Source organism: Clinocottus analis, unplaced genomic scaffold (assembly GCF_023055335.1).
Source record: "Clinocottus analis isolate CAN_PGR_092001 unplaced genomic scaffold, fCliAna1.0.p SCAF_19, whole genome shotgun sequence".
Lineage (NCBI taxonomy): Eukaryota > Metazoa > Chordata > Actinopteri > Perciformes > Cottidae > Clinocottus > Clinocottus analis.
In genome coordinates, this window is record NW_027175920.1 from 2,715,909 (window position 1) to 2,847,498 (window position 131,590).

The following is a 131,590-nucleotide window of genomic DNA, read 5'->3' on the forward strand; positions in this document are numbered from 1 at the left end:
ACTCCACATGTAATGAAATGCGTTTACAAAACAACATCATTGTAGTCGTCTTATTTAATTGTTTATGATAAAGGTATTACATTTTTATCATATCCATGCACATTTTCCCACTGCTTTTCCTCTTCTGAATCCCCTTAAACATGGTCGGTAGAATTACCTAATTTCCCCACAGAGACCCGCAATATTGCTTTGAAATATTATTCTCTTTGATCTCTCCTGCCAGAGTTGCTATTCTCATACATTACTACTGCTCTCCGTGATGAATTATAGTTATCGCCGCCTTGCACTTTCAGGGGGTTCCCACTGAATTCTCAAACATGCACAGCATATTCCAAACGGCTTCTCACTTCCCCGCGATCTGTAAACTGAACAATTCATATTTGTGCGAACTCCCGGCTCTCTTACAAAAAACTAGACACAAGAGGATTGAGACAGCTGTGATGCACTGCGAGTGAGCAAAAAAATAATAGGACGAATCATGCGTGAATGAACGTGCCGCTGAAAGCTTTTTTCAAGGATTTTCTTACCCTCGGAATAAAATTCACCGTTTCCTCTAATGCGTGTATGTCACTCGGCCATTATGTGTTCACAGACCAGGAGACAATGAGGAAGTTAGAGCTTGATGCATCAAGCTCAACATGACAGAAATAATTGAACTTTTGAAAAAGGCAGCTTCTTTTTTTTTTTTTTTTAAAGTTAAATGTTCTCCACTTCACACTGTTAACACATGTGGGTGTACAGGCGTGTCTGCAGGTCGATCCTCATCTGTGTTGCCATGGAGAAAATAGCTCAATGCATTGAGGTCACGAACGGGTCAGTAATGGAAAAAAAAAAGAAAGCAGTTATCACCCTTTAAAAAATGTGGCCTGTGCCTGTCAAGGCGATACTCTTCCCCTGCATACTTACTTAATATCTGTTAGGAGACAACGGCTGAAAATATGTTAATGTAACATCTCTCATTTTTAAGCAAGGACACTTTAAAAAAAAACTCCCCTCCAACTCGAGAATGAAATGTGTTTACATGGCTGCATTGGCAGTGAGTGAGTGGAGGGTTACAGAATGGATAAATAGAGCCATTTTGTTTTGGAGATCATAAATATCTCATCTAACTCTAACAGTATGGTGGAGGAGAGATTGGATAAATATTCAGCGACGCGAGGGAGGGAGTAGGTGGAAAGTGAGAGATTTCAATATACCTCCATAAAGCAATAGACTGCAGCAGCAATATTCTCCACGCGCAAAATGGCAAGTGCTGATGGACTGTTTTTGGCATTTGAAAATAGATTTCTCGGTCCCATCGTCTCAAAGTGCCCCGCGGCCATTTCATAGCTTAACCAGGGCATTGGAAGAAGGACTTCGCTCATTCTATGATAACACTAATTGCCCCTAGAATTCATCTTAATATCTTTTGCTACAGATCATCACCTAATTACCGCTAACAAAGAGCAGCTGGAAGGTACATGGTATTAGTGGAAGTAATGATCCAATGGTAATGAGAACAGCGGGTGAGATATAGACATGAGAATGGAATCAACGTTACGGCCATACTACTTTCAAGAATAGACAAAAAAAAGCAGACAAACAATGAGAGGGAGGAGTGTGGCGCATCAAATGCTGTATGCCGCAATGGGTCATTTGTATACAGTAGGTATAGCAACCGTGCCAGATAGACTACTGTCTGTTTTCCCATAATTGCACTTAAAAAGGTACTTATTTGCCTCGCTACAAGTGGTATTAAAATAGCATAATGGATCCGGTCTAAATGATAATGAAAGCAGATTGCATTCAAGGGGCACTTACACATGGAGATCAGTTTATTCGTCACAAAACTGACGGATCTGAGGAAAGAAAAAACAGACGGTGTCTTGAGATTGAGACGACAAAGCCGGTGTCACGAACGAGGTGGTGTAGAGTTTGTAAGACATGGACTCCAGCAGGCGCGGGAGTCCTAATGAGAGACCCGACTGCATGTTTTTGCTGCAATACATAAACAGGGGGAGTGCCCCTTTAAGAGATGAAAGCACTAAGCAGCGTTTGTAGGAATCAATCTCGATGGAAGAAAATGCTAATATTTTTTCAGTAATGGTGGATGTGTTACTAATGGAGGCACATCTCACAGTAGATAGTCGTACTTGGAATGACAGCGATGCTTCCAGACTAAAGATATGCTTAATACAAGCGGAGTCCCGTCATGGATATCGACATCGTGGGTTCAGATTTCTCCCGTTGAAAGCACCACCGACACACTACACACTACACACATGCTTGGTACATGATCAGGCTCTTTTATGCTTCAACTATATTTGGTTCGCGTCATATTTCAGACTCAAAATCAGAAACGGTTCATTGCCAACTACGTTTGCACATATAAAGAATTTTGACAATAAAATATGAGCAACAAGTACAAGTTGAAAAAAGTCTGTTATTAAAGTGTCATGTGTATATATTATACATTGTTGTGAAAGAGTTTAGCATGGATGTGTAAATGTATGCAACTGTCCTGAAGATGGAAAAGTCTGAGTCAGTGCGGCTCCGTAAAAGAAGAACAAGGTTATTAGAAACAGCAGCAAGCTTATTCAACTATCAATAATTTCTACCACATTCAGAAGCTTGTTCAAGAAAAAACAGCAGCTAATCACAGTCCTTGCAGTCACGCGCTACATCATATCTCCGCGCGGCTACATGCGTAGAGTCCGAGACTACACTGTTACCCAAGCATTGAAAAAAAAAAAAAAAATCAAGCTGAACTCCACACGTGTAACCGAGCCCAACCTTTGGCAGAAACACCAATTCACAAACCGGGGTCATTTGTCAGCTGAACCACTGCGCTTGGAAGCCGCTCTCGATGCTAAGAGGTGAGCTTCGGCGCAGCGTCCGGCCAGCAGCTCGATCTGAGCGGACAGGAGGCCAGGAAATGTTAGCTGGCTAAAGCCGGCCTGCAGTCGGCCAAGACCGACACTGCGGGTGCAGAGTGGAGCAGAGGCAAGGGCAATCTGACTGAGGGCATGAGGGACGAGAGACATCCTGGCACTGCAGGATGGCGGCGTGTGTGTTTGTGTACGTGTGTGTGTGCTGGCTGGTTGGCTGGAGGGGAGCAAGTGGAAATTAATGATTGTACAGACACCAAATGGCAGCTGGGCAGGTCTCCGGCACGGTCCAGGGGACTGTCGGAGAAAACCTGTTTATGATGTCGCCTACTGGACTCTGCTGAACAGTCAGATAAAAGGTGTTACCGCGAGCAAGAGATACGGGGGAAATGTTGTCATTGCGTTGCTAGCTAGGGAGCTTCCCTGCGAGGCCAGTACAGCCCTGACACTAATGTGGAATAATTACCCTGTCTGTGAGAAATACTACATGAATCTAATCCCAACAGGAAGAAGATTAGCGGATTAGCCCGGGGGGGTTAAGAGTTCATATTCCTCTTATTCCGCGCCTGCTCCAAGCTGAACCCAGAACCACTCAATATAATGGTTCTTTAAATGAAACTCGTGGTATTACTTGTGTTTGTATTACTTAAGCCGCAGCCAATCAAAACTTGCTTCTGTCACATTCAACCCGCAATTCTCTAGCCGTCGAGTTTTGAGCCCCATCTTTAAACTGTTCCCATCCACTTTGCACAGTGAAGGATCACTTGTGCTTCAAAGTATTCTGTTCACGTTATCAGCCTATTGATGTGTACATGTGCACATAAAAACATATTTTACAGACAGTAAAATGTGGCACTGATCTAAAAAGACAGGAAACCTCCAATTCTGACGAGCGAAGCCAATGCGGGAATTTCTTAAACTTGCATTCTTTCTGCTGGCCAGCAGGGGGCGACGCCTGGACGTAAAACAAAGTCTGATTGTTTAGAAGAACCTACTTCTCACTTGATTTATTACCTCAGTAAACATTGTATACATGAGTGTATTGTCTCAATCGCTAGTTTCAAGTCGTCTTCAATACAGCATGATGTTCATTTAGTAAATGATGGTCCCTTTTAAGGTAAAATAGACCATAAAACGGAGTATGCTGGCGGAGCTATCCTGTGATTGACAGAGCCAAAAGCTCCAACACTCCTTCATAACTGCTGTTCTGACTACCTTCAATGTAACATTGATCCAGCACCACAAAGTGCCTCTGCATAAATCAAGGCGCAGTCGGTCAGCCCTCAGGCCTCGCACGGTGGGGAGACTGGAAATGGCCTGAGGGGTAACAAGTAGGATTGATGAGTGCATGGACTGGATGGAATAGGCGACACACACACACATTCTTCACTCAAAGGGTGTCTTTCAGGTAATACATATGAATTGTCCTATTGCGAAACATTTTTTGAAACTTTCAAACCGATATTTTGGCCTTTGGTCGCCACCAGTGGCAACAACTTTTTAGAAGAAAGAAAGATCTTTAAATATTGCTGTTACAGTCACAACTGAACTAAGGACGTCAGTTTCGGTTCATTTCGCTTCCCATACACACCCATAAACCAGTACCTAATTGGTTAATCTTAAGGAAGAAAAAAAACGTATTGAGCTTTGGTGCCACATTGAAGTAATACATCCATCCAATTTCAATATTTTTGTATTGTCTATTTATTCTCTGACGCTTCTTGTCGTGCCCTCATCAGGTTTCGGGTGGTCCGATCTATCGGCCATCAATCAAATGATATACGTCCTAAATAGTTTGATGGATCACTAAATAGTTTGATCGGTGGTCTATGAAGGCCGTTCAGATGATGCATTGATTCTGTATTGAAACGTTTTCAATACTCATTTGTCTGCTTTCAAGCCTGCTCTTTAAATCACTTTGACACACACACACACACACACACACACACAGGCACAAACACACACATAAACCTGGTCCAGCGTCTCAGAGCTCGCCAAAGCTTTCTTTTCAGTGGTCATGTTACATAAACATAACATACGCTAAAACACAGAGAGACCGACACGCATACCCGGTGAAAAATACTCTTTGTAGTAAACCAATTAATAATTAATTGTTGACATCCCTGACCACAACTAGGAAACTTGTGCACGTGCGTTGGTGCATAGACGCGCACGGACAGAAGCATCTCTGTTAGAGACGATTGCGAAGCAAATTAAGTCGTTTGTCTTTGGGGTTTGAAGTTGAACTGACCCGTCAACGTCACCAATGGAAGTGAAACCAGAGGAACCTGAACGCAAACAATAATGACACCGCGCAGCATCCATACAACACCTTGATGAGAAACACGTTAAGTTCACCATCTCCAGGTAGCTTATCCCGCCGCGTGCTGCAGGGCCCGACAAGCACCTGAGCTCAAAGACACTGGAGCTGGCAGCTCAACGGCACAGTGAGGGAGCGGCTGCAGGAGCTGGCACACACATCGTCGTCCCGATTGTCAACGCCGTTCGCTGGGTTTGTCATTATCAAGCTGACGAATGACTGCAAAGTATCTCCACTGATCAATAGGTGGCAAAAAATTCCACCCATCCTTTCAGTTCGGGCTCATAAAAGCTGATGCCCGGCTCCAGCCAAACGCTTTCAAAGGTTAGTGTTGAGCCATGTGACCTCCTCTGTGAAAGCTCTCCATGCAGCATGATATCTGCAAAATACTCATAACTGTGCAGCAGCTCTTCTTCCTCCTCCTCTTCTCTATTCTATTGTGAGTTTTTTGAACCGTACGGGGCCCGAGCGGGCAGCGAGTCATGACGAAAGCCGACATTGCTTTTTTTCGAGCATAATTGAGAACTTCACAATAAAGTTTCTCAACAGTTTGTGGGCGACTCTGACAAGTGTAAGTAGGTCCGCATTGAGATTCTGTCAGGGTAAACCTTCAGACTCTAATAATCTCCCCTCGTCTGCAGATGTACTTTAAGTTTGCCTCTGATAAGGCTGCCGGAAAAGGGATCAATACTCGACGAATCAATGTGATCGATAATCAGGGAGATTAGGGGAGGCAGTGCGGTAGAGAGGATTTTGAAGTACTCTCCTCTTGCATTCCTAATGACAGGCGCACTTGAACACAACTTCAATGACACGGCCGCTCTTCCTAATTTCACGTTAACTTTTTTAAGCCTTTGTATTTCATCCCACATTATCACTGCAGGTGATATCACAACTTTTTAGGAACTGCTTATTCTTTCCATAACAAATATACACGCTCCAACCACGGTTTTATTTTACAGTGCGAGACATTTGAAAACCAACTTCATGACCGAAGTAGATCCAATAAAGATTCGATAAACTACTCCGGGGGGAATCCTTTGTTGCCTTTTATGCATAGATCAAGTCGTGATGAATCCCAGACACCTGCTGCTGCGTTCGCGTTCAGGTAGCGTCGCTTCTGCTGTCGCCCAAACAGACGCCCCGCGGGCAGAGGAGATGTGTCGTGACCCACGATGTCGACGGCGCCATCATCCACGCTTTGAAAAGAAGATCATTTATTTCCTTCTCATCCCCCCACGATGCCTTTTTTTTAATAAGTCGGTGAGAGCATCCCTCAGCCTCAGGGTAGATATTTTTATTACGAATGTAACGTTGAAAAAAGGGGTGGGGGAAGGAGAGATTACAGTTTATTTGAGGTACTATTTTAATACCAGGCGTGTCCAAAAATGAAAGGACTAAGAAGTAGTAAAATAATTTCAATCAAGGTGAATTAGCAGTTGCCCAACAGGCTCATTGAATCCATCTTTTGTAAACACAAATAATAAGAAATGCATAGAAACATCCACATCTCTAAAGATGCAAATACCTTGAAGCTGATACAAAGCTTCCTTGTATTCAAAAGAAAAGTCCTTTTGGCCAAAGATCCCATGTTGGTGTCGAGGATTTTAGGGCTTGAGCCTGATTTTATGGGATCTATTTGTACAACTGTGTTTGTTTTTTCCCTCTGCATCAAATCCAGCCCTGCGATCCCTCCCTTTTCCAACGCGATGAGAGCTGCTGCAGCTGACGAGAGGAGTCCATTCCTTGATGCACAGCGTCTCCCATTGTCACAGCGAGGACCAGACACAGGCCGAAAAGCCCGTTTGAGCGGCTACCCGCTGCCCTCTGCTGTAGGAAAGCAGAGCTGCAGAAACGTGGATTTAGAAATGTGTGTTTAGAATCACGCTGGGTTTCCACAAAGAGCTCGGCACGGAGGATCACGTCCGTTTGCTGTGCGAGCAAATGGAATAACGATCATCCCGGTGCAGAGGAGCTTTACTTAAACCAAGCATGGTCATTTGTTGTAATCGAGGAGGCTGAGCTGATCCTCCCCACGCAGTGTTACTGCAGCACATCCAACCCTCACAGACACGGGCACTCCATGAAGACAACCAATAACAATATATGTTGTAATACAACTACGAGAGACCTTCATATTCAGGGATTAATCAAATATAATCAACACACACATGCAGCAATTCTGGCTGGGGCCTGTGTAATATCTCAAATATACACACTCAGTATTGTTTTATCAGCTTGATACATCATGACACTGATGTTCACACTGATGTTTCCAAAGTTCATTACAGAAACTCAAGCTTTAAGTCCTTTTGGGTCACAGCTGTTGGCCCTGATTAAATGAAATTGCTTCCATAAAAAAAAGCCTTTTTTACACAGCAAATCGTCAATTTTACCAATAAAACTCCAATAACAATTGGCTGTTTATTCTCATTGACATCTCTGATTGACCTCAAACCAAGTCTAGTGTCCATTTCTTTGCCTATAAATTACATTTTGGCAAACAAAGGGACTAAAGCGGTTTATGCACAATCCATATCAAATATAAAACATGAAATATGTATTTGTTCTTATAGTAACATTGTTTTTTTTTGTCACCTTCATCAAGCCCAGTTTGATGCAAATACATCACTAAATATTCTCCAATGCCAATATCTGTTGGACCCCAGGCAATAAGGAAAGTAAATAAAAGCTAAACATGGTTAAATATATAAAGACAGTCACCATGTTGATTTTATATTTTATGATGTAGCCTCAAAGCTCGTCACTACCCATCTGTAAATCAGATTTAATCCATATCCATACAGTCTTCTAACAATGAAACACTGCAGTTCCTTCACATCACACTCCTTGAGCATCTTTTGGAGGACATCTTTCTGAATCTTAAAGAACGGAGTAACGATCCACCGTCCTTTTACCTGCTAAGAGTTGCAATCGCGTCCCCTCGGCTATGCCGAGGAGCGGTGTGACTGAAAGTCGGTTGGACAAAAAGAATATAGAGTAGAATCTCTTCTGCCGCGAGCAGTACAAAAAGACTGGTAATTTGAGTCCCCGTTGTGGTGACGAACAGCGGTTCAAAACCGCAAACAAGGCCTACGGAGCGGCGAGGGATGGCGGCATGAAAACACACAATCTCACGGTGTCTTTTCAAGCCTCCGCTTTTGTTGCAGGTGATAACAGAGGCGCCGAGGTACTCTGTACTCCTGAAATCCTGAACAATTACCGACACAAACTGCACTCCATCTTTCGCCGTGATTGACAAGACACTGCTGAAAATTTAAAGCCCTGAGTGAAACACGTCCAATAGCATGAGCGCTGATTGAGCATCGAGGGGGAAGGTGGCCTGTGGACACGTGCAGACACGTAGACAGCGGGTTGATTAAAAACGACTGATCTGGTGTCTCCCGTCTTTATGAATTAATGTCATGTCAAGGTGGATCTCCGTGGAAATGGACTAAGGTGTCACTCAAACTTTAACGACCAAATATGCTCGGCTGGCGCGCAGCTCCGGGTGTAAATTATTGACAAAGCTTGCCCGTCGTATTTGAAACTTGAATACTAAAAACCGTCTGAAGACGGTGGAGCTCGTTAATGAACTCTCGGTTCCAGGAGAAACATCTATACTGTATCCGCATTCAATAGTGCAGCGGTTGCGTTTGCCGCTTCCAGAGCAACAACCATTTCCTCTGAAACAAAAGTATGCAAGAAATTAGAAGGCAGAAGAATTACCTGAAGCAGAAGAAAAGTAAAGGGAACTGACACCCACTGAGCAGAAATGGGTTTTACAATCTAGCAGGATTGGCCCATTAACTGTGCTCTGCTGTTGCAGATATCATATTATTTTTTTGTCAAGAAGTGGGAATAATAGATGTGAATTTCTTCTGAGTAAACCATTTATATACTTAAAGGCGTATTACTCTGGCACCGGTTTGGATTCATCTGTCTTGACTGTAAAAGATAATTGAACCCATAAGTCAGCTGGTTTGGTAGAAATGTGTGTATGTCTCAGTGGCGTCTCAGGCGAATGTTTTGGCTTTTTGAGGAACCATAAATTTGGGTTAGTCTAGGGACAAAAATAAATACCTGACAGAATGTATACAAGTAAAACAAATCACAGTAGTTGTGCAGGAAGCAAATTGGGCCTCTGGGCTTACAGCCTCTCTGTATCCACTTTACTTGAATTTAAGAAGAGAAGAAAAACAAGGAAAAACTAAAGATAGATAGATAGATAGATAGATAGATAGATAGATAGATAGATAGATAGATAGATAGATAGATAGATAGATAGATAGATAGATAGATAGATAGATAACACATTTCCCATTGCCCATAAACCATTTCACCAGTCAAACAGGATTAATAAAATAGACTGAATGCAGCTTACTATGGCTGCTTTATCTTCTTGAAACAGGAATGTTGCATCACCCAGAGGCAGTCTGACCTTGGGTTGCATGAAAAACCTGGAGCCCTGACAGTCATCGGCCGAGTGAATAAAATCCTGAAAGCATTTTAATACAACTTGAAGTTTTCTTTCACCTTTGCCTTCCTGGCAAGATTCACTTTTTGGAGGTGCCAGTTCTGAAGAGGTTTTATTGTCCATATGAGAGGAGCTTTAAATTACTTTTGAACCCGCTCAGTGGTTTATCTACTCTCTTCTGCTGAATATTTAACTTCAAGCACTTTATATTTGGCCTATCAGTGGTGTTTGGAGGTGGAAAGAAATGGTGGGCCACAGCTTCTTCGCACAGATGTAAAAGCAATAAATGGCAACATTTAGCCGACCACAGAGGTGTTAACCTAACGGAGCACATGTGTCCTCAACTTGCCGTTGTATTGCTCAATTCCCGGTTTTTATGGCCGCTGTCCTGCTGCTTTCATGTCTGGTAACCCTCGCATAAAAGATGTTTGAGATGCTGAAAGCCATGGTTATGACCGGGAGCCATCACAAATTTGAACAATACACACACGAAGCAAAAGAGCATCGTCTCAGACAAGTTAGCAGTTAGCAGTTAGCTACGCGTTAAATCAGTCAATGTTTTACCAGTGGTTTGGTTTATTACAAGCTTCAGTTAGCCTACTGTTAAATAAGTACTCATGTATAAAAACTATGAGAAAGTGAAGGCAACAGCACTTTTCCATTAGCCAATGAAATTGTAGCTGTGCTACAGGAAATCAGCTACACAAGTTATCACATTTGAAACACCTGCTTTCAAATACTTTGGGAACCAAATCTATCAGATTCAGCCACTGGCCTTAAATTGTCGAATTTAGAGATGTACATTTCTAAATTCCTATTTTTTCCTCCGTTGCCAGCAGATGGGGCTTTTTTCTTGTCAATGAAGAGACCTGAACAGGAGTTACAGAAATTGCCCATGCTGCCTTTTTAGGGCTGATTCTGATGTGTTTCTTTTTTCACTCACTGCATCTGAAATTACACTGCTTCTGGGCTCCAAAAAATATCTGTTTTTACAGTGATTTATTTAGTTTCCCACCTGAATTGTGTTACTGATAGTGTAGAGAAGGCTTTGAAACAGACCATCAGCGCTTCCAAACAAAGTCGGCCGGGACTCACAAGAGAAATTCAAGATCCCAGGATGGTAAATACGATAGGATATATAAAATAAAAACAGCTACGCACAAAAATAGAGAATGCCTGAATGTTCTTTAGTGTATGCCTTTTCTTGTAAAAAGCTTCAAAGTTGTATCTCTTGTGGCTACAAAATAAAATATGAAAATCACTGGCAGAACATACTGACATATAAGTGACTGACAAGGGGACCCCAGCAGAATGAAGTACCCCGTTGTGGTACAATTTGTACCACAACGGGGTACTTCATTCTGCTTTGGTGAGACATGAGTCACTAACCAGAGCAATGTTTAAGTCGCCATAAGGGGGCGTAACAGCTCTACAGGAAAGAAAATTAGTCTGCACCATAGTGTTTTGGAGCCAATACGAAATCAGTTACTTCCTCTAACGTTTAAAGACCCCAGTGCAGGACAAGGGATTGACTCACACCCGGGCATCCATTACTGCATATAATGTCAAACTGTTCTCCCAGCAGCTGTCACCAGTAGCTCACATGGCCAGGAGAAAGGGCATGTGAGGTGTTGTGATAACTCAGGTGAGGTAGAGGGGCAGTCTATGGCCTATTTCTGCTCCAAGAGCTCGATGAAAAACAATGTAATGTATTGGAGGATGACAAAAGCGCCACACAGCAGGTGAGTAATGGCCTTCATACATAATAGTCACGCTTGACAGGCATAAGATCCTTTATGAGGCCTGCTGTGTTCAAGAAAAATGCCGATGGTTATGATTATGTGTCCAGTTGAGCACCAAATGAATACATTTAGTGATATGCCAGAAGAGACAAATCATTGACAAGCAGCAGGCTGAGAAGAGACGCATAGTAGGCTAAAACGTTCTCATATACAATATAAAGCTCCAACGTGGATGGATAGATTAATATATATATATATATATATATATATATATATATATATATATATATATATATATATATATATATATATATATATATATATATATATATATAAATATATATATATATATATAAATACATATATATAAATATATATATATATATATATATATATATATATATATATATATATATTATTGTTGTTTGATGAAAAATGTGTAGATTAAATTAGACATCTCTGGGCAAAGAAAGACAACATTTAAATTGAAAACTTTTCTTAGAATATATTGAGTAACTTTCGTATAATCTTAAAGTGGCCTTTTGGCATATTCACAAGTAAATCAGCTTCCAAATCTGTTTCGTTTTCTTCGTTTGTCTGTGTAAAAGACAATTAAACACTGTTTATGTTTGACTTTATAAACAACGACGGGTAAATCGCTTTTTTTTCTTAAGATTGGCTTTATGTACTTGCCGTAGCGTTGTATAAATTCCCTTCCAACCGGAAGTTCCGCCCCTTTTCATCCCCTCTCTGCCAGACTGAGTGAGTTCAACATGGACACACAAACAAACTCACAATTTCTATCATCATCCATCCTCTTTAATGCTAACAATCACATCCCCGGTTCTGTTGAATTAAACTTAACCAATTTAGGAGCAAGATGACGATATAGTAATTTGCTTTCAAACACTTTTCTTACCGTTGTTATAACCGATGAACTGACTCCATCTTTTTCTGCCTTTCCGCAGCTTTCAGTCCGTTGAAACGGCAGCATGGTAAGCACTACTTCTCAATTAAATACTTGGGAAAGCTACGTGTGAAGACCTGAAAATGTTGAATATTACTCTCTCGGACATATGTCGACGCGAGACTTGTTTGTGGCCATTTTCTAAAGCGTCGTGTTATAAAACATCGGGTAGCGTTAGCATGCTGTTGCTCGCCTGGGCCAACCGGCTACGACCTGTCGCACAATAATGACGTATCTACGAGCCAGTAGCTGTTTGAATGTAGCTAAGTTATGAGGCGCTGTGGGTAAATACTCTAAAACTACTACACAATGTTAGCTGTAACTGTTGCAGTTTGTTTAAGCCGTCAGCAAGATATGCAAACATCTCAGGCTAACGTGCTCGTGATGCTTTTTAAGTCTTGCAAGAGTAACGATGGACCTAGTGCTGGGTTTCGATTTCTAGCAGAAACATCAGTTCCACCGGTCCCCTGACATCAATATGTTGTTAATTCTCGTTATGTGGATATATGTTGCCCTCAAGACTAATTGTGCTTTCTCTGATCTTCATGTGCAGCCTCGCAAAATTGAAGAAATCAAAGATTTCCTGCTGACGGCCAGGAGGAAGGATGCCAAGTGTAAGTTAACAATCCAACCTGCTGGCAGGAGTTGTACATAAAAGTTGGTTATTTGATGCAACTCAATGTGTACGTGTGTAAATAAGGTGGATTGACTTGTGATTTAGTTCTTCAAATGTGTTTAAAATATGTAATTGTGTAACCTGGAGTCTTGCACGGCTGAACATGCCAAAATGTGTCTACAGGCAAGCAATCGCCTTAAGATATGTGGACAATAACAATTCACATTATTCTTTGTAAAATAGAGCTTTGCTTTCTAAGGATTCTTCAGTGTTTGCATGTGTGTGCAGCAAATGTCGTGGGAAATCATTCAAAAATGATTGACCTGCAGGATAAAGCATTGATGCAGTCCGTTTTGGAAATTGTTGAAATTCTCATTGTGATTCTAATCAAAGTGGAGTTGAATCTGACCTGGCTCATTTGTCTTCCTTCAGCCGTAAAGATCAAGAAGAACAAGGACAATGTTAAGTTCAAGGTGCGCTGCAGCAGGTACCTGTACACCCTGGTCATCACAGACAAGGAGAAGGCCGAGAAGCTCAAGCAGTCCCTGCCCCCGGGTCAGTATTCTTCTTTCACACCTGTTTTTAGTATTTCAGAAGCTGTAACACGACTCCAGCAATCTGGAAAATGCGGTCTCTGTTTAAGCAAACAGAAATAGTCAATGAAATTGAACAGATTAATAATGTACATTTTACTGGATTGAAGGTTGCGTCTGTTTAATTAAAGGTACTACTGGTTTAGCGCACGTTTGTATGAGTGGTTCTGAGTTTCTTGTGAAATGCGTGTGTGCGCAAGGATGCACATGCCTGCGACAAGAACAGGAATGACATGATACAATTGTGTTGACAGCGGAGGATAGTTATAGCGGTAGTGATGCACTGTAAAAGGAAAGAATGGGCTAATGATAAAGCGACTCAAACTGTGCATTGCAGGTGTTTTACAATATAGGGAATGGATTCAATGTGTTTATTGGGCCTCAGGTGCATAACCAGTGCATCATTTGTAGAAATATTTGTTTAAACTGTAGTTGTTTATAGTATAAACTCAATTGGGTTTAGTAGCATTTTAAATGGAAAGAGTCCTTCAGGGGATATGGTCCTCATGGAAAATGACTTCACTGTGCAACAAAGTATAACTACTGAAACGGCCGGCAAGGTGGTTTATATTATAATTCAAAGTCTTAAGGCTGATGACTGTTAGGAGCAGGAACATCTGTCACAAGATAATAAATACTTTGAGTCTCTTTCAAACTTATGCCAAACAATAACTCTCACTGATTAAGAGAAGTATACACCGGTTAAAAATGACTACAGGACTGGACTTGTGCAGAATACAAAGGAGGAATGAATGTGTGGGTGTGCAGCCCCAATGGCTCACCTTTTTGTGGAGTTCGCAGTTGACGCTAAAGTCTGTATAGAGGCCTCGTCCAAATAAATATTATCGCCGTTATGATCAGAATTGATTTTTTGATCTAAAGGTCACCTGTGTCTATAAACTCGGGTGCAAATGGGCCTCGTTTTTCATTCCGTCAATCTGAATGTACTTGTGACGGATGTTTTCACTATTGTATTCTTCAGGTGACTGTTTATGTTATCAAAGTTGAAGAATGAAGAGTATGAAAATAGTTACTTTTAAAATGATATTTAAGTAAATGAGCTCAGAAGTTTTGCCTCAGGTAATGATTTAGTTCTAGTCTAACAAAAACCTACTGCGATTGCACTTAATAGATTGTGTGCATTCAGTGGCTTTTTAGGTAATTTGACAGAAATCTTAAAATAATCCTCCATAGTGTCTTCATTGTTGAAAAATTTTGAGCAATTTAAATATGGCTGGCAACAATTTTTAATGGTAACGCAACCGAAGCTATTCCATAGTTTTGTCTGATTTCTAATGAAAGGAAATATATATCGTGTTTGTGTTCATTAACCTTTAAATGTGGATTCTTAAATGTGATCATTAGGCCATATTGAGCACATTCCTTCAAACAAAACGTTGAAGGAATAATCTCAATAGGGGAAAACGTTTTAACAATGATCTATTGCATAAAATGAGTTACCCTGTCTTCACCTGTGTGACGTTATGTTCCAGTGAATTTATTTAAAAAAAAATCCTAATATCTTGTAATCTTTGTCTTTGCAGGTCTGGCAGTGAAGGAGCTCAAGTAAATCTGTGATGTACAAATAATTGTAATAAAAATTGGAAAAAAATATGGTACTTTGTCCGTGGTTTTGTGTCTACTGTATTGCTGTTATGCAAACATGATGAACTGCATCATGTTGCGTCAATTTCCGAATATAGTGATCCTGCTTAAAAGCCTTAAGTTACATGTGGTGGGTTGACATCTTTCCACAAGGTCAGATTTGTTGCGTGTTAAGAAAACCTCTATTCCTTAGACATGTTAAAATAAACCCACAACAGTTTGCTTTGAAAAAGACTTCTATCGATTTTTAATCCCAGCTCACTCTGATGATCAAAATCCCCATTCAAATATTTATGTTTGATAAATACTTTATTTCCCACAAAGACCTTGCAAGTAAATGTATTTTACTAATGTGTGCAGTTAAATATCAATTTAAATTTCTTTTCGCTATGCTTCTGTTAACTCTGCATTTATACTACACATCTTAAATTAGGACTACAATGTACTACAATAATCAGCATTGGATTAATGTGTAGCAAGTACAATGCAAGTGTAAAACCTGAGATTAAACCATGGGTAAACTGACCAGTCAATGGGATTAAATTCAGCACTGGATTGATTTCAGTATCCACAGATTTAAAGACAGCCCCATATAGAATTCCCATGTTTTTATTTTTTTATATTTTAAGATAAAAGTGTCTTATGTTTGACTCGTACGTCCCCTGTGAAATAACGTTATCTGTAATTGTCTCATTTGACCACTAAGTGGCAGTGCAGTAGTTTAATTCGCGGAGAAACTAATGGAACAACACTTAAACAATGACACATTGTCAAGATTCAAATTGTATTCCAACACAATGACCACGTGTGTCTGTTTAGCAGTCACGCCACGAGCATGCTGGCATACATTAAGAAAACCTCCTCAGAGGGGCGTCTTTGCGCGCTCCCGTACGCTATCCTCGTGTTCTGACTCGAGTGCGCGTTCCCGCTGGTGACTGTTTGTGCGAGAGTCTGGAGCAGCTGTCGGTCGGATAGGAGCTCGAGGGGTCCGCACACAGACGCGGAGACATCGGCGGAGTGGGATTATTTCTTCTTCTATGCAAACAACTAAAAAATACCCCCCAAAAAATTTCACTTTGCAGCGACACCGTTGACTCTGCAGGACCTCTTCTCCGGTTCCCTCACGTGTGGCGGAGAGTGTGTTTCCACAAACGAGCATGCTTTAATCACTGCCTTTGTTTGATATGAGACGGGATTAAGATCTCCGGAGCCCGCTTTAGTGAAGGGAGGCTAATTTAGGTTGTGGCCGAACTTTTTTTTTCCTTCTTCTCTCGGGCTCAGGGATGTCTTCGGCTCGGGTGGATTACATTGCGCCCTGGTGGACTTACTGGCTTCACAATTTCCCTCATATCAACCTGAGGTTGCAGCCCATTGACAACAGCTTCCAGCCCGAAGATGAGAACTACCAGCAGGTCAGTATAGTAGAAGATGGGACACGGGGCTTTTATCAGGAGCGAAGTGATGAAGGACACGAGTAGAAAACAGAGGCGCAATGGTGTGTTTTTAACGGAATTGGGACTTCATCATAGAATAATTAATAATATATACGGCTCATCATTCTCATACCATCACTAAAAGCATGCACTGGGCTCTCTGCTGCCTTCAGATTACAGTGTGCACTATTGATGGAACAAGTGTCCCGTGATGTCTCTCTGAATGTCATCCAGTCCATTTAAAGAGTCCACCACATTTATCAGGAGCTATATCCTTATCCCATTTATCAGAGGACCAAGTAAAAAAATTCAAAAAAGCATGCTGTCTGTTTTGTGGCAATGCTTATTTGTAAAAGAAATGGCACGACACCGTTGATTAAAACAAATAAATAGTACATAAATGCTGTTTCGCATAAGAGACAAGCACATCTGTTAAACACTGCACCCAATTAGGCTTTGTTCATTTTCTTTGTATTATTAAGTTGGACCAATCAAACAAGTCTGTGTCCATTGGAGATCAGGAAGCACGCGTGTGTGTGAGTGTTGGCATGGATTTGTTCCCCCATGGGAAGTGGAGAGCTTCCTGTCTAACTTCAGAGGCGGTGACAGGACCGTTTCACACAGTTTGGAAGAGGGTTCGGGTTCAACTGGTGGACGACTGACGACCCGCCTGTAAACACCTGTCAAATACCATGAATGATTTATCACTTCACTGTTTAATTTTTCAGCGTTTACAGCTCAGCTTCTGCCAGCGCACATGTGTCCATCATGCTGAGAACAGATGACATTTTAAGTTCATCGCTGCCCACAGCGTCTCAGCACTGCGGTTATTCGAAAGGGGTGGGAGGGAGGTCAGGGGATGTTCAGGGTACAGGGGAGTCAGAGAGGATGTGGAAGTGACTCATTTCACAAGAGATGACAGACAACCGAAGAGCATATGGGGACACGTGTGTGTATTGTCAGTCAAACGTAAAAGCGCAGGATAAACATGCTAAGATCTGTTAAATGTGTTTAAAATGCCTGGAGTGAAGGAATGATACCAGGAAATAATGCCACAAAAGAAGTGAGCCGTTGCTCATTGATGTTTTCATCAGCAAAATTGGCATCCTAAAACTATGAGTGCAGACGATGTTATGGAGGAGGAAACATTTTACACTTGAGAAACTAGGATATCCGGCTGTATTTAAAAAAAATAATTCCGATTAAAAGGTGACTAAAGCATTGGCTTCAACATTAGCTGCGATGCTACGCTTGACTTTTAGCAGCTGTAGGGCGGCGGCAGCTCATGGGGAGAGTGATCGTTCTGAAACCACAAGGTAGCTGGTTCGGTTTCCCCATAGTTCGCATGTTGAAGTGTCCTTGAGCAAGACACTGATACCCCTAGTGTGTGCCTCACAGGCTAAGGTTAAATGTCAAGAATAATTTCCCCCAAAGGGATTAGTAAAGGATACCTTCTTCTTCTTCTTCTTCTTCTAGCTGCTATCACCAACAGTCGTAGTTTGATATGTTTCTGTTATACAACATATTGCTTGGCAGCACAACTATATTGGATTTTGTTTTGTCGAGTTGGTAAGAGATGGAGAGCCAGGCAAGGTGGAGGTCTTATTTTCTTCTTGTTCTGATGCTGCAATGATGCTGTGGAAGTAGAGTCAGGGCCGTGGGGGTGCAGGCGGGGAGCAGCACGGCTCCCTCAGAGAGTCTGAGGAGACTGAAGAGACTGTCAACCGCAGACCGGCACTCAAGTCAGGAGTGGGGAAACCCCTCCATCATCGCATCGTCAGCCCGTCTCGGTCTCTTGACTTCTCTATCTGTTTTTCTCTCTCTATCCAAACTCTGCTGCTGCTGCTGCTGCTGCTCCTCCTCTCTTTTGTTTGTTTCTGTTTGTTTCCCAGATGTAGGTCAGGTCCTTCATGCTCCCACTTTGTAGAACAATTTTCCGCAGAGCACCAAAGCTAATGACACAATTTCAAGCTGATGCAATGCTACTTACGCTATTACACCCTCTGTCCTGTGTGGGCTGTCAAACTTCATTCTGATCACCGCCTCCTCGGTTGACTGCGTTAGTTGCAGCGATGCAATGCTGCATCCCGCAAATCCTATGCAGTCAAGCATTAAGAAGGATGGGATACATTTATATATTATATACAACTATTGAGACACTGGTATTAATGAACATTTTACCCAGGGGGTAATTGCAGCTGTGTTTAACGGTGAAGAATTTAGTCTAACGGTCGGAAAAAAGCTGAAGCTTTCTAATCGAGCCGTGTAATGTTGAGTCCACTCTTTTGTTCAGGAATTGCTGAATCGATGCTGAGTTGGCCGCTGCGGTGGGCAGTATCGAGCAGTTGAGCCGCGCCTTTAACCCGGGCAGTACGCCTTTTCAGGGGATCGGTAATTGGCTAGTTGGAGTGTGGGCAATCCTGGTGGATTCCTCTGTTGGCTTTGGGCCCATTGAAGTTGATGGAATGCAAGGGGGTCGTGATCTTCCACTGTTCTTTGTGTGTGTGTGTGTGTCTGTGTGTCTGTGTGTGTGTGTGTGTGTGTGTCTGGTAGATGGTTTCTCCCCTCTGTTGGATTGTCAGTAAAGGAATGTCTGAGTCACCTGACTAGAGCACTCCTCTAATTTCTGTCTTCTGACAATAAGCAAGCTATTCCTCTTCACCACACACACACACACACACACACACACACACACACACACACACACACACACACACACACACACGCACACACGCACACACATTTTGGGAAATCTCATCCAGTGATGCATCTGCAACTGCAGAGTTGAGGCTTCTGTGTGGTTGAATCGGCCTCCAGTAGGTCATTGTTGTTGACGACAGACTCGAGAAGCACTCTGTGTTAAAGCATGCGGAGGCCTTTGCTGACCTCTCCATGAGGAAGTGGCGCCCCGTTGAGGATCTTTGAGGATCGCTTGGGGCAATGCACACGCTCCCGAAACACTCCACTGATCTCCTGAGCGATCACTCGGCCCTCCTCAGCCAGGTCTGTCTGACGTGTTTGATGTATTTCTCAGCTCCGAATCACCTCCCTGTCCCGAGACCTGGAGGACGGAAAGAGGGCAAACACTGAGAACTGAAGACGTTCATCCCAAAATAGGACAAGGGCCTAGTTTTTCTAATACGTGTGTGTGTGTGTGTGTTGAGCCAGACATCATGTGTCGGTCAGCAGGTCCTAATCCATCTGACTTCCCTTCCCATTTCCTGATTTGTGACCCAAACAAAGTTTGTGCCAAATGTTTTCTGTGTCCATCACGTAGTCGGCTGGTCCTCATGCTCTGATGTCATCAACAGTCATGGAGCGGTGCAGGGACGAGCCCCAAACCCACCGATGAGTCAGCAGAAGTCAATGATTTTTTTTTTTTTGGTTGGATGCCCAAAATAATGGTTTGTGGTTAAAACAAGCTGCAGAGATTTTAATGTTATGTTCTAATTTATGAAAAGAAAAGTCAGTAGATGCCCATCCTGTCAAGGTGTTTGCGTCTAAACACTCCGAGTAGTCCGTCTTCACAGCCGTGTTGCGTTTACTTACATCTAACCGTCCCCTTGGTTTGTTTAAAGACCAACGATTTTACTTCTGCTGGTCGCTTTCACTTTCTTTCCATCATTAGAGATAATTAAATAGCATTTGTCCATCGGGGTAAAAAGTCTTTTTGCCTAATAGCGTCACCGTTTGTCCTCGACAAAACAATCCGCACTTTTCTTTCATCTCGCCACCGATAGAATCAATTGAACGTCCAGCTCAAGACGGGTCTCTTTTGAAAGGTTTTATCTCGACGGTACCGCGGCCCAGAGTGATACGAGAAGAATGAACAACAGATTCAATTGCGGGCGCAAACGCACGCTCTTAACACCCTCGATATTTCTGCTTCATTGGCATTTCTAACTGAGATTCCCAAGGAACCATGTTCCACCCGAGCGCTTTGCTAACAGTCTCCTCCTCCAGACCTCTCTGGTTCTTCTGTTGTCTTTGCCCCACCCCCCCCTCCTTCCCTTCCTCTCTCGCCTTTTTCTGTGTTCATCAGCATTTCCTTCCCCTATACTTGCACTTTGATGTTAGACCTTCACGCACCGATCTAAATGTCATGTCAGAGCCGCTTCTGCGTGGAAGGCCGAGAATTTGTTTGAGGTCATGAGGGTAAAATATGTATTTCTTCGCTTTTTTTTTAGAAGATAATGCCCTTCAAGGGATGCGGTTACTTTTTATAGCGCTGGCGCTATGATTCCCCCAATTTTGGCTTCGCGAACATTTAATTGGCTTTTTCTGCAACTCATCTTCACCCGAAGCCTTTTACTTGATTACAGCTGATTTTACAACTGGACGCCTCTGCTGTTGTGTTCGCTGTGTTTATTTCTGTGTGATAGAAAATGGGAAACTATGCATACCAAGGGCAGGGGGGGAAAAAATCCATTATCTCTTCAGGTCCCGTAACCAACTCTTGATTGCATTGGAAATTTAACAACCCCCATCGCCTCCTCCTCAAGGAAAATCAATCTTAAGTCTGTCGTTCTTGATTTCCATGCTTCCTGTCCCAACTCAGCCTCTCCCTGTTTGTGGGAATGACTGTGTGACATCATTGTTAAAACGAGGATTCAGCCTCTGGGGCAGTTTTTGTGTGTGTGTGTGTCTTCGCTTGTGTCATGCATAAAGAAAGATGGACTCAGTGTCGTTCCCCTTCCCAGAAGCTCATTAACCCCAATCTGAGCGGTTAGCATCACCCTATTGGCTACGTAGATGGCGCGGCCGAGGTCCGGACTAATAAGTACGTCCATCCCTCGCGCGGATCTATCGTCATTCAAACAGGATGTGTCAGCTGTGATGCCGGGGGGTGCTATGCTTGTTTGGTGGTCCTCCGCCTTTCCCTGTGTCGCGATGCGAGTGTGGCGATGAAGAATTGAACTGGGACAAGTGGATTCAGGCAGACGCATCCCTCCCCACCCCCCAAGCAGAAACAACAATGAAAGTGTGCTCTTCCCAGGAAGCTGGCGAGGGGGGATGTTGGGTTTTTCTTTGTTGTTGGGGGTGCAGCAGCATCCAAATCATGACCTCTGACTCCCCCGGGGGGGGAAAGGTTTGGGATTGGGATGAGAGGGGGAGGTGGAGGGGAGAGGTTCGCAGAGGGTGTCAAGGAAATTCACTGCACTCCAAAGGAGTAAGCGTGAACCGGTTCCAAGAAAGAGATCCTCGGAGCAGGAATAAGCTTCTCGCCAGAGCTGAATTAAAAAAGAAATCTGAGAAAACGAGCAGGCACTCTACCTCACAAAGCCCCCGAGACCCTCAGTTTGTTGTGGCAAAATGTCGAGGGCAACAAAGCAGTGCAGCGTAACAGATAGGATCCTTTACCAACGAAGCCCCTTCTTCCTCCCTCTTCCTCCTCCTCCTGTCATCCATAACCCATGGGTCGCTTTGCTGGGACTTAATGGCGTCCCAGCTGTGAACATGGGCGGGCCCGGCCGAGTGCACTCTGCCGGAAAGAGCCCCGGTCCCTGGGGCGCTCACCCGAATGTCAAGAGTGCGACAGGCAGCAGCATGGAGGAAGACAGTGGGTTGGACTGCTCCATTGATCTTTCGGTAGGGAGGGGGTGGGGGGGGCGTTTCTTCTTAGTGATGATGCCATTTCTCAAGGCGTTCGACAGACTAATGCGGTCCTTAATGGCGATACAAATTCTTTAAACAAAGGGTCGTTATTGTACTGTGCACCATGTTGAATGTGTCAAAGGAGGAAATGTCAGACGCTATAAGATTCTGTCTGTTGTTGCTCTTTAAAGGGGAACTCCATCAATTCAATGATGATGTGTTTACACGGAAACTACTGAAGGCGGTTTGATGATGAGCAAATCACTGGTCACGCTCTGAGTTATCTCCGCTGGAGCTTGCATTATGGGAATTGTAGGCCTAAAAGTCAGGATGTCTCTTCGATTTTTGAAGCCGATCTCTTGAGGGTCTCCCTACGTCATAGATGTACAAAAAAAAGAGCAAATTACAGTTCAAAGTGAAAGTAAAAGACCATCCCGACTGAGCGGCTCCTTCGGCTCACCGAGCTTCGCCTTTTCCAGGTGGAGTTTCTTTCTCTATCCACGTCTTCTTCCGTCTCTAACTGACCTGACAACCGTTTAGTCTCCTTTCGGGTTGAGGGAACGTCACTGTCCATTCGGGCCACGCGCTCACACGCGGCGCACACCAGTGCACATCGTGCGCCTGGAGACCTCCTCCACCTACACACAGCTGTCTGCCACCTGCTGTGGAGCAGCCGAGCTCGCAGGAAGCGACTTCATATCGCTTAGCGTGCAGTTAACGCGACTCCGAGCATGTGGAATACCGCTGGAGAGCCTTAGCTCTGCTTTGCTTTGCAGATGCGCGGCAACAGATGGAGGCGCTCTGCAGCGCTATCTATTAATTATGGTCACTACGTGTTTATTAAAAATAGATTTTGAATGGCCGCTCGGCATACGGCACAGACTCCATACCACTTAGACGGCTCCTGTGTTTTCTGTTGCTTGCATCCGGCTCCAATGAAGCACCTTAAATAACAGTGGAGTGCCCATCAAGAGGTATTTATTGGGGTCAGATATTCCTAGTTTTGAGAACATCCTGCAAGAAATCTCTTTGCAGAGTCCTTCTGATGAAGTGAAGGTGCGTGACTAGTACTACGACTTGCTACAGTCGCCCAAACGCTGGCTCTAAAAGGGGCCTTTCTGGGCCACCGTAGTTCTCTGATGAAGCTTCATTGTAGAACACATTATGATGCATTCAGGCTCTGCTCAGTGAAAATGAGTATTCGGTGAAGGTAAATTATAACGTTATGTGTTCACATGAGGTTTTGGTGGTTAACTTGATTAAACATAGTTGTGTGAAGGATATGTTTTCACAGCAACATGAATAGATATTCGATGAGTCATGAGCTCTTTACGTTCCCTCTAAGCAGCTTATGATGCATCATTCCAACTAATGATGATGAGATTGGTTTTGATCCATGCAAATACAATCTTTTATTTCTTTATACTATGATTTGTGTCTTTTTATGAAGGAAAAAAAGGCTATAAAATACCATAACACAGTGAAACATGTTAATGTTTATGGTTTACAGACTTCAGGGCAGTTGAAAGGATTTTCGGGATGACGGCAAAGAAAATAGTCTGCAGCCTCGTAGACTAGCATTTACAACAAAGGGATCTGTATCTCCTAATATGGATCATTGATGATATCGGCGGCTGTTATTGTATTGTAGTGGGATCAGTTCAAATCCCAATCCGTGACTCTGATACTCGATACGATCCGTTGCACTTCTAGTATTTAGTGGGTTCGTAATACGCAACCACAAAAACATGGATACATGGACCACAATGAGGTTTGATTTGTTCCAGAGCTTTTAGATGAATCAATTACTTCATAAAAAAAAAGCTTAATTGACTATTATGATTAATTAATTAGTTGGATTGGAATTTGTTTTGTATTCATTTGTGCATTTTATAGATAAAACGAACAATCGGAATAATTGTCAAAACAAAAAACGGCTGATGAAAATAACGCAATGAGCTGAATGACAATGAGCTGTGAAGGGATTACATCGGCAGCTTTGTATTCATGAGCGCCAGACGGCTGCAAAGTTCCTCCTGAGTTAACTTCGCCGAGTTCACCTTCGTGTCACCGCCCCCCCCCCCCCTCCTTTCACGTAAGTTAGTCATCCTTTCGGGCAGAGCGTATGGCTGACTTTTCTTGCCACGCTTTTGTATGTTTATTTTTGCACATTCTACAATGAGATCCGTAGGTTTGCTCATTATATTTTAGGGGGTGGAAAGAAGAAAATCGTAGCGTTACGCAACGCTCCAGCCTCAGGGGGAAGCCATCTACAATGGACTTGTAATAGGAGGGAAACTAGGCCGTGCTCTGAGTGTTGAGGAGTGTGTCTGAGGTAGCCATGTGGATGAGGAAGCCGTGTCTTTGTCTTCCCATTGTATGTGTGTGTGTGCACAGGAACGCGCAAACACACACACTTTGTCATTCTCTCCCCGTGCCTTCACTCGCTCTCATCCACACCCGGCTGTCTCCCTGTTTTCATTACCATTAATGTTCCCTCCATCACACTGTCACCCTCTCTTCCTATTTCTCTTCTCTCTTCCCCCCCCCCCCCCCCCCCTCCATCTTCTACTCCCTCCACATCCTCACTTCAGGGATTGCCATTCCGCTCAGCTCCATCTTCCTTCCTTTCCTTTCCTCGTGTCACTGCCTCCAGCCTCGCGCCCCTCCTCCTCCTCCTCCTCCTCTTCCTCCCTCCCCGTCTGTGGAGGAAACAATACGAGGAGACAGTGGAGTGGGCCTCTTGAGTTAAGAATGAGTAAATAAGGAGAAGGGTGTTACCATATGGCGGCTGTTTTCATGGGAGACCACTCCGACGTAATTCAGGGAGCAGTAAAGTGGTCCGAGCTGCCAATGTGATTTTTTACCAAAGAGCGAATGTGCGCTGCACTCGGGCCGGTGAAAGATAAATGGTGTTTGTAAACTAAATGGAAGGTGGGGAAGATGTGCTTCCAGGCTGGGGTAGTGCTGTGTGTGTCTTTGTGCAGGCGCAGTGTGTGTGTGTGTGTGTCTGTGTGTGTGTGTGTGTGCCATCTTCCACTGAATGGCTGCTACATAATTCAGGAGCCCTTACTTTTGCATCCTACTACGGAGAAGAATGGACAGTAGAGAGAGTAAAAGAGAGAGAGTGTGAGAGTGAGGGACAAAAAAAAAGAGTGGAGAGTGTTTTTAAAAGCTACCTTTGGAATAAATGTTTCACCAAATACATTTGTGATTTCCCGTCTAAAGACAACCCCCGAAAGCCGACGTTGGCACGGAGGTGTTGCGTCATCGGGGTCGCGCGTCGGTCCGTCCATGTCGCAGGAACGCCTCCAGGGAAACTCCCGTCAAATGTCAGAGATGAACTGATGAGAATTTGGTGGTCAAAGGTCACAGAGAAATCACATTCACGGCCATAACGCAATAATTCATATTCTAATTACGACAGTGTGTACACAGATATGGGTGTAAAGGGCTTTCTGGCAGCTCTGGAGGCTCAACCATCGTGGAACTTGAAGCTGAAGCAAAGTTTATTCTTTTAAATCATCTGTGTGACCTCCCCGCCTCCTCCTGCCACATTCCCTCCTGTCTCTGCATTGCCTGGCTGCGGGGGGGGAAACACATCACATGCTGCTTGGTTCAAATAGTTCGGCCTTTCACTCGTCCCCCTCCATCCCCGTCGCAAAGGAAACCTAAATAAACCTGCGCGTTGCCATGGGTGGCCCAGGCGTTTGTTACCCTCCCCTTTTCTCTTTTTGTCAACCCATCTCATTCCTCCTCCTCCACCCCCCCCCTCCCCTGTGCCCCATTATCCACCTGAGCCCCCTTCATCTCCATCCCATTTCACTCGTTCGCCTCAATTACAGCCAGTTCACGCCGCCAAACACCCCCCTCCGCCGACCCGCCTTCTCGAGGCGACACGAGGAGCGTCCCTCTTTGTCTCACCTTGCTGCCCCCCCCCCCCCCTCCCCTCCCGCCATCCGTCCATCTGAGCACATTTACCGTCCCGTCTCCTTAAGCGTAACCGCCAAATGTTCCACTAATCTCCGCACCACATTTCACGGGGCACTGGAGAATCTGAGAGTCAACGAGAGGAGATCCTTCCTCTGACACCGCTCGATGCGGTTTTTTTTTTTCTTCTTTTTCTTCCTCGGCAGATGCGTGGCCATCGACGTGGAAGGCATGTCGCCGTGAAATGGGACAAGACGAGGCCCAGACGGAGCGAGGTAGAGGAGCGAGGAGAGATTATTTTAAGGAGAGGGGAGCGGGGGGGGGGGGGGGGGGGCGAAGTGAACGAGATGAAGATTCAAAAGTGCAAAACGAGCGAACACGCGTGGTAATGATGTCCTTAAACATGCCACGGTTGTGTTTTTTTTGCTTTTCTATTCTCAAAGGCGACAGCGGAGGGGCCGTGTCAGGCGATAAACAGCTGCTTTGAGGCTTCTGGGGGATTAGTGACTTGGCGATTTACCTGCCTTTCTCTCGTGGCAATCGTTGACATATATCCTTCCATTTTTGGATTTTTAATCCCACACATCGCAGCATGAGAACAGATGGCTCAGCACTAAAAAGATTTTGGATAAACCAACAGCAAAAAAAAAAGAAAAAGGAAGCGTAAAGGAGGGAGGGACTGAGCTTCAATAAACCCATCTGTGAGCAGATGGATGCAGAATTCAGTCGCAGAAGGTGAGAGCAGGGCTCGAGGAGGAAGGAGACGAGGAGACGGGGAGGATAACGAGCCGGCAGAATGCAGCTGCTCTTGTTTTTGAGGCCGGTGAAGACATTCCTCTCTCTCATTACCGGTTTAATCGCTGCAACTGTTGACGTTGGTTTGAAATAGTTTGTTTGGAGTCACAGAGCATCCTTTTGACATTTACTTTCTTGTCAGTTTGAGATGCAGTACAGTTGAACATGTCCAAAGGGAAATAAAGGATCCGTCATTTTACTTTTGTTACTTCAGTCCATTTTTTGTCCGACGATACTTTTAGGGTTCTTTCACATCAGCGGACGCTTGAATGCAGGAGTTTAGATGGGTTCACATCACGATAAGATCTATTTGTCAGTGCTCGGGCACACGCACACGCACACGCACACACACACACACACACACACACACGGGTCTAAATGGAGCCTCGCAGCTCACAAACCATGAGATAAAGACGACCCAGTCAGTTTCTTTTAGAGGCTGTCCAATTCAGAAAACATGTGACTCAAGAACAGCAATCACTTCCTCGTCCTCTGTCACATGCAGACTCATTAGAGTTCACATGTTGACCATAATATCTCACTGTTGCCGTTATTGTGAGTGCACGATGTATTGTGCACACTATTTCTTCTTGCAAATGTAACTGCTGCACACATCTGTATATATCTGTACACTCCACTGTTTATTCTGTTATCCCTCTACGTGTGCACAATTCTTTTCCTGAGTTTACTTGTAATTAGATGGGCCATCACAAAGACTCCGTTGCATTGCCTTTCAACGGAAAACTTGTGAATCATCTCAGATGTTACGGCGAGCATTAGCCACAAGTGACCCTCCATTCCGCTTCAATCATTCACTGATCTTCTCTCCCTCCCCTCCCATCTTCCCTCCCTCCATCCCTCCCTCACAGTCTCTCATATTCCTGGGCTGCGTGGCGGCCGCCGGCCTCGGCCTCAACCTGCTGTGTCTGGCCGTCTACCTGAGCTGCCTGTGCTGCTGCCACAAAGATGAAGAGGAGGAGAGCAAGAAGACCAACTCCTGCTGCGTCACCTGGTCCGCTGTCGCCGCCGGCCTCATCACATGGTGAGACGAGGGGTCGCGAGTAACGCACACAGACACACACACACACACACACACACACACACACGCTATGTTGATGTCTGCCGCGCTGTGTGTTTTCACATTTTCTTCGTCAGTCATTCAATACAAGTCCTGAAAGATTGTGTGTCCATCCTGATCCAGAACATTTCACAGTTCATAGTACGCAGGCTCCTCGTCCATGATGTATGTGTGTGTGTGTGTGTGTGTGTGTGTGTGTGTGTGTGTGTGTGTGTGTGTGTGTGTGTCTATGTCTGTTCCCCCATTTGTATTCTCAAGGTGTTCGGCGTCTTTCTTTCTTGTCTACATGCCTTTCAGGCCACCTCTCGTTTGAAATACCCTAAGCTTTTCTTTGCAGTTGAGCAGCCACGTTGTGATGTGAGTTTACAGTCGCACAGGCGGCCGTCTTTATTTCCTTCCTTTTTGATGAGCTCGGTCTTTTGATCGCTCTTTGCTAAGTCTCTTTTGCTTCTGTGTGACATTGATGTGGAGTGAATCTCCATTATAACCTTTCCCTTTTCCACATTTCTGTGTGCTAAAAAAAAAAAAAAACTGATATGAAATGCACAAGAGAGTGTGAGTTTACGATATTTGCAAAAGCGGTGTTTTCTTTGAACATCCCTCTGTGTTCTACACACACACACACACACACACACACACACAAAGCAACGAGACGCTGCGGTCTCTGGTTTGGGGGGGTGTGTGTTTGTGGGAGAAGTCGTCGTGATGCGGGTGTGTGTTGTGTGAATATTCTGCTGACGATGTGCAATTACTGACAAATCTCATCACCTTGATGTCCTGAACTTCTGGATGGGAGGCATCAACGGAGACTGCACAATAAAATGCCAAAAGAAATGGCGGATAACGACACAATACATACGATATGAGGCAAACGCAGCTCTCTGTTGAGGAGCCATGTTACTTTAAGTGCAGAAAATAATACAAATATAGGTTATAGGAATATTTCAGAAATATTACAGGGATTATACACACTTGACTTGAAATCATAATACATGCAGGTCACTACCCGGCATGCTCTCTAAGTCTTGATAGGAATATTACTCAGGTCTTGAAACTAAGTACAGCTCAGATATGATAATGGATTTTCTTCTCTCTTTTTTTATACGCTTACAATACTTGTAAACAACATTTCCCTCCAGCTTCGTGCTCGCCTGAACTAGCACACTGCTAAGTTCATCAAGCGTAGCCTATTTATTTAGCTATTTACCTCCCGTGCACATCGCTGGCTGGATAATGCAGCACAAATAATGGAAAACAGGTCACAGGTTTGCTAATGGCGAGTACAATTTACATTTTCATTAGCCCCATTAGCACGGCGCCAATGTCACCATCACGGAACAGAAAGAAAACCATAATGAATTCAAAGCTTTATTATCGTGGCTTTATGGATGAGGAAGTGGGAATTGCTCCGTTAATCACCTAAAAGAGGCTATTTCAGAGGAGAAGTGCTTCTGTGTTTTTTAGGATCATATCTGACCCAGTGTGGTTTGACAGTGGAGGAGCCGTGCAACAAGATGCAATTGGCTGTAGCTGGAGGCTGCTGGATCCCATCAGCTCTCCGGGGGAACTGAGAACTTACCTGACGTGAAATGACACGATGTTGAGTTGCTACAAAGATGAATAAAATCTGTATTATAGCCGTCGGCTGGTGCGCAGACAGCCTGGAGCCGTTCGTTATTTCTACTCGGATCCAACTTTTCCTTCCGCTGCCGGCCTCAAACCTGCAAATCAACCCGTAATCAGGGGTGGTGGGAAAAAAACCATACAGCATAGTATCGCGATATTGTATCGATACACGGAAGCCAAGTATCAATCTTTTATTTAATCAATTAGAAACGTTTTGGTCCTAGAATAGTAAAATCAATGTATTTTTTTTGACAACGCTTTCCTTTTGGGACAATTTGTGGTTGAGAAAAGCTAATAAATCGCAATATATCACAATATTGCAATAATATCGTATCGGGACTTAAGTATCGTGACGATATTGTGTCGTGGGACCTCTCCCCCCCCCCCCCCCCCTCCTACCCGTAATGCTGCAGAGGAACATCACCTGTTACAAATCACGAGGGGGCAAAGATCCATTTAGTCTGTTGATGGAGGCACCAAAACACATGTCCTGATGCAGCACAGTCAGCACTTCCATCCCCCAGATCGAAGCCATTAAGGCAGTCAATGAGATGTGCTCGCCCCTTCAAAGGAGCTAATTGAATTGGTTACCAGCAGAGTGGATACTTTTCTCCACCATGCGACAGTCATGTTTAGCAACCAGCGGTCGGTAGTATTAAATTAAGCCATCTTTTTTTTTGTTCCCATAGAAGGTTAATTGTTAAATGGATATCCTGAGAGCTCGGCCCCGCGGGCCTGTTGTGTGCCACCTGTAGGCCGATCACAATTATGATTTACATCCCCCGTCTTCTTGGCCGTGCCTCCGTGCCTCTCGGCCCACATCCACTGAAAGCAAGCAATTACGGGTAAAAATATAGAAAATAAATGCTCATCCATAGAAACATGTATTTAATAACCCCCTGAATTCCGACGCTAAACGCTGGTCGCTAAAAGCAGGGCGATGAATATTTCGTAGGTCAAATAACCTTTTGAATCGCATCTCGGCAAAAAAAGCGGCACTAAAAGCCCTAATCACACAACGCATTCGATTCCCGCGGTTTGCGATCGGCTTCTGTTCCCACCCAGTCGCCCGGTCTTCATTATGTGACATTTAATTATGCATGTGCAGTTTCTTAAAAATGCACAGTGACTCAGAAGTGGCGGCCCTTTCTCACATTAAAGATGTATGTTGCAGGATCCAGTGGAAGTACAGCAGCAGAGGAGGAGGAGGAGGAAGAAGCCGAGGACTGGCCCGAGATTATATCTGGTCTTTGCTCAATGTTGGATACCTTGGGCGCCATGAAAACTCGCGTCTATTAAAATGTGGCGTTTCATATATTTCCGCCGAGCAGTAATCCCATTAGTGACATGTTTTGGGCTGGAGTCGATTCAAAGAGCTCGCATGGGCCGACTCGAGGAGTTGTAAGACTTAAAAAATGTGAGACGGGTGAAGAGGAGACGTCCTGTGGGAAATCAACTCTCCTTCATGTGATTCCTAACTTTGATTGCGTCCTCTGGATGTGTGGAGCGGTGGCTTTTGAGCTGGACTAGCTTCATTTTAATCTCACAGGCCAGATCCTCTTTTGGCCCTCACTTTCCCCCCCCCCATCAACTTCTCTTCCCTTTGTCCTCCTCCCATCTCCGCCCGCCCCTCGTCTTTCTGTCGTCTAAAAAGTCCTACAGTCTTTCCGTCCTCCTCTCTAATTAAGTTTGGCCGTCATGGCCGGAGCTGCAACGCTGTGATGTCCATCCTAATTAAAACCCGGATCAGCTGTGTAATTCTGCCGCTCTGTAACCAATCAGGCGGCTCATGGAGGAAATCTGATAGTCTGGTTTACTTCAACGTGACCAGCCGTAGTTTACAGTTTCATGTTATGAGACGTAGGATATGTGGAACTGATCTTGTTTTATTTTAAGTTATAGATTTAGTGTGATATACTTTGATCATTTCTACGTAATCGACTTATCGTGCAACATAAGGACGTGACACTGGAAGTAATTACGTTATTGATTGAGCGTATGATGTATGGACACCAGCTATTATTATCAAGGTCGTTTCCGGAGATTTATAGACGTGAGCTTGATTATTTTTACATTATCCTCTTAGCGTGTATGATACGTACATGACCGTGATTTACGTTATTGACCGCGATAATCTTTTGCTGACCTCGATGTCGCCCGTTGTGTTTACATGTGTGTTTGTCGACGTGAGAATATCACAAACAAATACAGGCTACGTGCTGCTTAATTAACAGCATATACATATATTAATAACATATAAAAACTGCACGGTTTTGTTCTCAGAGTGTCCATTTCATTCATTGTTTTGGTTGTGGACTTTCATTTGCCTTTTTTTCTTCTCCATTCTAATTCCAATGTCATAATTTCTAACACGTTTGAAGACTTTTATTAAGCATTGCAAGGGCTCTTTATGTTTTGACAATCATTTTAGACCTTTTTATGGTCCCTTTTACCAGCAAATACATGAACATATACAATATTAAGACTTGTTGAAGAATTCAGAGGCACTCAGGAGGGCAGTGTTTAAAAAAAAAAAAAAAGCCTTTTAATAATGTGATCAAGAGAAACGAATGAAAAGAGGTGTGACACGTACGCAGTAGAGACACTACTCGTGTAAATGGATCCTCAGAAGTTATTCTCCTCTCCAGGCCGCTTGAAATATGTATTTGTATGTGTTTGTTGTGATAGGTGTCTGTTGCCAAGTGGATATGAGAATGGAGGACATAGGAAAAGGGAGCGAGGAAGAGAGAGAGAGGTTTACATGATATCTCTGTCCTTCCTTCCTTCATTGGATCCTACACAGAAATGATTTTGGCAGCTTTTCATAAAACGACATCAGCAAAAAAAAATCATACCAGCATTCATGTTTTAAAGCCTTCATTTCACTTTTTTGGGGTCATGTATTTTTAGTAACTCACAATGTACAACTTTCACTGCATCTCGGGCCTTAAATCGGGTATTTTTTGGAAGTTCTCCAGCTCTGAAAGTGGAGACGTGTTCACGCAGAGTTTAGATTGGAGCTATTTGTATTGTATATTCGAGGCCTATTAAGGGGATTTTCTTGTTTTTATGTGGCTCTGGCTGAGACTTCAAGAGTCAAATCCAAAATGTCTATATTTGTCATATCAAGGGCGTCATTGCTGCCATTTTGGGGCAAAACCTCAAATATTCAAACATGTCTGAGTCTATTAATAGTTGCCGAGGGTGTTTTTCTCTGCTGCAGGCGGACGCTTTTGCTTCCTTTTGTCTGAATTCCCCTCAATGTCTTTTATCCACGTTGTCATTTATCAACATGACAGTTTGGATTTTGGCTTGGTGCATGGCATGTCTCCTCCAATCTATGATACTCTTTCTCTTTGAATTTCACCGTGGATATTTAAAGGAGCGGCGACTGGAAGGGACTTATTCTCCTTCTCTGCCTGGGCATCTCTGTCCTCCCAGTTCCCTTTTTATAAAATAATTAGATTCTACCGTTACAATATTTGCACGCTTCAAAGACATTTTTCTCCCGGCTACTTTTTACCCGGTGCACTTTTCTGTGTTCGGACACAAAGAGATAAAAAGGACCGAAACTCCCGCGGTGTGTTTTTGTAGCTGATGTTTTGGTGGAAACCAAAGAAAATGTACCAGTTATCATTTGTAGATAAATGTGGTTGCATGAAGTTTGTAAATTCTTCCCTTATGCTTTTTCTTCTGTCTGCTCAGTTCGTCCCGTTGTGTTGCTCTCTGCTCGTGTGTCATCATGTTTGTTGTAAGCTGCCTGTCGCCCTGCTACATGTATATTCAGCATACACCGCTGTCAGTCTGTCTCTTTTCGTCTGCATCTTTCACTTTGCCGTCTCTCTCCAAACTGATGCTTTTTCTTCATCTCTGTTGAAATGCATCTGCTCCCTGAGGTTTGTTAAAACCTGCAGAGTGGGTGGTTTACCTGCAGGGGGTCAGTTAATGAGGATCCGTTCTTGTTGTACTAAGTAGGAAAATAGTCCCTGTTGTTCTGCTGCGCACTGCGCTCAGCATCCACCGCCACACTGCTGCTGCAGACAAACCGCTCTGCCAGACTCCAGCGGCTCCGAGGGGAACGATGAAGCAGCGTTGACTGTGTGGCTTCATGGTTTCCCGCCTAACGCTTATCCTTAAGATCTGGTTCAGGAGAAACCACGAGGTTAAGTAGACTGCGCTCAAGTCTTAATTGACCCTTCGCTAAATCCAGCCCGCTTGAGCGCAGACGGCTCGATCATACAAAGTGTTGGCCTCCAACAATTTGGCCCAATGGACTTTCATGCGACAGTTTCAGATGATGTTTTTTCCTTTTTTTCACCCTGGCGTTGTGGATTTGAAGCTCGTCGTGGTTAAACGTTGAGTAATAGTGATACTCGCCCACTGGAGACGTTAGAAGGAGATGTACGTTTTCAAAATACTTTACGTTTCTAAATGAATGCTTGTGGAGCTAACGTTAGCAGAGTACGCTAGCACATCTTTAACTAGCATTAGCACTTCTGTGCGCCGCTAGCGGCTGAAGATAAACTGAATGTATAGACGTGCTTTTTAATGACTGTCACAGAGAATAAAGACCTACCCGGCTTTACCAGGATTGTATTGTCTTCTGGGTCCGGAGGTGATGTGATGGTTCACTTTTACACCGTGTGATCGGTAGGCTTTAGCGTCCATCTTCATGTTTTTGATGAAATGTGTATGGAGTGAGTGTAGTTTGTGACAGTGTGGGCTCCAAGGTCAAGGGTCAACGAGGCTGATTACCATCTGTTTGGTACTAACCTGCCTCTAACCTTCATCTGAAGCACATTTTGTGACATGACAGTTTTGTTTTAGTACACCAGGGGGTATTTTTGCAATTGCTCGAGTATTACACTGAAATGTCAACACCTCTAATTATCCACGGTTATCTTAATAGATGAATGTTTGAAATAGATGGCTAATGGCAACGTATTATTAGCTGCTATTAGCATTAACAGCTGAGATGGAGATGCTTGGATTAAAGTGGGAGTTCGCTATAAGTGGATGTGTTGATTAAGAGATCAGAGAAATCTGTATTGATGTTTTACGGTTTATTAAATAAGTGAAGAGGAAGCAACACTCATGAAACCTTGCAGAGTTTACAAGGTTATAAAATATAGAACTATAATAAATCATCAAATAGTCAAACGCTTAACTCTAAGCAGAGAAATGGATCCCAGCTAGGCGCTATATTGACTGGCATTGATGATCAGATAAAGCACTCGGCTCTGTGTCAAAACTGTGTAAGAGGAAGCAACCCCCAAGAAACACCTTTTAAAAATAACACTGTATAATTTAACACCTCCACCAACTATATATCCCAAAGTAACCACTGCAGTCAGGCCGTGTGTTATAGGAAAACTTGAATAAACACAAATTATTGCAAAGTAAGAGGTGCAAAGGTTTGTGAATTATGTAATCTACAACACATGCACCAGATCTCAAACCAGTTAAACCATCACTTTGGAGCAATGTTCGATAGCAGCATCCTCCACCGCCTCCATCAAAAGAAAATGAGCGCCGGTGATGGTGTTCATCCATCTTCCGAGAGATTCTGACACTTCTCTGCCAAAGAGCTTTGAAACTGGAGGCGGTCGGTGGCCGAACACCTTTTACTGAGACACTTAGTTTGGTTTATCTCTCGACTTGACAGCCATGTTAACCTGAATTAACACTTCTGAACATTAATATTTCATAAAAGTAGGATTTGCTTCGGGGGCTGTTCCAGTTGCTTTGCACTGGAGGTAGCTATGGGTGCGCTTCACGTCCCAGTGAAAGGGAAGTTAGCGCGTCTTTAGCTTCTGCACCGAGTGTCCCCCAGGGAAACTGAATATTTGAGCGATGCACAGTTACAAGAGGGGATTTCAATTGAATAATTTACATTTGCTTTTCTCACTAAAAAGTGTGTGGGTTAGAACATAATTGGAGTATGGTGTGAATTTTCTTCCACATGTTGTTTAGTAGGTGCACAATTTGTCCGGATGGTGTCGGCCATGAGTCTCACGGATCCGAGCCGCCTCTCATCTTATGATCAATTTAGCGTGGCCGAACACACAGTCTTACTCATTTCAGTAACTATATCTCCTTTGCTGTGTCATTCAGTAACTCCTTTACGTCGGCGCTTACTCTTAACTTCCATAAAATGTCCTCTAAAGCTAGCGCAGGTGGGTTTTTTTTTTATTCCAGGCAAGGGACTGCAGGAACTATCAAACACACCTTGGCATTTTACTGCACTGGGACTGTTGTGTGTTCATCCGTCCCTAATGGACATCATAGTCTCTGCCAGTGTGTGCGGAGGGGCATTACGCGCGTACGTCTGATGTATTCGTGGGGTTTGTCGAGAACGATGCTCTGAAATCCCATCATGCAGCAGCACAATGCCGCGGCACTTTGGGGACAAAAGCAGCTCAGAGAGACTACTTAAGAGTGCTGCTGATGGTTATTCAGTTTGTGCCGATGCTGCAGCTGAACAAATGAAATCCTTGGATGACTGAAGCGGTTTCAACTTATGCATACACACACTAAGCCAAAAACCTGTATTGTGTGATTTCTGGTTCAAAGAGTGTTGTTTACAGAAATGAACACAAAAATCCAAACAGTTTCTCGTCGCGCCACTGCTGTAAAGAATCTATTTGCCTTCTTCAGAAAAAGCCTTCATGTGTTTGCAAGGTTTTCCCGCACACAGATTTGGGTTTCAGTCACTTATCCTGATACATCTCTGAGAGCGAATGCGCAGAAAGTACAAGGAGGCAACTCGAACACGGCGGTGCAGCGCAGACACTTTTAATGGAAGAAGCGCCAACTGTGAATAAATTAAAAGTGATCTCTCCCACAACCTTAATTGCATGTCTCCCAAGACGCTCCCGCAAGACGCACACAGACACAAACAAGGCAACTTTTCCAATCCACTGTCATTCATCCCGTTTGGATTACCGTGTTCACCTTAAGAAATGAAATGTTACTTCCGTCTTCCTTTTTCGTGGGGTTGTCCCGAAGTGCCTCATTACCGTTGCGATTTCTTTCCTGTTCACGCAACAGTCGGGGGTTGATGGAGAAATTGATGACAAAACCCAAATGCAAGAATGAAACGGAAGGACTGAAATATTCATAAATTGTGTGTCGTGTGTGTGTGTGTGTGTGTGTGTGTGCTGTGCCCGAGTCCTTGTCGGTATCTCTATCTCTATGTACTCCGCTCATTCCCATATAAAAAGGCTTACCTGTGCCTCCACACCTCTTCTCTCTGCAGCATCGCGGTGGGCGTGGGTTTTTATGGCAACAGCGAGACCAACGACGGCGTGTACCAGTTGACCTACTCCCTGTACAACGCCAATCACACGCTGGGCGGCGTGGACAGCCTGGTAGGTGAAACGTTGCCGGCGTATGATGAAATGTATGTCGTGCACATTATACAACGCCTCCATCATGTCCTCGCCGTGGCGGCGTATTTTCAGCCCGTCAAAACGCACTGAAAAGCGGATCAGTTAGTGTAAGACGTGCCGTTTATAGACGAGAGGCCCATCCAGCTGGAAACAAACAGCTCTGAGGTAAGGCTTCAGAGGAGCCGGCTGTGATATTTTCATGCACGCAAACGCACAGGAGGAGAGCCCAGAGGACTCAATTTAGTATGCCTTTAAATGTTTTTATAGTCTTTTTTTTATGGCTTTTTTCCGCTGCAAATTGACAGCCTCTCCACACAAACACTGCTTCCTCCCCGACGGACAGCTCTCACCCTCCTGGCTCCGCCTCCTCCCAGCCGCTGTGGCCTCCTCGGCAGAAACAAAGCATCGCCCTGTGTCTGTCTTGTGCTCACTTTAGCTCTGTGTGTGTGTGTGTGTGTGTGTGTGTGGGTGTGGGTGTGTGGGTGGGTGCTGCCTCACTTCCCGACCCACAGACGCCCAAATGTAGCTCGCTGTTTCACAACTTTAACACTAAAGACAAGACGTTTTTCTCCTTTGCAGTTGAGTCATCTCAAGTTTTAAACAGTTATCTTCTCTCTCTTGAGTTCACCCAACACCAATGTTTATGGAAAATTGTTTGTGAAGTTATATGTAATATTAAAGATAGCGATAGAGACCATCAAATTGAATTGAGACTGGTAAAGATTAACTTGAGATTTATATATATTGACTTCAACATTTTCCCTTCAGAGATCCTTATATTCCCCGTTTTTTGAGATAGCGGGGCAACTTTATACGCTATGTGGAAGTGGTACGCATCATCTGGAAGCTGGGGACCTAAAGATTCATTTGTTGTAGCTCAGCAGTGTCTGCCAAGATGTTGTAGTCATAAATCAGAAAAAGAAAAAAATAATGAATTCACTTTAGACATTTGGAGATTTCTGCAAGAATCCCATTTTTTTTTTCCGGCGATTTGATCCTGATCACTCCTGTTGTGTAAACGGAAACTCCTCTCTTTTGTAAGCATAACTAAAGGCAAACATCCTCTAAATGCCCACGGCCTCTAGTTTGTGCTCATGAAGTGTCATGGGGCTGTGATTATCCTCATGGCCACAATAGGTCATCTTATACAGTGACGTCACGTTTCCAACAATGGTCTATAATGTGAAATGGGGACACGTGGATACAATTGGGCTCATTGGATGCACGAGAATCTCCATTTTACAGTCATTATGCAATAATATGTAAATACACCATTTCCTTAAATAGGCAAAAATAACATAACTGCATGGTTTTGAGACTTATCTTGAGAAATGTTTGATTATTTGAAAATTGTTAAGATTATCTTGACACTTGTACTCACTGACTTGATACTTTATTTGAGACTTGTACAGACGCACTTGAGATTTAATGTGAGACTTGTATGCACAGGTTAACATTTCAGACTTGTTGAGATTCATTTCAGATTTGATTCATTTCAGATTTAAACATACTGGCTCGAGACTTGCACAGATTAATTCAGCACTTGTAAAGATTAACTTCAGACTCGACGTGACGCTCTGACAAACAACACAACATGTAGAGTCGTGTAGTGTCGGTGCACATCAGCCGTGTGTCGTCGCCTCAGCGGCCTCGTGACCTGCAGTGGTCCTGCGCCGGCGTCGGCTGCGGCAGAGACCCCGGTTGCTGTCGAAGAGTCGGGATTACGTCTCCATCTGTGTTAATGGAGATTAATGTGGTGGTATGAGAAACCACTTAGCGGCCCCAGTAATAAACACTTTGCTGAGAGGGTACAGCGCCCACAGCACCGTGTCAGGACTTTGTGATCAGATGATGAGGCAACACAAACTCCGATTTGAATGGAGAGTCGTCTATAGCTGTCTGCCTCTGATTTATGCACTTTATAAATAATTCAAACTGGAAACATGTAAGAACTCTGTGATTTACTGATGTTAAAAGATCAGTTGAGCTGCCTGAGATCGTCAGTCGGGATTAGTGCTCACGTGGACATGTTTGCCTTTTTGATTTACTCCACTTACACGGAGGGATAGACGCACCTCTTTGTCACTTCTCCATGGTATGAATTGTCCTCTCGTCGTCTCGTTCATTTCTCATAGTCATATTAGCGAGCGGAGAGAAATCATTAACATATAGCTCATCCGAAAGCTCGTCGGTGCGTCCCCTCTGGGATGTGTGAACCTGTGCAAGCACGTAATTGGACATGGTGGGCTTTATTTTCGCAGCCTGTGCGTGTACATGTGCTCGTGTGAGTGAGTGAGTGTGTGTGTGTGTGAGAGTGAGTTCTTTGCACGCCGCTATAGACTGTTGAGGAGTCTCGTACTCGGGTGGGACAAAGAGCCCAGTGTGCCACACACAGTTCCCAGTCTCCCCCCACCTAATCAACCATGAGCTCCGGAGACAAAGGCGTTTGATGGGGAAGAACAAGAAGCAATGCTCGTCTGTCTGATTGGCAGAGTCAGGATTGAAATCTGTATTGAAATCATTGACAATGAAGGCCTCACTGCCCTCTGGCCCACACAAAATGCCCTTTTAACACAGCTCCAAGAGCAATTCAAAGTGAGTTTGCCTCTAAAGACTCTGTATATAAGCGAGGGAAGGAAGGAAGTTCGACTCATTATCACTCTAAGCTTTTTTTTTTCTCGGCCCACTGTTGAGACCTTGATTAGTTTCAGTCTGGAATATATGCATATGATGTGTTTGTGCACACAGGAACACACCGTCTCTCTTAGTGAGAATGTCAATTTGACAAAACACTTTCATACCGAGAGAGGTGCATTTTGGAGACGCTTAAATAGAGATGCAAAAAGAAAAAAAACATCAGCAGGGCTGTTAAAAATATCTGGAAACTAGCCAACCAAGATGCCTTATTGATGGCGTAATGGGACCGACATTTGAAGTGTTTAGCCACCAATAATAACTCTATTGTTTGGAGATGGGTGTTGTGAGAGGTTTTGGCAGCCAGCAGTCACCCAGTGGACCGGGTCGATGTCTGGTTCAGTCCCTTTTAGCATTTGGCCGCAGCTCAAACACGGTTTGGACGTTGGCCCACTGCATAATTACAACCATGCTCAGCTACAGCGTTCTCATAATAGATTTATTTTGTATTTAAAAAAAAAATAATAATACAAAATAATAAGGGTTCACAATGTAAACGACCGAAAGTAGATTTAAAAAAAAATGAACTGGATAATACTGTTCGTTTGTGCGTGTTCCCAGTTTGACCCTGGGTTTTGTCCAGAAAAAAAAAATATTTTCTGAGAAATGGTTCTCCTCAAAGGAGTTAAATTATCTCGATGGCTTGGTGTATTGTTCATGAGGGACAGGTGTGACATCCAGCGACTGATCAATGCAAAGCAGTAAAGGCAGATTTATATGCACTGCAAGAGGTTAACTGGAATCCATCTGTGTGTAACTTACAGCAAAGGTCTTTATTTACAGTTCGGCATCATATTTCTCCGGTTGTGTCACCGATACAACACTGGCTGGATATATTGTACGCGGCCTGTAATACACAGAGAGCAGGCTTTTTCTGTCAGGAATCAAAAAGTACTATTAAACAGCTGCCACCTCAGGGTTGAAATGTAAAGACCCCTTTGATGAACACATTCTCACTGACAACTAGTCAAAGAGTGCTGCTTGTCAGCGGCCCTTCGATTCATACTGTGATGCTCGAGGTGCCCCGCTGGTGTCAGTGTAGTATGTTTCGAGGACGGCGTGTTAATATACGGTCGATACATACTGTCTCTTTTCTAAATATAGTTCTTCTGAAGGTTTCCTTAGTTTTTAGGTTGATGCAACGAACCTACTTTGTTAAATTTAAGTAATAAAGGTACTCGTGAGGTTTAGGCAACATGTACTTGGTGAGGTTTAGCTAACACAAATACTTGGTGAGGTTTAGCTAACACATGTACTTGGTGAGGTTTAGCTAACACAAGTAGCCTACTTGGTGAGGTTTAGCTAACACAAGTACTTGGTGAGGTTTAGCTAACACAAGTACTTGGTGAGGTTTAGCTAACACAAGTACTTGGTGAGGTTTAGCTAACACAAGTACTTGGTGAGGTTTAGCTAACACAAGTACTTGGTGAGGTTTAGCTAACACATGTACTTGGTGAGGTTTAGCTAACACAAGTAGCCTACTTGGTGAGGTTTAGCTAACACAAGTACTTGGTGAGGTTTAGCTAACACAAGTACTTGGTGAGGTTTAGCTAACACAAGTACTTGGTGAGGTTTAGCTAACACAAGTACTTGGTGAGGTTTAGCTAACACAAGTACTTGGTGAGGTTTAGCTAACACAAGTAGCCTACTTGGTGAGGTTTAGCTAACACACATACTTGGTGAGGTTTAGCTAACACAAGTACTTGGTGAGGTTTAGCTAACACAAGTAGCCTACTTGGTGAGGTTTAGCTAACACAAGTACTTGGTGAGGTTTAGCTAACACAAGTAGCCTACTTGGTGAGGTTTAGCTAACACAAGTACTTGGTGAGGTTTAGCTAACTCAAGTACTTGGTGCGGTTTAGCTAACACAAGTACTTGGTGCGGTTTAGCTAACACAAGTACTTGGTGAGGTTTAGCTAACACAAGTACTTGGTGAGGATTCGTGAAAAACACTTTAAACTAAGCTTGTTTGATACATAAAGTAGCCTAAGTGTTTGTTACCCAACGTATGTTTGTTAAGTGCGTAAGTTATGTAACAAAACTGAGTTGAAATCCGCCGCCGAGGGTCACTGCACTACTCTCGGTGTTTGGCTCTGTTTTCACCGCAGTGTGAACTCTCGCTCTCTCTATAAAAGAACGACAGACATTCACAGAGTCGCTGGCGCTGCTCTCACATTGTCCCTGTACTGGAAGACAATCCCTCTGCCTTCCTGCGGTTGACACTCTTGGCTCCATGGAGGGCCGTGGTCTTAAATTAATGCCAGCGCAGCGTTTCATCGACAAACCCAAGACAGGGCATCCTCCTAAAATCCCTGTGGTCGTCAAGTATCCGAGAGAGAGAAAGAGTGAGGAAAGGCAGAATATATTTTTAAAGAGATGTTCTGCTGAGCTTCGTCACCCAGCGGTGGAGTCTTCGTCTTTTGCGGTGACCGAGCCGCTCGAGGCACTTCAGAGTTCAGACCCATGTTCTATTTCACGCTCTAGCTCCCACATTCAATTTTAATCGAAGAAAAGTCTCTAGACGAGAGACGAGTTGGAGCAGGAAAAAAAATCCTATATCTTCACCTTTTTTTTTTGTGTTACTTTAACAAATGCGCACATTTTGTTATTTATCAAGCGATTTTACGGGACGAGTGCAGTGATTTTTCGGACGCTCGCTAGGTCTTAATCCGGCACCGGTCTTCAGAGTACGCTTCACACCTTTTAATGATACAAAATGAAAAGCAACTTTGGTGAACAGTTTTCTCTCTCAGCTCAAAGATGGACACTGTGTGTGGCTTTTGAATTTTAAAAATTTTTTTTTTTTTTACAGCCTCACTGTTATGTGCTCAGAGAGTCATCGCTGAGGTCGTGTACAAGCTTCAACCGGCGTAAAGATAGACATCTAATTCTAGCAAAGGGTGTAGTATTTATATTCTGTGGAGTCTGAAAGACAGTATTGCAAGCAATGCACACACACACGCGCACACACACACACACACACACACACACACACACACACACACACACACACACACACACACACACACACACACACACACACACACACACACACTCGTGTTTTTGTTATCATAGAATGGGTTCTTCACATCAAGAGAGGGATTATAACCATCTGTAAACCCATATCTCATATTTTTGGCCTACTGTATTGCCTTTGTAAAACCCCTGGAAAGAAACAAGTTAAGTATTGCATGATTATAAAGAATCAACGCTTTAATATCCTGTCAAGAATTTGATTAGGGTGGCAAAATATTTTGTCAAATGAAGATTTTGAACACCTCTTGCTTCTAACGCGTCTGAAACATATTGGTCTTAGTTGTTTAATCCCTAGACATGTGTATAGTGCTTTTTATAGAGCAATTTGTGTCATGCGATTACAAGCGTACACACCATGCGCCGGCCGCGATTACATAATGTTCTGGCGTGCGCGCATCACTTCAGCGATTATAAACTAAGCTTTAGGCTCAGGCCTAAGCGGGAGGTGACACTTTAATTATTATGAAGTGTTGATATTAATACTGTTTTTCCATCAATAATGCAAGAACGTAGTTCTTCGAAATGGCATTAAAGCCCATATGAAATATTTTTTTTTTTTTTCTGTAATTAGAGATTATATAACATTTTTGTATCGTAGAACCAATGAGACGAGGAGAAGGATGTGAGACTAGCTGACCACGCCACCGCCTACCTGCTCAAGGTTTTCTAAATAAGTCCATGCTCATGTAGCTAAAAGCATTTCAGTAAAACCAATTTACTCCCTTTACTCAAGCTCAAATCTACATTCACTATTTGGCATCTGTATTTTTTTTTCAGCCCAAGGCCACTTGTCATTGCCATTTGTTCCTTTTATTGTGTTTTTTTCTTTGTATGTTTTTCTTCATTTGGTGTTCACCCTCTGGCGTGTGGAAATGAAGATCCCACAGTAAAATAGCTTTTGCGCCAACCACACGCCGCTGCAAATTGTTTTTGTTTTTTAAAAAGATGCGAGGAAGGGAACGCTTCCCCGTGCCCTCGAAACATCAGACTGAGATAAAGACGGAGAAGACTGGGAATCATATCTTCTTGATCGGTGTGGATCACTTACACGGTGAGGATCAGACCAAGACTAAGGAGAGATTAGCTGGATTGGCTGTCTCCCCGGGCATCTCCGATAAGATTCGCACACAAGAGGCAAGGATCAGATACGTGCCTTTATTTCTCATCTGTGATTTCAGTCTGAGGAGGAAGCGATATCAGACTGAATGAATGATCAGATAACAAAACTACGGAGCACCACAGGGCCTGCACGGGAGCTCAGTGGCTGCCTCTGTATATGGTTATTTTTGTCATCTAAGATATCCAAGTGAGAGGAGGATCTTTGTGGGTATAACTTCTGCACAAGAAATCCTTGCAGAATCAACATTGCAGATGTGTTTAATAGTCACATCGCGAGACGTGTGATATCGGAAAAGGGAGGCCAGGTTGCATCTGCTCCACTTGCATTGCTGTGTGGCTTCTTTTTTGTTTTGACTCCTTATCAACGTTCACGTCCATGCAACCAATGTGTTTGTGATTATATTGTTTACCAGAGCACGACATTTCCACTTAATTTAGCTCCAGATGAGAAGTGTGCGCCGGGATTGATGCGTTTAACATTTTATGGGAGCATGACCCCGAGGCCCCGCAAAGGGGTAAAATGTGTTTTTTTTTTTATATTGCAATATATGTCGCAGTTATAAACATGTCTTTTTTTTCTTATTTTTTACAATATTGTGCAGCCCTAATCATAAGTTTGCATTTTAAAGGAACTCATCTCAGTGATAAGTTGCCTAACGTTTTTTATGATGCCACCAGATGGGGACTTATATTGCTATAAACAAATAAAGAGGATTGATTTTGTCCTTAAAGATATTAATCACAACAGATTCTTTCTTTTATTCTTTTTATCTTCACAGGAAGCCTACATTCCTTCTTTTCCAAACACATAAACTGTACATGTGGTTATCTCTAAACAGGAATAGCTAATGAATGGATATTCTTGGGCTCGCTAGATGCCTGTGGGTTGAGAGATGGCAAATGGCGGCTTCTCTTTGTGTTTACCCCTTTGGCCTGCGACTGAAACATGTCATTAACATCTTAATGAACTTCCATTGACTTTGCTGCACACATTCATGGTCTCCAGAGAGTGTCTCCTCATGACTTTTGTGAGCTTGATTATTTATTTAGCGCCACAACGATGTTGTGGAAAATCCTGAACATCCCAAGAGGACACATTTGAACAACATTAGTGATCCTGAAATGTGTTATCTATGAACAATAATTCGAAATACCTGCAAAACAAATGGCATTCCCACACTGCTAATTAGCAAAGTTAGCATGCTAGCAACTTAACTGAGATGTTGAACCCTGGTTTGTATTACTCGCTAAAAATCATCATGTTCGCATTGACACTTTTGAGCATGTTAGCATGCGGATGTTAGCTTAAAGCTCATAAGCATAACTGTGCCAATGGACGGAGCCGCTGGAGAGGCGGTGGACTTTTTGGTCTTGTTTGCAGCCATTTAATGTGGGTCGCACTTAGAATGCAAACCCAACTAATTACTTCCACCCAACCTCCCCGCGCCACGGCTCCAGCAAATCCTCTGCCTGACAAACACAGCGACAATATGAGTTTACTCTCCTGTGAATGCCAAGTACCCAGAGCTGAATGGAAGCGTTTATTACCCTTTTTAATTATCAAATAGCGGGATGTCTCTGTGAATGCCATTTCCCTGTAAACAACTTCTCCCTTCAAGCAAAGTACAGAGTAATTAAAGTCAAGGAAACGGGCAAGAGGGTCTGTTCGGGAGATGCTCGCTCCCCACAGACGACGTGGTTTTGCGGTGCTTTGCCGACGAGGTACGAATCTGATGTGTACAAATAAAGGAATCAATCCGTATGACTTTTGTGTTTTCCTCAAGGGGACTGCACTTCGGATCAGTTGTGAGATGATTACAAGGTATCACTGCGGGGGGAAAAAAGTCAGACAAACATCCGCAGTCATGGAATACAAATCTCCAGCACCAGCAAACCTACTATTTGCCCTCTGTGCGCTCTCTAGTTTTGGCCGATTTCCAAGCTGGACTGTTGACTTAAAAATAACGGACCTCTTCGCCGACAGCCACACTCGGCTCACCCACACTGCCCCCCCACCCTCCCAGCCTCCCAGCCTCCACCTCTCTCTGCTCCGCTGCACAGAACAGCCTCATGTTCAGGACAATCTCACCTTTGGCCACTCTTTTTTTTTTTTTTTTTTTTCCTGGAAAACTTTCTCAGGCAGAAAAGCTGACCGAAAGGCACCCAGTAGAAGTCTGACACTATTTTTTTTAAAGCAGAAAAGTGGAGGACATGAAACATCAGTTTATCCTCAAACTAGCATTTTTTAATAATTTTTTTTTACTCCTGGCAGTTTTACAAAACTTCGCCTCACTGTTCCCGGAATGGCTCTCAATCACCACTTGCCTGTAACTTATCAATGCATACATTATTACGCCTCATGAATCGTTCAGCTCATTAGCTTTCACGCTTCCAGCTGCAGTGCTGTTGAATGCACCATTCATCTCTTTCCTCCCCTCTCCTCCAGGTGACTGGAACCATGGGCAGCATGAAGAGCGGCCTGCACCAGCACCTCGCCCGGCTGGACGAGATCTTCGCCACGCGGGGCGACTACGTGCAGACCCTGCAGTTCATGCAGCAGATGGCCGACAACGTGATCAAGCAGCTGCTGGGCCTGCCCGACTGGGAGGAGGCGAAGGTGGACCTGGCGTCCATCGCCGATCAAACGGCGAACATGGAGTACTACAGGTGAGGATACGCGCGTCGGCCTTGTACAGAGCAGGGCGGCCAGCAGCAGCAACTCGGTTCAGTCACATTGCCAGTGATGCCACAGACGTGCAGGTTTCTCACAAAGTCACACATACATTTCAACACACAAATCAGCAGAGAGCTGTTCAATGAATATACTTATTTATATCTTGGCAACAAGTTGCATCTTCATTGTTTGGGACAAGTCGTCTAAGTGTCAACCACACGCACACTTCTTTGCAGCGCATTGCGCGACATGAATACACTAAAATGTGAAGTAAAATATAGATATACGTCCTTCTTAGAGATGCCAGATGCACGTCAGCTAATAATATCTTGTCTCTTCTATGGCTGCAATCGCTGCGCAACCTGTCAGTCGAACATGCAGCCGAATAGATAATTCATGTGTGGGAAGTTGCACGCTTCATGACCTTAATACATCACATGATATTTAGCGGATGGGATGAAACTTGCGCGTGTGTCTGTGATCCATTTACGTGAATGTGAAGTCCCCGAGCAGAGGCAATGCTGTGGGGCGTTTTTTTAAAGTAGGAGAATCCGATGTAATGATTAGCAATCTTTGCATCAACACTGCAGACCCTAATGAACGACTACAGTATGTTCAGGATTATTATCCTCAGTCTAGTCTCATCACAGATAAACACTCTTATCTTGAAGCAGAAACCAGGCCCAGTGCCAATTTTTGTATGTACTTTTTCGTCCTCGTGTAACCTGATGGTATTTATGTGGAGTCTGCAGAAAGCGACCGGCTGGTGTGTTTGTATTGATCTGCAATCTGACTCCTCTCCTCCGCTGATAATTCAATACCGCACATAGCTCCGCACTAACAGGGCAGACAGTTAGACACTGTGAGCGGTTAATGGACTCGTTATCACTGCCTCATGCCCCGACATAGAGCTGTGTGTGTGTGTGTGTCTGTGTGTGTTTTGCATGTTTCGGATTTGACTCGTCAAAGTTGCCCGTTGATCTTCAATGTTCTCGTTCTGGAGTGTTTTGTTTACTCGTCAAACTCGCTCTCAGTGTTTGTCGTGTTACTTAACTGAGAACCCAAGAGAAAATAAAAAGACTCTTTTCTATTTTATTCATTCTTTAATCTAATTTTCTCTGTTTTCTGACGTTGACAACATGAGTACATTTTTTTTTTTTACTCCAGCTACGCAGTGCTCGGGTATTTTAAGACGGGGGTTGTCAACCTTTTCTAACTTAAGGCACACTTTTGAATGTAAGAAACTATGTAGAGGACATTAGCATGACAAAAAATATATAGTATACATTTTATTCATGTATTATTAATTATTCAGTTCCAAACACACTAAATACAAATGGATGTCCAGTTCAGAGACATTTTAATTAAAAAAAAACTAAAAATAGATTTTCAAAATAAGATGTAGCATGAAGCCTCAAAGCTACAAAGCTAATAAAATCCTTAACATCCCTCTGTGTGTGAGCCCTGATCAGTTGGCCTGCTGCTGTCCCATTAAAACCCACTATTCATGGACAGTGACCTCTGACCTCTCTGTGGGGAACACTGAATAAAATGTCATTTCTATTGTCACGATCAACCGTTCGAACGGAAGCTCGCACATTCGCGTCTTGATACGCGTCACAATTTCTTGACGACGTACTTTCCTATCGCGCGTGAACCTAACCCCCGTGGCCCCGCGCGTCTCGACTCCATCTGACTCTAATTGGATTAAGTCGACGCCAAAGACAAACACGGTGGCGGCGTCACCCGAGAGCCTCCGTGCGCTCGACATCATCCCGGCCTCTCGGCTGTACCCTGCCGAGGCGGGTGGGGGGAGGAAGATGAAAGCGAGGATGAAATATCAAGGAGGTGGTGGCGAGGGAGAGAAAAGGGGGCTGAAAGGGAGACGGAGGGGATGGGGGGGGGGGGGATTAAAGAGTGTGAAAAAGGAGGAGGATAGAAGGGTGCAAGAGTGACGAGGGAGATGTGGAAAGCATGCTGTCGCTTGATGGAAAGGCAGATGGGAAGAAAAGAAGACTGTACGAAGTGAGAATAAAGTAGGGTTAATGGTGCAGGAGGTATAATGGAAAAAGAGAGTAAGATGCACACTGATGGAGATGAAATGAGACACAAGGAGGCGACTTTGATTCGAGGTATCGATCGTTAAAGGTGATGTGTGTGTGTATATATAACTGCCACCTCTCCATTCCCCGTTTGTTTCACAGCATAAAACATTCAGCCATATGGATTTGAGTCCATTCATTATGAACCATCTGGACAGGCTTTCTGTGTGTCCGGTCACAGGCTGACCACTGCTCACATAACAGATGGGTACACTGAGGCGGGCAATACTGGACAAGATTACACCCTGAGGCATCAACGCACACACACACACACACCCACACACACACACACACACCCCTCAGATGACAGCGTGTGTCTTTTGAGGTGAAAATAAGGGGGACTCTCTCATGTTTGTATGGAGAGAAGAGCTGGAGACGGCGTTGGAGGCTGGAGGCCCGGTTCATTCCGGGTGAAGACAATGCTTCAAACTTGCATTACTCCTCCAGTTGCAAAAAAAAAGTCAGATTACATAAAAGTCTTTGAGAGAAATGAGCCTAGTTCTCACTTGATGTATTACCTCAGTAATTATTAAAATAGATTATTCCATTCCAGGAAGCCATTACTGTTACTCGCCCCTAATCCTATTTATTGTTTGAGTTGTGGTTAGTGGTTGTACATTGGGGTGAAATACTAGAGTATCACCGATTTCTATGTTTAGTTTGAGACCTAACATGTTTAATTTATTTTTTTTTCGATATTTTTTTCTTGATTTGTGACCTGATATGAAAGCGTGCCCGTTGTTGGGGTCAAAGAGTTGCAGGAGAAGTTCCACAAGCGGTCACTTAATAACTGGCGTACAGTGGTTTTGTTACCGATAGGGAATGATGGCAAGAACTATACCAATGAAACACAGGTTACATGAAACTGGAAACTTCTCATATTTTGCAAAAAACAGCATTCACCAGCAGCGGTTTGATCTTCTGTGTGTGTGTGTGTGTGTGTGTGTGTGTGTCTCTGCAGGTGGCTGACCTACCTGCTGCTCCTCATCCTGGACCTCATCATCTGCCTGCTGGCCTGCCTGGGGCTGGCCAAGCAGTCTCGCTGGCTGCTCACCACGTGAGTCTAATGCACTCTGTAAAACGCAGCTATTTACAAAGCCAGCTGTTTTCTTATTTTTTTTTATTACAAAGCAAAGAGTAATGCTTTGGTTTGGTGTGTGATTTTTCTTGAAAAGGCAGAGAGTGAAGAGGCTGGGGCAGGATAAACGAGAAGAGGGAGTGGATTGGGAGATTAGCTGACTCTAGTAAATCACAGCTAACTGGGAAACATTCATTTGGATTGAGTCACATTTGTGCTGCAGCAGCTGCTCCAGATTCAATTTATCCAGATGTTACGTCGGGGTTAACGTGCACATTGTATCACGCTCACGTCTCCAAACACTAGATTATTATTGTACGTTGTCTTCGCTTAAAAAGACCATTATATATATATTCTTCCAGTTGCTCCTAGATGTCCATTACTTGACGTTTCTACCACCTTTTGAGTCAGTTTAATCACTTTCATCCACTTCTTGTTATCATATGTGCTTCACAAGAATCTTTGTTGAACAGGAAAAACAAATATGACACATCGGAAACAAAGAACGAGATGAATAAGTATGAGTTGGTGTAGACGGAGGAAGCTGGAGGCGGGAGTTGCTACGCTTCGCGTGGGAAATCACCTGCCAACGAGGCGGCGACGTCTTGGATCACGCCGCCGTACGAACACTGTCGCGCGTTTTGCGTCTCGGCGTCGCCGGCGCTGGCGGTCGGTTGAACTCGTTCGCGACGTCGCTCGCACTCTGCTCCACGGATTGGTTTCGAGAGCCACGGCGAGATGGGAACGAAGCCATCCGGCGTTATCGCTAATATCACTTCCCGTGGATCCCGTTTAACACGTGACCTCCGCTTTTACGTGGCTTCCGATACCGGACCCGGCACACTGCGTCTCCTGACCCTCGTATGGCACGTCAGTAATAATTTAACGCTGTATTTTTAGGCCTTTATTTTTTTTTTGGATTAATATTTTATTGATTTTGCCTTTTTAATGAGTGGCAAGAAAAATAAAAACAAGCACATGCAGAGGCAATTAAACATAATATAAGTACAATTTAAGATAGAAACCAGTCATTTAATGAATGTCTTTTTTTAGAGGCAGGAAGTTCTGAGAATCCATTTCAATGGAAACAGGATGTGGAGACGACAGCATCATAAATAACACTCCCACACATAATACATGTTAAGCTGGGAAGCGATTTGAAACTGCACTGTATGTACAGCGTATTTATATCACATGCAGGGCCTCTGCTTTCATTTAATCTCCTTACAGTATCTATAACTTAATTATATCCACTGGAATGTGATTTTTTTTTATTTTTCTCTCTCTCTCTCGCTGTAAAGGAGCTTTTCACGGGGCATGAAATCCACCCGGGCCTCCATTCATCCAGCCGAGCGTCACTCTGTCGCTCGCAATCAGCGAGTTCTGGGTGTGAGCCGCGCTAAACTCGCCCTGCTAACCACAAACCCCTCCCTCCCTACACTTCACCCTCCACAACCCCCCACCATCCCCCCTCTGCACACACAAGATGAGTCAGTGTCAAGAGTGTCTGCCCTCCCAAGGCATGCTCTCTTCCAGCGGAGTGGAAGTGGTTGGAGGCTGTCGGGAGCAGATTACACTCGGGGGCCCCGGGCGACTCTTCCCGGTGCTTCTAACGGGGGCTCGCTCCGTGTTAGCGTGACACACAGCAACGGCTCAGAAAAGAAGATACTCCCACATGTGACGGGGGAGGAAGAGACGTCCCTGAGACCTCGCTGTCAGCACTCGACCCCCCCCCCTCCTTTGGATGTCGTTTTGAAATTGAAATATTCTGCATGCAGCTGCAGAATATTTCAATTTCAGGCAATCACATTTCCATTCACCTTTTTTTTTTTTTATTATAGTGGAGTCGTAGCGGAAAAACCTGAGAACGCAACGCAGCATCTATGGGGGGGCGAAAGTTTGAAATGTCATGATGTAAATACAGCGTGAGCCCATTTCCCGGCTTAATGTCGTGGATTTGCAGGATTGAGTGGGCACCTCGTGCAGAAGAAAATAAAGGAGGGAAGAAACTAATTTCCCAGGATGACGGAAACCATTTGAGCACGGAAGCACAGCAAAGAGGAATTGTCATGTAAACAAAACAAAACGAAGGATTTGCATGCGCTGAAATGCGAATGAAACACAATCGCAGCATTGGTAAGAAAGGAGAAGGGAAGGAAAAAACATGATTTACTGCCTGAAGGAAACAGTCATATAAGTTGTGTGTGTAAAGGAGTATACAGCTTTACACGGGGAGCTCAGGTAATCTCACATTTCCAAAAAGCTATGGGCGGATTATGAGCCTCTGGGCACAGACGTGTGTCGGGAAACTCCCAGCAAGACAGACTTTATAATCTTTTGGACTCTTTTTGCTCTTGTTTTGTGTCTTTTAGTTGTTTGTCCCTTTGTAGTTGTTTTGCGCATCCGTGGAGTCGTTTAGCATCCGTCTGTAATTATGTCTTGTCGTCATTTTTTGTTTCTTTGTCGTGGTTTTTTCTTTTTTTTCCCCCCTTATAGTTTTCATAGCTGTTTTGACTTAATTTGAGGTTGTTTAGAAGTAGTTTTTGTATGTTTGATGGTCATCTTGAGGCTTTTCCTGGTTGATATGTGTCTTTGAGTGACTTTATTTTGGGCCTAAAGTAGCTGCAAATCCAGGTCAAAGCAGGTCAATGATTCATTAAATATACAGCTCTTCGGCAAGAGGCTCGACGGGTATTTCACAAGTGAACAATAGCGTCTAGCATACGTCTCGTACAGTCAATATCTGGTTAGACTCACGCAAACCAGCCGAGGCTGCGGAGCCAAAACCCTCATCCAAATCACAATGTGTGAGAAATGTCGCAAGTGGTAAACACAATACACCGAGGCGACGAGTAAAAAGGTGTGAGAGCGATGACGATCACAGCGCAGGGGCCTCAATTAGATCTGCAGAGAGCGATGTGATTATAATCGCAGGCTAATTGCCGTTGGCAGCGTGTCTCCAGCATCTCTCTCACTTCTCTGCGTGTCGACTGTTTGGCAGAAGCACGCCACCGAGACGCAGCGCTTCTAGTCTCAGTCAAGACGGAAATTGACTTTCAACACTGATTTTTAATTCAGAGTGACTTGACCTCATCCTCGGTGAGTGCGCTTCCTGGCGTCGTCTTCACCGCTCATTTGCTTTGGGGATATTTTTAAACTGGATGCGCTTTTCTGTCGGGTTTACAGCCGAAATTCCTGTGATTTCCACCTTTTTGGCTCACCAGAGCACAACGGTGAATACAGTCTTGGTTTTCTGACTCGGAAGAGCCAATCAGAGGGCATTTCTCCCTTCTTTTTTCTTCCTGACAGCCAGTGTCGGAGTTGCTCGAAGAAGCTCCCGCACCACCACGATGAACTGTCAAAGAGGCAAAAGACTGGCAGAGACGTTGGCAAATAGTCCCCGAGCCTTTTGGCTTTTGACCTTTTTTTTTTAAAAAAAAAACAGCTCAAACTGAGACTTTTGAAAGACTAATAAAGTGAAAGAATTAAAAATTTCACCTGGAAATAAATAAATAAATCGTGAATTAGAGAGAAGTCAGAAATAAAAAAATCTGAACTTTTTTTCTTGGTCAACTTGTGAGGCCTCGAACATATTTAATCCGGATTTGGGATAGTAGTGTGTGTGTTTGTGTGTGTGTGTGGACAGGCGCAAACAAACAAGTACAAGACACACACACAATGAGTGTAAACAAGATGTTGAAAACACACTTGTGTGTTGACCGTACGCCGATATAGATGCTGTGGCTGAACCACTCGAGACAGTCCAGCAACCTTTTTGCGTCCGTCCCGCTCCTCGACTTTTGAGTCGAGATAAGGACGCGGATGCGACGCCTCGCTCTCCTTCCCATCTTTTCCATTATCAAGTGTCAGGGCCTCGGTATCGGAGAGGAGAGCGAGACAGAGTACGTGAGTGAAAAACGGGTAAAGAGGGAGGCAGAGAAAAGATACGGGCGGCGAGAGAGTAAAGAAAGTGGTGGGAGCTTAGTATCTCCTCTTGAATTGGATTAGCCCGAGTGTTGAAAAATGAGTGGGTTCTGGACACGCATCCTCCAATTACATTTAATCACAGGTGACATGCTGAAAGGAGAATATCTGGAAAGTGCCACAGTGGCTTATTGGATTATGTCGCATAACAAAAGCTCGTCGAGGACCAGTGTTCATCTTTTAATGGGTATTGATCTTCTACTGTGCTGTTTTACACACATATACAGACCCGTCAACGGCCGCCCCGATCCCTCCCATCTCCGCCACATTAATGTCACATGTCTCCGATGTCCTTTTGGGGGTCGCTGGGAAACAAAACCCCTTTTGAGGGGGAAACATAATGAAATGTACGCCAGCGGGTCGGCCGCGCTCGTTCCTCGGTACACGCCGTCGCGGCTGCAGCATTAACCCCCGCTAAAAGGAAAATATGTGACCTCTGACTTCCTCTGCCGATGAGAATGAGATCACCACTCCTGGTCCTCGGGGCTCACGCCGTTTCCCTTCAATAACAGAAAGCGTTATGAAAATAGCTCCATCTGCATCACTGCGCTCCCCCAGGATGCTGATAACTACACGGACAAAACGCCACATTTTTGGGTTTTTTTTTTAGTGTTGAGGTTGCCCGCGCGTTCGTCATCTGTACAACGTGTTTGTTCTTCCTCATGTCTTTGAACTCGTTTTTGTACAAACACATTTATTCTCTCGTGGTTTGTGCGAGTGACTTAAGTGTTTAAAATTTGATTTTACAAACACAATTTACAAGTTGTCCACACCTGTCATGAGCAATTAGCCTGCTGATATCCAAACTTAAATGCAATGGATCGCATATTTCAGTACTTTAAAGCAATTTGGGGTTTGAAAATCCCACATTAATAAAGTACAGGCTAATATAATTCCAATTGTATTGAAGTCGCCTCATGATATCAGCATTATTTTAAATTGGCTATTGATGCTTTTGTATACCACGACACTATGAACTCCCCTCTTTGTATTCATCACCGGCCTTGCTGTGGCGTTTTTATATGGTATTATTTTGTCTTCTGTGACAGTATACAACTTCACGTGTTGTCGTTTGTTCCTTTTCCTTTGCTTTGGTAAATCCCCTATTTCTGTTGCTGTTGCAAATTATGCAATTTCCTTTTATGGATCTCTGCAAGCGGCACTTCAATTTAGGACACGGAGCCTTGTGTCGTATTTGTGAGGCGGTAATTATGCTCATTTCCAAAACTATCGAGAACTTGCGCTCATTCCCGCACAGCGAGCGTTCATCGTGTTCACGCTGGTCATTTACACACTTATCTAAAAGGTTTGTTTAATCTGAGCGACCACCCTCTGACAACAAGAATACACTCAGGGTTTTCATCTTCTGCAATAAAGTGTTTTGCTTTACCGTCGCTGCTCTCGTCTGCATCTTTTATCCCTTTTCAGCTAAAAAAAAAAAAGCTTGTGCAGAGTTTACCAGCTAAAATGACAGATGCTTTCTTGTTTGTGTCGAGCCAAACAGAGCTAAAAAAGAGTGGACTTGCATCTAGTTGGACGTTGTATGACAAAGGGAACGTCCCTTTTCTGTAAATTAGCGTCTATGTAAATAATTCCTGCATATAAACTAAAACCATGTTAATAGCTCAGTTTTGTGTTTGCAACTTGTTTATGCTGCCACCTAGTGGCCAAAAAAACAGTTATTAAAGGTTTAAATGACACACGTGAAGTACTTTTAATAATGACGTGATTTAAGAAAGAAATAGTGCCTCTCCCGCTCAAAACATTACAAGCCTTACTTCATTTGAATCAATAACCATCTTTGCCAAGTCATCATGTTGTGGTTGTCGAGGTTTCATTTGTTAAAATGCATTCAAAACATTTTTTCCCGAGTTGCATTGTGACCTTGCTGCTGCCTTGTGTCCCTGCAGGATGATGGTGTTTGGAGTGCTGACGCTGGTCCTGAGCTGGACCTCTCTGGGCGCCGGCCTGGCCTCCGCTGTGGTGAGAGCTTCCTTCCTCCCTTCATCCCTCCCTCATGACGGGCGCTCGTACCCGAACATGAACTAGTCCGCAAATCAATTCTTGTCGTGCCCGACAGTGATGACAAATCGCTTTAACTACACGCACATCGCGCTTGAAAAATGTCTTTTAATGTGTGTGTGTGTGGGTGAGCGAGAAGCGATGATCATACGCACCGCTGCACATGTACTTATGCGCGTGTACCTGCACGTGGAACATCTGTGCTGTGTCATTGCCAAAAGCATGGGAAACGATTGTCTCTCCTTTTGTTCTCATCAAGCCTTTTTGATCAGATTGTTGCGTGTATTAGCTGCTGATGGAGGGTCTTTAGAGCCTTAATTGTTTGTTGTTGTTGTTGTTGTTTTCTCAAGCGTGTTCTCACGGCTCCATCTTCTTCTGAACTTTTGTCTGAGGTTCATCTTTCTGTCACGTCGTACGCTTTTGATCTCTGCGTTCAAACGCTGCTGAAAATAGGCCGACAAAAGAACAAAAATCCCAAACGCAAACCTTTGTCGGCGTCGTCATACAAAGCCTGAATAACTTTATTCATAGTCAAGGATTATGACTATACAGGAATCCAAAAGCAGGCTTTTAAAGCCGATCATGCTGAATAGGTGAATCATTTCACTGTTTCGCCGCATTATCGTCCCCAAATGACTTCGACCTCGAGGGCAAGAATTAAAAGTGATATGCAAAAAAAACAAACAGCGAGATGAATTTGAAAGAAGATCGGATGGATGAGCGCCGGTGTTTGACTCACCTGCCTCAGGCGAGTGTGCTATTTTTCCCAGGTTTGTTGTTGGATGTTGTGTTTTGACTGGAGGCCGTAGAGGATTTAACACGAGTGAATTCAACGTGGCGATAATGAGCATCGGGTGGAAAGCAGCAGGAGGTGCAACAAATTAGTCTCCGGGTTTTATCCTTCTTTTTTTCCAATTCCAAGTCTCTGTGGTTCATGTTTGCTTGATCGATGGTTGAAATGCCGGTGATATAGATGTGCTGTGTAGCCAAGCGTGCATTGTTAACCAGGCTGCACAATGCAGAACGACCCAAATCAAAAGGGTTCTTTCTCTGGGTAACATCCACGGCAATAACATGGCAATCCAGCCATGAGTTACCTCCTGTCATTTTGTTGTTGTTGTTGTTTGAGCGTATCCCTTTAAGAAGCACGAGAGCATCCATTAGAGTGCTGCAGGAGTGAGTCCAATGACCCAGAAATGAGTAATATTGCACATACGGTTCCCTCGTTTCTGACTCGGGTGCCTGATATAAGCTGGAGTGAACTCAAGTCATCACACCGACGACGTCGCCTCGATTGCTTCGTTGTGTTCATACTCGCACTCGTGCAACTGCGGCGTCGTTATTGTGAAGCCTCGCGTTAGCTTTTCACTTCTGCCGATTGATCTAAAAATCATGCAGATGTTAATTTGTGAGGATGTTTTACTGAACAAAACTCTTTTTTTTTTGCCACTGGGTTTGTTTTCTGCAACAATCCAAAAGCTTTTTTGTCAAATGAACCAGTGCGACTCCAACTTCCGGGGGTTGGCCTTTAAAATAAATGCAGCCCTGTATGTCTTCATCGTGAACTCACCGTTAGATGAATGTGAACAAATAGGAACGATTGCCTGTGAGGAGCAGTAGAGGAAAGGTCAAAGAACAACCCATAAACATATACAGCCACTTTTTTACCAGACCAAAGCGTTCGCCCAGCCCAAATTTTCCGAGCTTGACCAAAAATTGGTCAAGGGGCCATCAAAAATAATTGGAAATGATTATTGGGGGGACCATAAATATCCGAACCAAATTGAGATATTTGATTGGTTGTGTGTTTCTCATTCAGTGTGTGTCACTCATTCATGACATTCACGCCGGCCTATTGCGCAACCCGTCTGTAACGGGGCGCTTGTCTGAGGCTGTGTGGTTTAATTCCAATGGGCCTTTTTTTAATGCTTTGAGAGCAGGCACCTCTGTTTAAAACAGGCCTCTTAACTGCTCAGACGTCGATACAAATGGCTGTGAAAAAAAAAGCAATTAAATGAGCAATCTGCAGTGGCTCCAGCATCAGACATTATGCCTTTGTGCGAATAAATGTGTGTCGCGTATATGTGTCATCTCTATTTTTGCGTTAATGTGAGAACCTATGCATGTGTGTTAGTGTGCAACCTGTCTGCATGAAGGTTAGGCTGTGTGTGTGTGTGTGTGTGTGTGTGTGTGTGTGTGTGTGTGTGTGTGTGTGTGTGTGTGTGTGTGTGTTTGCGCGCATGTGTGACTCAGCACAGTCTGCACTGCTCTGAATACGAATTAACTTTTTTTTTGTTGCCCTACACAAAATACTCTGTCGTGCTGTCAATTCTTTAATAATTTAGTCTCTAAAATGTGGGAAAATGTCTAACGGGATGTTTTCAAAACAGCCTTTTAAGTCCGACTTATAGTCTAAATAGTCTTATAAATATTTGATTTAAAATGAGAGAGAAAGGTAGCACAACCTCACAGTGCATGCAGTTGAAATATTTTTGTTGCCAATGGAATAATTGTTTGAGCCTTAGGACTGTGTAAGAAAACATAAATGAATGGCAATCATTTTTGGAAAATGTTGCATTATTTTCATCTCAAATGTCCTGTGTGACTATATTTTTTCAGTAATGGTTAATCCGCTTCTGAAAAGTGAAGCCAGAGCAGCAGAGCCTTGAACTTGTATTCTTCCTCGAGGCCAGCAGGGGGCGACTCCTCTGGTCGCTAAAAGTTGTCTCATTGTCACTCCTCCGCACTCCAAGTACACTTAAATTCACGGGGTTACCAAAAACCAAGACTACCAAGCGATTACCACCAGCATGCCGAACTCAAGACTTTAAGAAAGGCAGCGGGTGACTTCACGACAGCCACTTCTTACAGTCAGTCTGCGGGATTAATTCAGACTCTTGTTGCTAATTCTGCGGCTCGACTTGACAAGTCATCAGTCCATCTCAGAGCTAAAGTGAATTGACGTTCAGCTCTCCACATGAGCTGGTTTAATGGTGTGGTGTGGTGTGTGAGCCGCAGCGGCCACTTAGCCATGGAATCGCCCCCATCGAAACACACTACGCTGCCGCCTGAAAATGTCAAATCCCTGCGGTGCTCCTTTTTTTTTTTTTTTGCTCTCGGTCTCCTCCATCCCGAGAATGTACTCGCTGCCAGCAGCAACATCCGCAGGAAACCCCGCATGTGGGCGTGGACAGTGCGTTCGCCTGTGCGTGGCCACGGGCCTGTGGTCCCAGGTGTGCACGTTAGATGTTGACGATGTTTGTGCATGCGCGTGTGTGCATGGGAATCTTTAAATTGTGTGTGTGTATGTCGGCTGCATCATGCATCCATGCATAATACATAATACATGCACCTCTTCACAGAGCTCTAAATGACAATCAGATCATTCTCTCTGGTTTCCCTTTTGAGAATTCAAACTAACTAGCTCCTAAATGGCAGAGCTCTTTTCCTTTTATCCACGATTTCTAACAAACGAGCTTGAGTTTACCGAGGATCCCCCACCGGCCCCCCTCCCGAGAGAAGGTTAAGCTCCACGCTGTGTGTTTGACCTGAGCCCGAGAGACGTTCAACATTCAGACAGCGCAGCTCGGAGGAGACCTCCGCTCCTCTCTTTTGTTATATTTCACCAACGCTGGTTTCTCCTTCTTCTTCTTCTTCTTCTTCTTCTTCTTCTTCTTCTTCTTGGCTCTGTGGCGGTGGAGTGAAAGTGACAGAATTGAAAAGTATTCCTGTCTAGACCCGTTAAAGTGGATTATAGGAGCAGTGTGTCTTCCTTTTTATGTTCTCAATGTCAAAAAGACTTTAATGAACTAATAATGTCAGGTGGAGTAATTGTCACTCCGATTAATTTCTCCTCTTAAAATTTCTTAATTCTTTTAGTTTTTTTTAAGGATCATTCATTATTTTTAAGCCGTTTTCTGTTCACACGTCTCCTGCTTCTTCTTTAATTTATTTCAGGGCACGAGTGATTTCTGCGTGTCTCCTGACAAGTTCCTCCTGAGCCAGACGAAAGGCGCCATCGGCTCGGGTGAGTTTGAGCGTGAATCATGCTGCGTTAATGGAGTCTGCGGCTGTGACATTAACTGTACTTTAGCAAAAAAAAACTGACTGCTGATTTGTGTTTTCACAGATATCGTTCATTACTACCTTTACTGCAACCAGACCCTCTCCAACCCCTTCCAGCAGGTAGGAAACAGGAGGACTACAGACAATGTAGTCAAGTCAACTATAATTTTACAATGAATTTATTCTGCAACGTACACAGAGTGTTTTTACAGGTCACATTGTTCAGACCCTATATACTTAAATTTGACTTTTTTTTTCATGCAACAACATAATCACACAGTGTGCTTGTGATATGCATCAGTATCTGAGTCCTACTTTTTGTGGAATACACAGACTGTACACTACACTTTTGCATTTCACAAAATAAATCCCAAACTTTTTTTTTCTGAATTCAAATGTGGCCTAACGTTGAAATATGTCCTGATTTTAAATGAAGCAGAATCTGATTAAAACGCAAAAAGAGGCTTTTATAATCTGACCGATAACTAAATACTTAAAATTAACATTTATTTTCTATTTCAGTCAGTCCTCTGAATGATACCAAGAGCATTAATACTAATGTATTAATGTTCAATAACCAGATCTGCAGAGGGACGGATCTCAACACCAGTTTCTGTCTTTTTGGCTAAACTTTATTTTGGGAAATATTGCGACAATCTGGGTTTTTTATTACGTGAATGTGGAACAGGATTTCACTACATACGGAAATATCATCATGTAGATGATGATGAAGAGGTGGTTTTATGCAAACTAGAGGTTTTAAAACATTTAACCGAGATTTTGACCTGCAATTCACTGGATGAGGAGCTCTCTCTCGCTCTCGCTCTCTCTCTCTCTCTCTCTCTCTCTCTCTCTCTCTCTCTCTCTCTCTCCCCGCATCCTCCTCCTCTTTCTACTGTGTTTCGTCGGCCTCCAGCATGCACCAAGCAAACAAGACATGCCGAAATGTTGCAACGCTCCAAAAACAAAGCCCGCCCTCTCTCCTGAGGGGTCGATGAGGTAGATGTTAGGAGGGAGGACGGAGGGGTCGGGGGGGTGCATCACCTCACTGGCTTCACCGTCGACATCAGTCAGCAGTGGAGTACATTTTCTTGCGAGCTCAGATCTTGTTATCCGGCCCTGCTGGACGTGCCCCGAGGATAACAAGAGCGCAGCGGCAGGAGGGTTCGGACAGCCGTCACCCCGCCGCCCGGTGGACTGAGTCAGCGCTCTTCTTCTCTGCCACACAGATACCCAACAGGTGCAAAGTTCACGAGCGAGCTGCCAGATGCGGGAGATCACTCCGCTTGGCAAACAAACAAGCTCTCCCTCTCCCTCGTCTCTCTCTCTCTCTCTCTCTCTCTCATGTATTCTGCAGCTGCCCTGCAGTTCCCCCCCTCCGCGCCCTCGTGCTTCAACGCTCTGGGGCATTTTCTCGTCCTCATCTCTTCTCCTTTTCTTAGCTTCCTCCATCCACTTTCTCCGTCCTATATACAGTATATATATTTTTATACTTGGCTAACTAGCTGAAAAGCCAAAATCCGATCAGGCTTTAGATTATGCAGCAGAGAGCACTTTGACCACGGACAGTCGGGAAGATCCAAAAGGAAGAGAAAAAAAAAAGTGAGATCATAGGAAAGCAATTACATTTATGAATGGTTGAGGTAATTGACCATATCCTGTTTCAATTTTTAACATTGTGCCACAGGCTAGGGGGTTTCCAGGCTGCTTTTGTTAGGTTGGTTGACTGCTAGGTACAGTTTCACTTTAGAGACGTGACAGATTAAGACATTTAATTCAATTTATGGTCGCATGTAATTTAAAAAGAGGCAGTGGGCAGAAGGTCTTTCAGGCTAGTCCACTTATTATATCGAATTGAATGTGGAGGCTTACTTTGCCCCCTGCTGGTGGGAACAAGGACCTACACCACCACATAGGCTTCAACGCTGTAATGTAGTAAAAGAATATTTTATATACATTCATTGAAGACTAAATTAATGATTTTAATGCACCTTTTTTTCTGCTTTCTGTTGTATTTATCACATCCTGCTCCTTTTATACATGTTAACTTTGTGAAAAATGTCAATTTTAATTTGTTTTAAGGGTTTTCTTATTAGCGTTCACTCCGGCCCACTTGTGTTTTTTCTTCTTTTCATCCATCTTGAGAGTTCCTTTTGAATAAACAAACAAATTAGATGACAGAATCAAATGTTTTCTCTGTGTGGAAGGACACAAACCCCTAACCAGCTTCACCTGTGGCCAATTAGGCCTCATCAACTGCACCTGTTCCCTGAGCGGCCCCTCCCTTACCCCTACGCCCTCGCCTAGCCACGCCCCCAGCCACCACACAGAATAACTTTCAAACACACTTTCCTGTTTTCGCAGCCTCTCACCATCTTCCAGAGGTCTCTGACCACCATGCAGATCCAGATCCAGGGTCTGCTGCAGTTCGCCGTGCCTCTGTTCCCCACCGCTGAGGTATCGCCACACACACACACACACACACACACACACACACACACACACACACACACACACACACACACACACACACACACACACACACACCTGGCTGTGATGTTATTGCTGGAGTCCAACTGAGTTTTCTTGTTTTAAATAAGTCCCCCCAGTGTTGGTCAGTGACCGTCTGTCTGGTGACCTCTCCACAGAGAGACCTTCTGGGTATCCAGAATTTGCTCAACTCCTCGGAGGCCGGTCTGCACCAGCTGACCGCCCTGTTGGACTGCAGGGGGCTCAACAAGGTTCGTTCACTGCATCCTAATTGGCACCACAGCGAGCACAACTAGGTCGGGGGGAAAGAGAGAGACTAAGTGGCCACGCAGGATTTCAGCATCAAACTGAAAGCGGAGCGGGGCACAGCGGAAAGAATTTCAAAATTGTAACAAGAATAACTTTTCTAAACGGGTGTTTTCCCACCACCGTATGTGCCCCGTTGAGCCTGTGCCGTGTGGCTCCTGACGGCAGAGCAGCTCACCTGAGCTGCACTCTTTCATCTTTGCTTTCGTTCGGTCCGCCTACACGAGCAAAAACAGTGTCCGCGTCTTCCTTTCTGTGTGTTCTAATATTTATTTGACCTCCTTTTTAGGACTACCTGGACGCGATGGTGGGGGTGTGCTACGACGGGGTGGAGGGTGTGCTCTACCTCTGCCTCTTCTCCACCCTGGCGGCCTGTGCCTTCACCGTCATGCTGTGTGCCATTCCCAGGGCATGGAGACAAATCGCCTGCAGGTCAGTTCGTTCTCTGCTTCTCTGCCTGAGCGCCCTCGTTTCCTCAGCCTGCGGCCGTTTTCTATGCAGCTTCTCCTCCTGTATGCGCCGAGGGATTCAAGGATCTCTCTATTGTCGTCATGCTGTCATCATGTTACAACTTCTTTCAAGCTGTAGTTCTACTCATTTGGCACATAAATACTAAAGTATGCCAAGTTATGTATTAGTGGTTCCTGTTCTGGAGTTATTAGTGTCTCTAAGCTGATGTTTATTAAGAGTCATTATGCACAGCTGAGATACTCATAATAATATTTCATTGATATAGTATTTTTAAAAACATAGTGTGAAAGTGCTTTGAAAGACAAGATGCAAAGCAATATGATAACAGGAAGCCAAACAAGGTGAGATTTAGGTAAAAACTTTGAAACAGAGATGAAACCGTACAGTGGATAAAACGGTTTGAACAAAGAAAATTCAATGAATATGAATAAAATGCTGTGGAAAAGCGATGGAAATATGAGTCATGCCGGTAGTTCAGATTTAACTGAGTTATGACTCAGAGCATAAGTAGTTTAATAAGTACCCTGATTGTGTCCATGAGCTGTGTGTCACAGCCTCTGCTGCTGCTCACAATGTTGATTAGCAGCCAAATCAGCGGCCAAACTATCACAATTAGCTATTTAAAAAAAAAAAAAAAGAAGCTAATTGCACCGGGGCCCTCACTGCGTATCTGCCTCACGTCTCTCACCCTGACAGTTTTAAAAACCTCCGGCCCTTCTGATGTCTCACCCCCCCCCCACCCCGCTTTCTAGGGAACGAGACTATGACGACATCGACGAGGAGGATCCATTCAACCCGCGGGCGAGGAGGATCGCCCCCCAGAACCCCAACCTCACCAACATGCACAGCTTCTGCAGCTACAGCAGCAGCATGGGCAGCCAGAACAGCCTCCACCCGCCGGCCCCCGCCGTCTCCAACGCCCCCGTGTCGGAGTACATGTGAGTGGACGAGAGTGGCGCGTGGAGCATTACATGACATTACATTTAGCCAAAGCGACTTCTAATAAATGCATTCAACCGCGAGTACAAATTTGGAGCAACAAGAATCAGGAAAGTACAATTTCTTCAATAAAGTTAAACTACAAAGTGCTCGCAGTCAGTGTCATTAAGTGCTAGTACTGCGCTACTTTCCTTATTCAAGGAATAGTCGAAAAAAGATATGTTTTTAGTTTGCTACGGAAGATGTAGAGACTTTCTGCTGTCCTCCTCATTCCACCATTAAGGAGCCAGGACAGCAAACAGTCGTGACTTTGTTCAAACGTCCTCATTTCCTCTGAGGAACTCTTCTCTCGCTCTTTCCCAGGAACCAGGCGGCTCTGTTCGGGGGGAACCCGCGGTACGAGAACGTCCCGCTGATAGGACGAGGCTCTCCACCCCCTTCGGTGCGTTGGGTCCCAGAGGCTAAGTCCTTCCTATGATGTCACTTCCCTGTTGCCTAACAGGCAGAGTTAGCCTTCAAAGCACAGGAAATTGTTTTTTATTAGAAGCAACTGCTGATTATTACATTCACATTTTCACTCTGCTCACTTCCTCGCTCAATTGTTAAAACCGTCCCTTGATTGAATCAAGTTTTTTTTTTATGACATTATTTCTCAGATGCATTTTAAATAGATACCGTGCCTTCCTCCGTAACTCACTGAGGCGGACTTACCGCGCCGCCTCAAGGAGAGGAGAAGTAATGTAGTTAATATTTAATCACTAAGGGAACATCATTTTGCCTTTCTGCGGCCGAATTCCCTAGAGGGAGTCATTCAGGTCTGAAACCATAAACTCACTCACTGTTGACACTGAGGCTTTTCTTCCTCGTCGAATTAATTCACCCCTCGCTGAGCCACTTGTCTCCTGCTACATGCTGTACGAGTGTGTGATGAAATGCAGCAGTTAAAATGCTTTCCGCAGGTGTTAATTCAACAGAAATGTTGTGTGAAACGACACTCAAGAGACGGTGTTGTGCTCATCGGGTCAGGAAGTACAAACTGAATTCATATTTTTGATAAATTGCACGTTTTTTGTTGAGTGCAGAGGTTTAAATTTCACAAATGTATGTTACAAAGAGCACTATTTTTTTCTACTTTGCATGTTTTGTATTAGCACAGTTTTATTAAAGTTTGTAGAAGAGAATGATTTTGTTAATTTGATGTACTTATTTAATGCCAGCAAGTGATGTATAATCTTTGCCCTCATGACTTCAAATGTGCAGCGTCATGCAGTAGTCCGCAGCTAACAGCTTCTTTTATATATTTTTTGTTTGTCCGTTTGTCATGTGTATGTTTGTATCTTTCATTTCTATATTTCCTCTTTTTTGTTTTTGTTTTTACTCAACTTTTGGAGATATACTCTCAGCAGTATAGAAATCGAGTAAGTCTTGTTTTACCTCTTCCTCGGGGTTAATGCCCTCGCTTTTCCTCTGTTGCATCTGTCTTCTACCTCTCCTTCACCTCACATCACGTCGTTTGGTTCCTGTGCGGTTTTCCTGTTCGGCATGGCTTTTCAACTCACAATCCTTCTTGTCCTCATTCCTGAGAGTCTGTTTTGGGTTAGTGAGGGTGTGTCTGCCCCTAGTGGTCACAGGGTGCTACTGTAGTTATGTCCCTGGAGTTCCTCACAGCCAACCTCCCAGTGCATGCAGTTCAGCTCCTGTCATTCAATTCTACAGCTCGTACTGCCACACGGTGTTCTGCACCAGTCGTGACGTACTTAATGTATTTTTATCCGGCTATTGACGGATAAAAAAAAAGTTAAAGTGATTTACTGTAGTCAGTTTTGTAGATATGAGTTAAAGGAGTAGTCCACAGAAAACACTCAGCATCCGTAGGCTCGACGGTGGCTCTTAAAAGTTCACGACATGCACGAAAGGCGACCCAGACTTGTGTGAAAATGTATTGAAACGTCCTCGGAAAACTTCTGAGACCGCTCCTGCAGCATCATCCGCCTCTCTGCTGTTGACCTTGGACGCAAGATGTGAACTTAAATTCACGGCTCACAGAAGTAGCAGGGAAAAAAAGGAGAAACCGTGTAGTAGTCAGTATGAAGGGCAGCGATAAACCAGGTGTAAACCTGACCTTCATCCAGTAGCTGATGAAGTAATCTGGAGTATTTGTGCAGGTGCGTGTGGCGGTCAGATGGAAGATCACGCAAATTTGCCTTCTGCAAAAGATGGCGCTATATATAGCCACGGTAGCATATTTACCCATTTATTGATTAAATAACATCACCGCCATAGTCTGGGTCGCCTCTTTAATCCATCGTAACTTCTGCGTATTTCCAAGCTGACTACCTGAGCCTCACCCCTTCCAGAGTCACCTTTTCAATCCTACACACGGTGAGGAATTAATACTCAATAGATGTTTTCAGTGGACTATTCCTTTAAACCCCCATGGCATTTCTTTGCATTTTATTAATTTGTTTAGCTATTAATTGGGCTCAGCTTTTGAAACCTCACCCTCTGCTCACAAAATCAGCTCGTAACATCCTCCGTGTGTGTGTCTGTGTGTTTACATGTTTCCTCCACAGTACTCACCCAGCATGCGGGCCACCTATCTGTCCATGACGGAGGAGCAGATTAGACACTTTGGGAACGACTTCCAAGCGTAGACTTCTTTATCTGAACCCCCGAGGACGGACACGGCATCCCGCACCACAGGCTCTGCAGACCAACGGCGTGACGCCACTTCCCAGCATCGCGAGGGCAGTGCGGGACATCGCATCAGTCCCGGACCCCCAAAGTGTGTGCAGCGTCAGGACAGGGGAAGCATATCGGTACTGTTCTCTGTGCTCATAAATGATCCATTTCCCTCTCGTGAGCCCCGAGGCTTTTTATAGGAGGGGGAACTTGCTAAATATTTCCCAACACGTGCTGTCGACCTTAACCTGATGTTAATATGTTGTGTTCGTCATCTATAGGTGATGCATTGAGGGGAGATTTGTCTTTAAGTACCTGAGGATTAATTTCTCACTGCAGTAAAACATAGCAAAGTGTTCACTATAAAGTAACAAACAAACCTGTCAGTTTAAAAAAAACTATTCCCTTTTCTTTTTTTATTTTTTATTTGACATTATGAAACTTCCATTCAGGTCTCCAAAGAGGAAAATGTGAACATGACAGCTGATGTAAACATTATTTCCTACATGTTACGCTTTGTCCTTTATGTTTGTGAAGCACAAACCCAGCACTGGCAGCGCACAGCGGGAGGTATTATTGAGGTATTTATTTACATTCACACACGGACACGCCCGCAAGTGAAGCTTTATGTTTCCAAATCTCCTGGAGACGAAACTACCTTGAGACCACGGCTTTTGTATATAAATTGTACTATAACAGACAGTTGTCTCATTCTGATGTAGTTTAAACAGTGTGCCAATTTTATATATATTTTTATTTCTAGTTTTATGTGGCGATCTCACATAGGGTCACTTTTTTTTTGTATTTTCTAAAGGGCCATTAATTCATGTTCTCTACATATCTAATCCCGCTAATTTAATAAAGTTGTAGTTTGTCATAACTTGGAAAGCTGTGCTGCTCTAACAAGGATGACAGTTTTCAGCAACTCAAACTATCCAAACAATCCATGTTTGTATTGCCTAACCATCTTATGTAGGGATTTAATACATGCAGTTTTGTTGAACTATTTTGGTCAGTGTCATTTCTGTAAGCATGTTGCGTTGTACAGGCGCTGAGGATGGTGCTTAATTTTACGTGTGACCCCAAAACTATGGGGTGTAATTGTGAGTTGAATAAATCTGTTTTGAGTACAACTTCATGCGTCTGAGTGTTGTTGGGTGTTACAGTACTTTGTGATCAACACAAAGGGTCCTCTAGTCTAAAGTCTTGCCGCCAACAAGTTGTTTGAAACTGTGGGCACGGTGAGGTATTTTATTCGTCCAGCAGGTGTCAGCATCGAGTTGCAAAGAAGTGCAGCTCAATGGAAACTGCGTTAACTCCATGTTGGAACAATCTATCGATCTCACGATACGTGGAGGTTAACTTCACTAGATGAAACAGTCTAAAGCCAACATTGTAACTGCTTTGACATAAGATATTTTACACTAGTAAAAAATTGTCCAATGTACAATATACTGTTTCAAGTCAAAGTCCTACCTGCATTTGATAGTTAGTCAAGTAAAAATACACAATTACAAATATACGTATCTACTAGTTTCCCGGAACTTAAAGTACCAAAAATGTACTAACTATAACATCAAAATATATATAAGTGCATATATACATATACAGTATATACTAACATAACTAGGCTTTACACTAACATTACAGTCTTAAGCTATAACACATCAATTAAAATCTACATATCTGTCAAATTAAATGAATATAGCGTCATTGAAGTAACGTTACAATCTTTTCTCAATGAACTGGTGAAGTATTAAGTTGCAAAAAATGGAAAACCCCAAGTAAAGTAAAAATGGCTGTACAGTACTTGAGTAAAGGTACTTGTACAATAGGAAGTAGTTGTTTCGCGAGCTTTAACTGTAGTTGGTGTTCCGCGGAATCTCCAGGGACAACGACGTACGCGCGCGCACATACACACATATACACGCGCGCGCACACACATAGCAACCCGGGGCAGCGGAGAGGAGCGAGGACACACGGACGAGGAGGTGACTGAGGCAGGTGGGCAGCTGTTGGTATCGCCGTCTCTCTCTCCTCGTATGCCGCCATAAATTATCCCCGTGTTTCGTGTTTCTAGCCCGCGTGCGTGGAAACGAGGTGGCTGACCGTCGACTCACTTTAGACAGACGAAGAAGGAAAGGAAAAGGAAAGGAAAGGAATGAAGGAGACAAAACGTGAGCTGGGGGACTGATAGTAACACGAGAGGTCGTGGCTGTTGTCACAGACCCCTCCGCCCGCGACGGAGTCCATTAGAGCGAGTTGTTGATTGTGAGACCGGAACGCTGCAGGTGTGCTTTTTTTTTTTGTTGTTTTTTTTTTGTTCTTCCTCTCAAGAGGAGTTGACATGCAGGTACCGACAGCGAGGAGGAGGATGTTCCCGTGTCCCGCGTGCTTTTGACCGTCTTCAGCCTCCACCCTGTGACCATGAAGGACACGGGGGAATCAAAGGAGCACCAACTAACTGTGAGTTCAAACTATACGCCGAGTTATCCCTTTTTAGGCGAGATGGTAGTTTGCACGAGCGAGCTGTTGCCAGCGGTGAACCATATGGTCTCATGTGATGTACAATAACGAACAACCAACAATCTGCAACCCGATACAGTTTGGCCATAACGTTTGATCACGTGATGCCCATAAGGTCCAGTTTGTTTGTTTTTTTGGAGGGGGTTGACAATGTTTTGAAATGTTGTTCTTGAGGTTATAGTTCAATTTCTTTAAGAGGTGATTCTCATTGTTTGTCCTGCATGAGTGAGGGGAACAAAAGACAATGGGGTCTCTGTGAGGATCACATGCAGGTGCTCTTCAGGTGTACTGTGCTTTTTTTTTTTTATCTCGCTAAGGGCTCACTTAATGGCTGGAATAGAGTCTCCTTCAAAAAGAATAACGTGTGTACAAGATTAGAATGGCTTTATTTTATTATTGATCTTTTATCTAATTAATACCCAAGCAAAAAAACAACAAGTGTGCCTTGGGTTATTTTTGTAATAATTTGCATTGGAAATGTTTTTACAATTGATGCAGTGAGCCCTTCACTAGAGTAAATGAGGGAAACACCTCTGAATATAATGAACAACACCAGCACAACATATATGTAACGCCTCTATGACCATGTGGACAAAAACCTAAACAGTTGTCATGCTTTGGAAAAAGGTATTTTTTAGAAGTATTTATTTTTTCTTTCTTAACAACATTCATTGTTGGTGTTATATTTTCAATTCCCCCAGCCTGACACGACATGCCCTGTGTTCTGCAGCTCATACCTGAATAATTGAAGTGGCTGTTTCAGTTGCCTGGCCTCTCGCTTGTCCAGCGTGTAATACACTTTCTACAGGGTGCTGAGAGGGCGAGCGCTGTATTATTCCCTTTTGCATTTACCTGCGTGTCTGTGGGTCACGTGCACATGAGCTTCTGGGTAGAGGACACCACCACTGTAATTGATATCTGCTGTTTTCATCCCGTTTGCGGCCATTAAAAAAACCTTTTTTTATCGATCTCTGAATGTTTTCATGGAAAGAAACTTTGCAGGGAGATAAAGTATGAAAAGGTGGTTGTGCATCAGTATATTAGTACACTAATAATACATATTTCAACTCAACTGATGGTTTTGTATCTGCCAAATACTACCCAGTGTTCAAAAGGGAAGGCTATTTTTCCCTCTGAAATTACTGGTGTTTGTTTGCGTGTGTGTGATTGTTTCAAAATGTCACCGCTCTGATTTGTTTTGGACAAACTGATTAATCAGGCTGTTAAAATGATTAAAGGTGGGATGTGGAGATTGTTTGGATAGTCAACCCATCCATAACACATACAATCAAACACATTCATCCTCAGAAGTACATCTGAACACTTTTGAGTTTCCAAGTGACTGAACTTCGTTTAGCGTAGGTTTAAGCACAGCACTCTCTAAATGTGAGTATCATTTATTAAAAAAGAAATCTTACATCCTGTGCTTGACATTTAAAAAGATTACACATGCAATTTTTGTACTGCCCTTTCATGAATTTGGGCAACTCTGGAGAGATGTATTTTTTTTCTTAGAATATCTCGACTTTTAGTCCTTACTCTTTGTCAAGCTTTGATAAGCCTACATCCCACTAATGCAATGCAGTAGTGTATTTTCTTTACACCATCTCTTAAATTCTACACGACCTTTATTGCTGTACATTTCATTGTCTAGATCTCAAAGATAACCTTGATTCTTCAAGGGGTTTTCCCTGAAGCATTATTCACCTGGCTTCACAACTTGTGAACTGATTAAAATGAATGGCGTTCTCCCTCGAGGTAGCAGAGTATTTTCACATACGCTGCTGCTGGCGAATGAACCCAGATTTTTCTCCTGTCCCACACTCTCTTCCAGCTCAGAACTAGACTAATAAGTACTCTCAACACATTTGCATATCCAATTACTCCTCTCGCGACAACTGAATCAACGCAGACTCCAGACACATTTATCTTAGAAGCCAGTACTATTATGTGCTGTCAATTATCTTCCTACGCATCGCGGCAAAGTTCAATATATCTTTTTTTTCACGTACAATTTCTGGAAATGAAATATTTCTGTCTTGGTTGAATCGAAGGGGGAGTAAAATGCACTCTTTGTGCCGCAGGTTGCCTTGAGGATCCGACCCCTCAGCGATGCTGAGCAGGAGGAGGCGGCGACGATCGTGGCCCACAGAGTGGACGACCAGGTAAGTTCTGTGTGTGTGTGTGTGTGTGTGTGTGTGTGTGTGGGTAACCTGTTCACCTCTGTGCGCATACAGTATGCATGCAGGTGAGTGAGTGATGGGGTCAGTGGCTGTGGCTGTGCTTGTGTGAGCTGTTGTCTCTGTTTCAGAAGCCTCTTCCTCTCTGTGACGAAGCTGCACAGATAAGGTGTCTGCAGGGACCTCTGCAATGTCAATAGCTGTGTTTTCTTTTTTTAGAAATAAACAACAACTCATTTGTAAAAGCTCAAATGTCACATTTCATTCAATTATGAATGAATGTGGCATGACTCAGACCTGTAGCAAAGAGAGTGACCTTTCTAACGACTGATAGAAAGCCGCAAATCAAATTCTTTCATGAGCAGACGGCTGAAAGCTTCGCCACAGTGAAAGCCCGGGGTCTAATTGGACGTCAACCACTGCAGAGCTGTGCAACACGTCTTCCATAAGACGTTCGTTTTGATGAATAAATACAAAAATATGAAGACGACATCAACAAAACAACTATAGAAATCATTGAAGCAAACAATATAAACAATATCTTATACATCAAACCTAGCAAGTAATAAATATATAATGATAATATAAATAACATATAAATTTAGTCTCTTTGATTCTGTCTGACTTGAATATAACAAAGAGTTACAACAAGGGCAAGTAGTAGCGCTCTCTTGTTATGGATTTATATCACAGTGTATGGAGTCAATCAGTTAGGGGTTTGATAGAGTACTTCATAAATATTTCCCTTTTTATACCTCTGCCAGACTCACAATGGGCAGTTAAAGAATAACACAATAAAGAAGAAAGAACTAAATCAATGCAGCAGAGCCAGATTGATCTTCGCATTACCCACAATGCACCATTGCCAACAAGAGTCCTGTGAATAGCACGCTATTATAGTCACAGCTAATGTAGTCTCAAGTAGACATGAGTAGCAGCTACAAGGGTCCGGTGAGCTCACTCCTTACTAACTCTACACCCACACATTGTATTTTATTTTTTTCTCCATCTTTCAAACTACTCAAATCGACACTTGACGCAATCTATCAGGCTCAACATGGCTCACTTCTGGAGCCGCAAAAGCCTTTTTAAACAACTTGCGTTCACAAGCCAGAGACCTGTTGACGGACTTTAATGTGTAAAGTAACACAACCGGCAGTTTAGTCGTACGATCAAGCCGTACGATTCGTTGCCATTTCTCAGAGTGTAGTTTGTTCCGAGTACATAACCCAGTGCTTTGGGAGGAAACTCTCGGAAGAGCAGTCTCGAAATGTCTTTGCTTTCCAGACATTAATGCCACCCTGTGCATAAACTACACTAAACACATATCTATGGAACAGAAAGTTGTGTTGAAACTAATGTCCCGCTACACCAACCTCCACACCAGCCTTCATTTATAATTCAATTTAGGACTTTGCTGTTGCTAATGCTTGTAGTTACGCGTTGAAATGCAGTTGTAGTAAACAATAAAAACATGGTAAACAAAACAATAAACGGTAGTGCTGGAGGGATGTAGACAGCTAGCAACCAAACAACTCTCTTAGCAGATAATATGACCGGTGTCTTCACAAACAGGTGCATGTCCCAGAAAACCTTCAGCTCGTTCTGCTCTCTTAGCTCTGAAGAAGACTCCTTCTTCACTTATCAGTCACTTCAGTCTTTTAGAAAGAACTTTTTTCCCATCTTAATTTTGTCCTACTCGTCCCAAAGCAGGATCCAGCCCAGTCAATTTTAATTGCAAAGAAACATTCTGTCTTTAGCATTTTTTTACCTTGTGTTAGCGACGGTTTTTATTAGTCATCTTAAAATATTTTCAACACCAGGACTTTTCTCCAGTGTTTAATTGATTACCAGAAAATGAATCAGCAACTATTTTAAGTATCAATACATTAATCAAGTATTATTTTTAAAGCACAAATTGCAATGGTTATTTTTTTTTTCCTCTGACTTTCTACAGGCCAAGTGATCAATCAACTGATGAATAAAATACCCAGTAGAATTATAGAGAATGAAAGTAATATATCAGACATTTCAGTTAAAAGTATATTTCCATCACTTAAGATGTTGACATGTAAAAATACAAAGGTTAATAATTGAAAAATTTGTCCCGACCGTTCACTCTATTCCCAACAGTCTTGTTTTGTGTTCATCCCTACTCAATATGAGATGGCTGTCTAATTGATTTGGCAAGTAAACCGCTTTCAATCGAGCCATTCTGATAATTGTGTTTTCCATTAGAGGAACCCACTACAGGGATGTTTCTGAATTAACAGAATTAGATAGATTGGTTATGACGGCCACAGTTATGCACCGGCAGCAGAACGCCGTCTTCCAGATATCTCACGAATTACAACAGAGACATGCAATGTGGATTCATCTATTCCAACAATGGAAAGAAAAAAAAACCTCAAAGTTGATTACTGCCCCTGAGACTATCTTGTTCTGTCAGCCGCTGTGTTGAGCATGTAATGAGGTTGTTACCATGTGACCATATGAGAGGGACCATGTTTACCAGCAGCCCTCGCTTGTGACCGGGCCCCTCTTGGAGACTATTTAGCAGTGCTAACAGTGTGAGTGTGGGATGATGATCAGGAAGTGCAAATGATTATGAGCTGGCAACCCGCTGAGTTGTCTATCTCTCGGTGTCGACTGATTGAGATGGTATTGGGCGTACAGGTGGTGGGGCAGACGAATCCGGAGAAGTAACAGCATAGCAACAGCTGACATGGTGGCTCGGAGTTGCCTTGGCGTAACAGTGCTGTAGGGGAAACGTTATATTCCTCCAAGTGTGTGATTAGTAGGGGCTTCTCATGCCGTTGAAGGGTTGTACAAGAGCGCACTTCTAGAAAGCGATAATCCACCGGCGCTGAGACCCGACTTGTTTGTCTTCTCATAAGTAATCGAATTACGCCGAGTCTTAAGGACAACATCAGCACTTCTGTATGCCATGACATCATTAAAATAGGCTCGGGCACATGGGGATTAGAGCATAGCGGTAGGCAGGTGGAAATGATGCTGACACAGCCACCATAACAAGGCTTTGTTATCGTCTCCAGCACGACCAAACCTCAGCTAGAAAAACATGTTTTATTGTGCGTCTCCTGTTCGACTTGACCTGCAGTGTGTTGATTTTATACCTGAATAGCGTAGTTCATATTGTATTATGTCCGTGGAGAGAATTACAAACCGACACTATGGTCTCTATGGGGTCGGATCAGGTCCACTCAGGCGTGTTTACCGCAAAGGATTAGTGGCTTGCTTGTCATTAAGACAGTGTGGTTGAGTGAAGTGTATGTATATGTTTGGAGAACGTCTTACCTGGGCTGCCCTGACACGAATGGAGGGGATATAGTAGAGAGAGAGCAACCACAACAACAACACAGGGATGTTGTGAGATTATAGACTACTGGAAGGCAGAATCTGTTTACCTATAGCCGTCACTCAAGTCCCACATTAATTAGTGTGTGCAGATATCTACTGTCCCTTCCACATGCTGACTGTCCACAAATACACGACACAGTGCACCGTCTACTTTGTTTGTGAGACATATGGCCTACATGTCGTGCTCAGACAGATTAGCAGGGTGCTCGTGGCTCACTGGGACGACTCGGTGAGAGTACCCAGATCTGGCTCTCCTGGCAGAAAACAGACATCTTGAAGCTGACTAAGCCTGCAGAGATGAGCTCATTGGATGGGTTTTAGCTCAGGTTAAGCCATCTGCCACCTGCTGTATCTCTCTCTCTCTCTCTCTCTCTCTCTCTCTCTCTCTCTCTCTCTCTCTCTCTCTCTCTCTCTCTCTCTCGCTCTCTTTCTCTCTGGCTCCCTCACTGACAGACTCAGGGGACCGAGCCTCTGCCCTTCATGGACCACCTGTTATGCTCAATGGGCTTTTTCTTGTCCTTGAGCGAGTGGCACACGGGTCAGAGGTGCAGCAAGGTGGTCGAGTGAATTAAATCTTAAATGGCTCAGGTGGTGCAGCTTATACTGTAGAAAAGTGGCTTTTATCCCAAACTGTATACAAGATACAAGTAGGCTTAATTGCTACAGTTGTGGCGGTCTGATTTCTAATTGAAACCGATGTAGGAAGTAACTGCCACTTTAAAATAATAAAATTACTTTTATCGAGGACGTTTGAATTCTGAAATAAATGGAAGTTTATTCATAAAACTTGCTTTGGCTGATATACTTTGAAAAGTTTTTGGTGGTACTTTATTCATGACTTAATTAATTAATAAGCCAAACTATTAGACCCACCAGTATGGTCCTTCAGTAGACACAGGATAGCCTTTGTCGGACATTTTCGCTGTCCCACCTTTGACTAAAAAAGGTGATGTCACCCCTCCTTAAGAGGCTAAACGGGGAATCTATGTTCATCCCCCTCATATACTTATCATCAGATAGGATACCATATCTGGGATTAGGTATACACTGCAGAATATCCTTAATTCTAAGCATCTCTTAAAGCTTCGATGTGTTTACACAGATGCAAGGTTACTTATTAAAAACTCTCAAAGCGATCACATCCGTAAATGTATTCATACGCATGTCGATCTGAATGTATAGCTCGTGGGAAGAGTGTTTACACCCCGCAGGATGTGTCTCACTTCGCCCTCCAACCCGTCGAGCATGTCTTCGGCCTATCAGTTGCACACAGTGGGGAATGCTTTATGGCGAGGCCTTGTCTCCATGGAGACACACACACAAGGTCAGCGCCATTGTTTGCTTGTTTTTGTTTTTACTCGCGTCCCTCTACGTACAGTCCTACGTATGGAAGCAGAGGTTTGGGAAGGGGGGGGGGGGGCAAATCCAGGTGGACTTGTAGCGTCGTGACTAAAGATATATCAGAGGAGTAGAGACTGAGAAGGACTTTCCAACCACGTATTCCTTCATGTGTTTATCTGAACATCCCTGTGAGGCAGGTGATTCATTCTGATCCCTGAGAGAATGTCAGCCAGCAGGCAATCAAAATAAAAGTGCCAATTTCCCTTGTGATTCCTTTCTGAATATCAAGTGTGTTTTAAAAACAATAAGCATTCATGCACTTGGTACGAGTTCAAGTCTCCTTGATGACATTATGTCATGAATTGACAGTACAGATCCCACTCCTTAAGTGCTCCGTGTAGAGTTGTCTTCTCCCTCCACACAGGTTTGTCAGTGAAAGGAGATTTAAATTGCTTTCACTTTCAGAAGCTGCACTGGAGTTAGCCTGATTCAGCTAAACCAGCTCCCCGTGGAGAACATATTATTGTGAATGAGAAAGCCGCTCTCCAAATGAAATGCAATTTGCTGCCATCGAATGCAGAACAAATATCAGTATGTTACATAGGAAATGAACCTTAGAGGGGGGCATGACACTGTGAACAATAAATCTGTGTTCAAATCGGTTGAAATTGGTGCACAAATGTGTATTAGGCGATGGTAGAATATAACATTATCATGATATCCAATGTAACCTTCACAGCAATACAAAATAGATATTATGACCTGTTCATTAACTAATCGAACAATAGCTCAAAGTGTTTTTTGTTTTGTTTTCTGTTTTTACCGTGGTATTAAATTAATTAAAGTAATAAACGTTTCCGACCAATTCAAGACCGAAGTGTACTCGGGGGCAGTGGACAACGACATGTAAATATTGTGAAGAGTTGAATGGGAAAAAAAGAACTAGAAAATGTGATTTTAATTTGAAGAAGCTTGGAGAATAAAGGACAGCGAGCAACATGCATAAGAAATGCTCAAAATCGTCATAAAAACAACCCAGTTTCCATGTTGTCTGAATGTTCTCCGGCTGAAGGAAACGTTCTCTCCAGTGCAGTTCATCACAATAAAAGCCTGTTTAAAAAAAATCTGGGTGAAAACAGGCACTTTGTCCACACAGAGGCTTTTTTGTTTTGTTTTTTACGACGCAGAGTGTTTGAATAGCCTCCCGGTTGAACAAGAGAGGGAAAGGAACTACAAATAGCCATGTCGCTCTTCGCTGTGAAGATTTAACCTCCACGAGAGAGAGAGAGAGAGAGAGAGAGAGAGAGAGAGAGAGAGAGAGAGAGAGAGAGAGAGAGAGAGAGAGAGAGAGAGAGAGAGAGAGAGAGAGAGAGAGAGAGAGAGAGAGAGAGAGAGAGAGAGAGAGAGAGAGAGAGAGAGAGAGAGAGAGAGAGAGAGAGCCGGGAAGCAGACCTGCACCCGGAATGCAAGTGTGGCACAGCGGAGACGCAGAAGTGAACACCAAGCACTAAAGAGTTTATTCTGAGTTACACGCGTAAGCTAGTCCGCTTTCTTGTACTTTCTCGCGACACAAATAGACCGTCTCACCCGGGAAGTGGCTAATCTTCGTTTTGCATACGTCCTCCTGACTCCACTGGTACTTCCCTGCTGCCTATGCAACACTCTCTCTGTCTCTCTCGCTCTCTGATTCGTCTGACCGCTGCCCCTCCCTGGAGTCTCTTTTACAAACGAGGGCTGCGGCGTGTGTCGGTCCTGCGCATGGGTTTGCGCGAGTTGTGCGTGATCCCTTCTCAATGCCCTGTCTGCTCTTCCACTCCTAATCTCGTCGAGAGGGCAGGGCGTGGCGGCTCACCACAAGCGGCCTCTCAAGGAGACTAGACGCTGGAGTGGCCCTGCTGTGAGTTCTTCTGAACAGCTTTTAGTACTCCAGAAAACGCACGTACTGCTCCTGACTAACCCCTCTGGGAGCTCAGCTAGGCCTTTGCTTTAAACACCAGGATACACCGAGGAATCACAATGAGTTTATTAAGCAAGTAAAACAAAAAAACTGTAATATAATCCAGGTCTTACAAAACCATCCTGTGTCCTTGAGCGTAGCATGAGTCATTCTGCAGTCTATAGGGGGTTGATGAAAAGGAACTACCCAAAGGGCTTTTGCTGTAACCTCATTAACTAATTGTGTTGCATATTACGCAAGCATCTTTTCCATTTCAGGGGAAAAGCATAAATGTGAAAGGAGCAGATCACTCGGTGTGTGTGCTCTGTTGTGTGTAGCAGAATCAGGAGCGCATTGTTTTCCCCCCTGCTTTCTCCATGACCACCTCGCAGTGCCCACACAAGCAGGAAGCAGCCGCGGGGCCATCAATGTGTTGTCTTTATTGGACTCCTGGCCAGAAGGACAGGCAGGGATTGGTCAATTGTAGCATCGCTAATAGGTCCTAAGTTGATTCTCGCAACAACCAAAGTGCACATGATCGTCAATCGTCCTCTCTAAATCCCCTAAAGACACAGGCAAATTGAACTGAATGAGAGCTAAACAAATGTACCGAGATCATGAAATGTGAAGGGACGGGTTGTGAGAAACAGAGCGTGGTGGGTTGGAAGAGCGACAGGTGGCAAATGGGGACAGAGAAACAAGGTTGCACCGAGGACGGACGCGTTTGCAGCTACGTATTGAATGCAGCGTGTTTACAAAGACGGTGCCTCCCATAAGTCCCCCGGTTTAAGGCAGCAGTGGGAGTAAATCTCTTAGGGTGTTTTCTCCGTAATACCCCAGTCATAACAACATGTTGTCTGTCTGGCAAGGCTCATCCAGGAGACTGACTGCCATTGCAGAAAAAACTAAATGATGGAAATGTAATCAGGAAGTAGTGCGGCCCGACCTCACCTGATCCACAGGAGAAGCAGATCACAAAGGGATGAGTCATTTTTGGAACAATTACCTTTTTTTGTTTAGTTTCGAGGGGCTGCATCTAGAAATTTTACAAATGACCACTGTGCCACATCCTGTTTCTTAATCAAGAACATCCAATTTTTAGTAAAATAGTCCTGAATCTCAATGCACACATGCTAATGAATTGGGCCGACGATATTGTCGTAGACAGAGAAACGTAGAACGCACTGAGGCTCTAAGTAAAAATACATAAGACGTAATAATCAGGCAAACAGCTCAGACTGCAAGTTTTCATTCTGGTTTTACAGTTGCAAAAGAACAATGTACATGATTGTTGTGTAATAACAGGAAATTATACACATGTGCCAGCAGATGTTAATCAAACATTTGAAAACTCCTTAAACAGGAACAAAAGCCAAATATGTTTTCCAAAAGTTTGTCGCCTCTGTCTGCATATTAAATTATATCAGCAAACTTAACACGTAATGTGCATCCTGATATCTTTAGGGGATACTTAGTGTCGGCACACTGCATACTCAAACCCCGCTTTGTGTGTCTGTTTTTCATCTATCCGACAACTGCGTTTTCTGCGTAATGAGCTCCGTTGTCCAAGGGGGCGGTTTCTTTATTCTTGTGCGCGAGATCTTTCATCTTCAGAAAACAGAGTGCTGTGTATTTTTGAAAAACCCAGTGGAAAGTTCTGTGCGCGCTGTCGACGCTGAAGACGTGAAGCTACTCGTAAATACTAATGGCTGCTTTTGTGTTTCACACAGACGACATGTCCTACTCTGCCTGATGGAAGAAAAATGGACTAAAATGCCCGAAAATAGCATGCAGTGTACAATCGTTCAGCCACACTGAAAAGACCCTCCACTGGGCATTACTTACCAAAGGTTCAAAACTATAGGTTTTGTTATCCCAATATAATAGATTAAAGGCAGAAAAACAATCTATTAATAGATTTATATAATGGTGAGAGTAAATCATAACGCTGTAAAATTAGTAAAATAGTTACTATAGCCATTAAAATGGGAAAAAAGATGCTGCTCTGTTAAACAGATTCATCTGATATAGATGATGCATATTCATCTCTACCAAATGTTTATAACATCAAATGTATGAATGGAGAAATGCCGGCCCAATGTTCACTTCAAATAAGAGACGACAGGCCAATGATGAGTTTATAAGTTTATTTCATCCTTTACTTTAATTTTGCAGAACTCTGCGTCATTCTCTTTGGGGGTAAGCGGTATAGCTGTGTGGTGATTTTGGATCTCGAGTGTGCATCCTTTTTTTTAAAATTTAAAATTCTGTGTACAAACCTTGCAAACGTGCAGCCCCTTTACTCCTGTACCTATCATTTGAGATGTCATGTGATCATGGGCGAAGTCAACGAAGCGTCAGCTGATAGCTGCCATTGTTTTGATGCGCCAGGTGTTTGAGGTGTGACGGTAGCTGATTTGTTTTAAAGCCCCATGAAAGTTTTTTTTTTCAGTATATCAAAAAAATATATAAAACTATCATTCACCATTTTTGCAGTCAGTCGCCTAGCAACAGTGTTCTCACGACTTAGACCACCTGAAAGGATGCAGACTGACTTCCATATCTAAATTAGTACCTCACGTGTTTCATTTTAAGGCTGCAATTATTCCCGTTTCACAGCCGCTGCTGAAACGCTTGAGTGGTCACACTTGTTGGCATACTATAATTTCAGCGTTACTGGATGTTTATAAGTTATAATTGTCATCACTTTATAATGCAATATTATGAACACAGATGTGGCTGGAGTAACTAGAAGGAGATTTGTCAACAATATCTCACCTGATGTTAAATATCACACGGTGTTTTGTAGCAGGCATACAGGAATATTTCAAACAAAATGTCATATACGACTCTGAGTGAAGGCAGCCTTCTCTGTGGGTTTCCACTAGAGTTTAATCCTGAAATTTCTCCTTTGACTCCATTATTTATTTTCCAAAAGTGCAGCTTCCTCTTTACTCCTAAGTTGTTCTTAAGGCACTCGAAAGGTCAGCTTGTGGCAAGACATTGACCCTTTTAGTTAATAATCTATCTAAAGTTGCATTTTCTTCTTAAAAACACACAATTCAAATGATTAGGAAATAAAGTATTGTGTTTTTATGGATTAAAACAAATCTTGTCAATAGTTTTATTGATGTATAATACGCTGTTTAGAGCTTGTGTAAATGGATCATAATCCATCTCCAATATATATGTATGTCCTTCGAAAAACTGGATTTATTCAAGTTTCTCACCAACACTACATTTCTTGATATTACATGTGAACGCCTCATGATTACATTATAATTTACTTTCACCCAATACAAAGTTTCACTGAAGAGCCTGAACGCATCACAATGAAATTGAATGGAGCCTTCGTTCGTTAGCCGTTAGCGGTGCTGTTAGCGTTAAAAAAGCCCTCCGTGTTTACAATGTAACATCATCAGAGATCGGCAGCTAGAAAAGCACAAATGCTGTATGTCCTCGTCGCATATTTACTGAATATCGGTGGATAACGATCATCGGTAAATGCTGTTACTTCACACTGTGATGGTTGACGTTAAACTGTGTCATTAATCCGCGGTTCACATTAATCGTGCGAGGAGATCGGTGCGGCTCACGGATGTCGGGGCCGACCTCCGGCTTCTGAACTCAGGGTTATGTCTGACCTCCGACAGCCGGCGGCGGCCTGTGCCAGTTCCTGCCATTGAGCTGCTGAGCCTTCCTGTTGCTGCACCCTCGGATGTTTGTTGTTAGCGATGGCACCAAGTGGATACATAATAGCTTTGCTGCTCATTAGCGTAATTACTTCAGCCGAGGAGCCTGTGCTTTGGGGATTTCTTGATTTGCAGGATATCTCAAAACATTTGTGATGAATACCAATGAAATGTGTTACACAAGGAACAGGAAGAAGTTTGTGATACTTTGAACTAAAAACATCTGGCACATGGACATCATTATTTGACTTTGAAGGGGACATTGATTGTGACATTAGGGAACCTGCCCCCCTCCACATCTTCACACTTAACTGCGATCCCCGGGGGGGTTTTCAATTAATTCCCTTCATGAATGACAAATTACTGTATTGTTCCTCTTGTCCTTTGTAACCAGCTGTCCCCGTGCTCTCCAATAGTACATCTGTGTGACATGCTTCAAAACGGACATGATGAGGGTGTAATTAGCAAGGAAGAGGAAAAAGAAAAGGGAAACGTCGACAGGTGGCAGAAAGAAAGAAAAAAAATCAATTTCTGCCACCGAGTTCTGGATCTTAAGGATGTGTTGTTGCACAATGTTCTGGGTGTGTGTGTCTGCAGGTGCATACATGAGTGTCTGAGTCTGACTTGCAGCGTCTGACTGTACTGATCCGGCGTTCGATTGCCACAGCCAGACGTCTTAAGTGACCACAAATGAAGAGCAGACCTTGCCATCAAGCACCCGGTATCAGGTACGCCGCGATCCGGCACGCACGCCAACGATCACCCAGAGCCCCTGAAATGGGATATACAGTAGCATTGTTGGGGTGCAGAGAGGGCAGCTCTGAGGTTTTCTATCAGATAACCAGCCGCGATTGTGCCCGTTGGACTTTCCAAGGCTTCGGTTGCGTTTCTGAAAGAGCAGCTTGAAAGGTCGCCCTGTTAAGGTCACCGCTTAGACCTGATTGCTTTCTTTTTGTGATCTCGATCCTTAATTCTTCGCGGTATTCTTAACGCAGCACACGGATGTCATGGCTAAACGGCTCTGCCTGTATGCCACTGTGCAACCCGAAGATAAGGGGTGGATGGGGGCACGGCGGAATGCAACTATTTTGCACTCTTCTATCAATAACCAGATGTATTTCTTTGCACATCTAGATCCAATTGTAAATATTTTCTAGGATTAAAATAGAGCCTTTGCAGCATTAGTTGAAACCGAATTAAAACCTTCAGGGTAACACAAAGTCGCATGGAGATCAGGTTTGAATACGACGGGGGGAAAAACAAGATGCACTTTAGATATTACACACTGATACATGACCCACAGTTAAAAGCCTGTCTCTTAATCTCTCCGATACATGCACGTTCAACCCTATGAGCTGGAAGGGGAGAAAAAAAAAGGTCGTAACCTCATGACCTTTTTAAAACCAAAGCAATAAAGACGAGACACAAACGTAAGCTATAAATGTGACACCAGTGTGTGCAGGTGGTATCGCTCCGATTCAGAGTCATTCTCCATCCGCAGTCGTCGTGTCTTTGGGTTTTTATCTTCTTCATTTTATCAGGCTTGGAGCAGCATGTGTAGCTGCTTAAGTGGTAATTTATCTTCTTGTTAATTACACTTAAAATGTTGAACAAGATATGTCTTCAGTTTCTCTCCGGCCTCACCTGCTGGCAGTGAGAGCAGATGGAAGGCAGTGTGGGATGATCACGAAGGATAAATACTTTAATGGTACATTCATTTAGCTTCTAATCAAACTTTGTGTGTTATTATTGTAGGAGTGACAGCTAGTGAACTGCAGGCTCTTAATATGATTAAGATTTCCATTTGCTCTTTTGTCATTTTACTAGTGATCCGAGCCATCATTCAGGTGCAATGAAACCAGTGCCTGTAAAAGCGGCTGATGTCTACACAACTGCTGACTTTTGTTGGTTGTCTTGGCAGCCTTCGCCACTTGGCACACGATATTGGGAGCGAGTCAGGGAGAACCAACCAGGGCCGGCTGGCTCGTGAAACCGTAACACATCCAGGGCTTTGAATTATGGATCCGCGGTGGGAGCTAACGGCGCTATAATCAGCAAGATGGCCAACTGAGTGGACCCCGCGGCTCTAACGACCAGAACAGCAGGTCCTGTTGATTAGAAAAGTCATCAGCCGGGAAAAGGTGCCGTGCAAAGGGTGCTCCATCGCACCTCGCCCCCCCACTGCCCTTCATGGCATTTACGTTACACCACCCCGCTAATTGGTTTCATGTCGCTGCATAAGCAAGCTGCTGTTTTGACTCTGGCTGATCTTTGTGAGGAGATGAATATTTTAGGAGCCTCTTTTTTGTGACTGTGTGTAAACTCACGGTGTGACCATTTGTTTCGCCCTCCCCTCTCCCTGGGGTCATGTTAAAGATGCAAAGTGCCTTTGGCTCGTGATGTCCGTTGTGAAAGGGGGACAGCGTGATTAAAAACGACACCACCTTTACAGACGCCGTCGACCAGGAAATTGCTTTTCTTTTCACCTTGTTTGGGTCTCGGGGTCCCTCCGGTCCGCTCGTGTCACTAATGTCTCTGTTAGTGCCGGCCACGAGTGCTTCGGCGGCCGATGGAAAAGGGCCGATTGGTCCCAGTAGAAAAGAGCAACTAGTTTAGATCCCAGTGGGGAAATCTAACCTCGGCATCAGTCAGCTGGACCATAACTGAGAGATAAAGATTGTTAACAAGCTGGACCAGCGAACCAGTCGCTGCTTTTCTGATAGAACTGCAGATATAAAGTTGCTAAAGGTCAAAAGAATTAACACCATCATGGGCGTTATGGAAATAACACTGAGGACTCACACTTCTATTTCTGTTTCTATTTTGTAGTGTAGTAGTTTCCACTGTCATGTGACTATTAAGCAAAAATAACAGTCTTCTGAGACAACGTCTGAAGGTCAGACGATGAAGATGAGGTAAGAGAAGCCGAAAATGTGCTCTTGTGCCCGAGTCCCAGCCAAATCATTGCCATAGTTACAGCTTGCCCACTACTGTGTTAATGAACAGCAACACCAGAACATTTCTATTAATCTTATCAGGTTCTGTGTGTTTGCTGTATTGTGCCAGTTGTGTTTATAGAGTGGTTGCTGTGCAGCTGTCCACTGAGTCATAGTTGATTCAGGTACAGCAAATAAGACTCGGTGAGCTTCTCTAACGCTGATGAAGAGCCGACAGTTGGACCGGCTCGTCAGATCCTGCTTTGATCCGTGGCCACGTCATATTGTTGGTCAATCCAAGTGGAAATAAATCATAGGCTTAATCCGATGGCACCAGACCGGGATCGCCCGCGGAGCTTTCGTAGTTTGTGATGATTGCAAATATCTTATTTTGTCTGATAAACACTTCAAAACTATTTTCAGTTTACCAACAAAAATGAGTATGAACACCAGAAAATATTCACAAGTTGGAACCAGTTAATTTTTGGTTTTCATAAAAATACATTTAAATACATTTGAGTCCTGCTATAGTTGCTGAAAAACCTTTTGTACATTAATTAATCGCCTGAATGTTGCAGCTCAACCAAACTGAATGGCGTTGACATCTTTTTTTCAGCTTGGCCTGAATGTTTTTAGTGGACCAGACACAGCGGGAGACCGAGCCAGACGCTCTGGTGTGCGTGGGGAGAGTGCCGGCCTCAGCGCTCGTGGTCAGTCAGGCCTCTTGCCATCCTGCTTGCACAAAATTGCTTGTTGCAGAGGACGGGGGACATGCTGCCTGCTTAGTTGCCAATGCATGTGTGAGTAAACGTTTCCATGCAACTGTACGGATGTGTGGGAGACTTAATGGTTTCCATGAGACCAAACGCTCCTTAACCGGTTCTGTACTCCAGAAGTCTGACCCGTACTTCACCCCAGCCACCTTGTCTATCAGAAGCCTCTTAATGGAGGGGACAGTCGACTCAGAAGGGCACGTATGATGGCAAAGTCTAATCACGGGGAGGTTACCTGGAGTCCATTATTGGCATCGAAACCCTGAGGCACATGCCAAGACATCCAGTATTATGTTGCCACACAGTGTACTGTCATTAGGTTGAGCATCTTAGAGTCTTATCAGAAGACTTATTAGTGGTATAGAATCTGCCTGAGCAGCAGCTGCTGTGTGTGGATGTCGGGTGGAGCTGTGGAAGGTGGTGTAACTTAAGAAACACGGGCGACAGATGGGACTAGAGGTGTTATCAACACCCTCCGTCTTTAATGATTCCCCCAAGTGCACGGACACAGACAAAACTGTGCATGGATGAGCACACTATTTGATACCTACAATACATGCAATTGTGTAAGAGCGTTGTTGCGTGCTCATCAGCTTTCTCAGGGAGCGCACACACGCACCGTGCGCGTGCACTCACGCACGATGTTCATGTTGAAAATGCATTTTTTTTTTTCCTCCTTGCGTTTACAATTAACTGCCACAAAAATTGTCAAGATTTGAAGACACATTTCAGTGTGAATGAGGACATTGAAGCTTTAAAATTAATAAGTAAAATACTGACTGTTTGTGCAGCAGCTCAGGAATAACAGGTGTTCTCGGTAAAGAGATTACTACTTTCTACTCAGTATGAGAACAAAAGATGAGACGTAAACTGCTAAATTGTGTTTTCTGCTTTATTGAAACATAATTCAAGACATCGTGTCAGAGATGGCGTCATCTCGACGAGATGATAGCTGTTATTCTCAGTTTGGTTGTTTGCCAACTGGGCTTGTGACAGTTTACTTTCATATTGACTATCAGCCATTTAGGAGATGATGCCTAATGCTCCTGCTGTACGAGCAATGTTGCACACACTAGAGTCTGATTTAATAGCCTATAATATTGTATGCGACAGCCCAAGGTCTCTCCTTTGAGGGTATTTTCAATGTTTTTCCTCAATACCATTACGCATCCGACAGCGGGCTCCTGCAGCACACGCTGGCACTCAACTCTTGTCTGGTCGCTACTCTTACAAACTGCCGTGAGATCTCATGTTGGGAAGATGATGGGTAATTAGGCCGACTTTGAGATGACAAAAGCATCACATGGTGCACTGTTAGGGGACGGCGGGCTCATATCCACCTTCGCGTGAACGCGGTCGTTGCGATGCGTGTCATGTCCTCATGCCACTCACGAAACTCGTCACTCTTTTGCCAGTTTTTCGACAAACTTGTCCTCTATATACCCGCACTGGCTCTGAAGGTCATCAGATTGGACAGAGCCTTGAGTGGCTTAAGTGCCTCTGATGCTCAAAGAAGTACTCCATTGTTCACAAAATCTTTCCCGTGTATTGCGATTGGAGCATGTGCGTCATCGCAACTGGAAAGAAAAGGAAGCAGGAAGTGAAAAGGATGAGGAGAACCCTCCCCTCCCCTCACCACCTTGTCTTGAGCACAATCGGTCGCCATCTTCTCTCCGAGCTTCCGTAGAAAAAGAAACGGCACGAAAAGGCACATTCGGAGCCCGGTTAATGACGAAACTTGAAAGACGGGCAAGCGTTGCCTCATCTCTTCCATCTTTCCTCTTCCTTCTGTATCTCTCCCCTTGAATTTCAATCGAGGGGCTTCAAAGTGAGCGGCTCAGCGGTTGAGGTGGGGGAGGGAGGGGGTCATCAAACGAGCCGGGTGATTCAGCGTTACAGGCCTCAGAGGGCTCTCAGGTCCACTGCCGAAACAAAGCTGGTCAGCGAAAAATAGAAGAAAAAAAGCTGCCAAACTCCCAGCTGTCCCATTGTCACGTCTGAAATAAACTCAAGGGTTCTCTACCTGGTCTTTTTTTCCTTTTATTATTATTGACTTTTCTAGCAATTGCATAGCAGGAGATTCACAGCCCCGACAACAGAGGGATGATTTCCCCCGAAGCTGTCGGCAACCCGTCAAGCCGACGGCTCTCAGTGCGACTGGAGGGATCGTCAACAGCATTGTGATGTTTTCTTCTGACGTCGTGCCGTTCAGAATTCGTCCCTGAAGTGTTCTTTTGGAGAGCTGTGATTTGCTAATGATTGTGGGTGAGGCATACGCTTTGTCTAAAAGCACAATTGGAACAAAGAGACGTGTCAGTCTCTGTGTATTAACATACAACAGTGAATGCAAGTACTGCTCCTCCGACTGTCGCAAGAAAAAAATAAATAAATTTCATCCATCGCAAGCGGCGCTGACCTTCTCTTCTCCCGATGCTACAGTATGAAGGTGCATTCGATAGCCGGGGTTTAGAGTATGGCAGATGGCTTGAGTGGATCCCCGTTGGCATACATACTTACGATGAAGTGTCCATGATCTAAACAGGCGCCGGTTTTTTCGTCACAAGTACATTCTTTCATACGCTGGAGCAGACATCCTTCCATGACATTTCCATTTGTGTTTTTTCTTACAATCCTTAATCATGAAATGTTACCGAAATAAATACCGAGCGCAGTGTTTCAGAAGTAGACATCTGCTTTTTCTGTCAGCTCGTCTTGCCAGCTGATGCTCCAGCTGTTGTTTGTTAAAAAAAAGAAACATAAATGACAACAGTAGTTCCCAATGAGGTTATCCTTCTCTAATCGGTGAGCCGTCCAATCCCAGCTGGATGTAAATGCGACAGTATGTTTATTTTGCAGTAACCCTTCGTCTGTCCTTTTGTTCATGCTTTTGCAACTTTTTCAACATCATAAAGGGAATTTGCAGCGCAGATGCCAGGATGGGCTTGAAGACATAACGCCCGCTCAAACTCTGTCCCTCTTTTCTCCATCTCTCTTCCTCACCTCTTCGTCTTCAGATGGTGGTGCTCATGGACCCCATGGAGGACCCTGATGACATCCTGCGTGCCAACCGCTCCAGGGAGAAAACGTACATGTTTGACGTGGCGTTCGACTACTCGGCCAATCAGGTCAGTGAAAAGTAAAACTCCAAAAAAAAAAAAAGGCAACAAACAAATGTGTCCGCTGGAATATGAACTTCATCGCTTCAAGGTTACTTACTTCTTTCTGTGCAGGAGGAGGTGTACCGAGCCACAACCAAAGGGCTGATCGAGGGCCTCATATCAGGCTACAATGCCACTGTGTTTGCCTACGGACCCACAGGTGTGTGTGTGTGTGTGTGTGTGTGCGTGTGCGTGCGTGCGTGCGTGTGTGTGTGTGTGAACAAAGTTAACTAAGCGCTCCGTCTGGGTGGAGGTAGATCAACCACCAATTACACGTGTTATCTTTCTGGTGCATAATCTCTGGTCTGCCTCTTTATGAGTCAGCTGGCCAGCACTCTGTGAGGAAAAGGGTGAGACATCCTTTAATTTTTTTTTTTTTTCAGTGCAGTTCGAATGAGAAAATGAGTCATGCTTCACCTTCCATGTTTCCAGAGGGTGGGGGCAGATTGCAAAGACCATTTGAGCACTATTACTCTACCACGTTATTTATCTGCCTCACTGACTGTGTGTGTGTGTGTGTGTGTGTGTGTGTGTGTGTGTGTGTTTGCAATCAGTACATATGGACACTTAGCTTTTAGCTTTAACGTTTAGTTTTCTTCCGGTGGTTTGGTTTAAAATACAGTATTTACTTTGGTTCCTAATGGTATCTTAACCCTTCGGGGCCGCACGATTGACATGTGATCATCGTATAAAGTTGTTAAACACGTGTTTTTCAGGTTGTGGGAAGACGTACACCATGTTGGGGACAGACAAGGAGCCGGGCATCTACGTTCGGACACTGAACGACTTGTTCCGTGCCATCGAGGAGACAAGCGACGACATGCTGTACAGCGTCTCCATGTCCTATCTGGAGGTCAGACTTCCTCTTTCCACAGTTATTATCATTTATTATCATCCAAGAGCTCACGGGATCGAGTCAAAGCGACAGCGAGGACACGTCTCTCGGTTTAACCTAAAGTGGAGCTTGAATATTCGTCGCCATTGACATGATTGCTCACTCAGTTTCAAGATTTCTTCGGATCTCTTCACATTTGATTTGCGTCTCTGTTCTTCTTCCTCCGCCGTCCACTGTTCACACAGATAAGATCTGCGGTTGTTAGCTACTGCCAATTGCAGGCAGATACCACTGGTGTCCTTTTACTTTAGCCCGGCGCTTGTTTCACGTCTGAAATGAGCCGAACATGCATCCTTTAACGCAGCCCAGACTCGGATGAACAGACTTTGCAGAACACGTTAATTACGCTCTGGTGTATGTGTGTTTTCATATGCCATCGTGTTTCTTTAATTCTTAATTTGAATTGCCTTTTGAATATTTAAAAATACGCTGCAGAAATACACTTGCCTCGCCTGCGGCTGCCTTTTTAAAAAACCATTAAGGCTTGTTTTCCTTCTTTCTTCTTCGACAGACAAAAGATCACAGTCCAAAAAAACAACACCATTTAAAACAATCAAACACTTTCTAAATTTGTATTCCGAGCAAACACACGTCTCTTAATTATATTCTTTGGACTCTATTGCCCGATTGTTTTCTCTCACGCCGACACAGAATGTGTGTTTTCGCTGTCGATAAGCAGCCGATGTTGAAGTGGATCCTTTTTTTTCACAAATTAATAGATGATCCAAAGCTTTTGAATCACTCGGACTTTGTTCGCATTATTTCTTTCGGGTCAGCTTGGTGTGTCTGGGCCTTTTTTTAGATGGAGTTTGGTTTTGGAGCATTGGGTTGTGGATTGAAAGCGACAACGACACAGTCCTTGTAACTGAACTGGAGGCTGCAGAGGTGCTTTCGTTGCACAGAAGCCGGCGGTACTTTCAGGTGTGGAGTGATCTCTGCTCCCGTTGGCTTAGTGATAATCTCTGCCTTTGTCACTCGTGATGAACCGCGGATAAGACAGCGGGCTGGCGATGGAGGGTTTCTCTGTCTGCCTGCTGGCTGCGGATCCAAACCTCATTACCGAGATGCAGGTAGAGCTCAGACTGTGTGTTTAATGACAAATCCCCTAATAGCACTGGATACGATGGACTTGGTTCATTTTACTCTGATAGCAGTAACTGAGCCTCACTGGTGGGACTTAATGTCCCCATTTATAGGAAAGAGGTAAATTTGTCATTTTAAAGTTAGCGTAGTTGTACAAAGTTGTCTTGGTTTATGTGTTCATAGTCATGAATACAGTTTTTACCTTGACTGTAGCAGCTACTTCATTTTTGTAACACAGGTGATATTATTCTATTATTAAGCGAACCATTTGGCCATCCTAGTTTTTCTATCAAAGATGGCAACATGAATATAAAAGGTTTTGTTCATAAATGTTGTCAGGAAATGAGAAAGAGAGGAAATATAATAAAGGGATCAAGACAGACAAAAAGAGGAGATGATGAATACAAAAGTGTGAAAAAAGCATTAGCTCTGACTGAAAATGAACATGGCATCGTTAAGCACTTGCTGGGTGCAAATCGTGCCCATCAGGAGGAGGGTTTGCATCCGACATTTTAAATTACATTTTGTGTTTTCCGTGCCAAAAGCTATTATTATGTTCCATGATTGACAATGTTTTTGAAGCTGGGCTCTTTAGTAGCTCTCTGGGTGGGTGGAGGTAAATGTTGCTATCAAAATGCCAATCATCGTGTCTGGATGTTCTGACCTGCGTAACTCTTCAGGGTGGATCCTGACACAAAGCTGTGTGAGTGTGTGTGTGTGTGTGTGTGTGACGTGTGTGTTTGCTGTTTCCAGGGAGCAATCTGTTGCCGCTGCTGACTCGCCACAAAGATGTTAAACGCCATTTTACGGCCTGAGTGAGCGATGGGCACACACACATCTGCTCCGTTTCTTGTTTAAATCCCTCTCTCTTTCATGCGTGCGGTCTCTGATGCACGTACATACACACACACACTCATGAACAAAAGCACACACACACTCATGAACAGAAGCACACACACACACACACACTCATGAACAGAAGCACTTACTTTGAATGCAAATAAATATACTCTGTCTCTTTTCGCCCTCGATGAAGAAACAAGAAACTGTACGCTGGCGTCTTGGAGGGCAAAACAGTGCTGCCGGGATGACAAATCTTTCTATCCGAACATTTGTATTTCACTAAATTTTTCTTTCGAAATATTGCAGAAAATAAGCTTTGTGAGAAACATTTGTTATGATACTGACACATTTTGTTCAGAAGGATAGTTTTCACAAACCTTTATGATCTTTTTTTTTAACCGTGAATGGCAGCTGTAAAAAGTTAACTTTGGCTTTAAACAAACTGCACCGTGGTTGTGTGACTTCATCACCATCAACCTAAGGGCCGACGACGTTTTATAGTCTCATTTAGCTATTTAAGACTTGTAAAAGCTTCAAAATGTACAAGTGGGATATATACTAGCATATTGTATGTAGTAGAATACAAATATGTTAAGCTTGTGTTAAAAAAAAACATTGACTTTGAGAACCGAAAGTCTTTAAGACGAATTCATGCATCTATGTGGTAACCAGATGATTGACCAGCCAATCAGACTTAGCTGTACTTTGTGTTGAGTGCTAATTCTAAATGTTAACATGCTATTAAGATGGTATATAATAATAATAATACCATCTTATGTAATATCATATAATATCATACCTGCTAGTATTGTCTTTTTGAGCATGTTAGCTTGTTAACAGTTGCGTTCAGCTCAAGTTGTGCCTCAGCACAGCGTTACAGAGTAATGTTGACTCTTAGTCTTGTTTAAACTTCACCAGCAATAAGAAAAAAAGTACAGATGGGGAAAAAATAATACTGCCAATATGTGGCTGGGGTCTGCTTGACAAAGAGAAACTGTCTTCATTGCACCGAACTCCTCCGCGGTGAGTCATCCAGTGGTTACTTTCCAGGACGTCGCTTCCTGCCCTGAGCCTTTCTACATGTTTAGGGGCTTTCATTGCGTCAGGTGTCAGGTCAGTGACGTCACATTCATTCACTTTTGCGTGAAAGAAGAGCACTGACACCGGCTAATGACAGCCTGCCACCCAACAAGCTGTGGTTTCTAAATGACATGTCGCTGAAAATATACCGCTTGATGTTTTTGTACCACCTTGGAGGTCTGAAAGGCTGAATGGAGCCTTTTTAGAGGACATGAACAACTTCCTGTTTATTCGTTTCTCAAAGGAACATTCAATATGTCGAGCAAATGTTCAAGCTTTTGCTTTCATCTGACTTGTACTGTATTTCTGTGTCTTTTTAGATCTACAATGAGATGATCCGTGACCTGCTGAATCCATCCTCGGGTTTCTTGGATCTGAGGGAAGATTCTAAAGGCGTGATTCAGGTTGCTGGAATCACAGAGGTGTCTACCATCAACGCACAAGAGGTCAGACCAGCGACCTCAACTGTGAACGACGTTGCTCCTCGTTTGTTCTAATCAGAAATATTACATTCAGCGTCCAGCATGACAAAGACTCTGTCCTTTTGTCTTCAGATCATGGAATTGCTAATGAGGGGCAACAAGCAGCGCACACAGGAGCCGACAGCCGCCAACCAGACGTCCTCTCGCTCCCACGCTGTTCTGCAAGTAGCCGTGAAGCAGCAGAGCCGGAGTAGGGACGTCCTGCAGGAGGTCCGCTTCGCCCGCCTCTTCATGATTGACCTCGCCGGCTCCGAACGAGCTGCACAGGTGAACGTACACGCGCTCTGTCGGGAGGTTTCTAAATAGACAGAATTAAACTGGTCGTTTTACACTTGGACAACGACGGCAACAGAAATAATCAGAGGGTGGATGCCACGCTTTTGTGATGGCGCTGTGTGCTGGAACATTTATTATAGATTATACCCTTCACAAAAAAAAAAATCCAAAAATCACACATAACAAAAGTAGTGAAGATGATGAAGACGTTCATGATTAAAAAATGTTTTTTTTCAAGAACAGCAAGTTTCATGCTGTTCTGCAGAATGTCGTCTCCGGAGTCGCGCTGTGCGGTCGATACTTGTGTGGAGAAGAGTTCAGGAAGAGAAGACTATCTGCGAGACAATTCATTTTCTGGGGTTTTGTTATTGCTTTGACCTTCTCTTCTTAAGTAGTCAAGTGAACAGTATTTATGTTGTCTGCAGTTTTTCAAGTTGAGTCTGCTTTTTGTTAGATGAACGGCTTGTCGTGTGAGCCGTGTTACCACTGCCACCTACCTGCAAACCATGTCCACTGCATGCAAACGGTCGGCGAGCGAGAGCACGTACTTAACCATGGAGACTATTAGAGAGGTTCGCAGCCGTGCTATTGATGAATAGCACGTATGGCCTCCAGGAGGAAGTGAGCAGAACAGAGAGTTGTTAGTTGCTTGAAGCAGCAGGAAACATGTCTCTGTTTTTAAAGAAAAGGAGTGCATGTAGAAGAATAAGAAATACAATAAATTATCATGTGAAATAACTGAAATATTAACTATAGAAGGAGGAATGATCACGTTGCTTACTATAGTAACAAGTTGACGACAATGTCATCGTAAAGTCTTGCTGGTGACCTTTGTTGCGTGCTTTCCCTCTATCTCTCTCTCCCCTCATTTACTAACAGCTGTCTCTGTTTACTCTGTAATAAAACATGTAAAAAAAGTACCTATAAAAGCTCAGAGGTTTCCTCACTCACATCTGTCCATCTATCTATTCATTAGACTCAGAATCGGGGTCAGAGGTTGAAAGAGGGGGCCCACATCAACCGCTCCCTCCTGGCTTTGGGCAACTGCATCAACGCCCTGAGTGACAAAAATGGCAACAAGTATGTCAACTATCGAGACAGCAAGTTGACTCGACTACTCAAGGTAACAGCTGTTTAATGAAGTCTAGGGGACCAACTCCAGGATGATCTCACTGTATTTTGTGATCCAGACAGGTATTAATGTATTATTTGACTTTGATTGACAGGACTCGTTGGGCGGGAACAGCCGAACGGTCATGATAGCCCACATTAGCCCCGCCTCTGTGGGCTTTGAGGAGTCTCGTAACACACTGGCGTACGCTGACCGTGCCAAAAGCATTCGAACACGGGTGAGAGCTCCTATTTCATCTCGCCTGTCTTCACTACCGTTGAAATAAAGATGATTAAATTCAATAAAACATTTAAACATTTCATTACATTATTTGAAATAATACTTCACTGGAAAATGTGGCATTGTTACACTCTGATTTAATGTATATATTTGAAAGGAAGAGTAGATTATTACCGCTTTTTAGATATTTGTTGCCAATAAAGCAGATCCCAGAGTATTTTGATTATTTACTGAGGCTTAGGAGAGAGAGCGGGCTGTCCACGGAGGTTTCATCCTCAGCTCTTCCTCTCTGCATGTAGTGTCATTTACCATACAAACACATTATAAATATCTTGAGTATCATTTGCTTTCATCCCCCGCTGTGTGTTTAGGTAAAGAAGAACCTGATACATGTGTCGTACCACATCGCTCAGTACACCAACATCATCTCAGACCTGCGCTGCGAGATCCAGCGGCTCAAGAAGAAGATTGCAGATCAGGCGAGCCGGCAGCTGAACTCGGACCGCGCTGACATCCGCCATGTCCAGGGTAAAGGTCCAGACTGCGTCCTCCAGCACATGAACAATACCGGCCAAATGTAGCTGTTTCTTAATGTCTGTCATGCATTAGTTGTTAATGACTATTCCCCTTATTCTCCTCCCCTCATCTTTCTTCATCTCTCGTAGCGGAGGTCCAGGCTCACTCCAGCCACCAGAGTCGGGCGGAGATGGACCAGTTGAGGGAGCAGCTCCTGGAGGCCTTCCGCCAACAGATGGAGATCAGGAGGAGCCTGATGGAGCTGGAAAACAGCAACATGGAGGTCCAGATCGACACCTCCAAACACCTGTTAACCATTGCAGAGTCAGTGTTTATGATTTATATCTTTCTTTCTGACCTTATCTGATAGCATGCATACAGTACTATGTGACATTCAGTCATACAGGCAGTTAACAAAACGATTTGACCTGCAGTTCAACCAGTATTTACGGTACAAATATTGATATATGTATTTCTTTTCACAGCTGGGAACAGGAGCGCGGTAGGCGCAGGAGGAAGTGGCGAGCTGAAAGAAGGAAGGAAAGTGTCAATAAAGACGAGAGCGAGAAGGACTCTGACTCCTCGGAGTCTCCTCCAGACAGCACAGAGACCCAGCAGGTGGCGATGGCCCGAGAAAACCTGGTCACACTCATGGCGGAACAGAAAAAGATCCACAAACAGAAGGTATCGGATTCTTGATCTGCTTTTAAAACTAAGGGGAAATCATACGTGTACGGTACTCACTAATAGTTTGAAGCTTGGATATGATTTTCCATGAGAATGGCGTTTTCAGATAAACACAAAACAAGACAAGTGCACACATCTTAGATCCTTCTTCTCCTCCTCAAGTCGTTGCTCGAGCGCAGATTCCTGGAGCTTCGGGATCGGGCCCGGCGCTTGGAGGAGCTGCTGCCTCGGCGGGTGAGCTCCGAGGAGCAGCGCGAGGTCCTGTGCCTCCTCTGCAAGGTCCACGAGCTGGAGATCGAGAACACGGAGATGCAATCCAACGCGCTGCTCAAGGACAACGTCATCCGGCACAAAAACTTTGTGGTGCAGCGCTTCGAGCAGCACAGGCACCTGTGTGACGAGATCATACAGCAGCAGAGACAGTTTATCGTTGGTGAGTTGAGCAGCACTGAGAAATACAATAGTATATGTAATACTTTTGGGCTTTTTAACTGTTTGTCGGATCAAAAAGACATTTGATGACGGCTAAGGGATTTCTGGTTTACTGAAGTGTACCTGTGCGCTTGTGTTCCAGACCACAGTCTGTTGGTGCCTGCACACCTGCAGGAGCTGTATGAGATGTACATGAGGGAGCTGGATGAGAGGAAACTGGACAGAGCCATGGCCTTGGATAAGGCAACCACCAGACACACCATCAAGGTAGCAGCCCTCCCCTCCCCCTCACCCCTTATCCTGCATGACAAATTAAATGTAGTACCTTGATTATGCAAAAATATTAAACTGGCCTCGATGAATATTATAATTCCAGGAGGGCTCTCTTCCCAAGATCACCCTGCCCGGTCAGGGTCGTGACAACATGCAGGACATGGACTCAGACCAGGAGAGCGTACGCAACATGTACTCTGATAACAGACGAGGCCAAGCCAAAATCCGTAGACACACATTGCCCCCCATTCTGCCTGAGCCGGAGCTGTAAGAGGACTTATTTATATGTTTCCCATTCATAATATAGACAACAGCTCAATATAAAAGTATCACAACACCTCCATATTCCCACAACCAGTTTAATACTTCAGTATTGTTCTCTCTCTTTCCATGCAACAGTGACAATAACAGAGTTTTTAAGAACAGTCCTCATGCCAGGCAGATGAAAAACTCCGCCGTAGTGACCCCGCCTCCCATCCACATAAACGGGAGAGGCAACCGAGAGGTGAGGACAATTTTAATAAGCAGTATTTGATCCCATTCATTCCATTTCGATAGAGATCCCTGAGACGTGCTGTATGCTTTAAATTAATGCAGTCTAGTCAGGTGTTGCTTTTTACTTCTAGCAATGTGGTTTGAATTAAACTCCCTCAGATATTTCACTCTTGTAAAGCTGTTTAATTTCACTCACATTCCTCCACAAAAGATACTCTATAACTTGATATAACAGTACCTCCATCTAATTGTCTCTCTATACTTCAGGAGTGTTACTCAGACAAGATGAAGTAAAAAGAGTTAGAGTGCTGAAATTCAAACGCCCAATTCAAAGTACAAATATCATTTTAAAATCTGACCTTCGACTGAAAGCCGAGGACTGCAGTGAATGTTTTCTGCACAATCTCTCACTCTGCTGCTGGCGTTTGCAGCTGCAGCCGCTGGCTCCCGAGAGCTCGCTGAGCTACAGCCACCTCAGCCACAGCGTCAGCAGCCACCTGGACTCATCACCCGAGAGCAGCGAGGCCGGGGCCGATATCCCCCTTTTACAAAGTGGTAAGCTGTTCGGTATCAATGCAGTACAGGGTTAGAGGAGTGACCATTAGATCGTTGATCTTTCAGTAGAAAAAAAACAAAAAAACAAAACATGTCCTCTTGTCTCCGCAGAGCGGCAGCAGATCCTAAAGGGCGTCCAGAACATCGTAGTGAAAGCGGCCCGGCGGCGCTCCAAAGCCCTGGAAGTGGACGCCTTGCGGTTGCCCCCTCCTCCTTCCCCACTGGACCCCAAGAAACAGAAGAGCAGCCTGTCTTTGAGCGAAGCCCCCCCGAGAGGTTTGCCGGTGCGGCGCGGCAGGCAGCCCAGCCCCGAGCTCAGACACGCCACCTCGGACGACAACCTGTCCAGCAGCACGGGCGAGGGGCCCGGCCTGCAAGTCACCTGGACGCGGCCACGTAACCGCCACATCGCCACCAAGAACCAGACGCCCCGCGACGTGGACTTTGAGGCTCGCCGCAAAAAGAGGCGCTCTCGCTCTTTCGAGGTCACTGGTCAAGCAGTAAGAGTATTTTCCGTATTTAGCACGTGTTCAAACATTTCAGAGTTTGTCCCCAGGAGACACTGATGTATTTACGTTCAGTATGAATGCAGCTCACACAAAGCAGGAAGTGTTTTTTGGCCCAATTATACAGCATCAGCTTATTACGTTCCACTTTTTATTTTATGATTATTATTATTATGGAGGCATAGCTGAGAAAAAAATTCGACAATCACTTGTCGCTGTAATGAGCCATCTAACGAAAACTCACAGTAACAACATGAACTGGAAAGTTTTTTCAATGTCTGCATGTCAGATCTTTTTTTTTTATTAGTGTGGAAATATTTTGGGAAATTCTTGATGCTCCCTTTAAATATTATAACTCCAACTACCATTGTGATCCCGGTGAAAATCAAAGATTTCCAGCTTAACATGCCTGTTAATTATTGACAACATCGAGCAGCAATAAGCAACTCTGGCATCTACTCCCTCTGCAGCCTGATTTCCTCTGTTATGATATCACGCCATGACTCATGATATCATATGATATCATAACAGAGGAAATCAATTATGATTTCCTCTGTGCACGTACAGTGAGTCATGAACTCGTCAAATGCTCATCACAACCAAGCATCACCACGTCAGATTTCTTCCTCTTCTCGTTGCAGCTGCCTCAAACCAAGACGACCACAGCTCAGAGGTTTCGTCCTCTGGACAGCACGTCCGACCACCATCTCTACAACAACGTGCAGCCGCAGGCTCCCATGCTCCGCCCCCAGTACAGAGGGGTCCCTCCTCTCGCCAAAATCCGGGCACCCCACAACATCCAGCAGCAAACAGGTGAACCACTGTCACTGCAGACTATAAGGCACGTTCCTCTGCAACAACCTTTTCACCGAGCTTTGTCGTGTTGCGTCCACGTCTTCCCGCAGGCTCAAACGCAGAGTCCTCCACCGCCCACATGAACAACCTGAAGCGAGGGCCCCAGCTGCGTCAGCCACAGCCGCTCCTCTACATCACCACCACGGGCACCGGGGGCCAGCGCACACGCAGACACTGAGCCACGACCCACAGCTCATCCTCAACACCAGCAGTAACATCTAAACCAGCTGAGCCTGGAGGGGAACCCCAGAGAGCCTCCACACCCGACCCCAGCCCGGCTGTCGACCACTCGCTGACCTCAGTCTTGTGAGGCAGTACCGCAGAGACGAGCCAGACGCTAGCTGGAAGCCCACACACACACACACACACACACACACACACACACACACACACACACACACACACACACACACACACACAGAGAGGTCTCCTCTGGGCTTTGTTGTGGACACCTTGCGACGGCGCCGACTGGCTCCGAGACCCGCCAGCCTGCAGTGCGCTCTGTTCTGTCACGTGTTTCCACTTTAGCTTGCTGTCGTGCTGAATTGTGTGTTATCCTGGTGTCAAGCTCACTGTGCTGCACTGTACTGATGTTTCTGCGTTATGAGTATATACGGTTTGGTCATGTGCAGTGCTCGTTATGAAGCCTTCGGCTAACGGGGGATGTTCATGAGGCCTCAACCTCATCGTAATGATATAAAAGGAGAATCTGGAAACGACTGGCTTTATTAGACAAAGCATAAAAGAAGGAGAGGATATTACACTAATGGCAATGTAAAAATTGTATAATGAGAAATGGCCCACTGTCAAATTGTTTTAGCATCGTTTTTTCTTGTAGTGAAGTTGTTTGAATTTATTGACACACTAATATTTGAGTAAAAAACAACCTTGGATCATCTTGATTGTTGTGCACTTCTGGATTCAAACTCAATGTTGTATTCTCACACGTCCGGGTCTATGCCTTTTCTTACCCAAACGTGACTGTTTAACGTCATGTCTGTTTGTGTAGATGTTTAGCACCACCAGTTGCTTTTTTTCCAGTTGGCTGTATTTTTAATGAATTATTTAACTGTTGCCTTTTCTTTTATGTTGTTGTCGTCAACATTGTTTTCATAATTGCTACTTTCTATGCTTTATTTTGTACTTTTTTTTGTTTTTTTATTTGTACCAAAATAAATTCAAATGACATAAGTGAAAAAGTTGTCACAGTTTTCTTTCTCGGCGCAAACCCACAATTTACTGGCTGCAATAAAAAGGCAGCCGACTGTCTTTGCTGCCAGTGAATTGTGTGTTTGCAGGAGCGAGAGACAAAGTGTCATCCTGGTTCACAACGTTACTCATTGCTGCGTCTGTGCAAGTTAGAGACAAGAGTCTTTCACCTGAAACCAGGACATTACTTGAGACATTTCATGTGGATGAAATGGGAAAGACGGGCAACCGGGTCAGGGTTCAAATCAACGCATGAATTAAGGAAATAGTTTGAGGACAGTTTGGGAGTATTTTAAATGTCCACTAGATGTCCTAAAATATATGTCCTTTGTCCTAAAAATCAAATTTTGAGCTTGATGTCGCGTTAATAATTAGATTTTAGGATCATACTCATTCTGTAAAAAAACTTCTACAGCTGATATTGGAGTTTTGCGTGTGTTTTTTTTCCATATTATATCATAAGCAGTGAGTTTCTTTCTCTGCTATTTAATTTTTATTCAATTAGGCTATTACACTATTCCGACACCCCAGATCAGGAACAATACGATTAAGTGTATTTGGGAAAGGGCCAGGGTTTTTTATTATCTCCCGTGGGTCTGTCTGCTAACACACACTGTGGTTGAAAGGTGATTTGTTTTAACGGCACACTTATTTTAGCGAGCAATGCCATTATTTTAAAGATGAGAATTTGCTCTGTGACCGTAAACCTTCCTGGCATACACATTAAAAGCTTCAACTCACTATGGAGGTGACATATTTCTGACGTGACTTATAAATGCTTCAAGTGAGTCATTATCTGGCAGGCGTATTCGTCTCAGATTCAATTGTGTTATGAGATATGAGAGGGTCTCAGGTGTAAGTCAGCACTTTTTTTACACACTCCTACACTATTTTTTAAAAATCATTTCTCAGCCTAAAGCAAGCTTCTCACTCTTAAAAAAAAAAAATCACTTTTCTGCACTTATTGACTTATTGTTTTTTTATTTATTTTTTTAAATGACGTAACTAGACAAGAAAACAAATAAGCAGACCATTTTCATCCCTTTTGATCTGGAGGAGACTGAATCGGAAATAACGCCTCCTCTTTTCAACTGTCAGCATTCTTATCCAATGAGGAATCGCCTTCCGCGTGATTGACGGGTCAATGGACCAATGAGCGGCGAGATTCCGGCTCTCTAGCGGTAGTGCACGTACAGCTGATTTGCAACCCGCCGAAGCAACAGCAGAGAAGGAGGAAAAATGTCGCTGGCTTCGACACGGACCGTTCTAGGATCAGTGTTCTTTTAGGAAAACCCAGACGTCGAGTCGGTGAGTGGGACAGCCTTCACTAGTTGCGGCTAACGTTAGCGGTGAAAATGGGTCAGTCGCGTCCAGAACAACAACTCTTCGATGCAGTTTTAACCGTTTTGTGTAACAACTCGGGCCTTGTCGTTGAGAAAGAAACCTAGCGACAGCCGTGCCCGGCAGCCATGATGAATGTTAGTTCGAGCTGCGGCATCGTTGATAGAATTTACATCGTTCGCTTAAAAGTCAGCGGTTTTTTTAATTAAAAAAAAAGTTTTTTTTTAAATAATATTGCTCTGGTAAACTACAGCTTCTTCTAAATGATAGACGGGGAAGAAACACGTGTCTTTATATTCTATTGACTGAAGTTATTAATGTGAACTACGTCCGAGCTGCTGGTTCTGAGCGCGAGACTCGAACTGTTTAATGGGCGCTCGTGCACGACACCCTGCTGGTCCATTATAATAATATTATCTATATAATGGACACTTGGAACAGACTAGTTAGAGTTATTGGAGCTAAAATAGAGACGTGTAAAGACCTCATGCTACGTCTCGTCCAATCACAAGCGTTTCTTCTCACCTCATCGATTGACACACAAACTGACCTAACTTGCTTGCTCAGCTTTTTTTTTTTTTTGGAGGTTTGACTTGGAACAAGTGTGTTGACCTCTCAGACCTCTTTGCTTTATTGTGAAGTCTTTACTTGAAAACAACCTGCAGGTACAACTGACAAAACATAAAGATGAGCAAATTAATTAGATTTTAGATTTGGTCTCTCGTCTCCTTGTGTCCCCCAACTCAGCATTTTTTTCCTTCAGATTCCAGAATACTCCCGTATGCACAACAGTTTAAGACATATACACATATTTATAAAAGATAAGAAAGAGCTTTGTTCCTGTTGCTGAGGATTACACGTGTATTTATATATTTTTTTTGTCTATGTATTCCACACAAACTGATCTAAAATGAAAAACACACAAAACCTTGATAATTTTTTTAATTAAAATGTACTTGGTATAAAAACATACTTGATATAATTAAAATATGCCAGACTTCCTTAGGTATGTTTATTGGCATACAATAATAATAAATACTGGAGATGATTTATGCTAAAGTCCTCTCAAGTCTGCTTTTAGTTGTTGAAAGTATCTATATTTATTTATAATGTCACAATTTCCAATATTCAAACTGCTATAAAAACAGATCCTTACATTTTTAAAGTAAAATTACAATGCAGTCTTGTTCAGACTGACCCCTGCTATGTCCATGTCTATGGCCTTGAGATTTTACTGTACAGTTTCGGAGAAAAGTGACTTCAAAGTCCACTTACATGTAATAATTACATAATGTCAGTTTCCAATATTCAAACGGCTATAAAAACAGATCCTTACATTTGTAAAGTAAACTTACAATGCAGTCTTGTTCACACTGACCTCTGCTATGCACATGTACATGGTCATTCGATTATACTGTACAGTTTTAGAGAAAAGTGACTTCAAAGTCAGCTTACATGACAAAATGATATTCATATTGTAACAATTTCCAATATTCAAAATGTAAAAATGTGTGACAGATGTCAGATTTCAGGACGTTTGTTGCTTTAATAAATACATTTGTATCTCCCTAAATATACCAAGCCGAATATATTGCACTGTATATTGTAATGTTTGCATTAAGGCATTTACGGATTGGTATTATTAAGTTCCTTAAATAAAGTCAGAGTTTTAACTTTAAAATTATTTAGTTGTGTCAGGTCAGTAACAAAAGTTTAAAAAAAAAAACTTAACTGTTGGTGCTAACCATGATTTTTCTTATTTTTCAGATTAAACCCGGCTGTGGTGTTGCTATGAGAGATGAGCTCCATATATCTCTACAACCAAAGTGAGCTGCTCTAACAATTTGAATGTGGGAGGCTTTACCTTGATAGAGAGAGTAAGTTCACGCGGTTTACGATAACACCACATGGGCCTCTGAGGTCACCGGATCTGATAATTAAAGCCGGCGGAGCCTCAGACGGAGCGGTAACATTTCAGGGAAGACATGGACCCGTCTACGAGGGTGGTGGGTCTGGATGCCCAGGGGAACATGGTTTTCACTGTGGTAAAACCAATGGGCATCTACCAGGTGTCTTCCGAGCAAACGGGTAGTGTCGCACACGGGGCCATGGGGCTGCAGGGTTTAGCCGAAAACACATTGATCCTCCCTCAAATGCAAAGCCAGACTCTGCTGGACCAGAACCAGATGGAGATGCACACCATGCAGCCTCATATTACAATGCCTCAGATGCAGATTTCTGGCCCAATCCAGACAGAGGTTGCGTCCCAGATCCAGGACCCGCCGCCAAACTCGAGCATGAATCCAGAGTCCGCGACCCACATGCCGTTTGCGGAGGTGTCGTCACTCCTGGATCCCAACATGAAAGGCTCCAAGGCTCGTGAGTGGCCAGTCGTTCCGCGATGACGCCAGTCAAATAGAAAATGAATAATCAGCGTTCGTGAATTTCACAAATTATTAACAACATTTGTTCATTTTAGGGAAATATCTCATCTCTTATGATGAAATCAAGCGGCGCCTGCAGGCCCCGGAGAAGATGTCCCTGCGCTCCTTGGCGGCCTACACTCGGGTCAGCAGGGGCCCGGCCAGCAAGAAAACACTCCTGGAGTCGCTCAATGTTCTCGGCCTCACGCCGAGCACGACCACCTCTGTGTCTTCCTCGTTCTCCAAACTCACTGAAGGTGACGGAGATGAGCGTTAAGAGTTTGCAGGGATGCTTACGTATGTATGTGTGGAAAAGAAACTAAACTGAGTTTTTAAATTTGTGCGTTTAGGCGACACCACGGCTTTGTGTGAGGATATGAAGGACTTTGCCCATGACTACGTCGACTACAGCAGCATGGCGAAGCAGCTCATCCCCGAGACGAACACAGTTCAACACTGGTCCAAGATTATTGAAACCAAGTGCGTGCTTGTTGTATGTAACATGGCCTTCGAACCTGTTTTCCCTAAAGCATGTCGGATAAGCTGAGTAATGACACTCTGGTTTTCTCTTAGGAATCATCTGGAGGATATGAGAAGATGTTTCAAGGACCCGGTCAACAGCGGAGCGTTTGACAACAGCACTCACGGCCTGGGTTTGGGAATGTTGGACGTTGCACTGGACATGATCATCATGGTAATCGAACAGCAGATCCGGATCCTGTCCGGGGCGGCGGCGTCGGACCCGGCCGACTCCGGTGCACCGACGCGCCGCGTCCGCAGGCGCCACCGCAAAAGCCGCTCGACGGACAGCGAGAACCCTCACAAGGCGTCGGCGGGGGTCAAAGAGCCAGGGAAGGCCACGTCGAAGGGCAAAGGGCGAGGCCGAGTCAGGAAGAAGATAAGGCAGGAAACTGGAGCCGCTGTTCCTATGGAAACCCAAGCGGAACAATGTAAGCCGGATGATGTGGAGAATAACGTCCTCACCCTGGTTTCTGTTGGGTATGAGACCGTTTCCAGTGAACTCAATGCAGATGGGACGGTTTGACGCCCAGTCACGAGACGGGGCCAAAGAACCAATCGGAGTCCCGTTCAAAACGGATGCTCGACGGAAGGGAAACAAACTCTGCACGAGTTGCGCTCCGGCGAGGAAGATCCCAGTTATGAGCTCAGCATCAAAGCCTAATCACTAACCTCAAAGTCCAACTGAAAGGAATTGTTTGACATTTTGGGAAATGCACTATCTGGCCAAAAATTAAACGAGAAGATAGATCTCACTTCAACAGATGTAACTGGAGCCAGCAGGCATTAGCTTAGCATAAAGACTGGTAATGGGGGGACAGCTAACCCTCTGTCCAATGGTACCAAAATCCTCTTACCATACACTCACAGTAAACGCTAATGTTAGGGGACACCCTGATGCTCATGAGCACGTTCCCTTAATGCCAAACTCTTCCTTCAAGTGCCTCCCCTGTTTCTTCCGTAGCAGCTTTTGTATGTGTGTAGTCAACCTGAATCCAGTCATATAATTTTTTTACGCCATGTTAGTCAGTGATCAGACAGAAATCCCCACCGATTGATGTTGTAAACATGTTGAACGCTGAGGAAACCCGTGCATGGTCAGGTGTACAGTCCCTAACGTAGAGCAGATGAGATCAGTGGTCTGGATTATGTTCTGCTGGTACATTGTCTTTATTTCCTGGTTTTATTTATTTGTTAAGATTGCAATTGAACATCTGTTGTACTGTACTAGATTGTTGAAAATGACTTTACGGGACCCTCAAGAGTAAAGATTTAATTTTCATAACTACCTTGATTCTGTTATTGTCTTGTGAGAATATCTTAAATAGAGCACGCTATGCCCAGATGTGTTGAACATATAGAGCTGCAAGAAAGCTGTATTTTAATTCAGAAGTCGTTCAACAAAGCCATTTTTTTGTGATTTTGATTTGCAAATGTATTCACCGGAAGTGATTTAGCAGCTGAGATTTATTAAGATGGGTAAGGACATTTGTTTATTTTGTATAATTCAGGATTAGATCATGTGAAACATTTGCATTCTGGGAAAATATGCCATCTAATAATACACTTGTGTACAAAAACAGGTGCCCACCTGTCTATGTTGTGGATTTACTAGAAGCTGAAAGGCATTGTGGGAGATCTTAGGGTCAGCCAAGTGCTTGTTAATGCCTCAACTGCACCCCCCCACACACAAACACACACAAACACACGGCGAGGGAGATCAGCTTTAGAGAGGATTTGCTCCGTATTAACCCCGAGAGGGGACAGAGCCAGCTGGAGTACAACGCAGACACACTCGACAGGCGCGTTTAAAAAAAAAAAAAACAACCACAGAAAACCGTGTTTATTTTTATTTTGAACGGAACAACAACAATGCAGGATGGGAAGGGAGTGCAGCAGTGGGATTAAAGCGAGAGGCGGAGCAGGTTGGAGCAGCAGTCCGAGAAGCAACAGCCTATGACTCCACAGACGCTCCAAGAGCAAGAAGATAAAAGATACCAATATAATAAAATAATGTCGTGTACTCCGCACATGAAGACGTCAACCTGAGGAAGCGTCGCCACCGGATGCTGCACGGAGCAGAATGGGACACACTCATGTGCCACTCATGTATACTTACGCACGCGCCCACGAGGATAAGCGCAGATCCAGTCGACTGCAGCTTTCCACGCCAAACTGTGAGTGGACCAGTATAGTGACTGGTATTTCACCTTGTGTGTTTATGTTGTTTTCTTTGACGTCACTGTGGGTGCTCCGTCTTTTATTCATAAATAGAAGCTCTCGTGATCTTTTACTAGTTTCTAATGGAAGGAAATTGTATAAATATCCACAAGGCTTGTTTAAAAAAAGTCTCTGAACACCCACACAGGTGTTTTTAATTATCCTGGCTGATTAGCCCTCTGCTCAGGTTGGAGGAAGGTGGAGCTACGATGACAATCTACCAATAAGAGTGATAGTGGGCAGTATGTCCCGCCCTAAACAGGTGAAGCAAAGCCAATGGGAGTGTCCGGACTGCGAGCTCCCACACAGACCTGAGAAGAGGTCCAATCAGTTAAACACCTGTGTGGGTGTTTAGATCGTAAGGCGTTCTCGTTAAGGCCATGGATTCTGAAAGGATCATGCTAGTGTTGTACTTTAACTCTAAAATGGAAAATAAAATGCTTTAAAGCACTTTAAATGTATTGCTGAACATCCTTAAACATGTCACTGATATTGTTGTGATTTTCTCAATTATTTTTCCTATTATTCTACACATTGTTAAAACTACTAATAGTCCTCAAAGTCCCCCAATAAGCCTCCACGTGCTTGTGTCTTCGTTTCTTGGTTTGCTGAAGTACGGGCTGGGGAAGAGTCCACACGTGTCACTGGCTTCTGTTTGAGTTAATTGAAGGACCTCTCAAGAAGAATCCGGTTGGAGACTCGAGGGTTTTATCACATTTGTACAGACGAGGTGGCCGAGTCTGAGCAGAAAAGCGCTCACTGTTATCGTGTCCTTGAAAAGCACTTACCATTGAGACGGTCGTGTTCAGCGGTATGGATTTGTTGTGTGCGGCTGTCTATTCTCTGGTGCTGTAACTCAGCTTTAGAAACATTTAACTTCATTTCCACGTGTAAATCAGTTAATGGATTAAGTCAGAATTGTGAACTCGAGTTACATTTAGATCAAACTTATGACAACTGATTGTTAAAACACTTCATTCAGACATTTGAGGTCACACTTGAGTGGCTGGTGTTGAGTGGGTAGACTGTCTAATAGACTTTTGGATGGATTGCCACGAGATTAGTTGCAGATATTCATGGAGTACAATGTACAGACATGAAGTGTTTATTTGAGCAATTAGTCAAGTTATTTGCAGGATTCCTTACTCCGTTCTAATGGAGACTCCCAGTTACTGCTTTTTGTATGTTTTAACCCCCCTTTCTTAACTCACACAACTGTAATGACTTCCCATGCTCCCCTACGGCATCCAGAAACATGTTGTGACGCCTGATGTGTGATCCCTCCCATCTCCCCAACAGACAACCTGAACAATGCTTTAGGCTCCATCAGGGTCCTCGGTTTGGAACTGATAGCAGATGAACTTAAACCACATCTGAACACAGTGCTGACCAACATTAAGGAGAGGAGTGAGTTCATTTACACTCTGTGATATCTCATTTGGAATTTAAATGTATTTCAAGCTATGTAACCTCTCAACTGTAGCACTATTTGACAGCACTGAATATATCAAAAATGTTTTCAGTATCATTTTTTTTGTCATCCATTTGATGTGATTTGAATTGCAAAATGCTGACAGTCCTGCTGCCACACTTAATCTACATATTTATGTCTTTCCATACATGCATACTGGAAGACAAAATGTCTCCCACTGAGTGGCAGCTATATCATAACAGTCCCCCATTTAAACGATAAAACCTGCAGCAAAAAAATAAAAAAAAGAGAAGATGGGGCGCTGTGGGTTGAGAGGCTGTGAAGGGATCAAGTCTATGACAGGTTTAAGTCCTGGGAAGACGTTAAGCTGCATTTATGTCCCCTAGCAAGGGAGCAACAGGGGGGATAGAGAGGCAGAGGAGGCGAAGACTTGGAAATGAAGGCTGAAACAGAATCAATTCAGTGCTGCTCATTGATTAAAATGAACAAATCACATCAATTTAAAAAGCTTGACACACTCATAACATACTAGTTTGTGTTGGCTTTGTGAAGTGATTATGCTTATTGTGTATTTGTTTTTGTTTACATCTGTACTTCTGCTCGTGTCCAGAGAAAGGCGCTGCTGAGCAGGTGGTGGTCAGCGGGATCCTGCCTATCCTGGCCCTGTCTCTGAGGAGCAAGGGGCCTCTCACTGTGCTCACCGCAAAACTGGTGGCTGAACTCGCCAAGGAATGTAAGCTATTTATACAGAAACATGTCGCTCTGTAATTTATTCAAACACAGTTTCTTATTTAGGACCCTAATCCTCTTGTGGAGCGTTTCCTGTTGGCTGCCCTTTAAAGCCTTTTATATCCGTTTTCATGAGTGCAGTTTTACCTCCAGTGATTGGAGTCGTTTTGTTTCCTGTCAGCTGTAGTTCGTAAAGGTTTCAGCGACGCGGGTTTGGTTCCGGCTTTGCTGTCTGTGCTGACCAGTCCGGACCAAGAACTGCTCTTTCACGCCATAAAAGGCATCTCCCGCATGTCTTATGACAGCAGTAAGTCAAATAAACCAATGTTAACCTACCTAAAAATGATGCGCGTGAGATTACTAGATTTCTGCACGTCACAATGTTTGACATCAGGTCAAAATTCGCCAGTGCTGTAAAGCAGTGTGTGATGACGCAATTTCCCTGTCGCCCTCAGCCAAGCTGCAGGCGCTGTTGCTGCGTCGAGGTGCGGTGCCTCGTCTTGTTGCCGTGCTGCTCCGCTTTCCCGACAAGGAGGCCCTGGAGGAAGTGTGCCTTCAGGCCCTCTGCAACCTCAGTGGCATGGGAGTGGCAGAGGAGGCCGGCATGGTCTGGGAGAGGGGCACGTCCGTGAGGCCGGGGGAGTCCGTCTTCCACGGCGTCTCTCCTCACACCTGTGGCTTTGCCTCCTCCGTGACGCTGGTGTGCGTGTCTCAATGGGCGCCCGGTCACTACGCGGTCAACATCGAGGTTTTCCAGCGCTGCTCCTCCTCTTTCTGGAGCATTCACGGGAACAAACGGACGGCTCGTTGGTTCCCGTTCTCCACCTTGGGAAGCTGCTCAAATCTGGCCAAGGTGATCAAGTTCTCCACGAGGAGTGTTCCTCGAACAAAAAGTCTGAAGACTCGCGTTTTCCACACTTTCCTCTGACAGCTTCAATACTGCAGACTGACCTAACTGGCACGTTACTGCAACCCAACCAATTACACCACTGACTACTGGTACGCGCCAAAACGCCAGGTACCTGGACACTTGGACATATTCAAACTGCAAATTCTTCCAAAGGGCTCTTTCTATTCCTGTTGATTACCTGCTTCATGTAAAATACAGTCAGTCACAGCTTATTTTAGCGATTCAGCCATCATGGGATCTTATGCAACGCAGTACTGTTTGCATTTTGTGCAATAGTTGAATCCGGGAGGCGGGAAATGCTAAATATCAGTGAAAATGGTGAACATTAAAACCTCAAAGATGAATGTTGTTATGATGTCCTGTCTGCTGTTTTGTTCACAGGTGCTTGAAATAATTTATTTCCTCTGCAGCAATATTGACAATGTTCTTTTCTACAGTGCAAGTGAATCATTTTTGATTAACGCTAATTTTATTCATCGGAGACTCCCACTGTAAACAATAAAACACCTTGACTTTTTAATGGGTGTATTCTTTGCTATTCCATACATATGTATGTGATGAAATGTTTCATGTTATTTTAATTCATGCATTGATTATGTATTTGAGGGTAAAATGCACCATTTAGTTTCTTACAATAAACGTACACACGCAATTAACGCATTAGACACTTCTTGCACAATCTGAGATCCCAAGTGACCAATTTGCGAGTTAAGAAAAACCTCCCTCTACAACCCCCATATGTTCAGAACGAATATGGAATAATTAACATGTTTTTTTGCATGCGGCGCATTCATTCAGGATCATAACTTTGCTTGAAACCCTGGAGGCACCGTGTCCACATGAGCCCCAGCAGACAACAACCTGAGAGGCCACGTATGATATGATGGATCTGCTCAAAGCTCAGCTGCTGCACCGGGCTTAGCAATCTCATTCAAATCGGCTTAGGCTCCAGGGAAAATAATAGAAGTTGCAAGTACGCTGGCTAACCAGCAAGGACACGCTAATGACTGATTTGACTTGCCTCCCCGCACAGGTTGGTCAAGATATGTGTAAAACTGCCATGAGGTTATTCTTTAACAATAATCCGTCATTTACCTGCAGGGCTTTTTGCCATAAATTGCCTCAGGTTAAGGCAACAAACCTTGTAGGTTTAGGAAAAGAACTTTGAAGTCTTTACGATGAACCCCATGTGACCAAAAAGAGCATATCTGTACACCTGGCCATGTGATAACCCAGTGATCAAACATGTAAATATATCTTCAGTGGTTGTGGACATGTGCAGCCTAGAGTTAAACACTAGATGGCATGCACGTGCTTTGTAGAAACTTGTGTAGTGCAATACGAAAGAATTAGAGCACCAGTTTGTGACTTTTGCACACATGGACTGAAATAACATGCTGCCTCGCTGCACATATTAGTGGATACTCTCCTATTTACGTGGATTTAATTTCTTTTACTTTCACTTGCTTCCATGAAAGTGGTTTGTGATGGAGTCCAAGTTAAATAGTGCACTTGCTTTTTGACCGTAAAATACAAAATGCCAACACAAAGAAAGACGCAAGAGCATCCCCTCTCAGTCTCTCTCCTGTTTCTCTTCCTCTAATTACATCTCTTATTGGTTTCATCTTGCTCCAGGCTCCCAAACGAAGGGGCACGTCTTCTAATCAATCCTAACTTTATTACCCTGGGAGACACTTAAATATTTGATGTGATAGAGACAAGGTTTTGGGATTAGTAACGAGTAGACAACAGGAGCACACACCTATTCTTGACTAACTTAATCTGGTGGAAAATTGGCTCGTTGTGTACTTGTTTAAGTGTAACAAAAACATAATTACATAAGAAAACAGCGTTCTCGACTAACAGGCGTCAGTATTATCATTATAGGAGAGAATTAGGGCACTTATGCCTTTTTAAAATCAGACCAAATATGTTTTATATGCTCCATGTTGCATGCTCGTGTTATATAAACCCATCGGGAAAAAGCATTACAGGAAATATCGAAAGATGTAAATGTTTCCTTTAGTTTTCTCCTGTTTTTTTGTTTTTTTTAAGAATTTAAATCACAAATTTGGGCCAACATTCTAGTCTCAGCAATATGATTTTCCAAAAAAAGATGTCAGTCTGTGGGTTGTCTTCACAGCACTTGCCGCTACTCGGTGGGTATTTCCGGGATCGTCAAAAACTCTTCTAATCATGATGGCTGAAAAAATATTTCAGTTGCATGATGAAAAAGATTTGCCTCTTCTCCCGGTAGCTAGAAATTACATATCTACTTGCTATCAAAAAAATATTGAATAAAAAAAGGAAATGAAAGCAAAGTTGACATTGTAAGTTTCTGTAAACCATAGATAAGTTGACTGACAATGTTTTTTTTCAATTGGTCAGAGCGAGTGACGTAATAAAACTAACGACGGTTATTGAACGTTACATAACTAATATAACAAGTAAAACAATCGGAGGACTTTCACTCAGCAGACTGCAGTTCGTGTCCTGTGTGAAACCAAAAGTCAAAACTGACGTTACACTTATTACGTAATATGTGTACGTTTGTTACGCAACTTGACGCCCAAAGTTGCAAAATTACAGATCAAATTTTGCTGCATTATGTTGCTAAATCATAACATACGTAACAAAAATCTATTAACTTCTTTCTAACAATAACCAAGTTTCACAAGTTTAACCATCCGTCTTGTCACTGTGCGTTTCTGCAACGCTGGAATTTTTTTGAAATCATACATATTTTTGGGTTAAAACAGTGTATCTGTGTTTTGCAGTAACGTAGGCGTGCAATGCCGACACTGTCAGGCGACTGGATTCATTGTCATACAACTCGTAAATATATGATTGCGTTTTCCAAAAAAGAAGAAGACAAATATCTCATACAGAAACGCTTTTCTTTGCAGCGGTTGCCTGTCTTTGCATAAACACATGATGCTTCACACACATGAAGTGTTTAATCAATATGTCCACTTCCACAGGAGGCCCAGGAAGCCTGCATATATTATTTTTAATACAAGACTTATCAATAATGCATGATGAACTTTGCATTATATGCCCTCAAATCCAGATAATGGAGCTGAAGACTACTTTATTGCTTGTCTTTGCAAATGAGTAATTTAAACTTGAATCCTCTTGTTGGTTTCTGCAGAAACAACTGCATGTAATTGCATTAGGATTTCATGACGCTGAGATTCATTGCTCTATTGTGGCCTCAAGTTATTCTCAGCCCGCAGCATTCTGCTATAGAGATAGACGACAATGATCCACCTTGTTGACTCACAACACACTATCAACTTTGTTGATATGGAAACGCAATCAAATCACACAGTATAGTATCAAACACAGAAATATTATTGCATAATTCAGGCACAATTCAACACATAGACAGACACATTTGGACAGAAAACAACTCACACACACACACACACACACACACACACACACTTTACTGGACAGTGAATGCAATCACTTTGATCTATCCTTCCTCAGGGATCTGCCTCTTGTCTTTTAATATAACATAATAATAGGATGATGGACCCCTCATTCTCCACCCAATCCCAATATGGACGTCTGTGACAAGACCGTGACATCTCTCATCAGAAGAGACTTCCAAAATAGCGTGAACCAATCAATACATCCTTTTTTGGACGGGTCAATTTCAGCGGTTTTGTGTGCATTTCTATCCTGGGCACAGTGGAGTCTAGACCTCTGAAGACGTCACCGTTTCCTGTTTTATTTTGTTACTCAGCAGTTTTCAGGAGCCGAGCAATCGGGCCGCTCCAAACGGCCACGCTCTCAAAACAGGCACCGCACTTGTTCCTATTAAATCCTTGAATTGTTCCTTCTGCCTCCTCATCTGTGTCCCAGTTTGAGTCCTACGCCTGCAACCGCCACTCTACATCCGTCAACCTCCTGCAAACATTGTGACGCAGGATGGATCAGCGTGCTGTCCTTTGTGGAGACGCGTTGTCTTCAAACCCACTGTTACAGAAACGGGTGAACTCACTACATTTCCCTTGAATACAACCAACATTAACAAAGTCGCGACAACCTTCTTTTATTCTTTCACCTGAGCCACTCAAGGCTGCAGTCTTGCCTTGCTACCAGCACTAAATATCATAAAGCAAGATGAAGAACTGCAACCGCTCGAACGTAACCTTGTGCTTTTCCTGAAAATAATGCCCACACTATAGCCTTCGCCATAATAAATAATGTGACAGTAAAATGACAAATTGTCAGTAATGCAGCAAAAGATCAGAGGTGGTGATGTCCGTCCAATGAAACCATCTGAGCCTTTAACATTACATATTTCCATAATGTACTTTAAGTTGTCAATTATGAACAACAACATCTCTTATGTTCTCTGCTGGACCTCCACTGTAAATATCTCAATGTGATTTCCACATTGTTTACTAACACATTGGAAATGGTATGACGTAACCATTTGTTTTCAGAGTTGCATTATTTTACTGTAGCTTCTTCCTTCAAATCCATCACGTGGATGCCAAAACTGTCCTCAGAGGCCAACAAATCTGACAATGATCAGGGAAATAAGACTCCACCTCTTCCAACACCAACAGTGAAACTAGTCGATTGAAATTGCATCCGGTCTCGTCTGAACTCCAGCACACCTGTGGTTGCCCCGTCACGCTATGATGCTGCACCAGGTTATGACAAGCAGATGTTAAACTCAACACCAAAGAGCCCGCCTTGTCCCAGACAGCTTATTTTTACCCGGGGATGTCAAGAGAGCTGAATGGTCGGTTCAAACGCCGACTCCTTCACTTCTATTTCTGTAACGACATCACAAGGAAACGCGGCACAGATGTAACTCTCTCCTGCTGCTCTGAGCGACAGAATAAGGCTACTACTGGAACAGGCAACAACAACCACGACCAAACACAGAGGCTGCGCCTGAGGCGTGTGTGTGTGTGTGCGTGTGTGTGCGTGTGTGTGTGTGTGTGCGTGCATGTGTGTGTGTGTGTGTGTGTTTGCGTGTGTTGGCAGGTTGGTGGGAGAGGAGACCATCTGTCCTGGCCTATTACGTCCATCACAGGAGGGCCTTTACACACACATGCGAGCACACACACACACACACACACACACACACACACACACAGATGTTGTCAGAGGATGGTGCGCTAATTGTGGACTTTGTTTTCACGTGCTGCATTTTGTTTAATGGCGGTTTTGAGGGAATATTGCATTTTGACATTACCAGCGGGGGGTAAGCGGGAACATGGCAGAGGGACAAAGAGAAGGGCAGTGGGGTGGCGCACAGAGATGACACGGCAGATGGTTTATTGCAGATTATCACCGTGGGAGGAAGTACCAGGAAGCCAATTAGGTGTGTGTGTGTGTGTGGGGAGAGGGGCGACAGTTACACGGGAAAGATCAATCGAAATTCTTCATACTTGAGACTTTGAGTGTAAATCTGACCAAAGCTATTTTATTACGTACATTTTTCAGACGTATAGAAAAAAGTCTTATCTGAATGAGTTTGTGTGTACATGTGTTCATCTCTATGTAAAGATACATGCTTGTGTGTACTGCTTATGGGTGAGACCTCTGGGACGCTTTAATGAAAGATAACATGACAGGAAAGAGCGTGTGTGAGAGAGAGAGAGAGAGAGAGAAGATGGCGAGAAGAATAACAGTTAAAAGACTAAAAGACAATTTAAGATGAGTCACTGGCAAAGCAAACAGAAAGGAAGAAAAGATGCCACCGAGACGTACATTAAAGAGCTGACACTGTCAAAAAGAATAATAAACTGTACTTGAACTCTCTTTTCATCCTGCTGTTTCTCTGCATCTCACTTTTCTGCGTCTGTTTCGGTAAAAGACTTGACTTGCTGCTCAGCCTGCAGGTAAACAGTGTTGTCGTCATTCGTCTGATGACGGCGTTATAAGCACGTCTATCACTTTGACTACAGCCCCGTGAACAGGCTTTATACCTTGGACAACTCTCTCTTCCTCAGGGCTATGGTTCATAATTTGATCAAAAGTTCATTTAAAAATATATAGATGCACATGCAACGTTAGAAAGAGCCACAAGCTAACGGCGAGATGCACACACCTGAGCGGAGGCACCTTTGTTTTTTAGAAGGATGAAGTCTTCCCCGGTGCCTCTGACTCACCAGGCGTTAAGTGCACAAGCCAGAGGCTCTTAAACACACATAACACACTCTGACTGGGGGAAGAAAAACTGCATTGAACTCGGTTGTGAAGCGAGCCAATTTGTGTCAACGTGGAGAAAACGGAACTTGTCAGTGAATGTGTGAAGGGCAGCCGAGGAGAGAGAGAGAAGCAGTTAGAGGGGGTTTATGCTAAAATATGCCTCAGTGCTGCTCGTGTCCTGAAGGAGGCGAACCTGCGAGTGAAAACCATGTGTGACCCCCTGGAGAAGGACCCCGCCTGACACGGGGATGATTGACTGCTCGGCAGCCGGGGGATATGAAAATGTATTTCACTTTTCCACGGTGCAAGGTTCAAATCTAACTTGGACCAAATTGGAAAATTAGCTCTGGAAGAATGTGGGGGGGCGAAAAGGGACACAGAACATTGCATATAATCAAATAATCATATACAGGTGAGAATGAATGGACATTTGCACAATGCAGTTGTGCACAGGTATGACCTTTTAGGGCGATATGGCAACCTTCACCCTCACATTTGCCTGTGAATACTTACATTATACATTATTACAACCACTATTAGGGGAATTATACTGCTGTCAATCATTAAAGAAAGACTACACACAGTGCCAGCAGCCCTGTGAGGCTGTACTTTGGCTCAGCATTTCAGCTAAATGCTAACTTTGACAATGGCCATTTTAACAGGTATGCTGTTTACCAACTCCATAGTTTAGCAGTTGCACATTAGCACTAACTACAAAGGTGGATAGTTTGATTTTGCAGGTATTTGGTCAGCTATTACAAGTCATCCTGAGGTGGAACATGAATTTCTGCACCGAATTTCACGGCAATACAACTCACAGTTGCCATGACATGTCCCACAAAAAAATGGCACGAACGTGTCCGCACTCCAGCTCTTGCGTCCTCTTCTCTCTTGTGTTTGCAGCTCTGTCGCTCTCTGTTTGTGTGGAAGTGGGCGGGGCTTCTCCGTTCACGCGCCGAGCTCCTGGCTCCCTGATTGCTTTCACCTGCTCCCGGCCACACACCTGCAACAAATTAACTCATCAGAAGCGCAGCAGTGTAACCTCCAGCTATACGCACATCCAGTGTCTGCCAGAGCATCGCTTCAGCTACACTTTGAAAACTCTTCATTGTGTTGTACAATTCAATTTATTGAAATATTGTAGTTTTTAAAATTCTAATTTTAGGAGAACTTTCCTGACCAAAAAACGCCAACACGTGCATAGAACCAAAGTAAAAAATGTTTTGCAATTGTAACACTCAACATCATAGCACTACTTTGAGAGGGCACTTGCACTGATAGGGTGCGTATCTTTGCAAATGAAATGAAGTCTGATTTAATATTTAGCATGTAAACTATTTATTAAAAAAAAATTGTGTTCACGAAACAAAATATCCCGATACTCTACTTTTGCTATTTCTTAAATCTCTGACTGACTTTCTATCAGAACTGAAATGTTACAAAGATAATCTCGAGAATCTGAGCCCTACTGAGGATTTAAAGACGTCTCAGGTGGAGTGGCATGTCTGTCCGTTGAGTCCTGTTAAGCACAAGAGACGAGTGAATTTTAAATCCTTAATTACAAACCAATCTGCCGTCTCTTTCCCATGAATCAGATGCCCCTTATCTCTGTTCTCTTTACGCCTACTCACCAAAACTTTCCTCCGCTCTAGTTCACCTAAGGAAAGCAAAGTAATGAATGTTGCTCTTTTTTGTATTGAAAGCTTTGATTGAGGTTTGTAATTAAGTTTTGAATGTCTGTTCATGAAGTCATTACTCTAAAAAAAAAGGGAAAAAATATGATTTTGGGTTCTCGTGGTTATAATAGCTTTACTCTTTTATAATTGCAGAAAGCTCACAGGTGAGCCAAGCCACGTGTGTGTATTTATGTATGTATAAATAAATGTATATGTATATATGGAAACTTGTATGGCTGTTTTATTCATTTCATAAAAATTAAAAATCGTAAAACTCCGAGCAACGTTGCCATCCAAAGAGCCACTTTAAAAATGTTTTGAAAAAGACATCAGTGACAAATTTTTTTATCAAAGTTACGCAAGAACCCATCAATACCTTTTGTCCCCGCTGAATCAAACGTGATTGATTGAGACCGTAGCAGAGCGCTGCTCTCCAACATCTCTACAAAGCCTAATTAAGATACTCGGCTGATTACAGACCTGTCTTATTAGGCCGTTCATTATATCCGCGCAGGGTGAGCGCTTTCACACCGGCTCCAGACCATCTCTGCTATCGCTGAAGGACGCCGGATGGAACACGATTAATATAAGATGAAGATTAATGGAGCACATTTGATCCCACTTGAAAACATCATTAACGAGTAAGCCTCCGGATCATCCAAAAGCAACATGGCCGCCGCTTGAGCACTTCTGAATTTGTTAGTTTTTTTTCTTCCTTTCTTCCGTTGTCCCCACCTCCCGTGTCTCCCAGGATTGAAAGACAAAGCTGCCAGGCTTCCCTTCTCGTCCCCGTCCTCCTCCTCGTCTCGCCTGATCTGTCAGCGAGTGTCTCCCAGCCATCACTCCGTCTGACAGACGGACTATCTCTGAGTCGTCAGTCACTCCGCTGCCTCTCCGCAGCCGTCATCTCCAGCCGGCAGGGACACCCCCTGCAACACAGCCGTCACACTGCGAATGAAGAGAGGCCCCATGTCTCCTGAAATAGGGGGAGCGTGAATGGAATATTTCTACTGATTAAGAAGCCCCTCTTCCTCACATGGTCATTAGCATTGCTATCAGTGGTTGTAAAGTGAATTTTAATAGTCAGGATGATGTTTGACCTTGAAGCTGGAGAGTATATTCCTGCTTTAATTTGATGTAACACACTGTGCCACTTGAACTTTAATGGCAAGACTCCCATCTGAAACAAGAGATTTTACGGTAAAATACATAGTGTTTGTTTGGCAAAAGTACAAACTTGAGGGCAATATTTACCAGGTTAAAGAGAAATAGAGCATATGATGAATAAATACATAAAAGAGAGAAACTAACAATCCATAAAAGGATAAAAAAAACTTAGTGCGAGCATCTGTTTGACATAGACGAGCAGACAATGACTTGAAGAATTGCGCTTTGTGGAAAAAATGTATTTCCCCTCAGCAATAACACTTTCTGACAGAATTAGAAATGAAAGATTGGGGCAAAAGTGTCAGAGAAGGTCGTGCTCTGTGTTTCTGAACAAGGTTGCCTTCAAGTTGTCGGACGTTGCTCTTTTGTGTCACTTTTTTTACTCTTCTACAGGCGAGCAAAAAGGAAGATGAGTATAATATTTGAAAGCAACCATCCGATGGTAAAAAAAACAAACACCTAAAAGCACGGCGCTGCAGCTTGGACATAAATTGAGAAGAATAGTAGAATATGGAAGAAGACCATCAGGACACTGGACAATATTGCATTGTCCTTAACCAGCAACCGAAAGATACACAACTCCCAAAAGGGCAGATGAACTTGATGAACAAGACCAGATGAGCTCTCTCGCAGCTTCCATCACAGAAACCGTGTTTCCATCGAATCTGGCTTTCCTTCCCTGTTTTGTGATGACACTCAAGTCCGTGCCTTGCAGGGGATTATTGGCTGCTGGAGTTTGCCAAATAGCATTTTTGGTTATGCCAGTGGTCTGTCCCTCGGAGGCGACTTCCATTTAGACCGAGGCAGTCAGATGGAGATGTGGAGTTATAAATGTGTTTTCCCCCAAAGCATGACAGATAGCTTCGACAGAGGTGTGCACGTGTTTGTGTATTAGGATGTGTAAATGTGTATGTGTGTGTCAATAAACAGAGAGCCATTGTTGATATATTTCTACACCCACCTGAGCTCTTACTGCAACTGTATTTGTGTGTTCTTTAATACACATTACAATACAACTGTCAAATGAAATTGGGAGATGGAGTGCACACAAAATGATAATCATAATGTAGTGCAACCTTTAGCTCTCTTTATGTGGTTTTACAGATAAACCCAATGCACTCGCTTCATACTGCAAAGAGTTTGCAAGTGACATACCAAACAGTAGCAGCATAGTGAATCTGAATCCACGTTGCTGACATTCTTTCGCTCTTTCTGTGTTTTTTGTTGTTTATTTTGTCTCATTTTCCCCTGAATGTTTCTTCTCCCCTCACTTCTCTTAAAACTATATCTCTCCCCTCTGTACCTTTTTTTCTTCTTCAAATAAACAACAGAGACAACACAGTGTTGGTCACTGCTCCAGTTTGTCCAATAAAATCAGCTGAACGAGCGAATAAAAATAGCCTCAAACACAGAGGACAATTGTTTGGTGCGACGCATTGTTTGAAGTGCCGTCGAGTGCTGTTCCCAGTCCAAACATTCAACACCGCTGCTCACACAAATGCCCACAGTGACCTTGTGCTGTCTGTGTATTCACAAATGACATGGTGTGTGTGTGTGTGTGTGTGTGTGTGTGTGTGTGTGTGTGTGTGTGTGTGTGTGTGTGTGTGTGTGTGTGACTGAGCTCTCACATATTCTGTGTATTACTGAGGATGGGGGTGTAGTAGATTGGCTTGGATGATAAGAGAACTGTCGATCTAATTAAGTTATGCATATATATATATTCAACCTATCATCCATCCACTTTGCTATGTAGTACATCATATTCAATATTGCTGGCTCCACTAAAAAATCTCATTAAGGCATATACTGTATATGAAACATAAATATTCACAGACTTTGAGACGTAGGGACAATATAACGGATTCCTGTTCTATGCTGACAGCACAATTACAGTTGTGATTGTGTGTTGTGGCCCTTTAGTATTCAGCCTATTTATTATGCTATTTATGGCCGTGTAAAAGTCAGTAATACAATGTCACACCCGCTGGAGAACACCAACATAGAGAGCCAAAGCAATGATGGCCAGGCTGCTCTCCATCCAAGGAAATGAAGTTCCCGGGGTTTAGTTTCCATTCTCTGAAATAGATCAATTGGCATCCATTGCAAGCGATTCAATTCAATCCCATTTATTTTGCACAGCCCAAAATTACAAATACAAATTTGCCTCGGAGGGCTTCATAATCTGTCACTGCAACACTAATATAAATTGTAACCTGTGTAAATGTAACAAAGTTAAACTACACTTACTTTGTGAGCAGAGAAAATGAAAATGTGTGGCATCGTAACTTGCTTTTGTAAACTTCATCTCTTTTTGAAAGTCATTATTATAATTTTAAGATGGTTTCTGCTGTCTAAAAACGTCCACTTCTGTGACGCACAGTCTGTACCAACGCAACTCGCCCATGACCTCTTTAGCCGTAGTGTTCAGCACGCTGAGGTTAAGTGCAGAGGAATTCAATTAAATAAAAAAAAATGTCCTCCAAGCAAAGACCCAAAGCTCATAATGTCTCAATGAAGCCTAAGAAAACAAAGTGTGTGATTTAGGTCCCTAAGCGTGCTCACTCAGGTGCAATAATGCTAACCATAACCCATCATTATGGCTATTTTATATATATATTTATGCACACAGACTTGTGTGTTGGGTGTGTCCATAACGACAACCATTACTTATCAGCATCTGTCTCCTTGCTGTATCCCTCCACAGATCCCAGACCAGCAGCCATGTGCTGACATTGAGGACAGCTGTTTCACGCGTTCCAGTGTAATTAAGACCGGCGAACGGGTGGCACGGTGTTTCCTGGTGGAAGAATGAATGAGGAGCGTCCTCACGGGGCCAACACACTACACTTTATTCACCTCACACTTCTCCCCCCGCTGCATCCTCCCATCCCAGATGCTCAAAGCAGCCAGACAGTCTGAAGTTAATTTTTTATGTCGTTTTCACATTCCCTCCATTTTCTCTTGTCCTTCTGTGTCCTATTTCTCCGTCAGGTTTCCTTCTTCTCACGTCCGTAACTCTCTCCCCGTCTTGTCCTTGCTATTTATTACTTATTGACCATCTCTGTGTCGCTCTCCGTTTCTCTCGGCCTCTTTCTCTCTGTCTCAACAAGCTATCTATGAAGACAAATGTCACCCCAAGGATACATGATCCCTATTTTCCAGCCAAAGTCAATCTGCCACCATGTAACAAGGATATATCCCCACTTAAAAGGACAGAGAGGTGGAGAGAGAGAGAACGGGGAAGAGGACAGAGAGAGAGAGATGGTCTGTATCTCAACAAAACTAAATATTAATATTTTCCACACAAGCATTACTTAATCAGATTTGAGCAGCTCTTCCTTTCCATTCATCCCCTCTCTCGGGGGAAAGGATAAATGTGGTTTATTATTACAACCTATTTTCTTAGTTTTGGACATCACTTGCATCCGTGATGATAACACAAGTAATTTATGAGATCTGAAAACACGGCGACATTTCCAATAGAAAGTAGCAGAATGCAACAAAGACAGACAACATGTATATCTAAACAAAGTGTCTGCAGACACAGACACACACATTAAAGCATAGTTGCATTATTATGCAACTTGCCAGATTCTTAAATTGGCAACATTTTCCTTATAATTTTGGTATTCATAATTAGGGCAGCGTTCCAAATGTGTCTAGCATTTCCACAAGTTGAAAAAAGATCATTTCTAGGAGACAGAACTGTCAAGTACGATGCAACGTCGGTCCAAAATATAATAGATGTTTATTCAGATGTCCGCAGTTACTGCAACTAAGTGAAAACGATGTTATTAATATTATTGATGATGATGATATTTATGATTATGTCCAAAACTACACAATTAAGAGCCGAGTTGTATCTGTCCAGTAAGTGTTTGTCCTCTTGTTTGGTGTATTTAGTCACGTAATTCAACTTACATTATGACAAAAGGTAAGTGCATGGTGCTTGCTTCAATAAACAAAATAAATGTCAACGTGTCTGGAGGAATGAGAAGCATACAGAGTGTCTCTCTCCCTTACTCTCTCTCTCTCTTTCTGTGTGTGTGTGTGTGTTTTTGTGTGACACGAGGTAATTGTTGTGAAAGTAATTCTGAGGGATTGTATTGATTGGTCCTGATGGAGGCTGAGTTATCAAGCAGAAGGACACTTGTCTATCTGTCTGTCTTGGGCTCTTTCACTCTCTGTTTCTCTCTCACACACACACGCACACACACACACACACACACACACACACACACACACATTTAGAGATGTGTCTCGAGTTGCCACATCGGTGGATAGCAATAGAAAGTAATCACATAGTTAAGTGATTAGACGCCATTTTCCGTCAGAGAACCATCCCTCGTCCTTGTGAAGTCCGCCGCGTTTTTAACGACTGAAAAGGGAATTCAGTTGCAGCTCACTACATCACTGCCCTGCAGGAAAGACTTCTTTTCTTTATTCCCTGGATGAGATCCACTGCAAGTAGTCTTTCATGTTATGTCGGCTCGGTATTTAAAGGAATATCTTTCAGACAATTTCCGCTCCATCCTTTTGTCATCCTCACCTGCCATCCACTGAAAAAAAAGGGGATGAAGGAACATGATGTTATAGTTCAACACGAGAAGCTGTGACCTTCTGTCGTGTCAGCGTGCGGTGTCAGCACAACCTCAGCAGCTGAGTGTGACGTCTGACCATGTGGTCCAACAACTGCTGTTGGGTCTGATGTTTGCACGTGTTGGTCCGGACCCAACAGCGACTCTTCTCACTCCTGTCAAATGGCGCTTTCATTTGGTCTTTTAATGGATCTTCCTTTTGTTTTTTGAGGGCCTAATTGGTTTGCCGCGGCGTATCCAGCAGGCCTTTCCTCCTGCCAGCTCGAGCGGGGGGTCCTTAGGACCCTCTCAGGTGTCTGCGCTGATTGCCTGCCTCCCTGTTTGCTCTCAATCTGTCAGTGTTGCGGCCATGCTGGCAAGACAGGAAGCGGAATCACAAGAGAACACCGAGTGTGTGTGTGTGTGTCTGTGTGTGTGTGCGTCTGCATGGCACACCATCCTTCAGGCGGCACCACGACAGCACCCATCTGCCGGCGGAAAAAGAGAGAAGGCACTGGGAACCAACTTTCGGCACCGACACGGCTCACCTGCCCTCTACACCTCCCTCGAGGAAGCCGTTTCCTCTCTCGGCCGTCCTCCATGTGATGTGCCAACCCCCGCTCTCCTCCCAACTCCTCAGGTGCCGGCAGTTGGTCAGCGGAGGCGAGGCGCCCATCTCTCGGGCGTCCACGCTCTGTTACTTCACCTCGTGGTTTCGTTGCCTAAACCAAACTTTCGGTGGAGACGGAAGCTTATTTTGGAAAGACAGCGCGCATGCAACGAGTGGAAACTGACACACACACATCGTATCCTATTATCTTTAAACCTGCTCTTTCTACGGCCCCACCCGATGGGCCCCAGTGCAACCATACTGCCTGCATTATTTATCAATATTTACGCCCCTGCTCCTCTGCGTTCATCCAGTCATCACTCCCCTTTACTTACCTTATCCACCCTCGGCTGTCCATCCTCACCCTCCAATCTCATTTCCATCTTCCTCCTTCCTCCTTAGAGAGCGGTGACTTATCTGGCTCTCTCCATTAGCCTCTCCTCCTCTGGCTTGCGAGCAGACGAGCCTGTCTGCTCCCTGTTTCAAATAAGAAATACGTAAATCGCCCTCTGAAAATGAAATCTAGTTTCGACTCGTAAAATGTTCCGAGTTGTATTTTATCTTTGCGTTAAAGCCCTTCTTCTATCCATCAGTTACTCCCTTTATCCCTCCCACTTCCTCTCTGAAACAGGTGGGTGGATTAACACAGTTTTCCTATTGATTTATCCCACTGAAGAGGCGGAGTGAAGTGGGTGTTTCGCGAAGCCCATTGGTGTTATATTATGCCTGCAGAATAAAACTGTCTGCACAGCATCCTCTGCTCGCTTGACCCCTGGAGTGCAAAGCCAGTTGCAGCTAAAGTCTATAAAATTGGGATGTGTAGGTGAGTGTTTGGCGGCTCGTCTGGCTCCAGACCGGCTAACCGGGAGGTGATTATCATCCCGACACAGTTAGCGCGTGACTGACAAGAGTTTTTTCTATCAGGTATATAGCAAAGAGTTGTTCACACAACGACACACACAAACAGCAAACACAAATCGGTGCTTGTGCGCGAATACTCGCAGAGCTGATTCATAGTTAAAACACACACACACATACTATAAAGAAAACAAAAATACAAACACACACATTTGCAAGGGCATACACACGCACACAAACACACACCATTCTGCTTACTATGACCTGTTCGGTGTCTGCTCAGCCGTGCGGGAAAAGTCAATGTTTTTCCATGAGCTTAGTTTATTTAGAGAGTGCAGGTTCAACCTTTACACGTGATAGTCAAACCCCGATGCTTTTAGAAGGACTGCTCATCCAGGAACACAGCGGGGGACTTTTCACTGACTTTCCCTTTTTCTTCTGCTGTGATGCTGCCAAACACTGTCAGCTCTGGGTTTGGGAGAGTGAGGCCCCTGTCCAGTAATTAGCAGGACGCTATAAGTGCAGACTGCCGGGAAAGGCCAAGCCCACATGACGCCGCAACATTCAGAGAAATTTGACTCCAAAGTGCAGCGTTCATGCAGTTTGGAAATTAAATGTTGCAGAGAGCTCTTTGCATTTCTTTAAAGTAAAGAAAATACTGGACTTATTTACCGGAGTGGTCTGGAAAATGGCTCCAAATGAATGCTAGTGTTGCTAACTTCTGTTTGTGTTACGTTTGTCGTGTCGACTAAAAACTGATTCAAACGTGAAAACTGTGTCAGCTACAGCTCGTTCACGCTGCCAAAAAACGCAGTTGTTCAAAGTGTACAGTGGAGTCTCCCGGTTGATTTGCAGGTGCATGGCCCAGAAGCAGAATATGTTTGTCTATAGATGGTTTTCACAAGTGTATTCTAGTAGTTTCTTGCCCGAAAGTAACCCACAATTTGAACAATTTGTATTAACATTTTGAACCGTTCTTAATGACACGATTTGACTGTATTTAGAGCGTGAAATTGTAACTTCTTCTTACTTTATACACACACACAGACGCACACACACCTAAACACACAGGCCCATCCACAGGGGATGAGCGGGCTGTCATCTTTGACACCACCTATAAATAAACAGCCATATGTGTCTGTGACATAGAGGGTGCATACTGTATGTATGAGGGTAATGTGTCCTTCTAATGAAGGTTGACATGTAACAGATGTGTGAGAGCCTGGGCCACACACACAAACACACACACACACACACACTGAAGGAACCAACACTCAACAACTGCAGCAAAAAGCCTCAACGTGACGACGACGTCTGGTAAATAACAGTCATTTGTGTCGTGGAGGACTTGATGTATTCAAATCAATTCATCTGTGATGTACACTCAGAGAAAGTAAATCATGGGCCTTCCCCAGTGAGATGTGTAGTTATGCCATTATCTCTGAATTGAAAGCACACACTGAAATGATACAGGGGGGCTTAAAGGACGTCGAGCACTATAAGGGCAGAGCGACTTCGTAAAAAGATTCAGCTATTAAGAATTCTGTAATCATCATTAGTGTCATTATGTCCCTTCCTTTCCTTGCCACCCTTTCCTGCTCATCCTCCCTCTCCCATTGGCAAAGTGTAATCATCTGAGTTATCAATCATGGCGTGTTGCCCAAGGCACAGGACTGTAATACCTGCGCTGACGGAAATGATTCATGTCCACAGCTTGCTCATTATATCAACACAGACACAGCGCATTGGCTCACACATTCATTCCCTCGCTCAAAGTTTGGATTTTGATTTAGTACACAAGCTATTTTTCCTTATTTATCTCAAGCCGAGAGTCTATCGGGGGGGATAAGACGCTGTCGTGATTAAGTCGGTGTGGTTTGATAATGCACATTCATTCTGAATATTATATCTGTCTGAGGTTCAGCATGTTCTTAATTTCAAAGATTGTGCACTAACTCGTCTTTTAAATATTAATGCGCATGTTTTCACAAATTTTAGTTCAACAGAATCACATTCACAACACCAACCCTCAAAGTTTACAGATGAGTGAATCATTTCCTGAGGTATACATAAAGTGAAACCACGACATCACTGTACACACAACTTTTTTTCTCTCACAACTGATCAAACAAATTCAGAACTTCGAAAGAACTTTTCCGAGGGTTTCTGTGGGAGTGAATCTTTAAGGACAAAAAGCTGTTTTTTAAAGACGCTGAACAAAACCACGGAGCTCATCCGAGGCAGGTGCAAATCTCTGAAAACAGCCCATTATTAATGGCAAAGCGAGGCCTTATTCCTGTGCGCAGTCTTCAGCATATGTTGGGTGTCGAATATTCAGTATTATGCAAGAGTTTGGCGCCCTTAGGTGTCGCAGAAGCCATATGCAGAACACTGGTGGGCCCGCTGTTGTCGACGCAGCGGCAGCTTGTGAGCGTCGCCTCTTCGGCCGTGAGATCCAGTTCTGATGCGAGTGTTTGACGTCTGAGGGGTTTGTGTTGGATTCGTCACTCCGAGCAACTTCTTCCACAGTATTGGTGCCGCTTCCAGTGCAACATACCAGACAGGGAAGATGCTCACAGGGACTCCTGCATCCAAGTAAACGTACACGAGCATCATCTCCAAGAGGATGAAGAACGGATGCTTCACGAGTGTTTCACAATCACGTAAAAGAGTCAATAGTGATCCTGTAAACCGCTTGTGAGGGTCAAACTGTGCAGTCGTGCATCTCCGTCATCTCCACCAACGCAGGACAATTAAAAGCATCAGTCAAGACGTTTGTCTGTGCTTCGCTCGTCACCTACTGCCCTCTCTTCCCTCGGCCCTATCGCTTTGATCAGCGCCTCGTTCACATCGCCGTCACACTCTGACCTCCGGCGTGCGTCTGATGAGGTGTTTTTGTCCGATGGATGTTTGCTGGACGCCGGTACGGATGCAGGATGTCTGTGTAATGAGGTGTTGTCGCCGGCTTATTTCCTCCTCACCTTTAGTTATTAGTTCACACTCTGAGCTCAACTGTGTGAGTAAATGTGTGCACACGTGATGCATCCATACTTACCGTTAAACATCCTACCAGTTGTTTTAGCAAATTATCTTTTTGGAAAACTCCAGTGAATTCAGACAATGATATTTATACTTGAAGTGCAGCTGCTGAACATCAACATTTTAAATGTAACAGGCAATGTATTCACACAATCCTCTTTTTAAAGCCCACTTCTTATGTTTTACCACATCAATCTCAAACTTGTTTCCAGCAGCTGTTTTTTTTTTTGGAAACAAACTGATAAGTGGCCTTCACTACCTGCACAAAGTGAGCTGGTGGAAAACAAACAAAGCTGAAAGGCCAGTGAACATTGGACTCACTTCTCCCAGGTGGCTTCGAAAAAGCAACTCCAAATGAAGGCTTATGGACAAGCGTTTGAAAACACAACATCATATTCCAGCCTTGACGTGATCGCGGCTGCGAATACGTAAGATTGTTTTGATATTTTTCCGGGCCCCTCGTGGGCCGAAAACGCAATAATGCTGCTTATAAAATGTAATGTCAGAACCCCATCATGAATAAAACAAGCAAGATTTTCACAAGTAGCGATTGCTCTTCATTGGATTGACACACAACCGCAGAACAAATACTAATAACTCCATGTGAAGGTTGACTGACCTGAAGGTAAATACCAATCGCACAGAATATTGAATTGTTGTGTTTAAAATATGCTGTCAGTACAGGGTCGAGTAAGCTGCAGGTTGGAGGCTGTGTATCAGGACAAGCTTGGTCCTGATGGGAAGGCGGGTGGGGGGGATTAGGGTGGTTCTCAAACTGTGAACTGTGAGGCGCGACCCTCTAGTGGGGCGCGGACGTATTACAGGTGGGGCGGGGAGAGGGGGGGAGATCCTATGGAAGCCCATTTCGGCCACAAAAAAAAAAAAAAAAAAATTAGGACCCCCCAAAAATGCATTTTTTTTCCCTTTTTTCTCGCTTAAAAAAAAAATATTAAAAAAATCGTTGCCTTTTTTTTTTTCGTTGATTTTTTTTTTTTTTTAATGGATTTTTTTTTTGTCTCCACGAGAAAAAAAAAGGCAACGAAAAAAAAATCGTCAAAATTATGAGCTCGTAAGAGCGCATGCCCTGCCTGCGCACTGAGGGGAGGCATACCCTCATGCAAATGTATGCAAACGGGAAGGTTTTGGCAATATATTTAAATTTTTCTTAGCATTTTTTTTTTGTCTTGAATTTTTTTTGTGGTGGGAATGGGCTTCCATACAGATGCAGATTCTTTAAAAAAAAAAATTTTTTTTTTATTTTTAGGAATCCTTTATTAATCCCACAATGGGGAATTATTCTCTGAATTTTACCATCCTTAGTAATTAAGGATCTTTGTGCTGCTGTGAAGCTCTGGGGCTTCAGTGTCTTGCTCAAGGACACTTCAACATGAAACTATGGGGCGAAAACAGGGACCCAACCGGTTTTCTTGGTCATCTATTGTGCCAAATATGAGTTATTTTTTGCACACATATAACTTTATTTGCATTGTTTTACCAAAGTTATTGCACATTTTATCAGTTTTTGTCTGATGGAGCGATCTGGTTTACTTGAAACGTTTTTCAATTGTCTTTAATCTATTAATTAAGAAAAGCACGGATGGAGGACTCTCAAAACGTTGGACCTTTTTGCTCCCATGTTGTTGGGGCGGTGGGGCTCGAACATTTTGCTTCCTGCAAAGTGGGGCGTGACAGAAAAAGTTTGAGAACCACTGATTTAGTGATGCTCTCAAAACTTCCCAGGAACCCCAGTTGTTTCTGCTGTTTTCCTCCAGAGCCCTCTTGTTTTCCTCTCATCTCTGTATGATCTTGAAGTGCCGTCTTGCAGCCTCAGGATAAGTGAAAGTGTTTTTTACCCCCCCTCTTATCCCGCTGTGGGAACTGTTGTTTACTCCAGTCACTGGCGAGGCGAGGGACAAGAATCGACATCGACAACGTCATCTGCCGAAAATTACAGGTTGCAAACAAAGTCGCCCAGGACCGCGTCACACTTCCTCTGAGCTTCTGCGTCTTCGCTCTTAGCGTCGGTTAAAAGTCGGACCGGGGATCGAACCGAAAAGCCTCCGCACACAGGCTTACATTCGCAGCACAACAGAGCCCCACTGAACTTGAATGCACTTTAAAATGTTGCTGTGTAATCTTGCTGAGATGCTTTAGAGTGTTTCAGACCAATCCAAAGTACAATGACGTTATATATTTTTAAAAAAAGAGAAGAGGAGTGCTAAGCGGACCACAAACACCTTAACCTGTAGAAGTGCAGGTCATGAAATGATCATGTAATCACATGGGTCACTGACAAATGACAGACTTTTACACAACTTCAAATACACGTGAGTGTGTGTAGAGTGTGTGTGTCCTCGTACATGGGGTGGGCCGCCAGGTCAACGAGGCGATACTTCACACCTTTATTGATGCGGTTTTGTCCTTTTGGAACGAGCAGCCTCACTCTGAGACGGCTCGGAGTGATGTTTTATAGCTGCTCCGCTTTGTGCAGTCCTGCATGAAACAATATATATTCATGTATATAAATATATATATATAGTCAGCGCAGGGCTTTCCAGAAAGTGGGGAGAATCGTCCTTGGGCGTTTCATTGAATTAAACATTTGCCTATGTGGCTGTGTGTGTGTGAGTGAGTGTTTCTGTCATTGGTGGACGGTGGACGTGGTTTCTGATCTTGAAATGGACATTTATAGCTTCATGTGTCCATGTGTGAAAGGACAAAGAGGAGAGGCTGAGATTTACTTCACTGCTGCTGAGATTGATGTTTGAAAAGAAGAAGAAAAAACACATTTTACTTTGACTCAAATGACGCAAATGTTGAATTTGTTGTAAGTATCTGAACAGCTTGTTGATATGAATGTTGCAAAGAAATTCATTATTCTTAGACAAGGTTTAATCACATCAACTGTGCAATATGAATACATTTTAATATTAGTGTTATTCTGCTTTTTAAATTTTTTTTTTTTTACTGTTTTCACTAATGTTTTACTGTTTATTTATAATAAGTGTTTTTATTTGTATTTATTGTCTAAATGCCGCCGTAATCCGGCGATTTTTTACCACTTTGGGACTAATAAAGGAATATCTAAGATAATCTAACATTACTTTTTTTGTCCAGGGACATTATCAGATGAAAATATTTCTAATGCTTTGGTACAAAACTAGTGTCATTGCTTCATCTTAGAATATCTAAATTTACATAAAATACACAAGTGCATAACTGAGAGAAACTTGATTCTGGATTTCTTTCACCCCATTTATATTTGAAAGGCGTTATATATGTGTAGGCGTTTGTAAGTATTAAGAAAGCCGTCTTCTAACACTTCATGTCAATTTCAATAAGAGAATAGCCTTAACTACGCACTTAAAATATACTTAAAACCCTTAAAGTTGATGCGATATGTGATACGCTTTGGAAAAAGAGCCCGTTTGTTGCTTTTGGGTTGGACAGATCCACCTGTTGGGGACCAGCATCCTCCTGCAAACTCTACTCAGTTCCTGAATTAAAATTCAGAGTAAATCGCTCGGCCTAATTTTACAAAATTACCTCATTTTGCAAATGAAATCCGAGTGGAAAGCCAACCGCCGTTTGTGATTACGGGGCTAAAACAGAGCGAGAGAGCCACCAGAACGATGGTTTTTAAAAACTCCCCCATCTGCCTCCATCAGTGATGGGCTCCAGGTCAAAGGTCGCGTAGCAAGACAGGCGGCGCGACGCTCTTTCCGAAAGACCCTCCTTCTGCGTTCCCGGC

At 43.7% G+C, this 131,590-nt stretch overlaps 5 protein-coding genes across 11 annotated transcripts; all 5 read left to right on the top strand.

Annotated features, from left to right (window-relative positions):
• Window positions 1–12,105: 12,105 nt before the first annotated feature.
• rpl38 (ribosomal protein L38) lies at window positions 12,106–15,196 on the top strand. The gene is made up of 5 exons (XM_068583340.1): window positions 12,106–12,168; window positions 12,375–12,401; window positions 12,927–12,987; window positions 13,422–13,544; window positions 15,127–15,196. Exons 2-5 carry the CDS (start codon window positions 12,399–12,401, stop codon window positions 15,150–15,152), a joined length of 213 nt encoding a protein of 70 aa, XP_068439441.1. The 5' UTR covers window positions 12,106–12,168; window positions 12,375–12,398; the 3' UTR covers window positions 15,153–15,196.
• A 955-nt stretch (window positions 15,197–16,151) lies between these two features.
• On the top strand, window positions 16,152–67,819 carry ttyh2 (tweety family member 2). 4 transcript variants are annotated; one of them, XM_068583959.1, is made up of 15 exons: window positions 16,152–16,599; window positions 27,810–27,982; window positions 36,903–37,014; window positions 46,331–46,551; window positions 49,622–49,717; window positions 55,633–55,705; window positions 59,702–59,771; window positions 59,874–59,929; window positions 62,174–62,266; window positions 62,458–62,550; window positions 62,895–63,037; window positions 63,829–64,014; window positions 64,379–64,457; window positions 65,407–65,433; window positions 66,589–67,819. In XM_068583959.1, the coding sequence occupies exons 1-15, from the start codon at window positions 16,471–16,473 to the stop codon at window positions 66,667–66,669; spliced, it is 1,632 nt and encodes a 543-aa protein (XP_068440060.1). In that variant the 5' UTR covers window positions 16,152–16,470; the 3' UTR covers window positions 66,670–67,819. The 4 variants fall into 4 exon arrangements, with proteins under 4 accessions (XP_068440060.1, XP_068440061.1, XP_068440062.1 ...); XM_068583960.1 differs by having other exon boundaries at window positions 65,419–65,433; XM_068583961.1 differs by lacking the exon at window positions 65,407–65,433.
• Window positions 67,820–68,633: 814 nt separating this feature from the next.
• kif19 (kinesin family member 19) lies at window positions 68,634–100,131 on the top strand. 2 transcript variants are annotated; one of them, XM_068583824.1, is made up of 21 exons: window positions 68,634–68,701; window positions 68,778–69,163; window positions 71,308–71,388; window positions 88,477–88,587; window positions 88,693–88,780; window positions 89,337–89,473; window positions 92,842–92,967; window positions 93,076–93,270; window positions 94,256–94,402; window positions 94,506–94,628; window positions 95,002–95,158; window positions 95,296–95,470; window positions 95,632–95,830; window positions 95,996–96,266; window positions 96,408–96,532; window positions 96,642–96,805; window positions 96,938–97,043; window positions 97,465–97,588; window positions 97,700–98,088; window positions 98,736–98,907; window positions 99,000–100,131. In XM_068583824.1, the coding sequence occupies exons 2-21, from the start codon at window positions 69,125–69,127 to the stop codon at window positions 99,125–99,127; spliced, it is 3,057 nt and encodes a 1,018-aa protein (XP_068439925.1). In that variant the 5' UTR covers window positions 68,634–68,701; window positions 68,778–69,124; the 3' UTR covers window positions 99,128–100,131. The 2 variants fall into 2 exon arrangements, with proteins under 2 accessions (XP_068439925.1, XP_068439927.1); XM_068583826.1 differs by having other exon boundaries at window positions 68,646–68,697.
• Window positions 100,132–101,372: 1,241 nt separating this feature from the next.
• Window positions 101,373–105,729, top strand: si:ch73-127m5.2 (uncharacterized protein LOC561202 homolog). Of its 3 annotated transcripts, none has more exons than XM_068583426.1 (6): window positions 101,373–101,466; window positions 103,267–103,376; window positions 103,752–103,878; window positions 103,979–104,179; window positions 104,273–104,402; window positions 104,496–105,729. In XM_068583426.1, exons 3-6 carry the CDS (start codon window positions 103,797–103,799, stop codon window positions 104,965–104,967), a joined length of 885 nt encoding a protein of 294 aa, XP_068439527.1. In that variant the 5' UTR covers window positions 101,373–101,466; window positions 103,267–103,376; window positions 103,752–103,796; the 3' UTR covers window positions 104,968–105,729. The 3 variants fall into 3 exon arrangements, with proteins under 3 accessions (XP_068439527.1, XP_068439528.1, XP_068439526.1); XM_068583427.1 differs by having other exon boundaries at window positions 103,267–103,325; XM_068583425.1 differs by having other exon boundaries at window positions 103,267–103,878.
• Window positions 105,730–105,969: 240 nt separating this feature from the next.
• On the top strand, window positions 105,970–110,031 carry si:dkey-21e13.3 (uncharacterized protein LOC100150043 homolog). Its single transcript, XM_068583888.1, has 5 exons — window positions 105,970–106,618; window positions 107,961–108,068; window positions 108,704–108,826; window positions 109,004–109,129; window positions 109,278–110,031. Exons 1-5 carry the CDS (start codon window positions 106,525–106,527, stop codon window positions 109,748–109,750), a joined length of 924 nt encoding a protein of 307 aa, XP_068439989.1. The 5' UTR covers window positions 105,970–106,524; the 3' UTR covers window positions 109,751–110,031.
• Window positions 110,032–131,590: the final 21,559 nt, after the last annotated feature.

Coding starts and splice junctions, on each gene's coding strand:
- si:ch73-127m5.2 (XM_068583425.1), top strand. CDS start 103,485: ATGGACCCGTCTACGAGGGTGGTGGGTCTGGATGCCCAGGGGAACATG. Junction 103,879..103,978: donor CATGAAAGGCTCCAAGGCTC/GTGAGTGGCCAG, acceptor TGTTCATTTTAG/GGAAATATCTCATCTCTTAT. Junction 104,180..104,272: donor GTTCTCCAAACTCACTGAAG/GTGACGGAGATG, acceptor TTGTGCGTTTAG/GCGACACCACGGCTTTGTGT.
- ttyh2 (XM_068583959.1), top strand. CDS start 16,471: ATGTCTTCGGCTCGGGTGGATTACATTGCGCCCTGGTGGACTTACTGG. Junction 27,983..36,902: donor GCCGCCGGCCTCATCACATG/GTGAGACGAGGG, acceptor TTCTCTCTGCAG/CATCGCGGTGGGCGTGGGTT. Junction 59,930..62,173: donor TCTCCAACCCCTTCCAGCAG/GTAGGAAACAGG, acceptor CTGTTTTCGCAG/CCTCTCACCATCTTCCAGAG.
- si:dkey-21e13.3 (XM_068583888.1), top strand. CDS start 106,525: ATGGGACACACTCATGTGCCACTCATGTATACTTACGCACGCGCCCAC. Junction 106,619..107,960: donor GCAGCTTTCCACGCCAAACT/GTGAGTGGACCA, acceptor TCTCCCCAACAG/ACAACCTGAACAATGCTTTA. Junction 109,130..109,277: donor CCGCATGTCTTATGACAGCA/GTAAGTCAAATA, acceptor TGTCGCCCTCAG/CCAAGCTGCAGGCGCTGTTG.
- kif19 (XM_068583824.1), top strand. CDS start 69,125: ATGAAGGACACGGGGGAATCAAAGGAGCACCAACTAACT. Junction 95,831..95,995: donor AAAAGATCCACAAACAGAAG/GTATCGGATTCT, acceptor CTCCTCCTCAAG/TCGTTGCTCGAGCGCAGATT. Junction 97,044..97,464: donor ACGGGAGAGGCAACCGAGAG/GTGAGGACAATT, acceptor TGGCGTTTGCAG/CTGCAGCCGCTGGCTCCCGA.
- rpl38 (XM_068583340.1), top strand. Junction 12,988..13,421: donor CAGGAGGAAGGATGCCAAGT/GTAAGTTAACAA, acceptor GTCTTCCTTCAG/CCGTAAAGATCAAGAAGAAC. Junction 13,545..15,126: donor CAAGCAGTCCCTGCCCCCGG/GTCAGTATTCTT, acceptor TTGTCTTTGCAG/GTCTGGCAGTGAAGGAGCTC.